The following is a 107,959-nucleotide window of genomic DNA, read 5'->3' as shown; positions in this document are numbered from 1 at the left end:
TGATGTCAAATCAATTGTTGTCTCAGGCTGAATAATATCCGAAGTTATCACATCAGTAGTTGTACCACGTTGCAAGATATTATCTGAAATTGGTGCAGGACTGTCAGTGTCCGACTCAGATGAAGAAGAAAAATGGGTACAGTATTTCAAGTGGTCTCTCAATTCAAGAGTCGGGAACTCCTCTTTACAACCATGACACATTTCCTTGAGATTTGAAGTTGGTACATCATGGATAGGCTTCGTACTCAAGTTTTTCTGAATTGGTCGCAAATACATTTTTGATTGTGAGCCCATATGTGCCTTCAACTCTTGCATAGACCAAGCACAATTTACGACAGTTAAATTTCGACAGTTTCCCAGACACTGAAGTATTTCAAAACCACCGCAAGTTTTTAGCTGCGGGAAACCAGATTCATCGGTTAACTTTTCTACTACTTGTGATTCGTTGTCATCCAAACAAAATTTCATTTTTTTCAATCCTAGTCCCGCTTTGTGCAATATCTGCCTTGTCACGGTGTTTGGAACCTTTTCCTCGGAGCGATCAGCAAGGCAGAAGCAAGCCACGGTAGTATAGCGAGGTTTCTCACTGGCATTGCCCACCGACTGCGTATGCGAACGTTTACGAGGCCGAGACCTGTGAGCACCTCGCCCGCGGTTGGAACGGAACATAGCATTTCTTTCTTCCCTTATACTGACAGCAGTACGGTTAGAAGTATATCCTCCGCTAAACCCGGAATTGCTTGCTGTTTCTAATTCTGTACCTGAATTATCGTGATGTTGTTGACACAAGGCTCGGAGACGTGCACGCTTACCAATTGTTGAGACACCTAAGCGTATAAGTTCACCATCTCGTAGCGTGTGTACAATGGCTGGCTCGATATTCTCCTTTCTGAAGTTGTCGGCTAGACTTCCCAAAGACATCTGTGATAAGATGTCATCCATGATATTGATCGATTGTCCGACACAATCTCTCACAGTTTTAGTTGAATTCCCGGGTCGAGTCAAGATGTCTGCTAAGTCCCGCGAAATAAATTGCGCATGTGCAAAAGGCGCGTTGGTTTCTGGGAAATGACTACATCACAATTTGATGAATGGACATCATGAAATGGTGAATGGCCATCGCAATATAGTAAATGGCCATCACAATTATTACATGGTCATCGCAATATAATAAATGAACATATTAAACATATTAAACACATCATGTGTTTAATATGCCTCAGGATAAGGTACAATTAATGGTGAATGGGCATCATAATATAGTGAATGGACACCATAATACGATGAATGGGCATCATAATATAGTGAATGGGCATCGTAATATGGTGAATGGGCATCGTAATATGGTGAATGGGCATCATAATATAATGAATGGGCATCATAATATAGTGAATGGGCATCATAATATGGTGAATGGGCATCATAATATAGTGAATGGTCATCGTAAATATAGTGAATGGGCATCGTAATATGGTGAATGGGCATCATAACATAGTTAATGGGCATCACAATATAGTGAATGGGCATCATAATATGGTGAATGGGCATCATAATATAGTGAATGGGCATCGTAATATGGTAAATGGGCATCATAACATAGTTAATGGGCATCATAATATAGTGAATGGGCATCGTAATATGGTGAATGGGCATCATAATATGGTGAATGGGCATCATAATATGGTGAATGGGCATCGTAATGTAGTTAATGGGCATCATAATATGGTGAATGGGCATCATAATATAGTGAATGGGCATCATAATATGGTGAATGGGCATCATAATATAGTGAATGAGCATCATAATATGGTGAATGGGCATCATAATATAGTGAATGGGCATCGTAATATGGTAAATGGGCATCATAACATAGTTAATGGGCATCATAATATAGTGAATGGGCATCGTAATATGGTGAATGGGCATCATAATATGGTGAATGGGCATCATAATATGGGGAATGGGCATCGTAATGTAGTTAATGGGCATCATAATATAGTGAATGGGCATCGTAATATGGTGAATGTGCATCATAATATAGTGAATGGGCATCGTAATATGGTGAATGAACATCACAATATAGTGAATGGGCATCATAATGTGGTAAATGGACATAATATAGTGAATGGGCATAATAATATGGTAAATGAACATCACAATATAGTGAATGGGCATCATAATATAGTGAATGGGCATCACAATATAGTGAATGGGCATAATAATATGGTATATGAACATCATAATATAGTGAATGGACATCATAATATGGTAAATAGACATCATAATATGATGAATGTACATCATGTTATATTTAATGGACATCATAACATGCCAATGAGCATCACGATAATATAGTTTGCTACTTAAGACAGTCATGGCTTTCCATACAATTGCCTAATTTGCATGAGTAACCAAATAACAGGACCTTTGATTGACAACATGCAAATCGAGCTTGTACGGGTCATAGTTCATTCAATTCACGCGCATGTGCAATTATTCTCAATTCAGTTATCGCTCGCTAGCAAACCAAACATTATATTTCCTCGGCGTTTTTTCCTAATTTTTATCATTACATTATGCGTGGTGTGAAAGGAAAGAGACGTAGAAAGAAGATTCAGATGATTTCTATGTCGGAAGAGGCAAAAGCTACACTGAAGGCATCAGCCCACCGAACGAAAAACAAAATCGATGTGAACGTCCAAACGTGACTTTCCCTGAAGGCGTGAATCCGAGTTTCTGATTGACTGAGAGATTTTATTTTTAAATAATTGTTCTCAAAAAATAAACTGAGCATGTGAAGAATAATTTAACATTGTTTACGGTGATAACAGCTCATTGTCGAAACGAAGCTTACCCATTCACGCTAGTCACAACAAACTTAGACTCTATTTTAGGCATCAGGAATGATTGAAATGTCCGAAAATGACGCCAAAATACACCTTAAAAGTCCCATTTTATTTTTTTCTAAATTCCATCCCGAATTTACGGTAGAATCTGGTCCCTCAAATAAGGGACATGTGAGCTTTGATTCTAACCGGATATATTGCACTGGGTCGGGGAGATACAAACTTTTGTGTATCTTTTGTCCAATGGATACCTGTACTTCGATCATTCGCAAGTTTTGCTCGGTGGTGCGAGACAGCTTTGTTTGCAACCAGACGAACTCCGTTTAATTCAATGAAGCAAACAACTGACAAAGCTAAAATAAATTGCAGAGGTACGCTTAAATAAATTGAAAACAAGCAAATAATATTAATGAAAAATAAATCACAGAGAGAGGTAACTTGATACATTAACAACTCTTGACGCGCTGACCGCTTCTCCGCGTCTGATGTTTTGTTTTCCTTGTCATAATACTTACTGATTGATGATTTTGTTTTGATTTTTGAGTTTTTTAGCCTGCAACTCGGCCACGACCTTTGCTTTTTCCGTGAAAAATGGGGGAAGTTTACGTCAATTTGACGGACATTCCATTTTTTTAAACTAACGAAGCACACTGTTTAGCACTCCTATTTTTTTCATTTGCCGATTTCTATTCAAAAAAATTCGACCGCTCGAAAATGCACCTTAATTTAGCACTCTTAAAACATGTCAGATTTCCAACACAAATTATTTAAAACCGGTCGAAATTTTCGAACTTTTACGTTAGGAGCTGGAGCTCTCTTCTTGCAGGCGACCGTCGCCGGTAGTACAACAGCATGTTTTGTACTAGCCCTGCGTACAGTGCTGTGTGTACGGGGACGCGTTCGGTTGATAGATGTCCCCACCACAGCCCTGCGTACCTCCATAGACAAAGTCCGGGAGGGAGCGCACCGTAATTGGTGCGCAAGTTAAAAATAGTAGTTTCCCAGCCGAAATCGGTTGAAATGACGATAGTTATCCGTAACAACCATTACAAAGTTATCTGAAACTGAAATGTCTTGAAAATGCGACTAGTAAAGACGGACAAAATGTAAACGCGTAGGTACCAGAGAAATTATCCACCAAGCGCCGCCATTTTTTAATTTCATTCACGCAAGAGAATGTGTTTGTTTTTAGGGCAAAGTAGCCGATTCCATCCACAATTGGACTCCGAACTGGGAGTTCTGGATATATCTGGTGATCGATCATCATTTTTGGTACCTGGGCATGTTATTTCATTAAAAAAATTATATTTTTCAAAGTCCCGTACTTTCTCTATGGAGGTACGCAGGGCTGTGGTGGGAACATCTATCAACGCGTCCCCGTACACACAGCACTGTACGCAGGGCTAGTTTTGTACGTACATCCGTGCGCTTATTGTCTGCGACTGTCTTAGAAAATCCCTGAATAAGGCGTTACAAAACACGGAAAAAATAAAAAAAATTGCCTCCTTAAAAAACGAACAGAATTCAAATATTTCTTTTAACAAATATGTTGCAGTGGGAAAAATGGGATTGGAGACGATAAACAAAACTTCTGTGCCTCGCGTTTCGATTCTAGGATTACGCGATTATTCATTATTGTGCGTTCGCTTCCTGGAGTTGGTTCTCAATACTACATAAAAGTCATCGAGGATAAATAATTTAATATCCCACTTTGTACTCTTCACGGTAAACCATAGGCTCTGAAATACTCGTAGAATTTTTATTGAAAATACAGCGAAGAGAAACCATGATGTTTTGATCGTGATAAAAGGTCATCTTCCTAGGACCGCCCCGTCATATTTACTGGGCATTGCCACGTGTTTTTACCGACCCCATCAAAACACTGGTATGAATGACGTGTTTCTGATTTATATATTCAAGAGCAGTTGTTCTGGTCCAACGATTTTACATAAAATGTCTATGTCTATACGTTAACTTTCAATTTCAATAGTCTAGAAAGTATGACAAAGTATGACAAAGCAGTAATTCCCGGTTTAACGCGCAAATATGCAAATTAGCCTTTTTCTCGTCTTCTATTTTTGGTGAATTCTTGGGGTTTAAATTAAAATAGCTGATAGACGCTTTGGCCATTTGCCTCGAAATTTTCACACATTATTGACAAGGTGTTCCCCCTTCAAAATGCGTCCGGATAGTTTATTACGGCGAATGAAACAAAAATAACAAGTCCGCAATTAACATGGATATATAAATTATGCAAAAATAGAAAAGAGTGAACTTTGAGGTCATGCTGTGCGACTTTGAAAGCCGTTAGAGAGATGAGTGGACGCATTTGAATTAGAAGTATACTAAGGTATCCAGTGATGTAATTTTACCCACAAACGGACTTGAAGTTTTTGAGCTAATTTTTTTAAACCACTTTTGTCCAAAAAAGCATATTTTTGACCCAAAATCAAAAACGCATTCTGGATATTTAAAATAAAGACCAGTTTTACAAAGTTTGTATAATAAGCTTTCAGAAAATATATAACATGTTGGATATATAATACCATCTTCATTGTCTAATTACTCAATTAAAAAGCAAGCCAAATAAACTGCATCTCTACCTTAATTATGCACAGATTGACACCAACAACTAGTTAGATCTTATATAAGTGCCTTAAATTATCTGTGATTTCATGCCTTAAATTATCTGTGATTTCATTTTTCAGTGTTCTGGGTTGAATGTGACAATTTTGTTTTGAGATATTAGCACCAGAAGAATTCATTATAATGCAAATTTTCCTGATTAAATATTCAGAGATTTGTAAAAAACCCTTTCGTTTGTCCCATACTATCCGATTGCCGAGTTTTGTCTGAATATGATCACTGGTTCTAGATTTATATTTATTTATTTCACCAGTATACAAACAAAATATTTACATGTTCATGTACGGGACAAAATTGTATAATACTGGTGGGGACCAAGGAAATAGTCCATTTGGACTAGTCTAGTCAATGGCCCTTAATATTAAATAAAAAATTAAGTTGTCATAAAAGTCACAGTAAACAAACAAAAGTAATGAATTAAATAAATGAGATCAACCAGTAAATAGTATAATCAATCATCACAATGAATGAATGATATTAAAATTATTTAATAAGAGTATTCAAATTTGCATACTTTTAAAATGAATATGCTCTATGTACATAGATAAATATCACTCACTGAGAAGCATTTTCTTCAGCTCTTGTTTGAAAATGCTTCTACTGCCCATGCTTTTTATGGTTGGGGGGCAGAGTTCAGATGTTTAATAGTGGCGTATTGAAAATTATGCTGTGTAATGGTTAAACACATGTAAGGGACAGTGAAGTTACCAGTAGCACCAGATGTGGTTGGATAGGGATGATGAATGTGCTGGGGGAAATAATCGCTGACACCATGGACAAATCGATTTGTTTTGAGGTCAAAATTTGTAATTGTAATTTGTAATTTATTCATTTAAAACAGTACATCCATAAATGGTTTTTCATGCACAGCATATAGATATAAAATTTAACATAAAATTGAACAATCCACTGCAAAAATGACGAGAACACAATAAAGAAATGCACAAATAGGGTATAAAATAAAATGACTACGAAATAATATGATAACATTACAATTAAAAACAAGTCATTGAAAATTACACAGTCCCAGTTAAATTTGTCAAAGTTCTCTTTGTGCTCGTCATATTAAAGCAGAGGGGTTGTCGCGAGCGTGTCCTTGAAACTTGAGTTCCAAGTGGCGTATACAACAGATTGTTTATTTACATCAAAACACGTGTTCCGTGTAGTAGTAATATGGCCAAAAATAAAAACAGCCGTTATTCGGCCATCTTTGATCTGATTATGAAACACACTTGATATGTATGATGTATGTGCCAAATACGAATGAAAATTCGTCCGAACGGGGACTAAAAACATAGCAGTCCAAAAAAAACGATAAAACGCATAAATAGGGGTAAAATATGAATTTACAACAAAGTGGTAAGATAAAATTATACAATATTGTTAGCAGCTGTAGTAATACATTTGTAAGTGAGAAAACTAAACCCCTTTTCAGATAGAAGTGTTTAACAAGCAGCCTCTCGGTTGAGATAGCTCCGCTGTTAGCAATGCACTTTTCAATTAAAAAACAGAAGATATCATTAGAAAATGAACAATATGCATAGTATCAATGCAATGGGACTTGTTTTCAACAAGAATTCAAAAATATAATTTTTCACCATGTATGATTGTGGTTTTTAACAAGAAGTCGAAAATATCACTTTTACTAAAAATGATAAAAATATTCATCAAAATTAGAGAATTGAAGTGTCGTCATGAAATGAACAAATTTGAGAGTGGTCCACATGTAGTACCTATAAATATAATATCAAAGCAATTGAACTTGTGGGTTTTAACAAGAAGTCGAAAATATCACTTTTTACCAAAAATGGCAAAAATATTCACCAAAATTAGAAAATTGAAGATATCAATACAAAATGAACAAATCTGAGAGAGATCTATCCAAGGTACATATACACCAAGTATAAAAGCATTCAGGCTTGTAGTTTTCAAGAAGAAGTCGAAAAAGTAAAACATTGACAAGGACGACGGACGGACGAAGACGGACAATCACTCATATGATAAGCTCCGCTCGACAAAGTCGACAGCGATGCTAAAAATCATCCCCCCTTTTCATACAGACTGCTCAAAATTTAAATCCCTTCTGACCGCACATGTATGTGTTGCATCCGGTTAGTTATACATGTATAGTTTCCAAATAGATAAAATGCTATTTACAGGTAATGGTGATTTTGTGTGTTAAGTTCAATAAATCACTTTGTTCAAATGTCTTAATATGTAAATAAAACAAGAAAACCATCAGAGATGGTTGATTCCCAAGCTGTTCATGGAAAATTGGAATCATTCACTAGCAGTTACAGCTTTGGGTACCTTGCACTGCTATTACAGTGACTATAAGGCAGTGTATGCTATTTTTAAAGTGCCTGTGCAATGCCCACCCTCACGTTTCCCATTTTAGATCTGTATCCCACTGAAATGGGCAGTTATTGATTTTTTTGCTGAAAATTGCTCGTATCCAAGTAAATTTGGGATATTTCTCGTGTTGTAGCCACGCCCACCTATCCTGAAATGGTCGACTGTTTCCGGATTTTCGACTCTCGCCGAAAGTGCGCCACCAAATGCAAACAAACAGGAAACTACACAGCCCGTACACACTGCTAATTGTTTTCATTTTCGAAGGCTAAAAGTTTCTGAATAGTTTGGTGGTTTGTGTTGAATGTCGAATTCACACCTCTGTTCTTTTTTTACCTCCATGCTTGCAGCTTGATCTGCATAAAAAATTCTGAAATAAGAATCCGGGCTTGGTCAATGTGTTTCCACCAAATAAAGTTTTAATATGATGTTATAATTATGACAATCACGCCATGGATCACGCTAACTCGAATCCACTCTGAATTTATCTGTATGTGTGTCGATCTCGATTATTTTTGTTATCCAATTAAACACCGCTTTTAACGCACTTGCCCTCGTCGTGACCCGACGCGTTCACCTATTTCAACAAAATTTCAATTTATTTCCACGCGGCTGTCATTTATTTAGTAACTGTGTATTGTCGTTATTTTAAATTATTTTATAGTGATCACTATGGCCTAATGTTTAGAATGTCAAAATATGTTCTCTTTTATTTTAATTTTGAAAGTTTTACTCAGACGATCGATGAAATAAAACAGTGTAGTGACGTGCCTAGTAACATGCTAAATAACGAGATAATTCCGGGGTCAAATTCTATTTTGTCCAGCGACAGTGTACAAACGTGCGCCGCTGACGATCACGGTGATCAGCTACACCAGAACGAACATATTTCGCATCTAACTCAACCCCATGCAACAAAAATTGATACTATGTGTTCATTATGGTCCATTCCTCTTCGACGAACAAGTACATAAGTGAAAATTTAGTCAAAGACGAGAAAACTGCAGAAGAAATTTGCCTTATTTACACGTATCGGCAATGCAAGCTGCCATGCGACTTCCCCTTCTGACGTCACAAGGGAATTTCTGTATGCAAATAAGAAGCTAATGAGGAGCCTCGTTTTAAAATACACAAAAATAAAGTTGCCGTAGATTGAGTTTAAAACACATTTTTCCACTTAAAAAAATAATTCATGCTTAGAAACATAACAAAATAATAACATTTATGTATCAATGGATAATTTTAGGCATGAAAATAGCAGCCATTTCACAGGCACTTTAAATCTGGTTGATTACACTGAACAAATCTGTATGTAGTTGCTAGAAATTTTTGAACTCTTTGTTCTTGCAATTAAAGTTAAACACTTAAAAGCTTTAGTGTGAATGGAGAGAATTTGTAAATTGAGAGTTTAAACAGTTTTAAAAATAAGCGTGACAGTCAATACAGTTTGGAAAAAGTCAGCATAGAAATGCCAGACACAATTTGGTCTATAAGCATTAATATATGCAAACGTATGCAAATTAGCACACACACAATATGTAATTGTTGTCAGAACCGGAACCATAAGTACACTAACCATACCAAGTTTGGAGAAGATCAACATAGAAACACCAGATACGACTTTGTCCACAAACATTAATATATGCAAATAATATTCAGATATGCAAATTAGCACACACACTATACATTGTCACCACCGGATCAATAATTACATTAATCATGCTAAGTTTGAAGAATATCAGCCATGCCAGAGATATGACTTCACCCATAAGCATTACAATTTACAAATATGCAAATTAGCACACACACTATATGTTGTCAGCACCGGACCCATAAGTACACTAATCATACCCAGTTTGGAGAAGATTGGCATAGAAATGGCAGAGATATGACTGTTCGTACACTTGTAACCACTATGCTGAACCAAACATTGTGAAAAGGGATTGTCAATGGAGTTCCAACCAATCATGCAGATAAATCAGTAACGGAAACACAGACGTGCAGATTTGCCGGTTATAACCTTCGATAAAAGCGGTCAGGTCGATCATGAAATGTACATGATTGTTTAGACAAAACTCAATCAGATCAAAGGCCGCGCCTTTGGAGTTTAGATACATGTTTCGCGGGCAGTTGGGAGATACCACTTTTATGACAGGCATGGAGATGCGCAACATGTGAGAATTGTTTAACTTAAATACAACATTTTCTGTTCTGTATACTATGCTGTTGTAAATATGTGTTACATAATAGTGTACAGTAGTGTACGCCTGTGTTTCCTTTGCTGTATTGTTTCTAAATTTCTCTAAAAAATGTTTTTTAAGTTCACTCAAAAACACTACTTCAAAATAGTATAAATTATAAAAATATGATCATACAAAATCTTGGATAAAAGAATAAAGTGTGTACAGTTTGTGTTTTTTCTTAAATTAAATTTATCATAAAATTTACAAACAGGTTCTCATTCTTTTTAAAACAGAATAAAATAATTCATAGTAAACATATTTTGTCTTTAGATCTTGACCAAATGCAGACAGAACATGTGACATCAACAACACAATACATATGGCAATGTTCAGTATATACTTTTATGGGGTAAAAAATAAATAATTTTGAATAAGGTCACAGTGACCTTTAAATTATGATAAGACTTGTTTGTAACTCAAAGTTTGTAACTCAAACATACTTGCCCTCCTTTGGGTAGGGGTATTTCAGTGTATCAATTTATCTCCACAAGTTAATAATGCGTATCATTGTACATTCGATCAATTGGAGGCACACATGGAATGACTTGATGGGGCTTGCGTTGCCAGTCTGCTTCTAATTTTCGTGTTCGGAGCTGTACGACGCACAGGCATATTTAAAAAAATCAGATTTCTCAAAACACATTACCAAAATTACAAAAACACTGGAGACAGCACCATGCAGATTGTCTATGAGGACACAGATGTTTTTTACCTCCATGATCAGGATAAGTGGCGACCGACTAAACTGCGACGAGCTGTTTGTCGGCCTGAGTCACTCACTTCACTGAACGTGCCCAATATTTTCGAATAGTACGGGCATATTTTAGAAGCAACATGAACAATGTATATGCTAGCTATGATTGCTGATTACATTGTATCTCCCAATTCATGGCACCCGGACTGCAGCTCACACCATCACATCACTGCACTTGTAAATGAGCACTCTGTCTCTGGCACTGAAACCAGCGTCAGCGACAACTGTCCACGAAGCGATTACAATCATGAGACACCCACCTCCCATTATTTAGTATTTGTACATGTTTGTTAACAAATTGAATGCAATAACTACCCACTTTTTAGTCGCAGTGATGTAAAATAACAATCTATGTGGAAGATTCGCGGGACGGTTCAACAGCAACAGAACGGCCATTGATTTCCAGTAGACAAATTTAAAGTTTTCCCATGATGCCATTTTCATACTCCTCAGGCTAGTAGTCAATTATCGACGGGTTTTTTCGCACGTTTGAAGAAGTAGAACGGGATTTCCGACGAAAAAGAGTTATTAATAATAAATAGTCTCGCTAAAATTAGGAAACGCCAACAGTGTCTGTTGATAATATAAAGTTAAACAACTTGCTGCTAAAATATGAATGTAAGAGTCTTAAATTAGTGAGTAATTAAGATATAAAAAATATACAGGGGAGACTTTTGAACGTAAGGGTCCTTTGAACTCCTAACATACGAGTGCGTTCGAGAATGTCTGTTACCTCCATGGTTCAAGAATCTTCAGGTTATCGTTTGTCAATAAACTACTAGAGACACGCATCTTCCGGGCATAATCCCCAATTCTCACCTACAGCAATAGGCGTTGCTTGTACATCTATAAATGGAAGATACTCCGTTAGGGTTGGACCATTTGATTTTTGAGGGGGCGAGGTCAGAAACGAAAAAATAATTGCAAAGTGAAGGGTTCTTCAAAAAAAAAAATTGCTGCTTCACCAGTGTAAAAAAAAAATATTTGTCACTATATGACTTAGGGAAAAACATGGCAATTCTTCCTGCCAAGGTAAGGGGACACAGAGTACAAGAAGAAACTAGGTCATATATAAATGGATGTCAATAATTCTGGTTTGTGGATTAATTAATAGCAGAGGGAAAATTAATATCTCATTTCAATATTAATTTCAAAAACAATTTCACTCTAGTTGCATTTAGATTGTATACCATATATGCTCTATTAGAGAGCATCTCCAATAGAAGCATATGTACGGCAACAATTGCATTGATTGTATACTGATTTATTAAAATATGATGTATTTTGACCATAGAAACACCTCTGTTATTTACATAAGAGCATGCGCTACTAATAGAGCAAATATGGTATTGCATGCAATATCTCTAACAATTTAGCTGTTTTAATTTAAATACATTTCCAGATTAAAACAGAAACATTGTTAGAAAAATTGCTTGCAATATTGCTGACCACTGTAAAATACTTTATTTTCTCTGGAATTTATTTTCGCTGAAAACAGCTTTCTGGCATTGTGTGGATCTAATTTTCACTATGTTGTATTAAGACTCAATGCAACGTATAGAGAAAGCTGCATTTTCACTGGAATTTATTTTGCAGAAAATTGACTACAGGTAAAATAGGGAAAATAAAATGCCAGTGCAAATAAAGCATTCCACGGTATGTTATGTGACCACAATAATAGACAAGATACATTCATGATTGTATGGAACCATGTCTTATTAAACAAGTAAAAAATAAAATAAATATCAAAGGAAGCTTAGAAAGAACTCTTGAGTGTTGAGAGTATTGGAGACACATTAAAATTAATCAAAATTTAAGATTTGCTTTTCAAACAAGAAGCTTGGCAACTAATTTTTGTCTATTTGAGATGCACAACATGAAAAAATGTGATTCACATTATCACAATTTATAATACATACAGAAAATACATTTTGATTTTTCATCCATGTTTTTTATTCTAATTAGTTCCAGAACACCTCTGCGATGAATTCAATTTAAATCTGATTTTTGTTTAATATCAGAAATGGGCTAATCATAGATAATCAATATGCATTAAACTAATCATGTCTGTGGATTACCTCAATGAACCAAATGAATTATTATACAAATTGAAAAATTATTATGTATAGATTTAAGTCTGTATATTGTTCCAGGGTGCACATGTACAAAGTTTCATTATAATGTGATGATTAATCATAACTAAATTAGTTGAAAGCTGAAAAGTAAATTATATAGATTTATAATATTATAGATATTATATAATTATTATAGATGTATATAAACCTAAAACTAACTTGATCATCACATTGTGTTAGAGTATATATGTACCAAGATTCATTAAATTAAGATAAGTACTGTCACAGATCATCTATGTACAAAGTTTCATTGAAATGTGATTATAACCAAAAATTATGATTTATTATGCAAATTAAGTAATTAATATTATCTGATTTTAACCCAAAACTAATCAGGTCTATGTATTGTCCTAGAACATCTATGTACCAAGATTCATTGAAAAGTAATGAAGTAATAGTACTTGAAATATCAAAAGCTAAAAAATGATTAATTAAGCAAATTAGGTAATTAATATTTCTCATATTTGTCTGTGCATCGTCCTATCTATGCAAGTTTCATTGAAATGTGATGATTAGTACCTGAGATATCAGTGGAAAAGCCGAAAATTGACTAATCAAAACCAAATCAAATCTGCGTATTAGCCCAGAGCACCTATTCACCAAGGGTCATTAAAAACCAACATACGGTTCTTGAGATATCAGATCACACATACAGACAGGGTAACTGCAAAGACTCCCATTGTGTGCTTTGCACACGGGAGTCAAAAATAAATAAAATGTAATAAAATAAATATTAAAATAAATGAGAATTTTTTTTTGTCAGCAAATGTTTTACATCACACTCTTACAGAGCAATCTCGTTCTGACCTACAATCCGACTCTCACCACCCACCTCACTTTCACCACCCATCTCACTCACACCTTCTATCTCATTCTCACCACCCAACCCACATTCACCAACCATTCCACTCTCACCACCCACCTCACTTTCACCAACCATTCCACAATCACCACTCACCTCACTCACACCTACCATCTCATTATCACCACCCACCTTACTTTCACCAACCATTCCACTATCACCACCCACCTCTCTCATACCTACCATCTTATTCTCACCACCCACCTCACTCACATCTACCATCTCATTCTCTCCACCCAACCCACATTCACCAACCACTCCACTCTCACCACCCACCCCACTTGTACCAACCATTCCACTGTCATCAGCCACTTTAGTACATGTAGCAGTCACCTGCCTTTTAACCCTTTTTGTTACAATGTCAGTGATATTTTGTTGCTTTGTAACAGGATGTGGGGACGATGCACACTTTTTCTTCTTTTTTTTTCTTTTTGTTTTCGGACTGCCGACGAACCTTTTTAGTCCCAGTTCGGACGAAGTCCGAAAACAGGGATTATTAATTTGGGTTCTGTCCGTCCTTCTGGATCTATTTATTGGACAACCTTTGACCGATCTCGTTCAAACTTGGCATACAGACAATCTATGATGACCTACATATGCCAATTTTTGTTACGATTCAATTATATATGGCTGACTGACAGTCATTTTGTCCCTCAAATTTGCTAAATTCTGATATTTAAACGTGAACACGGCGATTTCAATCAGACTTTGTATGGTGATCATGTATATTGGGTTACACGTGCACGTCATATTTTTTTTTCAAAATTTGGACCAAAATGGCCGACTGTTTTGTCTTGAGATTTGATCAAATTTGTCGAAATGGAGGCCACTTTGTCAAAAAACGTAAAATAGTAGTAAAATATCAAGTCTTTTCTACCTCCGTTGAAGATAATGAAAAAAAAATGTTGGATATGATGAACTCCTAAAAAAAAATTTGCAAGCAAACCTACTGATAAAAAAAAAATTCCAAACACATAAAAAAAAAAAAAAAAAAAAAATTGCTTTTCACTGAGCTGACCTCCCCCCCTCAAAAATTAAATGGTCCAACCCTAAGTACCTTCCAATTGTCTATAGTAGTCTGAGGTGCTTAATACCGTATTGCGTTCACCGTTTTTGCAGAACGGCCACATTAATGAAATGAGAACGACACAATTAACATAGACACTATAATCCATGTATATGGAAACATTTTATTAATTTACATTTACAAAAATTGCCAAATGATATGAATGTACATCAATATCAACAAACATTCCCTTATTCGACATACTGTAAATCCACCAAGGAAACAATGAGTTTTATTGTTAATTTACATGTTCATGTATATTTAATTTAGCAGATTTTAATTTTCAGCCAAAATTAAAATAAAAACCCAGTGAATTATTAATGTAATTACAGTATACAAGAATACTCAACTATTATAAATAGCGCCCCTTACGCTCACATGTAGCATTTCCTGTGACACTTGGTGTGAACCGGATACGACTACTCACAAAGAAATACATTGTGTAAATGAATGAGAAAATATACTGTACGTAGGTTTAAAATTCAGTGAAAAAATCCGCCAAAAATTACTAAAAGGCATGTCCGAATATTCCACAGCGGACGAGTTGTTTTGGCAACAGGCTTTGCACAACACAGGAATACAAGTTTAAAATATTTTTTTCCATAAAAATTACATAACACAATGTACATGTATAGATGTAGTACAATTACAGTGGTAGTAGCTCAAAACTGTGATTAGGGCACTGAACAAAAGTTCTTAGATCAATGCTCCCCATTTACACAATAAACTTAAGCTCAGAGTCTACTGAGCCCAATTTTGGCTCATTTTCACATAGCAACATCCACTTCAAAATCTCACTTTGTCCACAATTGATTGTCATGATTGTGTAAGAATTAGTTTGAACAAGAGTTCTTCATTTTGTTTGGTGTGGGGTGAGGAGGGGGGTTCATGTGCGTTGATAACAAAAATATAAGCATGACGAAGCATGACGGTAACAAAGCGATGGCAAATTGCGAAACTATGGATGATCCAGTACGAACTGAACCTTGTAAATGAAATGGGACATTGATTTATGATTTTTGACTTTTAATTAGCTTAATATATTTACATTTCGAATTATTTTATTAGTGAAACTTCCGATCTAGCAGAATAGCAAATTTATGAGAATTGGGCAATTTTTGACAGGTTTCACAAAGATATATTAAAATTGAAAAACACATCGTTAATAAATGATTATAGTTACCATAAATGTCATGTTTTGCTTGTATGACTTTATTAATGAGAACTCTATTAAGATACACGCATACAACACAGATTTCTGCAGCAACCCAGGGGGAACATACCCTGGGCGATTTGTGATTAATAATAATGACAACAAATTATAAAAATGAATAATAAATTCCCTCTGTGTACACTAATGGAAAACACCACTCGCCAGTGATGGATTATGCACAGAAATAATGTCAGGATAGTATCTTCTCCCGCACATGGGAAATAGTGACGTAATCGTTCTGTAATAGAATTGTAATTACTTAAGTGGTGCGTCCATTTCATGACGAACAGTTAAGCCGTTTAGAAAGTTGTAATTTTCCAGTATTTTCACCATCTATTCTAATTAAGGTGGAACTGGCGTATAAGCGAAAATTGATTGTAAGTCAGGGCAAGTTGGGAAATACACGATGAAATATGATTAGATAAGTTGGAGTAACGAGACATTTAAAAAAAAGTTATACAATTTTAATGATTCTGGGTTTTATCTTATGCTGACAGTAATAGTCTGTGGCTATTGTGTCCGTTTACATAGACTTTTTCAGAAATACCATCATTTTTTTTGTATTCACATTTTGCTTATTAACATTGTTTACTGTGCACTGGCAAACATTTTTATTGTGATGGTGTATTTTAAAGTTTGCATCAAAAAAAAAATAATTTTGCACATAAAGCTGTCAGGGAAATAAGTACACTATATAATGTTACGATGAATGGTATACTTGGTGTTTAAAGTGAGACAATAAAGGGCTATCAGCTCTTTCTAAAAGTTACTCATATATCAATAAAATTACAATCTTTCGTAAGGGCGCCATATTGAAAAACAAGATTTCCCATCTCCATGGTAACCAAATACCCTATACATACGACTTATGTATCCAACGTCCTACTATGTATCGATTTTGTGATAGTATGACAACTTACACTAGCGTAATGGGACCTCAAGTTTTGAGTTACTGAATAACAAACAATCGACACATTTTGCACTGGGTTGGAAAAAAACGTATAAGGCCATATTTTATCATCATAGGAAAATATTTGCATCGGTGATTTAATACTCATTTTAGTATTCGACAACCATTAACGTGTGAATTTAAAAATAAGCCTGAACCGTAGTTCAACTGAATATAGACGTTTTTAATGAAAACTGACACGCCATCTACGGCAAGAGACGAGGTGACGAATCCGAATACTAACGAACAGTGATGGATTTCAAACAAAATATCCAATCTTTACATTCAGATTCCCAGGCTAAGGTAAGTTATCACACAAATAGAATTATATTCGACAGAATACAAATAAATATACACCTCAATAGAAAACCTCTTATTCTTGATTATGTTCGGTTGAGTATGTACATCAAATTCATACCACAGCGTGTATCACGTTAATACATATACTGTAGACGGTTGCTAGTTATTATGACAGAAAGTCGATCATAAAAAAAAACACATGTAGGATAATAAAACATACAGTCCCTCAAATATAGTCACGAGAGTAAGGACTTGTCATGTGACTGACAAGGTAGAATAAATTCGAAATTTCGCGGCCAAATTTATTATTATTATTATTATTATTAAAAAAATTGTGTTTTTAAACGACGCACAATCATTTCGCTGAAACAAAATACAAAGTTAATTCACATTCGATACGGACAATAACTATAACATACGTAGTGATGTCATCTTGATGGTTATGGAGCTTCCATCATGATGGACTAGAATTCAGTACATTAAATATAATTCGTCCTTCATCTCGGATCGTATTTGAGAATTACTCCAACGACAATGTTTAAACGTAGTTTCCTGTAAATTCTCCATACGCCAAGGCTTATCATAAAATAACCAAATAAAATGTTCACTTTAGCAATACAAACATGTAACAATCGAATATTAATATCTAAAAAATATAGGTAGCGATTTTCCGATGTATCACTACGTGAAACCGTAACAAAACAGTTGAAATCGTGAATTCGAATTAATACTGAGGCTGTCAAAATGTGATCACATCGATACCTAAACGTACTAATAATCTTTTGTAATAGTAAAAGTAACTCTGCGTTTTGAACTATGGTCTGATGTTATCTGGGATTCTCGGCTCTGCAGGTCACGCTATATAAGTAGTAAGTAATAACCAATTTCAACTACAAGTGACCCTGCTGACCACCAGAACGAGTCTTGTTGGAACACCAATCTCACAACACCACTGTTGGAAATCTTATATCTCTTTTATAAATACTAATATTTCCTCAAAATATCAATATTAGAAATATCTAGTAAGGACGCAGATTATATTATGTTTATACAATAAACAGTTGAACGCGTAGTGGTCGTAATATGTAGTCAACCGGATACTAAACATGAATTTTATAGACAGGAATATCAAGTGGTACAAATATACATATTATATTACATATGTATTAATATATCATACCATATGATTATCATATATATCATATCAAATCAAGTTTTAAGATATATAAAAAATAACGGTACGGACATTATTAATATTGATTATAAATAAATAAATAAATAAATAAACAAACAAATAAATAAATAAATAAATAAATAAATAAAAATAAATATTATAATTAAATATAAATAATCATTATACTAAATAAATATTATTTATCTTTAAAATTAATTAATCTTAATAAATTGAAGATATCGCGATTCATCACTATACTAAATAAATAGAATAAATTTGCCATGAAAGTTTGTTTTCCAGTTTTTAAATTCTAATTTCCACTTGTATTACACATATATATCATATATAATTTATATATATATATATATATTTATCAGTTCTATAACAAATGTCTTCTTGTCTATATGGGCGTAAGAATATTCATGTACTGTATATTCCCCATAATAGCTACAAATCTAGCGCCACCTACGTCAGAATGAAACCACAGTACTGTTCGCTACCATTACGTCATAACCAATTATTTTCATTGCGTCATCGCCGGTTATTTTCTTTAATTAATGTAAATGACTCATTCCTGTTTCTCACAGAGAAATATAGCTACAACTTTTTCTACGTTTAAAAAAAAATGTTGAATATTTCAGTTATGTCAACGAATGCCAGTGTGTTACTTGTTCTTTCTGGGCCGACAGCATATCGTTCCAATGTTCAAGTTCTTTTCCACGGGCGTACATAAATGGACCAACAACTACACGTCCAATCTGCTTGTCGCCTGTTACAACAAAGAAAGGGGAATACAATAGGATTTTCTATATGACAATTTATTGTATTGTAGACCCTACAAATTCTCAATTCTAAAAATGACCCCGCTTTTCTGTCAAATTGCTAGTTAAAGCGGGGAGTCGTCACCTACGCATGCGTCAGGTGACCATAACGTGTCATTGTTTACACCCATGAACCTTTGCGTTCTTAGGGTGTGTTGCTATCATCGATAGGGAATCAATTCCCGCGCCTGCGCAGGTGACGACCCTTCCGCTTCACATTTACATACGCTTTGCATAATAACGTTCCGTGAACTCCGAGATATGATCGAATTATAACACTGTAGGTGAAACGGTTACGCAAACAGACGTTATAGCTACAGTCTTCTATCCCTATATCGTAAGGTCTACGAATGAATTGAGTTGAATTGTATTCTTTTTTTTTGAAACTGACCTTTGACACCAGGTGCATGTTTCATCACGGCAATGCTTAGACTAGTAGTGTCCATTTGCTCCGATGATACTTTGAGTATAAAAGACTCGTTGAAGGCAGGGTCACACGATCGCTTTATTATTGACGTCTTCTTTGTTTTAATTACTTTGCTCACATGTAATAGACAAATCTTGACATAAGAATCTGAAAGAAAAACATATGTGTACATTTATTTTCATCATCCAAAATCGTAAACATAACTAGGTTTTTTTGCAAAATTATTGGCCCATTTTATACGATAAAATATATAAGTACAAATCCAGCTTTCCAAATATTTGTTGATCATTTCAGGCGGCATTTGTCCAATGTGAACAAAACATTTCGTACAATTAGCAGACAAATCAACTCGAGATAGTGCTATTCCAGACGATATCGAGACAGAATGTCCCTAAAGAATAAGAGTAATAAGTTTTAATAGGTAATTGCTGAATCAAGTCACATAGACAAACGCAAAGCGAAATTTGCATTTTGACGCAATTTTTAATTTCAAAAACAACGTTTTATTATCAGCCGCAGAGAAATATGTTATTGTCAGATACACTGGGAATTGTTCACGTCTATAAGACACTACACCGTCCTAGCGGTGAAGAGAAAACACACAAAGAAGACAAGAACACTTAAAATCTCAGAACTCACCTACAAATGGATTGTTGTCAAGCTTTGGGAGTCCCTTAGCATTAATTATTGTTACTGTAAGTCGATCCAAATCCTCGTTGTAGCTTAGAGAAAATTGGATGTCGCCTTTCTCCGATACTGTCTAGAATGAAAAACAAGTGTCACATAGATGACGTCACATTATCGTATTGATCGTGTTGAGTTAAAGGCCGATAGTCGTCACAAGGCGCTCGTCACATTTCGTCCTAATCAATGTATTTTACACTGGATATGCGGATGGTGAAACCTATATCGACACATTGCGTCGCAACGACCACCGGTCTTTATCATAGGTGAGACATTCAGCTACCTGGGTAGCATTAGAACAAGATTTGCTCACAATAATTTGAAAGAAAGCTTGGAAAGAACTATTTGTCCTGAGAGTATTGGATACATATTAAAAAATAATTAGCCTTCCAAGATGCAACAGCATGATTATCAAGAAGCTTGGCAACTAATATTTGTATGAAAACAATGTGACTCACATTATTGAAGTTTATAATACTTACAGAAAATACATGATTTTACATCAGTGGTTTTCAGTCTAGTTTATTCCACCTCTACCACAAGTTCAATTTAAATCTGATCTTTTGAGATACCAGAAATTGGGTAATAACCAATTAGATAATCAATATGCATGTTTTAGTTATTAAACCAATCACGTCTGCGGATTACCTCAGAGCATATATGAACCAAATTCGGCAATTAATATGCTCGAATTTCAACCCAAAACTAATGCATCGTTCCCAGGCTTCTATACTTATCTTATTGAAATGCAACAATTGTTTAGCTGAACAAATGGGTAATTGGTATGCAAATTAGGAAATTATAATGCATATATTTCAGTCTGTGTATTGTTGTGGGCACATATGTACCAAATTTCATCGTAATGTGATGAAAGCCGAAAAGTAAATTATTATGCAAATTAGGTAATTATTGTGCACAGATTTAACCCAAAACTAAACAGGCCTGTGTATTATCCTAGAGCATCCATATACCAAGTTGCATTGATATGTGGTGATTAGCACTTGAGATATCAGTGGAAAAGCACAAAAATACTAATAATTATGCAAATTAAGTGATGAATATGCACAGATTTTTACCCAAAACTAATTAGGTATGCGTATAGTCCTAGAGCATCTATGTTTCAGTTGTTACTGATATGTAATAATTACTATTTGAATCAGGTAATTAATATGCATGGATATTGATCAAAAACATTGTCCTATGACATCTATGTACCAAATTTCATTGTAAGGTGATGATTAGTACTTGAGATATCAGTGAAAAGGCCCAAAAGTGACCATTCATTATACAAATTAGATGATTAATATGTATGAATTCTTAACCGAAATTAGGTAATCAACATGCAAATTAGGTAATTAATATGCCTGTGTTAAAACTAAAATTTAATCAAATCTGCGCATTAGCCTTCGATGCTAAAAGTTTCATAAAAAAATAACATGATTCTTGAGATATCAGTGGAACAGACGGACACACACATACATATATACACACCCACTGACTGCAAAGACTCCCATTGTGTGTTTCGCACACTGGAGTCAATAACAACTTCGGTGTATACATATCTTCCACGAATTGTAATATACAACTGGTTCACAAAAGGAACTCTCGTTGAACAACGTTGTCTCATGAGATATTCAAATCATAAGTTGCTACGCATATCTGTAAATGCAATGTATAAGCATCCCCGTGGCGACTAACCAACATTCCCCTCCGTAAACTCATGGTTATTAACCAAGTAATCGAATCTTCCAGACACCCGATGATTTAAAATAGTCGACCCCTTTAATACCTGGTCGCTGATATGCGTCATCTTGTCCCAGTGGCGGGCGGGGGGCAGAGGGAGGGGGTGTCGCTTTTTCGAAAAAAAATGTTGGGGGCGTAGCTGGTGATAACTTTACTTTTATAAAATGGCGAATATTGTTTTCAGTAAAACAATCGCCATATTCGAAACTAAGGTCTTCTTTCCTTGTTTGGGATTTGCGTTTCCTAATTTACTAGTATATTGCAAATTAGAAATTCAGAGAATAAAGAACGACGCAGTGGCCGTTATTGCGTGAAAACAAGACAGAGAGGTGCACAAACATAGGCGAGACGTAGCCGAACGTATTATTTTAAGCGAATATCCCCGTCCGAGCCCTGTTATTTAAATAATAATGAATCCCACACAGCGCCGCAATGAATAAGGTGAAGATAAGATATGCCGGGCACATTATCGCGTCTATACCCTTCCACGAATCCAATATGACGTTGTAGGGGATTTATTATTACCACCAGGATTAAACAAATCTAATTAAATTTGGGGGATTTTTGTCCAATTGATTTTTACTCACGTGTATGGTTTACATTATCGTGTTACAATGTGAAGCTATGATCATGTCATAAAAAACCTCTAATAATTGTGATTTATAATACACAATAATGGGCAGTGCGGAGTCTTTCATTTCAATTATAATACCACGGATATCTACGTGCAGTGGTAGCCCGGGAAGAGAGAAATACACAGTTTAATTAGGGAGTCGTGGTCGCCTGTATTTCAGTCATACGCATTTGAAAAAAGTTCACAGACAAACGACATTCTAGCATACTTGCTACATTATCAGATGAAAATAACAATGGTTTCTTAACTTCAATAATAATAGTGTAATAGTAATAGTGTGTGTGTTTGTTTTTTAAACGATTCATACAAATGTGGGGAAACATAAAATTGTAATGAGTCACACACACAACTTCGATGACAGAGCTATACCGATCGGCCAATGAGAATTCAGTGTATTGACAGTTGTATAATAATAATATATATATATATATATATAAGGTAATTTAACCTACCTCTGTGACGTCCTTCTCAAGATCTCGCCACATGATCACCTTCTCATTGTTGTCAAAATCGACGTCTCTCAGTGGGAGTAAAACATGTCCGAGCACCCTGTGTCTCTTCGATCTATCCACGTCACAAAGAGTGAGCCGGAGTGTCCTCTGAAGCAAGGCTTTATACGTCACCTAAAATAACATTCACGTAATTAATATATTTTTTTTAATTTATTATTATTTTAGTTTTATTATATTAAAAAATTATTATTATTTTTAATTTATTTCAATATAAAAAGGAAACACAATCAATATTTTAAAGGCTAAATTTTCCGGGAAGCCAGCTACAAAACATATGACGCACGTCCCAATGTATTTTATCGGGAACGTTTTTTAAGTGGAAATAAAACCAAAATTTATTCAGTAGAATACGAATTCCGAAATTTTTACTGCAATATACACAACTTAACGCATGTAAAAAAGGAGCTCGTAATTCTTTTTTTAACTGGCCGAATTTTTAAGATTCCATAAACATTTTACTTTTTTTGCTGTAAGGTTACGACTGGTATTTTGTCCATTTATCACTGTAACCCTCGTACATTTCACAGTTGAGTGCTTGTATCTTTCTCTTTATTGTAACCGAGTCCGCCAATGGCGCCCAAAAGTGAAAGAGAGGCTGGGGTTGGGTAAATAATGGAAAGTGCCACCCACGCATTAAAGGGCTTCCGTATGCACAACAAATTATTTATGTCACGTCTGCGCTGTGTTGTTTCACGCGTGACTTGTGCTTCATCCAAGTCTACGGACAGGACAAGATTTATAATCACAATAACCATAAAATATAATCTCACTATACGTCTTTATGCTTACTGCCGAAAGGGGTAACGAACAAATAGATTGAAGCCCACAAAAACTTGACGAGCGTTTCGATCACGTACGCGTCCATGCTGACAACGAATTAATTAAAACCAAACACATTAGCAAAACTTGCCTGAAATACAAAACTCTCATCGAACTTTGGGTTTGTGGTCTTCCTTCTTAACTTCGACTGTAGGTGGCGTCTCTCGTCCGGCAGTAGGAATATCTTCACTAAAGGATCGCACTGATTGACACTCCCGAGTACCCTGCTCGGTAGATTCCGAGCTTTAACGAGTGTAACAACAAGTCTTTCGGATTCATGCTCATATTCGACGGCAAACCAAATTCTTCCCATGTGATCCTCTGGGTAGTATGTATCCACATCATCATCGTCGTCATGAATTTTGTACAAATCTGGGTTAATTTCACCCAGAACATAGGCACCTGTGATTAACACAGTTAGAGTATTATTATGACACTGCTATGTTATATTACTTTATAACCCTCAATAAGGATTAACCATTTAAAATCATGGGAGAGGGGATGACTGGAGTGTGACCAGTGCAATTTTGTTTGCAAGGAATAGCGACGGACGTAATTATAACCGTTGTAGTGTTGAGATATTCATGGAGCAAACTTCGCTTGACTCACCGAGCAATTAATTAGAAAGTCGCAAAAACGTACAGTTGGGGTTGAACTGAAGATCGAATTCGACTGCGTTTTGTTCATGTCCTTAATGTTGTTTGTGGAGGTATGTGCAGCATGGTTCGATTCGAGTCGTCATTCGTCAGACTGTGACACGACAACCCGATGGGGATGGGGGTCACTAGTAAAACTCACCAACAGTGTGTGCGAAGTATTCAAAGGGTATATCAATTATGTTTTTAAAAATGCGCAACTGGTACTTTTTCCAATGGTTAATGACCTTTTATTGACATTTTGGGAAGTTAAAAGGGTCTTATTTTTTTTGCTGTATTGATAGGTTTTGTGATGTGTTCCAATAATAGAACCATTCACTGTAGTCCATTTTTCACGACCATGATCTTGGACTTGTAACAGGTGGTGGGTTTCTTTTAAATTTGTTTATAGTGGTGGGGTTTTGAGGAATTTGATCGGACCGTGATTTTCACTGAAATTTGGTGCCTCGCATATCTGTATATATAATACAAATGATCCTCAAGGGCATGATATATCCTTTAAAAAGACTGGTGTCCTATTTGATCACGTGCACGAATATTTACATACTACAACCAACTAGAGAAAAACTAAAATGCCGGTGTGGATATTTACCCACAGGCTTTAACATAACAAACATGACAAAAACAGGTGCACAACCTTAATTTGTATATACTACAAAGGGTTTATAAGATTATGGTTACTCGTGGTGTCGCGTCGTTTCGGGACCGGACAAGCCGAAGCCCAACTCCGCGGTGTACATTTAACGACACCAGTCCGTAAAAAGTGGTCAGAAAACAAAATAAATACTCTGATTTCCGCCAAACATACCATCTTCACTCGGACTTGTTATGTTTTCGTTTTTTAATATATATTTTGAGCCGTTACTGATAACAAAAATATTTGCTGCCGGCACGACAGGTCCTGGGAAAAATTCGAAATGGCTGACATGTCGGCATCGCTATATTTTGTGTTTTGTCCAAAATCTATTGAAAGTTATCCCTATCTTCTAAATCCTTGATAGTACCCAGCATACGTATAACAACACAAGCACATGGTTTGATTATTTTATTTTATTTTATGTTGTTAGCTATTTAGATATTTATGTTTGAATCTGTAAACGACATTTTGTATTTTATAATAACTGAATTGAAACACCCCGAATTAGCGTCAGGTTACACTAAATTATCTGTACACATGCAAACAAACCAACACTCCGAAACCTGTATGGATACCAAGACTTAATGACATGATCAGGAAATCAGACGCAATCACTGCAAAACACGTCAAAGGGTACGTTTTCTACCAAGATTGTTGGCGCCAGTCTCTGACAGAGATAAGAAGGAAATTCTGGTTGGTGATTACCAAATGATTGATGCCTCCTCTTTAAGAGACTAATAAGCCGTGGATTTATGAAGGGGCGACGAGAAATCAAGTCAATGTCCTAGAATGCAGTGATGACTACCCAGCATGCTCCACGTAAGTCATCAGATAATAAGAAATATTCCAAGAGATGCCGAGAAATTAGAGGAATCGCGAGAGAGATCGGAAATAAACAGCGCCAGGAGTCAGCTAACTTCGCAGTGAAATGTATTGTTCATACCGATCGCATGTCATGTGTGTTTTATTTACTAGGCGAGTGAAACATAATGAGAGAGCGTGATGATATATCACCTGACAGCATGTGTGAAGTTCATTACAGTGTTTTGTCTATGCCGTGTTTTAGAAAGGATCATGAGTGAGTCAGCTACGAGTTGCCGGGGAAGTTCAACATTAATACACCAGGGTAAACCATTAAATGACAAGAGAATTAATTGTGATTTATGTACCAATATAATTGCATAAATAAATAGTGACAATAAATGTCAACTAACAAAACCAGATGGTAGTAATGGCAGTTGTCATGTTTTCAAACTCTCTCGTGGTACTGTACGAGCACTACTGACAAAACATCCTTTTCACACAACCTTTTCATTAGGTGAGTTCAATATTTATCGTTCTGACGTACACCGAAAAACCAAAAACGATGATTTAACAGCGCATAAACATATCACTCGTTCGATGAAAAGGGTGTACAGTTTGAATAATTGGTACGTACTATTAATTCAGTGCGCATGCGGTTTGAATTAATCGAGCTGTTAAGTCAGTGCTCACGCAGTTTGAATAATTGGTACGTTTTTAAAATTATTGGTACGTATTATTAAATCAATGCGCATGCGCTTTGAAATACTTTTTACGTACTGGTAATTTAATGCGCATGTGGTTCGAATAACTGGTATGTACGGTATATACTTAACAGTTGGCACGATGTCGGGAAGAATGAAACAATAATATGACGAGCAAAAACACGTCGAGAAGCGCTCCATGTATCCACCAACGATATCTCGGCGGCCATTTGCTTCTGACGTTTATTGCTACTTCCGCTCACCTGGAATTTCTGTTACGGAAGACCGTCGTGATGGGGTTGCTACGGGAGAGTTTGACTCGGAGTCACTGGCTACTATACTGCCATTCAGGTTACTGGTGATCGGAGCTGACCCAAGGCTGTCGCGTCTTTCCTGATTTGATAACGTCGACATGCGGAAATCCTCCCGGGTGGGAGTAGACTGAGGTACTGCAAATGGTACAGACTTAAGACTGTGAAGATACAAACCAACATCGTATTAGTTGTTTATGACCGAGCGTAATCAATCAGAGTTTACGACGGCCATAAGCTAAGGGAAATGAGTTGAAGAAAAACGTGCTTAAATGATGACGTGATGAGTTCAACGTCACTATAAATGTGTGCCTATATAAAACCGTATATAATATGAACAGTTTTTATTTGCCTTTGATTCATACACATTTACAATGACGCGTGTAACTGATGACTGCTGACGTTGGGTTATTGACATCCCCGTAATCAAATTTTGCTGGTCAAAACATTCTTTCATTTGATTGATTTGAACAAAAATGCCCTCAGGGTATTGGGTAGTTCGTTAGTGCTATCAAATATTAAAATGCCCTTTAGTCCCGAGGACAAATACCATTTTTTTGATGAATTACCCTTTCTTGATCTCGGAACCAAATCAAATGCCCGTTTTAAAACCAGGAACCGAATGAAATGTCCTTTCTTTAACTCGATACCAAATCGAAACCCCCATTTTAACCCGAAACCAAACCAAACGATCGCGACTTTCTTGTACACACAACCCAACCAAGTAGTGCCCTTTCTTTTATTCGAAACCAAACCAAACGCCCGTTCCTATACCCCTTCTTGAACAAAGAACCAAATTAAATACCGTTTCTCGAACTCGGAGTCAAATCAAGTGCCCTTTCTTGAACCAACTTAAATGCCTCGGGCACTAATCAAATGCTTTTCAAATGTGTTTTTGTAAACATTTCATTCAGATTAAACATTTGATTACGGCGGTGTTCTTTGTTTTGGGGATTGAATCTCGTATCATGATGAAAGAAACACAAATTTAGTTATTCCCTTAAATGGAATGAAGTTGTAATTTAGTACTTATGTTGACGTTGATATTGCTTCTATAACTCAAGCACCCTAGTCAGGCAAACACATAGTATTTTGATAATCAAGTCACTGTGTCTCTTGATACATGCTCCTTGTGTTTTGTGTTATAGGACCATGAGTGTAGGGATACATTTGAAGCGTGTTAACACTTGTGGTAAAAGTACTACTCTCGATACTACAAAATCCTTGATGCGAGAATTGAACTCGATGGGCTTTACATGCACTCAGTTATCTTTGTAGAGTGCACTTGAGTCTACTGACAACAAGTATCACTGTATTTGACCAGGCTTTGTAATTTAACTCAGTTTTGGAGTTTCATAAGTACATACACCAACCTCGACTTTTGTGGTACTTATTCATCACGATACTGTTGATGTATTAACAAACTTAATACTGAATCTCTGCTTTTTGTTATTTGCAAATTGTTCGACGGACAGACATTATTGGATATAACCAAATTTTGTCGACGAATTGATAATAATAATAAATGACTAATTGACTAATAATCATAAATGCTCTGTCGTTCCTAAAGCAACATTAATTTTGTAATATTATTTACATATTCAAACTGACATTAACATTTCTGTTAACAAAGATACTATAGTTACAATACTTACTCAAGTTTTGGCTGGATAGGTCCCTTTCCTTCTATTTTCAACATAGGTGTTGGTAGCTTGGAGTCTTTGCCAATTCTTTCATATTTCGACTGACTGCTACATTTTCTACGATAAACTTTGTAAAGTAGAAATGCCACAGCCAACAATAGGAACAGTCCAAATACAACGGCGGCAGCTATACCAGCCGCTGGAACTGAAAATCAAAGAAGAAAAACAGTTCCTAAATTAATTAAATAACTAATATCCTAACGATAAATAATTATACGTAAAATAAGCGTGAGTTTTACTGTTAAATTTTGACAATGTTTGAATGATTGTTCATGGAAAGTTGATATATTTTTATATAGAATTCAGTAGTATATTTGCTTGTTTGTGAGTTCGTTACTCAAAACCACTATGTCCTAATCTCGAACAGAATGTGATGTTATAGAGGAGGTTATCAAATTAACCGACAATACCTAAATTTAGGCACGATCCCATAATATTCTGTTTCTGAATGTCGAAGGCAGAAGTATATATTAAATAATATTAAATAACGCTTATCATAGATGCGCACAGGTGCCCTCGTACTCACGTATGTGGCGCCATTTACAAGTGTTCTAGAATACAACTGCATACTCTTAAATATCACAGTTCATAGATACGTAAACATCACCAAACAGAATCACTTATTGCCATGGCAACACTTCACAATTCACGGCAGCCGGATTGAAATAGCTTGCGTGTCGCGGGCGACATAGTGAATTCGCATTAAGAAAACGTAAAGATCGGTATCTCCGACATTTCCATTAATGTCAGGTCATATTGCTGTGCTACTCTTGAAACATGCACAGAATAACTAAATAATTCTCTACAACGAGTTTGTTCATACAAAATCAGAAACGTTGAAGTGACACATGCTCCGTTTTCTCCGAGTACTGGCCTGTACGTACACAGACTGGGGGTATTTTAGGCTAATCACGAAATCATTGCCAAGGAAACGGTTCGTGCATGTTATAGTTAAATAAGCAATGAATATATGCTTTATCATATAATCTGCAAACATGTAGTTGAATCGAAGCATATATACAAAGCAGTTTTAATACGTTGAAAAAAAACATGTCGACAAACACGCTGCTATCTGATTTCTTTTACTGTTAGATGTTACGATTGGATAACCGATCTCTTGCAAGAAACTTTCTCTAAATATGCACATAGCGTAGAATATCTCTGGTTGAAACATTGATGTGTATCCAACGGCTAACTATAAAATGTCTGTTTTCCAACTAGGAGTTGATACACATGATTATAATGGTACAATTAATTACGCAGATGAAGTACGGGAAGTAAAGGAATAGTTTCATTAACAATACTGGCTGACGAATGTGTTCATTAAACAGCATCTAATCGCAGTAAATGACTTTTCATGTACATGTGGGCAAATATACGTTTGAGTGTTTTGCCTCATTTCAGAATTAACCGATTTTCAATAACCATGGTTACCGCGGAGTGGATACAAGTGTTGGTTGCTATGCATATTGTGATGGTTCACTAGGTCGAATCTGTTTTAGTGAACTAACACCATAGTTCTGTATAATATTGTAATATCGCTTAGAGAGATAACCCGTACGTGACCCTGGGGAAGGTATACAACATTTAATGTGTTCTTTCGAGGCATATACACTTGTTTGAACATTTATGCCAAGTACGATGGCGTCTCATTATTGGGTTACACTTAACAGCGTGTTAAGGGAGTATATGGTGTGATTGGAAGGATATTGCTTTGCTATATATAAAACGTTAATGGTTTATATCGCTGCTTGCTCCACACCCCTTAAGACCGTTATTCATTTCTTGGTAATTACTGACACAGTGAATCAGTGATTCACACGTCAAAGTTCGACTCAGTGCGGTGAATGTACTTTCCACGCCTCAATCCAATATTACGTAACGTTAACAGACTTGTTATATCGATCGATAAGACTATTGGTTTAAATAGAAGAATGTTTTACTGGGAAATGTATTTTTAGTTGTTCGGATAGAGTTGAATGTAATCGCGTGTATAGTTGAGAGACAGTTGTCAAGTCAATTTAAAGACAACTTCACCAGCTGCAACTGACGCAATGACCCTAGTAGGTAAACCTACCATAAGCCGAGCAGTTGATGGCCTTCGGATTATTGGTAGTAATTTAACTTTTACAAAGAAGTCAATATGTATACTTTAATATATTGCGACCGCGAAAAGTATGGTGCTTAGGATGCTACGCAGTAACGTATAGAAGCCACACACGTGAATTCACAGATACATATCACGACTAATCTTCAGAACACTATTTAATATTCCCTCTTTAATATTCTTTGAAATGTAAGTAATATAATTTTAATTGATTATCATAATAAATGTGAAATAATATAATGTCAGTATAGCAAAGCGATTACATGAGAATTTTACAAATGGCACATTATACGACAATAATCAAAGCGTTTCTTAATGTCATTTCTGCAATTAAAAACTTTTCATTGATCTTCGCCAGTATTGTATTCTAGATATTATTTGAAAAGTGTAGTTATTAAATGTGCATGTCTGTTTAAAAAAAGTATTTAGATTTAATCAATCTATCATGTAATATATAGTACCAATAAGTATACGATGTCGCTGCATTCACTCAAGGTAGAACATTCACGCATTAGTCAATACTATTCTTGGCAGATATATTTTAGTTGCACTGCTGTGTTTTTATATGCAACATAATACGTAGAATTCAATTACTGGGTGATACTTGTTTCTCTGTAATGTAGTGATTTTTCTGATATTTTCTTGATATATGTTTTACCAAATGGATATCAGTTCCGTAGAGAAATATAGAAGATAACATTACCTTTTTTTTCCACACAGCAAGAGGTCATGTTTTATTTTTTTAGCATGACGTGTCAACACGGTGGTCATTTGCGAAAAATATGGTTACTACTTTTGATTATTGGAGATGATGTAATTCAACGTCAAGGTTAGTTACCCTTAATTCTTTTGTGAAGCATGCTTTAATTATATTGTTGCCAAGAACACACATTAAAGTACAGTCTGTCATGTATGTATACTATACATTTACACCACCCCTTCTTAAACTATTCCAGAAAACAAGAAATACAAAAAAATATCTCCTAGGCTCTCAGATGCCTACCATGGCTATTAAATATTACGGTATATGTGGTGATATATATATATACCCTTTGGGGCGTGTGCCATTAACAACATATTGACATTTGATGCTTCTCGTTATTGGCCGTTTTAGTAGATATGTATCGACGTGGTGCCTTTGACGAGTCACACACAGTAATCCGCAGAATTTTAGAGACGGCTGTTGCATCATCATTATATCACACTCACAATATCAACTCTAATATGTAGTTTACCAACAATATATGAATGCAATCGATTTTCTACTTCAGTACGCGTACTTCTTTTTTTTAAGAGAGCACTTTATTGCACATGGCTGCTTGGATTTGTAACATTATTAATGGAAACATTTTCAGATCTGTAGATGAGCCAACTATAAAAAGCAGTGACAACTGTTTTTGGGTCACTGTGTTTGTTATCAATTATTTTAAACAACCAATGCACTATTTCGTGTTCGTCATAGTGTTCGTCATGTAGAAGGTCACAAGACCTGACCGGACAATGACTTATACATGCAAGAATAATATTAAAGTAACATGTATTAATCAGATTAAGGAAAGTAAACTCTTTGTAACCTTGTCACAAAAAAATGTTGGTCATTTTATGTGATTTTTTTATCAAGACCTGCAGGCAAAGGAAAAATATGTTAATTTGGTCTAAAATTAACGATTATTGAAAAATACATGGATTGAAAATATGAAAAACGCAGCACTAAAATTATGGCGGGAAAATGACATATGTTCGAACGTTAACAATTTATTGTTATTGTGACCTTATACACTGTAACCTCGTTATAGTGAAGACCTGCATTGTATGTCACTCAAATTGTTCATGAGTTAAGAAAATGAAACGCGATTTGTTTGAGAAAACTTATTTTTGTTATTTGCACATTCCACATTGTTGTGACTACTGCTACTGAAGTAAAAACAAATAATATCGCAGACTTGGGGGGGGGGAGGGGGGTAAAAGTATGGCCGCGATGCGTCACGGGTGCTCATATAACAAAGCCGCAAATAGCTGCCAAAATCTCGTTGATCTAGCGAGAAAAAACTCGCGAGATTTGTGTTTCTCCACCATGTCCACTATTCCAAACACTTTCGTTACATAGATAAGTGGAGCAGTAGATGCAATAACGGAATGTAACACTGCTTGAGGGTAAAAACAAGCTTTGTACGTTTCATTTAGTCTATGGTCTATTTCCAAGATTGTTAGTGGTGAACAGATAGCAATTTCTCAACTCATCGTCTTGATTTATTTCCACTCCATTCCATTATTTTATTATACATTCTACAATGGATTTTTTATATTCGAGTTTTATTGCAGCTTATCATATAAATATGTACTAGGTAAAACAAGGTTTTATTTCCGGGTTGTTGTACGTGGCAGTTTTCCTCTCTACATGATAAAGATCTGTGTCTTTTACATCTCAACATCTTAAAATGGGCGTTTGACATCAGCGAACTAGACTCGCAATGATTCAGACTGTTTCTGTTAATACTTGTATTTCAATCACGTACATGTGTCATTCATAAAGAGATTGCTATTCATTTAAAAACTCGTCAATACAAATAATCCAGTTAAAAATCAGTGTCCACTGATGAAATATATAACGTCAAATTCATTCTCAATAACTCATTCTCATTCTCAATAGTGTATGGATGATACCTTACCATATCTGCAAAAATTTCCGTTAACATCAACAGTTGTAATATTCAGGGGTTTGAATACAAGAAGAGGTTATTTTTGAATGAGAAACGCGGAAGAGGCACATCGTCCTTAATAGCATATGGTGAATAAATCAGTGGAAACCCTATTAGTAGTAGTGCAGTTAGGTGATAAATGACCTATGTACGGATAATGGGAAATATACAACAATGATTACTGTGCCGATAAGTAATGAATTTCAATGAAAAAAATCATTGTTTTGCTATTAAATTTATTAAAAATGAAATAAATAAAATACTTTAGCTATAAAGCTATATAGTTGAAATTCAAATACTACACTTTTGGAGCTTATGACATCACGCGTGATGACGTCAGCAGCGTGCATGCTCCTAATATTGTTCACGATTGTGACGCCATTGACTCGGTTCGCCCAAAGTGAATTCCAATTTCCATGTTTCAACAGTATATGAACTATAACTTTACTTTAACCACTAGTTTCAATAAAACAAACGGATATCAGGAGTATTTATTTCAGTAGCTCGCTGCGAACAAGGATAAGCAATATGGCTGATGTGATGACGTACTCTGTACTGATGTGTTTACACTGATGGTTTCATAACATCGCAAGCTTCGGTAAGCAAACGCAAATCAGATAACTAATAATTACACAAACAGCCCACGCAATGCAATGAACTATCTACATCTTCCACAATCAGTGTTACCAACCGTTACACGAATACTAACAATACCACGATTTTCGCCTCATAAAGAAAAGATAAAATCGATGCTGCCACCTGTGACATGATAATTACTATTTAGATTATATTTCAATGGTATGATAAATTAATATATATAATATATACAGTTAATTCAATATTATATGCACGATAATACTAAATTTGGATTGTCTAAATATTATTCGCATATACATTAAAAGGTAAATTCCGACTGGTGTATCGATTGTGAAATGTAATCATCCAATACTAATCACACACCGTTTGAGTTATTATTAAAAAAAAACAATCTCTCAAACATTATGCTTAACAAATTTTGCAGATTCGTTATTTATGTTCACAAGAAAAAATCGACAATATTTTGTTGATCAGTGAAGGATTCGGTAAAGTAAGGGAGAACAGGAAAGATGTAAGAATTACATGCATGAAACAAACATCTAGATTTCTCATCTAAATGCAGGTGTGTAAATGAAATCATGCGGCTCGGTAAACACTGAGATGGGGGTAACAAATGAGCACTTGAAAACAGTGACGTCAATATTACGTCACTGATCGAATCATTTTAAATTGACGACAAACAAGATTCGATGTGTCATGCGTTTATTTTGTGATAGTTAACGCAAATGCCAGCAGTGAAATTATCGGTAGAGCTCGTAGACAATCGTAAAAAATGAAATATCCATCATTCAACTATTAAGCGAAATTGGACGTGACACCATGTATCAAACATACGCAAAGTACATCACAGTCTAAGTGACTTTGTAGAAGCCGGTTCGTATGATGTATAACGATGTGATTTGAGAAGAGTCTAAAGAATAACACTCCAGCAAAACGCCAAACTACGTGTAATTATAATATTCTGGATAACAACACTAAACGATGTTACACACCATCTATGTGACGTTGTGAATATGTATTATTCAATTGGTATTAATAGTATTAACTCAAAATTCGACCACACACATGATTTAATGTAATGATCCAATTGCTTTTGATATGTATTACATTCGAATATATCTAATCTCAAGTTACTAGTATATTAAACTGCACTGTAATCGACGCTCTTCTCCGCATGTAGTTCTGGATAAGGCCTGACTATAAATCTCACTTGCCTTGAAAAGGGTAAATTTGCTCTGTGATTTCTGTTAAAACAAGACATGTTTTATTTAACTTACCTGACATGTGATCTTTATGTTTGGGCGATGTAAGAAAATCCATAAGTGTAGTATTTTGAGCCACTATAGTAGTGTTGTTCTACTCAGATAGTTGAATGTCCTGACCGTACCTGGTAAATCAGCGTTGTGAATCTTTTCAAATCCAGCTGAAGCTAGACACAATGCTTGAAGTTTTGCCACGAGGCTGAGGGGTCGACTGTTCTTGACGTGAAAACAGCGTAATATATGTCTTGGACTGCCGCATTGTTTGAATACCCCGTGGCCTTCTGGTTCATGCCATCGGTGGTAATGAATTGGGAAGTTGATGTGTGTGTTATTTCACATGATGAATCAGGCTACATATGCTAGCTACTTGACTCCCGACTCGTAGTTTATTGTAAGGATTACATAAGATTGTATTGTAAATGACCTGGAGACTTTTGGATTATCACATGAATATATTTATCATCCCGAGAGCGTGTTATGAAGATTGACAGTTGAGTTCCTCACGGCTGGATTATATTTCTTATTCTAAAATGTTATTGGGTTGGGATTTAGCATAGACGGCATTGCACAGCTCTATAATGCCTTCAGCAATGTTACCACTTTCGATATAGGGGTAATTATGTATGCTAATATTCCTGTGACGCAAAATATTCTACTGTGCAGTCTGCAGATGTTATGACACGTACTATTTATATTACTTGTACATGCAACGATCTTGTAAAAATGAATGTCGACGAACGAGTGACTATTATTACTATTACTAGGGAAACATATACTTATCGGACGAGGCATATGTAATGAAGGGCACATGTAATGCTTTGAAAGAGCCGATCAAAGCATTGAACTGAACGTAATACCCATATATGTCACACGGGATACTGATGAGTGTCACATAGAATTATTAAATCTAATTTTATGGATGGAAACATTCATAATTTCTTTTATTTCTGAGCTGCCTAATATTAATGAATGGTAAATGAAAGAAAAAAAAAACGTTACTTGATTCTGTATCCCTTTTAAAATAGATAAATCTGATATATATGCAAAATAATAAGACGTTCACATTTATGTATCTCATATACTGTACCTCAGATTCATCGCTGTGGGTGATTCAATTGCGAGAATGAATGTCATTGTTACGCTTAAGTAAACACAGTAATACGACGTATAATTGATATGACGTATAATTGCTATGACGACTCTTAATATACTGCCTACGCAATATGCAGCCCTTACTATATTACCGATATCCCATATAACAAAAAGACGCATACTTCTGTTTTTATGAGTTCTGTTTTATTATAATATTATCCTTATGCCAAATGTTGCTTAGCTTGTTTTCTACATTTGAATAGTTTTGCATCAAGCACTTCATTTTTGCCATAGTCACCGGAATTACTAAGAGCTTATACAAAACTTGTTGGTAAAGCTGATAAAGTCACATTTTGTCTGCTATCTTTAAATTGAAATAAATTATGTGCATATATAATTCCTCAAGTCCTTATTCTGTATCATATATAATGAACAGCCTTATCAAGTTGACACTCCCGGCACTAAACAAATGTTTATGCATTGTTGGTGTTTACACTATTATAATTTCCAAGCTCTACGACAAATGAATTGGCGATAAAAGCTCAAATTATCATAATTTGTAGGATGTACAATATACTAATGAAACATAAATAACATTTTACAAAACATTAATCAGTGTGTTTATCTGTAACATCCGGGTGAAAGATTATGCAAATTATGATTATGTGAGGTTCAAGCCTTAATAGTTCATATTGCAATGTTTCTTGTGAAACATTCACAATATGGCGGTGCATTGTTTACAAACAATCGCGAGCGATGATAGTTGTTGATAATTTGTTTTGTTATATTTGTTTCAAAGTGTAAAACATAACGTAATAGCCATGTGATAGCAATGCTATTAACAACACATAGGTTGGAATTTTCAAATCCAATGACCACAAACTCTTGGAGCGATATACGTTTCAAATTTCCACACCAAATGATAAACTGAAACAGATATAACGCCCATTTTAAAAGACAAAAAATCTGTATATGAGTTTCGTTGTTTTTGATGTTTTGTGTAAAACTTCTGTATGCTCTGTTAATATAAAACAAAGAAATTAAAGGTGCCCGAGTTCCCACAAGCCACCATCGATGCATTAGTTATGCACATAGAAACAAGGGTCATAGTTTTAATTTAAGTTGATTTCGTATTGGTATTTTCATAAATGGGATGACCTGCTGTATCTCTAATTCTCTGTAAACAGTAAGTAGCCTCTACACAGTAGTAATTGGTAATTCATTGTACCGTATTCAGTGTTTAATGTAGGTAGCTACGATTAAAACAGGACATCCAATTTCCTTGACTTTTACAATGCAGTTTTATTTTATCTTTTGTTCACACAAACCACATACGCATGGTAATTGAACCCCCGTTAACAGGGCAAACATCAAAGATTTTAGAGTCACTTACCACTGAATGGTTAAATAATATATCCAAGGTCTAAATGTAATGTAACTTTTTCTTAAAGTAGATGACAAAAAATGAGGTAACATGTTAGCCTTTATTTAGATAACTGTCGGGGTTGACTGCCTGTGAACGATCGTATTCGACCCCGCTCCACTACGACTGTCGGCTTATGTACGAATATGAATAGCAGTTCGTCTGTTGTCTCTAGGGACCTGCCTTCACATTCACCTTGACATCAATATTCCACTTTCTCATGACGACACGTGACATATTGAAACTCATTCTATCATTTGTTATTTATACTAGAAATATGATACCAGAAGGCCTCAATGTCAGGTGACTTAACTACTGTAAAACATGTTGCAAAAAGCGACATGCAATTTTAGCGAATTATGGTAAAATGAAGTAATAGCGAAATGTTGATTTAGCGAATCTCTCTTGTCATTTTATTTCCTGTTTTCACAATACTTCTCTGTCGCGTGCCAAAACAAATCCGCAGTTATCACCTCCATAAAAACAAAGAAAAACTGTCAAGTGTAATTAGGAAGCGCCTCAGAGTTTTATGTTCCGTATTACTGTATACAAATCCCCAAGCCTTGGCCATTTTGAATTTATAATAAACTCATTAGCGACATCTTGAATTAGCGAATCAGTTCTCTCGCTAAATTAACTAAAAAGACATGTTTTACAGTATTTAATTATGTGGGTGCCGCGCGTGGACCAGCAGTGAGGTCCGCATAACTTCGTTTGATTTCCCTACTCTAATATGTCATTTGTTTGATGACTGTTATCGGACTTGAAATTTAATTCACGAATTATAAAAATTGTAAATTGATTGGATATGGTGATATTCCTATGTTTTTGAATATGTATTACCATTATCAAATGTAGTTGGTTAGCCATGAAGGTAAAAGACAGTCTTTTACCTCCAAGGCTCATCACACGTTTACTAATCAGTATTTAATTACTGCCAAACATAATCAAGACCATTCACGCCCACCAGAATATGTTTTACTGCTACACTTCAAACATAAGCCGACAAATTACACCGACAAGACCTGTATTTGAAAATTATGGTCTAAATATGAATGTGTAAAAATGACAAATCATGTCCTAGCACGAGGGCACGAATCATCAGTAGATTGATTGAGCCCTATATCCTGATGGAATGGAAGCATGCTGATTGGTGTATTTTCATGCTACTCAATACCACAGTATTTCCAACGACTTTCTTGTGGTAACTGCCAAGTGCCGCAAAAAGATTGGGGTTTTACAATGAAGATCACGATATGTGCTGCGGTCGAAGTTAATTGGGGCATGGTCTTGAAAGCCAGACATTGCTGCCTGCAGCTCTACTTTCTATTTATAATTGCCCACTATTTGAATAAACTGAGTGTTAACGGAATATTTACAGTTTACGGAATGGTATGAGCACTGAAATGCTGTCACGTTTTCGAATCCAATAACATATTATAATCTTCTGTGGATACGACATTACAGCACTCAGACAATTTACATGACATGCTCAAGAAATTTGCATTTTTATTGTCGCCGGGAAACGAGTCTTTTGAGAACATAATCACTGCGCATAACACACACCCATGTACAATTCATTTCCGGAAACGTAACACGTGACTGCTTCACAAATCGCCTACTGTATCTAGATTGTAACAAGAGCACACTTTTAGATGTATGAAAGTCAGGTTCATTATTTTGTTCAATGAAGATGACGTCATTATTAATGTGTTTTCGACTCTTATTTTTATGAAATTCAAAAGTGATAATAAAATAATATCCTGTTTTTTACTTGAAATGCGCATTTTCCAACTAAATACTTAAACTAAACAATACTTGATACTTCTTGTTTAATCATATAAAAGATCGATTTATCTGTTTATCGATATCATTAAACGGATAGTTTACAACCAGGCCCATACAACATGTATCATTTTAATTAGCAGTCAGTTAACGATTGAGCATTTCAACGATGTTGATTACTATAAGGTGACGGATCAGATCGTGTCAATTTCTATCGTCTAAGCAAGACAAAGCACGAACGACCAAAAATCCCATGGCGCGTGGATACTTTTAAAATGTACCGCGTTTAAAAGTCAGATCTACACAACAATATTAAAATCGAATTCTTCTCATATGGGTACTTTAACACTTTCATTTCCCAACCGTCTTTCATCACAGTATTATGATGGCATATTAACGAGAGTTTGACTGATTATGCCCGCGTCAAGAAATAAGCCCAATTATAGGCAAATTGAACACTAGTAGGGTTGCTCTCCCGGGAACTATCGTAGAGGAAATAGAAACTTTGGATATGCTATGTATTATCCATTATGCGTAGGTTATCACCGGGTAGAGATGTGCTTAACGGTTTGATTTGTGTTTTGTACAACGCAATAATGACATCCAACTCTCTTAGTTTTAGTTGTTGATGACTAGCAAAACTGAATATCAATATATCACGTTTTCCCATGCACCTGCCCAATGTCTATTTGAAACCGTGTCGGTGCTTATATCATTTGTTAAAATATTCTTTAGAGATAGACATGCGTTTTCTTATTTATACTATAATTTATTTGTAACGATGATCTGACTAAATCGTCTTGCTAGCTGTCCTACAGAAGCTTGCACATGTTCTTAACAGCGATGCTTTACGTGTGCTGGGAGATGCCTGCCAGAACTAAAATTATCTGACTGTAACAATACAAATGGCTAGGCTATATATGGATATCGGATCTCTACTTGTCTGTACCTCTACTTAAAACAGCACGTTGATATTCTAGGCATTGTAAACATCGTGTGGCGATCGCGCATCTTCTCATTCCTCTTGACATTTCCGTAAAAATCGACTATTTCTGTAATAATTGGGCTGTACATAAAGAGAACATGCCAGGTCGGAATTCTAGCAAGAACTCCTGTAAGACGCTCGATCATGAAAGCCGAATTATCGAACGCTTTCACTAGTATTACCTGTATAAAGACACAGAATAAATAACTGGAGATGACCGATGATACAAACTTATTATAGATGCACCTATAACGAGGAGGAAATATATCAAATTACATATTTGATTTGTAAGCTGCATTTTATATCTATTAAATATTACTTATATTGATTCAAATCTGCACAAAATAGAACCGCCATATGAATATTTAGAGCTATACCGAGAATTGACACTTTTATGCATATGCCACTATGAAATTCGTTAAACACTAAATTTCTCGGTGGATACGTACAACATATATCCATATTTATATGAAAACGTTTGTTTGAAATCCGAAAGGGAAACATAATTTATTATGACGTTGATACATCGCATCAATCATCCATACGGGTCCCGCATATAATTGATTTTGGTGAAATTATTTTTATAATCGTTTTACAATCGGAAATGTAAAGCACCAATATACTAACTAGTAATTACTAACATTAATAACTAATTTATGATATCGACATTTAGTAGGTATGATTGTTGTTTGTTTTTAAGGGAATATAAATATTCTGCGTGATAAGATTTGTAGTTGCAGGTATAGATAACAGAATATTTTAACAGAAAACGCCTCTGTGACGATCGTGTGAATCATCGAGACTGTACTCGATGCGATATACTATGCTTATAAATGTAAATGACGTAATGAGGCAACGTTTGCCACGCCAATCAACATACGGTACACATCAACTGAAGTAAACGCTTATAAATTATCATATTTGGATCAACATTTTATATTTAACTGTGACCGTGTATTATTCACACCATGTGTCAAACTAACGAGGATAGTTTTCATCAAACCACACTAACCAATTTTAATCACATTTAAATTGAGTTCATATCAGGATAAACTTCCAATTATACTTTGATCTCAGTGGATTATTCGATTTTATCTGTTACACAAATTGTTGGAACATAGATACATACAAAAAATTACCTTGATATAAAGTAACGCTTTAGTAAATAACGATGACACGGTGGTCGATTGACAGGTGATCATGACCCATATTTTAGTGTGCGCCATTAAATTTACAGTTTTACAGTAAAAGACATTATTAATCATCCAAAAGCAAAGACAAAGTGAGTTTTCATCATGTAAAAAAATATTCATTGAGTTGTATCTTAATTGTATCAACTCTAAGTCTATATTGCCAATAGTATACCAAATAAGTACATCCCCATATCATACCGCATCGACGGTCAGTGACTTTTCTCTTCATCGCGATCTAATCTTGACAGCATTACTGAACCATAATGAAGTAATTTGCAGATTTCTAGCGCCTACGGATATAACGTTTACTCATTAACTACACCCTATCCGTTGAGACTTCTATGTGAACACTCGGGACAGCATCAAGCCAATTCAGCTTCGCAATTTTGTCGTTTTGTATGCTTAGTATTTCCGTTCCGGTGACAAATAGTAATAGGTTTGACTCAGGTGAATAATGCGACTCATCGTCTTGCCACGCGGGGATCGTGACAATTTATTTACTCCAGTAAAGTAGTCGAAGCAGTAATGAATTTGCCAAGATATTGTCTCCCAATTGATGTTAGCGTTGATGAGTTATAATGAACGTGCACACAAAACATAAATAAAAAGAGCTACATAATATTTGTGAATGTATATATCTATATATATATACAACGAACAATTCTGGTTATAATTATCATACGCACGCACACTCGAGTATTCTCAACGTTGTTTAATCTCTAAGGTTGCCCCATCCACCGCGTTACATGATATTAAAAAATGTTATATTCACTGAGAATTTCTCATAAACAAAGATATTGCTATTGTACGAACAGAAATTAAGTATGAGAATATGATACATATGCCAATTTATGCTAATAACGTTTTTTTACGATTTTGAAAATGAAATTTCAGTCGGTATTATTATTTGTTAGTGTCAGTCCACCACACGATTTGTTGCTGTTGTTCAATCTGACATTATCATATAACTGTGATAGTTACTACATCCGATGACGTGAATATTCGTGACGTTTAATAACTAGTGATATTTCAATCTAAACACCACAAACTGTGAGTGTATCCACCATAGCAACACACCACATATAAGCTGGTACATATGTATCTCCGAGCCGTCCATAATTTTGTGATTAAAGTATACATATCATGGAAAAACATTTAAATTAAATAATTTGAGTAATTTACTTCGTTCGATACAAATGAAAGTATGCAAGCTCGATAAATTTTTGATTATACTGTCTCAAATCAGAGTTATAATTAAATAATATATACCTAACTTGATTATTTTATGCAAACTTTAGGTATTCTTGTCAAAACTGCCGAATGTTACACAATTTGTAAAAGCTATGTTTTCCTTCATTGAATTACGTGTTTTTTTCTCAGACTATCAATGTTTAACATTTCAAACCACGGGTTGTATATATGTATAGACAATTGTGATAAAATAACCAATATCCGTTGGCGCAAATAAACGCCAAGATTTCGTTGGAAGTGAGAGAGACGCGGTGCTTTTCATTGTCCTTCACGTAAAGGTTATATTTGCCTATTTATTCTATTAACCCATCTACCGTTCCGTGTCTCATATAACCATCATATTTAGAACGGCAGACGTGATGACTTGAGAGAATGCCACATTATCTGAGGGGCAAATCAAATCTCGCGGTTTTCTCGCTTTCAATGTTATCTGGGCGGCCATATGCGTGTAATGCATTCTTGTCGTCTCAATTGGACAGCAGATCAAAGCCAATACAGCCCACCCACGTGTAATCACGTGGCGCAATGTATAATATTACAGTATTTAATCATTTTCTTTAGGATTGACACTGACGAGCTTGACAAGACTACTGCATGCCTTCGGGATGCAGCGTACGTCTGACTCATTTCTACGAAAACCCCATTCAACCGTAAACGTGACGACACGTTTTTGAACATTTATGCAAATCAGTTAAATGAACCACCCCGACATTCACAGCCATTGGCGCATAATTTAAGGATAACGGGTTTTTCAACTTTTTGGAGAAGCATATTGTACGCGTTGTTTCGCCCTGGTGCCATTTTGGCAATCTTTGCGAGAAGCAAACTGGAGTGCCTTCCAATATCATCAATTTGAAGCAGAAATATACATATAGCCGTAAGGTCTATTTAAACTATTCGATTGATCACCAACACGTAACCACGTACATATGCCGCCTACAGTTTTAGTTAAGATTTAAAGCGAGACAACGATGATCACAGATTCACGATAGTCATTTAGAGTAGAACCCCCCTGGGCTGGAAGCAGCCTGGAATAGCCAATGCCTTAAAACAAACCCAAGGAAGCAAGTAGTTTCACGGTAAAATGATTGTAAACAAGAAAGACAAAAGTGCGATTATATCAATTTGCCAGAAATACTCCATTTCGCAAGGATCGATCACCACATATCCCGTCCAGTAAAATAAATGTTGGCGCTGTCGACATGGTTTAGTCTGGTGTAAATCCGGCCAAGGGAAGGCGGGTCATTCTTTGTAAAGGATTTATCTGTCGTCTTTCAACATTTCCTTATTCAAGTTTGCTGAATTACGTACATACTGATACATGTTTGGCTTTATTTTGTCTATATTTATAACTTTTTAATTTGATGAACGGTTGGCTTATATTTTTGTTAAACCGTTAATTATTTACAACCTTCACACTCAGATGGAACTACACACAAAATTATATAATTCTTATTTGCACTATTTTTGTTGATATTTTCGTTTCTAGTATCTTACTAGTATATTTATGTATACCACGTTAGCAAGATTAAAACTGACGACCTTGACAAATTTCAAAAGTAACTTTACAATATTTTAACTGAAAACATGTGTTTGAAGCACGGTGGTCGTCTCGCTGCGCATGTGCGACATTTGTGTTGATAAACAATGATTTTCCCACAATCCAATTCGCTCTTCAAGTGGAAATAACAAGCATGAGGTTTGACCTGGGCGTGACTTGCAATGATTACCGCCGGTGATTCCTTCGATACCTTCCAATCACGTAAAAAATGCCCAATTAAAGCTTGGAAACGTCTCAGTTTGTACTCGTTGATCTTTGTTTATATGAGACCCATATATCTCGCGCATGCGTGTAGCGACGACTACCACCCATTAAATATCATCGAATGTACATAGCTTCAAAAACACTTGTCGTGGGAGTTTACCGTAGATCGACATCAACTGAAATGCCCTGAATAAAAAATACGACTGGTTGACGTTGGTTAAAGAAGATAAGAAATGTAACGTAGAACAAAATGTTATCGAAGCCAACCATTTGGAAAGAACATGAAATAAACAATGTAGACGGACTTCAAGGATTTATACATCCATATGTGAGTGAAATATAAAAAAAAATTACTCAGACCGATGTGGATTATTATAGTGGGAATAGAGAGCACATCATTTGTATGCATACGGCATCGCCATCAATGGTATTACGAATCGGGGACTATTAGTCATTAATAACAATCTGTGTAGGGATTTTCGATTAACAGTATATCAAATATCCAGCCAATAGAATTGAGTTCACAACCCCGAGATACAATATCTACCTTGCCAGAGACTGGGATTCCGTGTATTGACGCCAGCTTGTGTGTCAGTCATTATACCGATGAAAGGCGCCGTCTAACAAATTCCCTTTTTTAAAAAAAAACTTAAAGTCAAATCAAAGGTTAAATTTATTTTTATTACATTTCCACGTGAGCGTCTTTAAGCTCACGCGAGCTTATCTCGCTTTTCCGTGAATGTATATTTAAAGAAATTCTAACGTGGTTTGTTATCTGTTTTGCAGCCAAAAATGTGTTAAAAAGGGGCTTTCTCATAAGCCATCCGATTTCTACCATACGTAAAGGGGGGTAACAGCGTGGTGACTTTCGACTTTCATCTTTTCCGACCTGCAGTTATGCCTTTGTGATTTTATTACATCGCATTTAACTGTACATGAAAACGTTTATAAACACCAGTTCAGTATTGGGGTCAATAGGGACTGGTTGACTGACAGCGATATGAATAGAGATGTAACGTGTATCCATTGTAGCGCATACGGCAGTAGCTTTCCTACTAAGATGATTACTTACGGCTCAAAAGGTGACAATGAGGAGTTGTGATGGCAATAATGTCATTTGGTCAGTTATTTCATGTATTTTCAATCAAATTATTGTTACAGCTGAAAGAAGTTTAACCACTGCTATAGATTGGGAGATTGTGTCCTGAGCACGTTATTGTCACATGGTAGAATCGAATTTGCCCCACTGCTTGTTAAACCAAAATAATGTATGTAATAAAATAATAATGTACATACACTACATACCGGGTGTTATATGTATTTTACCGTGCTTACTAATTAATTCCTTACAACATAGGTTTCTTGTTCTTTATAACATTTCACAAATCAGTCTTGCCAGTCATTGTATTATTTTTGATATTTACATGCTCAGACAAATTTATTTATTACAAGCTTGAATTTCTGTGAGTAAACGTCGTCTATAACCAATCAGTGTTAGTTTTTGAATGAAGGTACAGATCGTCTATATATTCTGTACCAAGAAATCCTTCCGCCATATTGTAAACGATGACTTTTATCTTCAAGATACAACAATCTGTCTGACTGGTTCCCTCAAAACATATTGGCGGTGCGCTTATCGGTGACTGTTTTTTTTTTGCTGTCAACAGTTTCGGAAAAATGCATTGGTTTAAAGTGTCACCAACATGAGGAATCTTTCCAGAGCACAGAAAATGCGTTTTTTGGCGCTGTCCACGAATTGGATATACATACTTATGCGTTATTAATCAAGATGAACATGACCGTCACAGCGTTACAAATTGACATTAGAATTATAGAATCGACCCTTTAGGAATTTTATATTTGTTTTTTTATTTAAATTGTCAGGACAAACCAACCAATCTGTACTACTAAAAAGAGTCTGAGTTATATAATCACGCTACCCATCCACACTACCGTTCAAATGTGTACTTAGTCGACGTCCGTAAGCTCGTTGAATGCTTTGCAAAGTCATCATCGCAGCTGTAGGGGTAAATATTCAAAGTGACAGAAGCCGTAGAATCACGTGATCCTACTGTCTATTTCCTGTATGAGTCGTTCTCGTTAGTGGGAAAAATAAATTACAATGACAGTGTACAATCTTTAATACTATCCTAGTACACTGCACAGTTTTCATCCACACATAGTTTGTTGATTCGGCCGTAAAAGTCGTGACGTACACATATGCAGACATAAACACTCACAACATATTTTTACGGCTGGCAATGCATATTAAATTCCAAATTCCATTTAATTATAAATACTGATGACACGGGTAAGAGTGGGACACACAATTTTACAGGGGAAAATTGATTTTTAATTTAGCCACTGATGCGATATGTACACAGTGACAGTATAACTTAAAAACGGCCACGGAGGTTCATACTGATAGACAGGCAAGAACAAGCACACACAGGAAACCGTGCAAGAGGACGATGAGAATAATGAACAGTTGAACAGAAAGAAGACGGATGGGTGGATGGATACAGACAGAAAAAAAGACAGGTGGATGGATTACTGCAGACAGAAAGAATACAGATGGATGGATGCATTGGCAAACAAATAATATTGTAAGCGAAATAAATAAATAAATGAGCGGCTAAGGTGAGTATTACACCAAATATTACACAATCGCTTTATTGAAGATCATATACAAAAAACTCGTTGAAATTGACTGAGATTGAATTTTAAGAACATTGATATCGCATCATCAACAGGAATCTCACATGCAATGCCGGCGGCAAAACCTTTGTAATGCTATATTGATTGGATACTGGCCTTGGGCTGCTATTAGATTGCTAGGAGATAACAGTTGTTGTCTTACAACGTTCTGCATTTTCATTGTAGTTGCATGTTCCGCTTCTATTATTTGCAATTTCGAAAGCGTTCAAGTGTGACTAACTTCAAATGCACCTGACACTGCACAGACATATAGCTCAATGCACAAACTCAATCAAAAATTCAATCTTTCTGTAGCTACGTATACAATGAGCAAGATTACCGTACGCAGTACAAAATAGCCCGAGAACATGTGTAATGCAACATCATATAACATCATCTCTCTTAAGACCAGACCGTTATATAGTATTGTTATTTGTCGTCACCAGAGTTCCATTTTGATCAATCGAGTGGGCAATTTAGTTTATTCTCAATATTTATCAAATGTAAAACGATATTTTCAAACGATGGTTCGACGTATTCAAACCGAGGCGTAGGCGAACATTTGTTCCCCAATTGCAATAACCACAAGTATTTGCCAGAGCAAATTGTTGATATAGCAGCGAATGTTTGGTCTGCCATACTACTACCTGTTATTTGCATTTGGGGGGGGGATTACGATACATTAAACACAAACACCCAGCGTTGCGTTGCGTCGAGTTGTTGCGCAGAACATTTTAAATTCTCAGCAACAATTTGAAACAATTGATGACACTGCGCGTATTTACCTGTAAACGCAAAGAACACCCACATAAAAAACAATGGCCTATGCACGTGATAATGCTTTGCAGGATTAACATTTGAAATTCAAATCACCCCAATCAACAAAGAACATGGCATGATGTTGTTTCTTTCAAAATAGAAAAACATATTATATGAGTTCTAAATGTATAATTTTAACTAAGATTACTCTTATGTCACATAAATGCAATTAACATATGCAAATTTATGCATCGTCAAAGTTGCATCCGTTGAATCGTCGAACGGAGCCGCATACTCTCTTTAATCTGATGAGTCTAGGTGAAGATATTGTGCTACTATCCAACCGTCATTAACGTAATGTGTTAAGTGCTTTTATTTTACAGTGTCAGATCCGCCAAATGAGTATAAATGTTAGCATTTGAACTTCACTTAGCTGTTTATAGTATAATGAATGCATCAATCGGAAAAGTCAAATGGTTAACATTGCGCCGCTAATCATATTATTTTATTCTGTCATAATAATTAATTCGGACACAGACACGTCGATAATCATATTGTTTTATCCCTGTCATTATAATTAATTCGGACACAGACACGTCGATAATCATATTATTTTATCTCTGTCATCCGAAACACAGACAAGTCGCTAAGCATTGGGGATACTCACGACAGTATTTAAGAACGGAACAGGATTCATTTAAGGTGTGATGCTTCCCAATTTTAGGATAGTACTATTTAGATAACGATATTCAGTGATATACAATTCACAAGAAAAATAATACATGCGTAGTAGAACATGGCGAATAGTGGTGTGATATTCGGTTTCTATGACGATGTGAATAATTACCCTCTGTTTTCAAAGGAACTTTATATTTTTCTAATTTTCAAAATTCAGACGAGCAAATTAATATAAAATAGCGTTATAACACTTCACTTAAAACATTGTGCTAATGGCAGGCGGGTCACGTAACACAGGTTGGATGATGAGCACCTGGGATAAAAAAGCGATTCTGATTACCAGCGTACAACGCAGTCCAAAAAAAGCTATAAGTGGTTTGTTCATTACCCGGGAAATAATTGGAAGGAAGAATATGACATAAAAATATACTAATATTCCAGCGTTCCTTCTGTTTTTACAATATTTAAAAAAAGATTTAATAATTATATATTGTGCCAGCATAACGTCCGTAATTAAGGTTTATCTTTTTGTATATACAGGTGAGCCGTACGAGTCTATATCCACTAAATTTAAGTGACCATATCTGGGAATTTTTTGAAGCAAAACTAAAATCGCGTCATGTAATGTTAGTATTAGAAATCAGAATAACGCCCTACCTCGTGCAGACATTATTCCCAGTACAGCAGACTCATAGGAAGAAGATCATTTTTCTTCTTGAATCATCATTAACCACAGGGATCGGCTAACCCACAGGTCACGTTGTACATTTAACAAATCACTATTTACTCCCATGCAAGCGTTTTGTTGACAGAGGCTCCTATGTGCAGCTGCTAAAGTCACTACGCCGCGATGATCGATACTGCCAGTTATCAGAGTGAACAATTTTAATGCATGTTTTATAGTATTCTGGGGATCATTACGCCTGCGCCGATAAACGCAGATGAAAGTGCAGAATAAATCAATACGTCAATGGATCTATATTTTTGTTCCGAAGATCATGCGAATTTTTCTTTTTGAATATCCTGTGTTGTATGGCCACCTCGGGAAACAGTAATAATTCATAACAACTGCATTACTGATGGGAAATCTGCCAAGCATTCTCCACGGGTCGGGAGAGTATTCTCATTTTTATGTGTCGAGATACGTTATGTTTCTAGATATCAAACCTGCCCTACACAACGTCATTTTCCACGAATCACATTTCTGGCTGCCACTTGAAACGTACGACATATGTCAGCACGCCACAGAAATAGTGGAGTTTATCTCAATAAATGACATGTGTGGTACCAATTTGTAAGCAATCATGCAATTGCAACAATATCATTTCTTTATTTCCCACTCGTTATCCGGACAACATCTTTTAAATATCTACCTAGTGCATCTCTTCATATCAGAATAATCCGTTGCAGGCATTTTATACACTAAATGTTCCATTTAAAAGTCTGACTCAGATTCTTCAAGTCAAATCAAGTTTTCATAAATTGTTCTAGCTCTTTAATAGACAACTCGAAGCGTACACACGGAGCGATGTGATAGACAAATTGACCATCGACCTACCCGGAACTAGCTGTTAGCCATTGAAATTTGGGCTACATGTTGGTTCGAGCTTGTATTAGGTGTTCAGTTTATCATTATGCAACTCTATGCAACATCCACCAAGATTTGAGTAAGTAAATTGTATGAGTACGACGAATGCAAATTCCAGAAGGACAACGCCCACGGAAACATTCACGCATAGCATAATGAATGTTTTAGAACTGTATCATATTAATTTTCAAAATAGGGACATGATATGATTTCCCAGCACGTTAACCTTTCCCAGAAGCTGTTATCTATAGTGGCGGTAAATTATAAATAAAATTGAATTGTTCTAGAACAATGAAACTCGAAACATTATACCAGAACCCTTCCAGATATAAAGTCCTTCCTACCGATAAAATGACTCGGCCTACGGCTTTGATATTAAGCATCTCATTCTAGAGCAGCCCTCATACTTAGGTTTTATCCTATACAAATCGATGACGTCTAATCGTGTCGTGATTCTCGTTGTTAATCAAATTCCCACCAGGAAACCACATTATTTACTAGTCATACTGACAACGCATGATACGAAAACACATACATAACGTGTAGCTACCTACTTTTAATATGGTGATTAGATAATTTGAATGGCAACATAGATGAGCATAGTACCATACCCAACCATAGACTATTAAACAATCAACCCAAATTGAAAATATATTATAAGACATGATCAGCAAAAGTGATACATGGACCGCGAGGTTTACAACCAAAAGGAGTTGTCAGACGTTTCACCCGCTAACCGTCAACTGTACTGTTGAGTATAATATCCGAATGTTTTTTGATTTGCCTTTATGAATTTAAAAGAAATTTATTATACACATTATTAAAATGTTTCAACAGCAACCGTGTCTTGAAACCATTATGTACACTATGTATTTCAAACAATATTAGATATACATACACTCGCACTTGAAATATTGAAATATTCATAACATTATGCAACAGTAAATTAAATTAATTGATATATAACAGCGCATGGTTACGAGAAACAATATAACTCATAGTCTGTAGACATGTCTCTACGTCAACTCGTCAACCACTAATTAGTCTCAAAGCTCCATGTACAATTAAATTACCAGGAGAATAGAATAATTACAGAATCGAGCACGAGTTAGTATTCCCAGTATATGAAACATAATAACAGTATACGTAACATATGAATTCCGCTTAAAAATATAGTGAATAGAAAAATACTTCAAAATTAGTAAGTCTCCAGCTACTTCTTTTAGCAATTGCTTCTACTCTCATAACTAAGTTTATCGTTGTCGTCATAGTTTCAATTATTTATGTATAAAGTGTACATTATTTGAACGGAAGACTGGCAAATAAATAACGGTTTGTGTAACAGATTCAATAAGAATATATGTCCAAGTTTCCCATTAAGAATTGCGAAATGACATTTGGATATGAAGGATCCATCCCACAAAACGTCGCACATAATAAGGCGGACGGTATTTCATCCTGGTAAAAAAAAGCATTATGAACGCTTGCATTTATGCAAATATACAAGATGGCGATTATACTAATTGCTTGAAATGAAATGTACAAGAAGATGTTGGCACATTTGGTTATTGCAAATGTTGTATACGCATATTATCCATCTACACCAATTACACCTTGCAAGTGTTTTCCTTCAATATTCAGTGTATAAATATCACTTTAAATGTTGAATATGGAAATGCAGTCCCGAATTTCGCACACAGATTGGAAGTTTCAGGACTGTTATACATTGAACCAAATGTAGTGTACTTGAATGCAATGACCATTACTGAACTAACACATTTGGTAATGCCATACATACATATAATTGTACCAAGAGCAATACATAGTTTACAATCGCGTTATGTAGATTCACGTTGTAAATCAAATGCATTAAAAGTTTGTAGATAAAGAAGATATGAGTACTGATTTCAGTCACATTTTCATAAATTTTGACTTTTGACCAAATTGTTCCCGCGTTAGGCGATTATGTAAGAGACACTCACACCCACTCAATTTCATTGTTTTCATTGTACATGTGTGTATTTGCATTCTGAATCTATTGCACGTAAGAACTACATAATGCTCAACTTATGAATATTCATGATTCAAACATGTTATAGCTCAAATATGTTTTAGATAACTCAATGAATAACGGGTCTGTCAAATTACACATTGGGAGATCTTTGAGACCCAAGCATTATAGTGTTTCATTTTGATATCACGTGGTACATATAAAAGTCATAGGACAATTTATAGTAAAAAGCGTATATAAGTCCTAGAACTGATGAGAATAAATATTAGACTCGAGAAAACATGTTCTGCAATGGAGCATTCTGATTGGCCGAGAAACACTAGGTGGGCTTTAATGTTAATATATACAGCAGTCTATAAATCCTTATAACAATATTATATAAACATTATACGCATACAAGTATACACCCAAATACCAATACATACACACAATATTTACAAACGAATATTGATACACAAGAATATACACCCGAACACTATTACACACATATATACCTCCAAATACTGACAAACATATATACCCCCAAACACTGATACATACACCTATATATACACCCAAATACTGACACACATATATACACCCAAATACTGACACACATATATACACCCAAATACTGATACACACATGTATACACCCAAACATTGATACACACATATATATATACCCAAATACTTACACACATATATACACCCAAACACTGATACACACACCTATATATATACACCCAAATACTGACACACATATATACACCCAAATACTGACACACACATATATACACCCAAATACTGACACACACATATATACACCCAAATACTGACACACATATATACACCCAAATATATATATTAGATATACCATAACACGTATATATCCTTATAACAGTATTATATAATCATTATACGCATACAAATATACAGCCAAATATCAATACAAACACACAATATTTACAATCGAATATTGATACACAAGAATATACACCCAAGCACTATTACACACATATATACACCCAAACACTATTACACACATATATACACCCAAACACTATTACACACATATATACACCCAAACACTATTACACACATACATACACCCAAACACTATTACACACATATATACACCCAAACACTGACACCTATATATACACCCAAACACTGACACCTATATATACACCCAAATACTGACACCTATATATACACCCAAATACTGACACCTATATATACACCCAAATACTGACACCTATGTATACACCCAAATACTGACACCTATATATATACACCCAAATACTGACACACATATATACACCCAAATACTGACACACATATATACACCCAAATACTGACACACATATATACACCAAAATACTGACACACATATATACACCCAAATACTGACACACATATATACACCCAAATACTGACACACATATATACACCCCAATACTGACACACATATATACACCCAAATACTGACACACATATATACACCCAAACACTATTACACACATATATACACCCAAACACTATTACACACATATATACACCCAAACACTGACACCTATATATACACCCAAACACTGACACCTATATATACACCCAAACACTGACACCTATATATACATCCAAACACTGACACACATATATACACCCAAATACTGACACACATATATACACCCAAATACTGACACACATATATACACCCAAACACTATTACACACATATATACAACCAAACACTATTACACACATATATACACCCAAACACTGACACCTATATACACCCAAACACTGACACCTATATATACACCCAAATACTGACACCTATATATACACCCAAATACTGACACCTATATATACACCCAAATACTGACACCTATATATACACCCAAATACTGACATCTATATATACACCCAAATACTGACACCTATATATACACCCAAATACCGACACCTATATATACACTCAAATACTGACACCTATATATGCACCCAAATACTGACACCTATATATACACCCAAATACTGACACACATATATACACCCAAATACTGACACACATATATACACCCAAATACTGACACACATATATACACCCAAATACTGACACACATATATACACCCAAATACTGACACACATATATACACCCACATACTGACACACATGTATACACCCAAATACTGACACACATATATACACCCAAATACTGACACACATATATACACCCAAACACCAATACACACAAGGAAACAATCGTCTCAATGGATATCCAAATTCGTAAAAAAAAACATAAATCAAATAAGCGAGCGACATAGAATATTATTAGGACCTAAACAAGTCAGATTAACATGACTCCTAATCGAACAATTTCCCTTAGAAACATGTGATCCACATTGTCCAATTGCTATTGATAACGTGCAATGTAGTTGCATTAGTAATATAATTAACACCGTAACTAATTATGCGCTAACATAATCCTATATTGATGATCTTTCAATTAAACTTGTGATTTCGTTCGCTGAACCAAATAAATTTCAATAATTCAAATATGCATTAAGAATATTAATGCTTTAGTGTGATCAGTCAAAAAATTCTTCTCAGGTACACTGGCAGTAAAACTGAGAAATCAGGCGCATACAGATGTCCAGTTCAAAATTGGGGTCAGTAGAAAGTTAGCCCTTGAGGGTTGTGTCATGAATTTGTTTACGCGTATCTGTTGACCGACTTAATTAGCTGATTATTAGCGAATTGCTGTGTTATGTCTGTCATCGTTTAGGCCTATTTGAAGTTTTGGACGGAACTTGGCTCAGTGGTTTGGAACTAATTACGAGATAACCGTCGCTATTCTGACTACGATTTCTGACAGTTGGTATCCGTAGTTATTAATGTAGTGAACGATTAATCAAAAGATATGACGTATTCAGTATTGGCTTTATGATTGAAGGTTACGCCCTAGAGTCTTTTTACTGTTTTGTAATTGGTTAGAGTTTTGAAAATGAATAAAGAGAGTTTGAGTTGGTCTTGGGGAGTACAGCACGATAGACGCAGTCGAGTCCAGTCCTGGAGAGCCTTGGAGCGAGTGTTGACGCAGTCTAAGAGAGTCTTGTGTCAGCCTTGCGATAGTCTTGGGGAGTTTTTCCCCAGGGCGCTGTGTCTTATAGAGTACTCGACTGATCGACTAAGACGAGAGTTGAAACGTATTTCGTTGTGTGTGTCTTGTTTGACTGTAGAGCTTAAGTGACTTTCCCGATCCCATACCTCAAGGGGACGAGATATAGAGACGAGACGAGATTCCCCCCTGACAAGGGTGGAGAACCCCGAGGAGAGAAGAATTTACCCCTGATAGTTGAAAAAGTGAATACGTTATAGCACAATTTTGTGCTATAGTTGATTGGGGTCATCAATCGCACCGCCAATTGTCAGCCACAGAATAAATGGTGTTGAGTTTGAAAATAGTTTTATCAGACCGTAACACAGGACAAAATAGGTGTGGCCTTTCTGTGATCTGTTGTGAATCACAAAGACGTCCATTGTCCTACCGTAGTCATTGCGAACTCATGATACAACAATGTCGCTATTCATTGTGTTTGTCCAAACAGAACGGCGTAATACGTAATAATCACATGACATAATGCTGATTGGAATCATGTGAAACAAACGCAATAGTGCAAGAAAGAACATCGAAATGGGTAATGTATATGTAAGATTACGATTTAATCTACAAGACTTCCTGCCCAGACACCTTTTGCCATAAGCACGTAGTGACACTAAGGAGAGGATCATTAATTACGTGATAGTTTATACTACTCAGGTAATTTAAAATAACACGAAAGATGCAGATACCACATACTTTATTCTATATTGTGATGAAAGATTTATAAAATGTAAAACCGGGTCTCTAAGAATAATCCTCATTGTTTCTATGGTTACACGCAATACCAAATAAAAACAGTAGGACGCTGAATAAGTAATCCTCTTTTACACTGATCAATATCCCAGCAATACCGAAATTAGTTTACCAAAGTAGAAACAAAAACATACTCATAATCATCAATGATATGGTATAGTACAAAGAAAAAAGTAAAAAATATGATTAAAATAAGAATATGAAATCTCATAATAGTGGACTATGTCTTGATAAAACAACGACTACAACGATTTAGACTTTTACATTTTTTCACAGATTAATATGCAACAAAACTAAATAAAACAGAAAGAATATAGCTGGTACATTCGTACATACAACTAGAATATCATTTGAATTGGATAGCAATATTGTCAATGAAATTATGAAACCACCGTGTCATGGCTTTTCAGGAAGTTTAAAGCATACCCAATTAAAACACTTTGGATCACACGTTGGCAAACACTGTAAACTTAAATAAAAGTATCGTTCTGAAAAACACTATAGCAAGGACTATCCTGATAATGGGAAAACATTGCGTGTAATGCATGTGTAATTAATTATAACACTTAAACAGGGATGGCAAAGACCCGTTACGTCATCCATGCTATACTTATATTTGTGGGCTCTAAAGTTGTTCTAATAAACGTCACATTAAAGTTTACATTTTTTTTGAACGACAATCTGGCATTCCACCCTTAAATAAAGATTGTTTCTCATTGCTGATAACTCATTCAGAAATCATCAGCTTCTGACAGAACAAATTAAGAGTAAACCTTAACCTTGCGCTTGTCAATGTCAAATCGTACCACTGTTATTGAGATCTGAAATGATAGACAGCGGTCATAGCAGTTTCGGATGCTATTAAGATCGTCATCAATTTAACTCGATTTAATGCACTGCCATCAGGGTAGTGACTCGTTTCTACGGAGCGGACATGTTAATTAGGTCAACTAATCAGGCCAAAACGTGTCTCGGCGGCATGATTTACATCCTGCGTTGAAGCACGTCCATACATGTCTATTGTTTATTAAATGTATTATTCTGAAAATGTACACAACTCATCTAGAGTTCTAAGAAACTGACCTTAGACCTAAATGGCTTCCGAGATCTCGTTAGAAACGAGATAGTCAATTCTATCCTCACATGTCATCGCGCTCACTGTTTCCACCAGCGACTAGCGTTATGTGGCATTGAATTAGGCCCAAGTAAGCACCTTACCCCGAAAATCAACGGGAATAAGCTCCATTATACTATCAATATAAAGAGAAACGACGAATCCTGCTTTAACTACCTCAAATCATAATCATCTGGAACAACGTACCTAAAATATACTGTACAAGGAATTAAAACTTGTAACTTGAAAACTGTCACAAAATACCATTTGCTAAATTTATAAAAACAAACAAACAGGGCAGATACATTGCTGAACGTATCGTTACAATTTCACACACTATCTCTAATTGTTCAGATAGAAGTATATTGTCAGACAAGTTAATTACTACTGAATAAACTTACAAGATCAATAACATTCATCAATGTCATTTAATATATAGACAAAGAAAGATGGCATCTATGTTCAAAAAGTGTATTTGTTACAAATATTGTGTTTTCGCGCGAGCTATTTTAACATACAATATTAATGTGAATATATTAATAAACGTAATTCCATTATGTATTCAATATGACCGTGTTTATACAACAAACAGTGTACTTACAAAGTATACAGACATACACGATGGGTTATAGTATAAAATACACATATATACAGTAACACAACATTATTATTGTAAAACAAATTATTCGTCATATTTTGTTCAAAACGCTATATCTAGATGATTTCTCACATCACCAACGCAAATTGGTGGTTGCCCATTGCAGATGCCTAAACTACAATATTCCTTATATGAAGACAAATTTAAACGTACCTCAGAATGAGACTCTAGGTTGTTTATCGATTCATGAGGTCACTTGGCATTTGAATCTGATAACTTTGGTGCCGCTGTGCCAAACTGATCGCCATTCACAGTGGCAATCTCAAAACATAAAATACGATGTGAGAGTTTTGACAACATCATGCGAGAATTGTTGATTGCCAGCGATAAGAAATGATTAATTGTGTTTAAATGTGTTACTTTCTGTACAAATTGTAAAAGTTTAAAGTGTGAAAGTTTAATTACATAAGAAGTTTTCACGGAATGAAACGAGGTCCAAAAGGTCGCAACCGGGGCCAATCATGTCAGATTGTAAGCAGGGTGTGATAAATTAAAAGAGATAAATTAAACCAAATTCGATTTAATTTTACTATAGCGGTTTTCTATCGCGTGATAAAAAGTAGTTCAGGATATTTTGGTTCTAAGACAGGGTTTCTTCGTTACCAAAATTCCTTGCTTCACCACGAATTACCTATCATATTGTTACTTGACAGGACGTGCTATGTGTGTCTATGGTGTCATAGTATAATTGTTTAGTATTTATAAAGCAGTACATCAGGTTTTTGTGTACACAAATGGGCACACTAAATCAGTAACAGGGACATGCTCAGTTGATATTTATTATATGGCGCCATCATACCTGAGTAGGGATGTCTACTCACAGGTGTTCAAAATTTCCACCACAATATTTAAAGCGTAAACTGAATAATATTTTTGATTTAATAAAACTATTTTTTGATACAATGGGCCAAATGTTATGCGTAAATGATTGAATACATATTTAAACAAAAACGAAATAAAAACAAATATTAAGCCAGTGCATAGTCTGTTCACCAATGTCTAGCGCCCACAACGTCAGGATAAAAGGCAATATCATAAGACCAATTATAAAGATCTTCTAAATTTTACAAAATGGCTACCGCCATCTTAGTACAGCCGTGCTGAAATATTTCTATTACGTCTTGCACAGACAAAAAAATTAACAGAGATTTGGCGACCGGCGCCATTTTGAAAACACTACATAGAAACAGACGTAGTGCATAGCAGCGGCCTTTAAAGCTTCACTGGGACGCCACATTCCCCTTATTTTTCGATTCAAAAACATTTGGTGTGCACTGAAAATAATTTAATCCAGCCGTGCATCTGCATACTTTTGTAAAACTTGGAATAACGCGGTAAAATTCCTGTCGCCAGGAGAAAATCAATGTTGCCGGAAGATAACGATCTCTATTATCATCGGTTTTCAGGAAAAAAAATCACACACTATTGATTATTCCTTTCAAACAGGCGTTATTTTCCTGACAAACAAGAATTACTGAGATTTATCGATAACACGGAAACCCTGTTAGCCTGTAAGTCAAGTTTTGAGTCGCACGGCTGAATACACTATATCTCTTCGATATGGCAGTAGTATAAGTGTCGTCGACAGCCTTGCCAATAATATCACAGAAACGAGATATTAATATAGGCATGCGCCATCATGACTACAGCGTTACGTTATCATATTCGCCCTGAGTCACATACACATGAACAAATTGGTTGCTATGGGCAATTAAGATTGTACATTCAAACGAAGTATATTTTATATTTTAAGTATAATGCATGTACCAATCAATACATTGTGGGTGTGGTAATAATAATACCTAAAGAGAGTTGCAACATGTTACAACATGTCTCTAGAGAACTACCGTGTTTATATCAGAACGTAGACCCTAATACGCCTCTAACTAAAGCACGTGATATTCTGAAATAATGTGCGGTCTACTGATAATCATTGGCTTTGTTATGAGTGCTATAAACTAAAGCTAGACATTATTGGATTTCACAAGATGTGTCATAAATTAACATACAAATGCGTGTATGTTGCTTTAAGAATATTCCAATTGTACTCGCAGTATATGTTGAAAGTGGCAGATGTATTTGAACGTGTTTTCGTGCTTTCCCTGGACATCAGGGGCTATATTGTTGGATAAATAATCAATACAGCACAATAACATCCCATAATCCACATTATCGCACGACCACTAGTGTATTTTGCTCAGCTGCAATTGAAAATAAACCGACACGGTCTTCATTGGAAGGATTGATTTAATATATACGTCGCCATGCCTTTGTTTCAGAACGAGGACACGGATGGTCTACGTTCTCATCGTAAAAAAGCGCTGAAGTTAACACATGCCAGCTTTCACAAAAGCTTTTTCCAGATTGTTTCAAACATTTTTGACCCAGATCAGTAAACAATCCCTGGAAAATCAATTTTGCACAAAATTCACAAAGTAAAAATAGAAACGTGACGCGGGCGACGAGGGCACTTTTTTTCTACACAGCTTTTGCTGTGGTAACAACCATTGTGGACGTAAGATTTAAAAATATAACAATGATAACCTATCAATAATATATTATTTAAGAGTAGTAGAGTAATCCAGTGATGAGAGTGAGCACAGGTGCAATTTCCAGAATTTGATGCCTTCAGAAAACTATTGCAAATTCACGAACATTATGTTTTTATCAGGGGGTGTATCATTGGAATAAAAGCTATTTCATAAGTTGATCAATCGAAAACACAAAGAGAACTATGACAGATTTTTGACACATTGAAGTAAAATTCGATTTGAAAATGCATCATGATAATAGGATACGAAATTAAATTTCAATCGGAGTGTCAGATCATCAAAAATTACCTGTCACCAAATAGAAACTGCTGAAATGATGCTTTCTGTATTCTCATCGCTTGATCTATAGACACATTACCACACTTACGATATGATGGATTTACGGGAGTGCAAATGTTATTATACGAATAATGCCTACGTTTTGCAGTGGTACACTATACCCAGAAATATTTATACGATTACAACTTTAGAATCAAATAAGGCAAACAAGATCAATTGTTGATTAGGTTGAATTTGAACCAATAATGGGAAGTCTTGAAATAATTCCTGAAAAAACAACAACAACATATTTGCTCCAAAACGTTTCATTTGACATTTGTGACATAAGAAAACAGTTTAAATAATGATGAAAAACACTGATTTAAAAATTGAATGAAAACTCTAATTGTGCATTCATTTATTTTAAATAATCGCCATGTTTCTATGGTGTACATGCAAGCACATAAGAGATGAGATGAGTAGATAATCTAGCCCGAATTTAATAAATTCAAAATCAATTAAAAAGTACATGCTATGTGAATGCTATGTTAACTATATATATGATCCTATCATATTCCTCGCTATCATAATTTATTGATATCAGTACTCAATTCTTAACTAGCACACCTCATAGCCACCATGGATCTAAACACTTCTACATGATTTCATTTTGTTTTGTTCAATTGATTTAAAACTGATACGATATTCTTCTCCTATGAGAGTAAACACAATTATACTCTACCTTCAACCATAATCCCCACGTAATTACACCTTCGGCAGAATTACCACCCAACTACACATATAAATACGCTTCGAATACCAAGTTGTGGTCATTCAAGCAAACATTTAGTGTTTCCTATTTTGGGGAATCAAAATGTCAGGGAAAAAATAGTACGAGTCGAAGTAAACACATTACTCTTACAATCTAGTACAACGTAGATAATTAATTTCAGCAGCGCCTCGAGAATTAATAGTACCATCTAATTAACCTTAAAATCAGCGCCTTTAACCAATAGTAATGGAAGTAATTTGCTTGATGATGCAATAATGTAGTTTTGCATAATAACGTGACGCCATATTTGAATATTGATTCGGTGAAATGTCTTGAGGCTGTAATAAAGATATTTACTAAGACTAGACTGTCGATAAATGATGGTGGGAATGTTTGTGGACGACTAAAAGAACAAGTCATCATGCTTTCTGAATCTTATGACGTAACTACCTTTACTTCATGAACATATTTATTTAATTTATTAGCCTTAATGTGAACTCGAAATACGTACATGTTATTGTCAACCATCGCAGATGAATTAAATTTGCTATGCTTTATGTCGAACAATACGTCTTTTTCAGATGACAAAGGTCGTACTAATTCTTGCTACTATATGGTACCCCAGTTTTGATCAGTCTTGTCACGTGACTGTCATCTTTATGCTATCTGCCACACAACTTTGTAGTGTTAAATCAATGTTCAGAATCGAAAATTAACTCCCAAAATTAGCGTCTGCCACAATTTGATCATACCAACAGTGAAATGATTTATTAAAATGCGTTTTGAGCATAATTGAATAATTGGACTAGCAACAAATTTGTTGTACCCCATGCCGAGTCTTAGATTATTGAGTTGTGATTGAGATTCTGAACCTTACAAAGCGGACATTTATAATAGATTGATAGGGAATTAAGATTATGACGTATATTACATGAAAGTATTATTTAAACATGGGACATTCGAACAGATAGATACACATTCTGAATTCATAAATAGATTTTCTCGAAAATGTTATTGAAATAAGGAGCACGGGCATTTTTACGTCTGATTGGATAATAAGTACTGCGAGTTAAAACGTCTCCTCACTAAGACGTGTCATCGGTGCATAAGTTTATGGCCCTCATGGTGATACAACACTCAGTCGAAATTGGCTAACGTGTTGTTCTGCTTGAGTTAGTATTGATTACGGTTAATACATCAAAGCCGGCATCAACATGGATATCCGGCATCGTGTGTTCATTTCACCCTGATTACGTAATCAAATTTTATATTGACAAAGATAAAAAAATGTTCACATAAATTAAATAGATTTGATAACTCACATCAGATACAGAAAAACACACGGTGAAACTAAAAAACAAATTCACATTTTGTAATTAATTAAATAAATACATAAATACCATCATTATCGCCAAGCACAAATTTTAGGTGATTACATTAGGAAGATATTACAATAAAATATCATGAGGGCGTTGTTTTAACCCGGGTAATAACTAGTTCACACTTATCTCATCTCAAGGTTACACAAGTTATATCTGAACTATACTAGGTCGTATATGGTGCGGTTGATATAGTAAAGTTGTTATTCTCACCAACGCTCATCAAAGTAGACTAACTGCTGCAAAAACACATTGTCATATTAAAACTGATCTTCATGTATCTTCAGATATCGTACACGAACTATAATTAATGTAAATATTTTTTTTACATTACACAAATATAATGTTACCATGTTTAGATGGTGAGAAGGCTCAACATTGTTTGTGAAATTGCGAATGTCATAATTACTTTAACTGCGCAACTGCTCCACCCTGTCCCATATGAATATCATGTTGTCAACAGTGCATCATTCTATAGTATTGCGAGAGTGTATTGGGGGGGGGGGGGTTCACATAGTTCTAACCCTTTGAGGTCAACTCTTGTCATCATCCATAAAATAAAGAAGCATTTCCATATTTCATTTCTCAGAAATCATGTCCAATACTTTGGACATTATGTCCATTTAGCGCCAAACAATGAAAGATTAGAAAAACGCATAACAATTTCCCGGGAAATTACAGGGGTTGTGTTATCTATATAAACATGTTAGCTCTAGTTGTATTAGTTTTCACATTTGTTATGAGTGTTTCTATCCAATCCTTTCAATGATAGGATTACAAAGATGTGCTCAGTACGTTGCTTTCCATGACATGGCAACCAGTAGACCATCTTTGGTACGATGAAAACACGAATATTGTCGAATCATGTCCGAGAATTTATGTGCGCGCGCATGCACCTACTGGCGATGTGTTTTTTCGGAGGATGTACGATGAACATCAATTCAATTCACTTACGTCTTGCGCAAATACGAAGTGATGTCCATGTTTCAATACCTATAAGATATATTTCAATTATATCTTACGTATATTGATATTTGCCAGGAAACACAAGAAAGTGAATCACTCAAATCTTGTCGCCCTGACAATGCCATTCTAAGGACAATATTTATATAATGCGTATATGTTGTTAGCTTATTAATACCACACTTTAACAAACAGCAGTAAACTATAGCGCAATATACAGAACACAAACACAGATCAAGACATATGACACAAACGTGACTAGAACAGAAAGACTTAAGCTGACCTGCAGGGTAAAGACCAGGGTGATTGACGGCGTAGGACTAAGAAACACGACGTTAAGCTGTAAAGACAGGTGATACTGATACTGATAATCCAACGAAATCTTGATGTCACCAATGACAGTGCATGAACCGGCCTTGAAATGGGCAGTCGAAATGCAACAGAGACAAGAGCCATGATCATCGGCGATAAGACGGAGATGACTTCATGATTTTATGTCTGACAACGCTTCACTGTAACATATTATAAACTACATAGTCTCTGTGCATAGCATGAACAATCTTTGATTCGAGAGAGGAGAATGGGTATATGTAAATAAATTTAGGCAAACCGTTTTACAGAATTTGCTCACATTGTTCTATTCATATTAGTTCCAAGTCGTAGTAATAAAATGTCATCTAAGCCAATTATAATTAATAAAATAAATATATTATACCAATGTATAAACTGTAGTAAATTTGTCTATAAGTTAACACTAAGCTACATCACATCAACTATTGTTTATTCTCCTTCCTCACGTGGAGACACTGCAATAATTCGTTTCCAACATGGACACGTCCCACCTTTGACATACATACTAATTTGCACAATTGGCGCTTCTTGTAACAGGAGATGGATTATTTACTCAATCACGGCCCATTGGATTCAAAGTAGAGTGGTGCTTGACACTGAATACTGTAACGAGTAATAATGAACGACAATTCAATACTGCATATAGGAAAGGAAGAAAATAAAACGCTCCACACAAAGGAATAGGACAGAATTCGTATTGACAACGTGCTTTCGAATTTCTTGTATAGAATCAATGTTTTTACACGGGTTGTACACATCGCATGGGCGTTGCGACAATCATAACGTTTCAATAGCTTCAGCAATACATGTTATCATATGTAGCTATAAGGAGAGGGGTTGTCTTCATTTTTGCTAACATAAATGAGCTCTAAAATGACTGTTCACATTGTAGTACGTATGAATATTGTCGCCGACTCAGTTGATTTCATTTTTTGCATTATTTAAATTAGTTTAGTCTAACGAATAATAGCTTCAATGAAATGAACGTGTGAACAGATTCGCAAATGCCAGAAATATAATTATTTTAATTCAATTCACTAATTTATTCCTGGTAACCATGACAACGAAACAGTAATCGATTAATTCTTTGTTCATTGACACATAAGTTGTGATATTATAAAAACAAATTCAAGTCTAGTTTATATAATTAAATGTCCGCCATTATCTAGTATTGATTATGATATCCATAATTTTTGTTTGTGGTACTTTTTTACTTTTTTACCGAGTTGTTAATTGAATATGCTCTTACAAATGAAGGTAGTTGATACTAAAGTAATTCGAATCTTGTTCTACTTGTTGTATTATAAGATATGTTGAAAAGTACATAATCAAAATCGCAAATGCGTTCAGAAAGCCAGCAAATTATTCCGGCTGCGGAACATGCGGAAATTGGGTAGATCGTCAGTGACGGTAATGGATTTGTCAACACACGTGTGTAGAATTCGGCGACAGGTCTGAATTTGTCATCGTGAGTGGCCTGAATACAAATTGATTAGAAAATCACATAATCGCTGCCTTAAGGGAAATGAAAATTCACAAGTGGGTACTATTAGCGAGTAAAATGCGCTCAATTTGGTGTATTGGTGAGTGCATGATGATGGTATCGACTCTGTCACATTTGTAATATCCAATAAGGCCGCTTCCAGACTGTGAACAACAAATCAATACTGCTCTTAACGCGAAGTACACCGCACGAATGCTCAATGATATTGTGAAAGCATCGGAATAGTCGAGACAGTCATTGGTAGTTTACACACTCGCTATTACTTTGTACCACTGTACATGTCAATGTTTTGAATAAGACATTTTCCACCAGTTATGATAATGACATGCATGAAACATGGTTGAAAATACTATGTAATAGTACCAAAGTTGATTGAAAGCTTGTCTAAACCGAACAAACGAAATTAAAAACGAAACATCGTGACATTAATACAATTTCGTGTAATAGGTGACGGGAGGTCACTATTTAGAATAACTCAAATGACGCCACTTAATTGAGTTCCAGGAATCAACTGCCGTCTGCACCTCACCTGGGCGACCGCCGAGATCGGCAATAGTTTCACCGGCTGCCATTTTTTCATATTGCCGCCAGTCGTTACACGGTGGTGTCATGGCCATAATTTGGAATATTTGAAATATGAGAACTTACATACCGTTATTCAATATACTAAGTTAACTGGGATCACCCCATCACGTTCACGTCACGTTGATAGTGTTTTTATTGGATTGTTTACTCGAACACCTGTAGTGTTTTAAGAAAAAACAACTTGAACGTGAACGGAACCAGAATATACTCCAGCATTTATCATTCAGCATTCACACCTTGTTTATGAATCTCCAATGATGACAACTATTTTAAAACAGATATAATGAATATTTTAAAACCAAACCTAAGTTTGTTTTATTACATTTATAAACATCTATTTCATTTGCGAGTATCAAAAGTGTAAGTGAATATAAAAAAAGAAAAACAAATGAACCATATATTTGTTATTTCTAGTGGCCACACATATGCTTTACTATGTAATACTGTGATTGTGATTACATAACTTTTAACTATTCCATTTGTTTTCATATATATATAGGATTTTTGACTTAAATTCCCATTAAATGTAGAATTATAAATAAAATAAAACAGTTGTTTGTGTTAGATGACGAAAGCGCGTGACGTAGTATATCCCTTAAGTATGTAAAGAAAATAATACAAATAACATAATTCGACTGTAGGAGATGATGATATTTTCTTAAATGAGAAACTAAACTCAATTACACGTGTACCAGCTTGTATTAAATAGAGGTAACAGTCGGCTTTATCATCTACAGTTTACAAGCTCAGAATCATGTATTAGCGGTGCACTACCGCTCCGAGACTTAATCATTTGATTTTACAGATAAACATGATATTATCTCAACAAATTGTCTCAAACATTCCTTCTTGATTTTACTGGACGGTTTGGTCGCAAGTCTTACTTTTAATGATTCACAGACTGTATCAACGTGTATAAACCATACACGAACCGCACATTACTAGTGACGAAATTGTGCTGTGGATACACTCACTACGTATATGCCATTAATATTTTAACAAATGAGTTTCTAGAAACTGCTGGTTCAAACTATGGATGCCTTATCGATTCTGAGCGATGTTGGTTCTTAATAACTTTAATGATAGAAGTTCGTTTTATCGGACCGAGCTGTCAAAAACGATTGACATTCAAATCATTATCTCTAAGCGGTTGTTCTTTCATGTCTCCGTTTTAAGTCCATGGACAGATTATAACTTGCCTCGAAGAGATACTGCGTTAAGATAGGTGGTGCCACTCTTATCTATAAATCTAAGACACGATAGTTTTACCGACGCTAACACGTGCACACTGGTACCTTAGTAATATATCTGGACGAAGTACCGACACTATGCAAGCGCATTAAGATCAACCGTGTCTGGTGCACGTGTCACTCGATTACGCTAGCGAATTTGGTTCACGGCGCGTGTGCGGTCACCAGATTTTTATTTTTCTTTATTTGAACCACGTGTCTACGAATTTTTTAACACTTCACGGTACTTGAAATCGAACATTTATCATCCCAGTCTCAGTCATTTTGTCTGTTTGTTATTGGCCTGGTCTTCATACGCAATAGTGACGGTAGAGAATGGATAAACATTATTTGTGGCTCACTTAGCGAGATCCCGGTGGTATATTATGTCTGAAAAAAGTGGGTTAGACTACGTACTCGGGCGTCCGAATTGAGCAGGATTCATGAACCCACCAAGAAACAACGTCAGATGTGCTTACATCACCATGAGACAGATTCCATTTTTACCCAGAGTCACGCGTAGTGTAGCATTTGTGCACCAGACGCGCTCGCCTCCGACTCACCAATTGGAACAATAGATAAAAAAGTGGGCGTTCTTTGTAGTTTTCTCATAATAATTCATCGCGCGCTTTTAACAGCAGACGACATTATTGACCTGAACGAACTCAAATACACGTCTTCTACCTCATTGAAACGTAAATGAGCGGATGAATTTGAAATCATATACTTTGTGGTAACATCAGGAAAGTGCGCCGGGAAACTAAAGGAATTTTTTAAAATTACCAAATTCATCGAAATTTGCGACCGTGTGAAGAAAATCGACAATTTGGAGTTATGAAAGTGAATACTATGTCGTGTACATTTCCGAAAGGAACATGATACTGATATAGTTACGCTACATCACGCGTGACTGTGGCTTTACCTGTAAAACTAACCTGAGTTAAAAAAGTCAATGATAATTAATACAATAATAATGACAAAGAAAGGTTAAATGGACACGTTATTTGCATGGCCAGACTCTTCGGTATATGAAAATGTATTTTGATGAATTATACACGGTGCATTAAGGATGGAAGATCAAGAAAGTATTTGATCTCCCACCTTTACAATTAAACCTCTACACAAAAGAAAAAAAGAAGACGACTCGTATAACCCGAATACAAATGAAAAGTATTGTAATAGCACGTCTCATTCTGCAACTTTACCTGTACTATTTTATCTTTTGTTGCAACCATTATTTCGACAGATGTATGCACAATGCAATTAAAAATCAACTTTATATTTTTAAGAACACCTCACTGATACAATTGTATTACGTGCCTTGTGTTGATCACCATTATGACGAGGCCCTTAGTGTTAGAAATCATTTTCCGTGGATGTTAAATGTTGAAGAGTTGTGACATTTAATTATGCTAATTTCTTCCGGTCAATTTGTAATAATAATTTCTTCACTGAGGTGATTTCTTATATAGCGAAATTAAATAATCATTCATTTCTTGCATTTAAACTGTCAAACTCCAAGGCAAAACTAAATTAAAATACACAGGCGGCACCTGGATACAGGGATGACAAAACAGATTATAGTCAAATATTATGCTCAATAGATTGTATTATATATGCTTATTACTCACTATCTTTAGTTTTACTGCCTACGTTACTTTGTTGAGCCGGATTGTTGACTTGGAACTTTGAAAAACAAACTACTGTGAACAACTGTTAATGCTATTTAGTGCTCGTCAGTTATATTCCGAAAACAGGGACTTATGTTTTGAGTTCCGTGTGTCAAAACACCTTCAAATCTATATTTGAACATGTCATCTACCGTTCAAACTTGTGTTGAAATTACACATAATGTTACTGTTGAACGTAACTTTGTTTCGCGATTGATTCAAAATGGTCGACTTGTAGTCATTTTGATTTTATACAAGTGTTAAATTTGGTAAAAAGACAACAGATAATGGGTTGAATTTTTGTGAACAAAAACAAAAATCACAATACATGTTTCTCAGGTATGCCCTGACCTTTTTTTATATCAAATATCACACATGATACCTATACTTGTAAGTTTGTTTTGTGAGTTGACTAGAAATGACCGACTGATGGCCATATTGGTTTTTATTTTCATGTGCCTATTTCTTGAAAGTAGGCAATAGAAAAGACACAATGGTGTACATATGCATGTTGATTGTTTTTCATGTTGATCTTTTCATGTCAATCTTTGGTCTACCGGCGTCAATTTTTCCCTTCCCAAAGAATTCCAGAATGTTATGACGTCATCAATTATATGTCACAAATCCCGGGCTGATCTCGTTCAAACGTGGGATTGAATTTATTTATGCTCTGTTAGTGATGCTACCTATTTCTCAAATACATTTCTCAGATACACTTTCGTAGATTGTGTTTACATTTGACACAAAGACAAGACATATTGGCATGCGTGTTCTCAACAGTTGTTTTGGGCTTTTGTTGAAATTTAACTTTGTGGTGGCTATTTTTATAAAAAAAATCACAAAGTATTACTAATACCGTAATATTACTAAGGCTGATTGTTTTCAATTATTCCATAAACATGAAACAAGTTTCTACAATTTATTGGTGCACATTAATACGATTTTCAAAATATCGTGTTGTTTTTTCCATATGTTGTTAATTTTTTCTCGGAATACCATGGAAAATTCAGATTAAAGCAAGCTCAAAGACAAGATATATTATTATACATACACACAAGTTTTTTTTTATTTATCCTTCATTTTAGTCCTCATAATAACTTTTCACCATGTCATGAACTGTTTCTCGGGTGTGCCTGTTACGGTTTCACCGAATAGGTTAGATTATTTACGTCACGATTTAATGGCGATCTGGTGGCCATAGTATGAAATAATTACCGTAAACATCTACACTGTTTACCTCGCCAACGTTGATTTATACATTTCAGGTCGTTGCTTTTATCTGCATTGTATGAAATACTTTTCTTTCACGTGTGATCCATCCTTTTCATTGTCTCAAACATTGTACGGTGTTTAACTCATAAAAGATCACTTTAAAAACTACCACTGGAGATTGTGCCATTTTCAATGCCTTGTACAGTTCATTATTGTACAACGGAAAATCGTATGTTATAAAATGTCTGCCTAATTACTATTTTATGTGACTGTCGAGTAAACCACACAACTAGTATAAATGCCGTTTTGGAAACAAATAACGCCTAATGACATGTTAATAATGCAAACCATTGCTTGGCAATATCCACGTAGGCGTAGTATATGTTCATGTCAGATCCATTACCACAGGCTCTGCTGAGAGCCTTGGCGTAATTAATCGCAAGATACACAGTCACATTTAGTAATTGGAGACCCAGCATAGAACTATTGATCAGTGCAGCGAACATAGATTGAAACTGGGACATTGAAATAAACTAGGCAATATTCGTATAATACACAAGTAATCGCAACATTTGCATTCATAGTTTGTTCATAGGCAAAAAATAAAAATCATTGTACTCATTATTTTGCTATTACGATTACACGTTGACCTTGAATCTGTTCTACTATAGGTTATAACTAACATGAACTAACATTAATATTGTATAAACCTTTGAACTCAATTTTCCATTTTTAACATTTTCGATAAATACAAGTCCGAGGTCTCTACTACTGGGAATTCAGTGGTGGAATACACGTGAAACAATAAAAAACGACGTGTCGGACTAGTGATATACTTAAACAATGATACTCGGATGGCATAACAAGTATTTCCATATGAATCAGAACGAATAAAAGACAATAATTCCGCATTTTGAACGAAGCATTAAAAGGAAAATGATATTTGACTACAAAAGAATGAATTATACCCGTTTTATTGTGTCAGTACATCGGATGCTCTTATTAATGTAATGATTGATATGCTATATGGTAACTCATTAGTTTAGTTCTGTTATTACTTGCGACTACTGTCATGTCATTCTTGATGTCAGATTCTATGAAATGGCGTGACGACTTTTGTGTCTAAATGTTGAATTAAATGACATTATATGATACAATACAAATATGCGTTGAACAGTAAATGACAGTGTGTTTAATATATGTTGCTATAATTTTTTGAACGAATATCATACAGTGACAAGAACTTTCAACACCACCTCCAGATATGTGGACAATGTAAATATATTCCAAAATATGTCAAACCGAACTGGCGATTATGAAAACTGAAGAAGCAACGTTTTTTGCCGAGTCAATTACCTTAAATTGGACTCAAATTAACGGCGTTCTGACATATTATATTAGAGATTATTAATTTTTGCACGTTACCAACCACATTATGAATTCCAAACAAAGACTACTTCCAGACTATTAATTAACATTAACATACACATATCCCTATTTGCTAATAAAGACTACTCCCTAATTAACAAAGACTAATTCTCAAGTATGAATTAATTATGGCTCATATTGAATATAAAGGCAGCCAGGATGAGATTGCTTTAAACAGCTGAAAGCCTTTAGCGGATATAGAGCGACATATAACCTTTGACATCGCCAGTGCAACTCCAAGGTTACAATAACACCTTCCAGCGCAACTGTGCCGATTGTTCAACTATAGAGTGACGTTGTGTCGTCGTCGTCTTCAAAAACGATTAAACTAAATCAATGATTGAGTTCTTTTGAATGTGTTTCCTATTACTTGTATTTTATAAAACAAACGGTATTACACACTGAAGCCAACATTTGCTAAACGTAGGCATATTACATGTACTGGATATATCAAACAGGGCATTACACTTTCTGTACACGTTTTCCCTTTATGCTGAAATCTACGATCATTGAAAGAGTCAAACTTGTAAAAAGGCTTGCTGACGAGTATATGTGTTTGCATATCCTATGTTGTCATGACGACATGTTCTTATCGCTGCGTGAGTGTTCACTCAGGTGGCATGCTCCTAATCGCGTTCATAAAATTAACAGATACATCTTACAAGCTGTATTGACTTAAATATATTTTCATTACTGACGATTAATCTGCCACGGATTTTCACAAATATGAGATACGCCCTGATAAAGTATGTCTAGACCACCTGTCAACAAACTCCAAATAAAAAAAAATGTTCTATATTCCACATGACAGAATAAAGTACGATGAATGTAGTCACACAAAATGGACGTGGACGAATGAACCATATGGCCCCATACGATTTGGTTGATGTAAAGTAACACTCATTACTTGTATTTTATGTCCCTCTTTAGATGACGACTCAATTTGTTAAATCTGCCGCGAATATGTGCTTCCTATCGCTAATAAGCCTCACAGACAGAACTGTTAATTACTGAAAGGGGTATCTTGACATAGTTACGCTCAACATCCGTTCCACAGATTTCCCCGGTTTTAAACACTAGTGGATTGCACTCGTTAAACCATACAGATCGTAAACGTGTTACAAGAACGCGGGGAATACAAACGAAGTAAACTGGCCATTTCAAGCAACTCGTCGTTTGGTTTTAGAGCCGTTCAATTATTCAGTAGCTACGAGTGAGTAACTAAACATCGATATAGGAGCTTTCGACGATAATTGAAGGTTATAAGGAAGTGCCCAATGCGCATGTCAATCATCGTATTAATGATATTTGCAAAAGTAATAATCACGTGATGTACAGTACAATTTAGGCGTTGTTAATTGTCGTGGTCGCAGAAGAGCCTTTTTAGGGAGAATGAAAATAACAATACATGCAATCACACTGTGCACATAATTTAATCTGACAACAAACCGAGTAAATTTTGAAGCCACAATCAACTCACATGTATATCTTCGCCAGGTACACCATCTCATGACTAGTGGTTGCACTTAAACGACAAGATCATAAACTACATGTATAATAAAAAATAATCGACAAATATTTTTATTTTTGAAAAAATGTTAAAAAAATTTACTATTTTTCGTGATTCAGTATGTTACCACGCTGATGCATTACGACTTATATTACATTTAATTGTTTTCAACAACCTAAAAAAATTTCACCTTCGAATTCATGTATAGAAACTAAAAGGTCGATGTCATATTTTGAACTATTTCAAAATATTCACAGTTTTAAATACAAAACGTTGTTGATAAAAGACAAAACATATTCTAGAGCACGCCTTTATCATACAAACGTTTGAGTTCACCTCAGCGAAAGTAACGTTAGATGTGTGGGCGTAAATATGTTTTGAACGCTGTGGTCAGGCTATTCTCCTCGAAATGAGATCTTTAATTTCAATTGATACTTCAAAATTATGTCCAAGACGTCAATGATAGTAGGTTCAATACGATTATTTCACTTCGTTTATCTTATTGCCGTACAACATCCGTGTTGACGAATGAAATGAGACTTTCTAATGAATCTTGTGAAAATGGTCGCAGTAAATATAACTCATGATTTTGGTCGACTGCGCAGGTTATTTACTTCTATATATTATGAAATGATCTTATAACAATGTTGGTATTATAAATATAAATATGACAACTGGTAAGCGCAAACTGTGTTGGAACATTTATTAATGGCAACTCACGACGACAGAATGTTATTTATCTTATTTAAATATCTTTAAATTTCGTCATTTATTTTCATCGGCCAATAGTACAGAATAAAATCGACCGGGAGCTAGATGTTTATTGCTGAATCGCCGTATGGGTTGCGTGCTAGGCGTAAAATGTAATTCAGTAGACAAATCTTGCATCTTGAAATTAAAGGACTTTTCCCGACGGATTCACCCGCACCACGTGAAACATTAACGCGACTGCAATTTATGAATAATGCATCGACAAAGCCATGCATCAAGCTGATACATAGATGGGTGATGGCTTGCTACACCATTTTAGATAACATTACAGTCAAAGCGGGTCTATATTAACACGACGAATTACGATCAGTGTGTTTTTGTATCTCCTGTATTTTCAAATTCTCTGCTGTATATACATTTGTTGTTACCGAGTCTAATGAAACATGCACCAACAAACGTGTATTCCTTTCTTCTAGCTCTTGATGTTTATCGTTGTGGAAAATTCACCGCAAATTGAAATGGACTGATTTTGAATTCCATACGTACATACCCATGCAACCAACATTGACTTGTGTATTCTGCCTGAATTTTTGCTCACTATTTTCTTCCTGTCCAAAACAGATGTTGCATTTAAACTAACAGTTTCATCTGATGGTTTATATTTTCATCTAAGCTTCTGAGACCGTGATAATTGTTGCTAATGCCGCTGTTTGCACGATATACTCAACTGTCTTTGCCTCGTGGACACAGTAAAAACCCTGCGTCAGGCAGTTGGAACATCTGTATTTGACGGCATAGTTCCCAGAATGCAGCGCGTCGCCCCGAAAAACTTCTAGTGATTTATTGTATTCCCATTTAAAACTTGCATATCTTCACAAACAACAACAACAACTGAAGACGCGCATCCATTGCGAATCATTCAGAGGGATGTTTATGAATACGTATTAAATATGCATAATGATGAAGTATTATAAATATACACATCTGAAATGGAAACGTCAATTTAAAAAACGGGGAGAAAAATTATAATTCTATAAATCAATCATTTTTACAGTTTTCTTTTTGATGCAAAACATCAGATACATATACATGAACAATACACATCGGATTGCAAAATAAATTACTTGACTATACTATTATAATGCAGGATTTGTCTCGTGATATCAATAATAAATGGGAATCTAGGTTTCTTCATACATCCAAATCCAATATTAACTATACCAATAGATTTGTTAGGACGCCATTTGTGTGGTTATTCCCTACTATATTTTCATGGCATGTTTTCGACCTTTTAAAAACGAAATGAAATTGATATTAATTTTAAATAATGCAAGTTGACCATACTTGTGTAATATTTAAGCCACCGACGAGAATCAGTGTGACTGAGTGCTTTTTAAAATACGAATCAAATAAAGTTGTTAAATCCGTCGGTTTCTGTTTCTGGAAAGGTAATGAATACGTATATTCTCCAGATAAATGTGAGTGTTGTATACTTTACCATTCGCCATACTGGAAGAACAATCTGTGCCCAAGTAGTCTACTCAATAGTTTTCTCAGTACATGAGCTTAGCAATGATCATCGTGGAGAGGACGTGTCGGACGAGGACCGCAACGGGTGGCTCAAATGTCGGGTGATTGAACGTCGACCCTGCTGGGACTCTTTTGAAGTCGAGGATATTATTGTGCAGGTTAGCTTGCTACATCAGGTTACGATTACGATTACGGAATCATTCTGGAAGTGTGCCACTCGAAATGACCGAACACCGTGGAAGGCACAGCCTTCACAAAGCACGCCGCGCAACAAGCAGTGATGGGCAATTCCATTTGATTAAGGGGTAAGTGCCTGGAGGGGAAACAGGAAGTCAGTAAGAAATTTTACTGCACTGAGCAGGTACTTGTAGTCCTTGAGTACTTTCGACTGCTTATTACTAAGAATAATACGCTGCTTTTCAGCTAGTTGTTGATTTGCCCCACAGTTAACGTAGTTTTCTCTAATGGGCCTGTTCAGGTGGTTCATGATCGGTCAACTTTCAACATTGTAACAATGCAAATTTGAAATACTAAACAAATCCATAATAAAATGTATAAATAATGTGATTTAGGTCACGTGATGAATACAATAGTCACATTAACATCAATCACAAAAACAAACAAACAAACAAAACAAGAATTTGTTTCAAAAATGACGGAAGGTATGGTAATGTCAATTGCAAACTAAGATTTGTTTTTTTACAATTTCAGCACTTAAAAAATACTGGAAAAGGGTTTGCGCAGAGTTACGGTAAATATATTGCGTCTTCGAGAACTTATCTGGACACTGGTAAACGGAACAAAGAATATTATATCTGTCCACAGGGCAGATACTTATTGGTATTCTTAGCCTCGTCTTGTAACATGGAAGGTAAGAATCCATGTAGGAATAGAGGACTGCAATTTAAAAAAATAAAATTAGTAGACTAATTATTTTTTGTCGTAAATACAACAGATTTTTGTAGTGATTGCATCGTCGCTAACACAGGTATTTTAAGATACTTGTAGTCATATGGTTTAAACGGTTAAACGAACGCACGCTCACACTTGAATCGACATCAACATCAACCAGCATATATAAGAAAACGGATAGTTGTGATTGATGTAAATGAAAAGATCTGCTCATAAGCGCCACTCTCCCCATCAACATCATACACTCCACCCAGCCTACCTTAGTTATCTATTTTAACCCCGCTGTTCACACATCGGCTTTGAGCGAAAGTAATTTTCCCCAAGTGGGAGGAGATACAACAGCAATCTATCGAAATATCTTTCAAGTCGTGTTACACTTGCCGAGCGCTGTTCAACCTTTCATTTGCTCCCCTTTAATATTACATGTACCCTCACGCAGGCATTTGTTATTATTTGAATATTTATTGCAGAATTACGTGTGCAGAAAATATCAAACAATTTGTATGAATATTGCATACACAATGTGCAAGAATAGTCGCCATGAGACGATTCTATTCGAATATCAGTATGGTGCTTGTCGCATTCGCTTCAGTGATTACATATGATTTGCAATGTTTAATTTATGACTTAAATGGTACACGGATCCGATCCACGCTACTAAGAGGGTACTTTAAATACGACACAGCGTAGTTAACTGAAGTTCAATCGTCGTGGTCGTCTGTGTACACCAAAGCTTATTATTTTGTTTGCGTGACGTCATCATATCTTAACTCCGTATTATAATAGGTGATATTTTGAAGTTTTGAAGTTTTATAAAATTATGAATATTGGGACCGGTGTGTGATTAGACGCTTTTTCGTCCAAATGCGCGTTCTATGTGTCATGTTAAACTGGGCCACACCTGTATTAACACTACAATGTGGCGTACTCCCCACTTATTAGTATTTATACTGGATTCACGAGACATTAAAACTGTCAGTACAATTCGTTATGGGAACGTTATATTTGAATATCAAGAGTCACCTCGAAGGAACACTAAAAATACACCCTTATTAATGTATAAGCATAAATATGTCACAGTAGACACAGGAAGATGTATTTGATAGGTTTCATTTGGAAATCGTAAAACACGTACATTAATATTATCCGTCGACCACATGCCATGTCCGGACCACCAGTAAAACACATAGAGAGTTCGACGATCTTAGTTTGAAATATGTATATGAACTGATATTATTTATATTAAACTTGCTCAAAAAATGACCACATGTTTATATGTTTATATAAGGCAAATAAGAAAGGAGGATGAATATGCGTGAGCAGATATACCTATTTTTCCCCATACACGGCGCTTTATTTGACAGCGTATAAATACAGAACTGGAGTAATTAACCCTCCAATTGAAATTACTGTAATTTGGCGTCTTTGATATAATTGAGAGAGCAGGGTCAGAGGCTAAAGGTTATCTAACAAGAAGCTGTCTGTTCTATCTCGTCAAAGCCATTTAAGCATTCCTACAGGGAGTCACGTTTATGCTAATTTATACAGGCTAGTGTCGATGACGTAAAACGGTTAAAATTACTTAACAGTCAAACCATAACTAGTTATGCTCGCAAGATGCGTTTGTTTTTACTCTGATTGTAATCTTACATTTTTTTAAATAATTCCGCTTAATAATGTATATTGATTGTAACCGTGTATCGACGTCATCGATCAGGTACGGTAGCTTGAGTGATGTGAAATGGCTGAATTTAGTACTCTCTCCACCAAGCATATACGACGGTTAATAATAAGCACATTAAATATAACTGTAGCGTGCGAGGATTGGATTAGCATCAGTGCGTTAGAAGAAGTACTCTCCATCAGAAAACTGGGAAGCATTAGCTGTTATAAAAAAAGAAGGAACTTGCTTCGAGAGTACGCCAGCGTCTAGAGCGAAAGTTGAAACAAAGATACTACTTTTTTAGGCGAAGTATAAACTTGAGTTGCCCACTAACATATTTATCATTCAGATACATTGCATTTGTTCCCGAAAAAAAACACGTTTGTAATAATTCCAAAATTTACTTTAAATATGTTAGCACGTATCTAGTTTACTGTCATAGGTATTTTAATTTTATTGAATCGCACTACCAGTCAAAGGTGCCGAAACGTTGAACAATCGCGCGAGTATCTTATTTATAATAATAATTAACGATTATTGTAAGAGTTTGTGAATGTTAGAGACTTGTGCCCGCCAGGTGATTTCAAATTGCCGGCCATTTCAACGCAAGTTATGAATCAAAAGATTACTGCAATAGTCTTCTCTCTTAGCAATAGTCAATCGCTGCTCGCTTGAGATATTTAAGAGGAATTCACTCCCGGTCAGGTTGTAAGGTTTTAATGTATGCATATTTCATAAATAAACACATAAGTTACGACAATCAAGTCCACATATTCTTCTGAGCACAGTTACGTTGAACAAAGCGACGAATAATTAACATATACCCATACCGTGCAAAATTTACATTACAAGTAAAATGAACAAAAAACGATAATCAAATCGTGCCTATCCCGACACCGAAACAACAACAAAGAGACATGACGTCGATTCCACTGAAGAGCAGGAAAATATAAATAAATAGTTTTCGTCATTTTCTCCAAGAACACGCCTGCCATTAATTAGATGAAAACACGTATCTACATGATATGAGTCAATATTTTATTGGCCGTTGAACCTAGCATACGAAGTAGGCGATACCTGATTTGCTAGAAGATTGGTTGGTTTGTGCGTGTGGCCAATTAGAAGACGGCCCTAAAGCCTGTACTCATTTGGACAGACACCGCAGGCTCGTCTTCAGTAGTAATTAGAAAACAATCTATCGATGCGCACGACTCTATCAGATATCCATGACATGCCGTGTATTGGTACTAGTAAGATTACTACGGAACTAGTTTCCTTGTTTTCGCACAAATAATGTCTAACACATTTGATGTGCTCCGAATGAATAAATATTTACACGTTCAAATGAGCTTGAGTAGCGAGAGCAAAGCCATGTTATCAGCCGTCACCTCCGGGTATGATGAGGTCACGTAACACGGTGCTACCGGATACTGTATGTGCACGGAATATACACCATATCACATTATTGAATGAATTGCACGCTGATGGCGCTATTGACGCATTGAGTTAAATTGCGTTGGGCGTCGAAAAATGAAGATCTTGTACTGTGTGGACATTACGAGCGAAAACTGGAATAGGCACAACAAAAATGCAGTTGGCACAATGGTAAACACTTAAGTATGGCACGCGCACCATCATGTCTCCGTGCATACAACGTTCGCAGTTCGACTTATATGAATATGTACCTGTCACAGTATTCATCTCAGCCACATTCCCCATGGACCCACATATAATAGAGGAGATGGCGGCTAACAAGGTATATATTGTATTTACCATGTTGCTTTATAAGATAATCAAATTAAATTATAATGGAACAAGTATGTGCAATCCAGTGTAATTAATTTACCTGTCTAGGTTAGTATATGCGGTATTATTGGTACGTATTCAGTTCTTGTTTTGTAAAGAATCTATGCAAGGACGGAGACGATGAATGAATGGCGACAGTGATCTATTCAACCCAACTCTGTTTATAAAATCCTGTATAAAAATGTTCTGTGCGTTATTATTGTTTGTTGGGAGCTTTTGTATAATTCATTTCTCTGATAGTTGTCAGTAAAAATGGGGTCAAAAAGTCTAGTGATATGAGGCAATAAACATATCACGCCATATAACGTTGAATTAAATGAAACGTGACACATCTTCCAAGCTCTACGCGACCACGTGACATGTCGCGCCTAATAACATAATATTGCGTAATGAATAGTCCAATGGCGTTATCGCCAAATTTCACCAGTCAGACTGCCTATTTTAAATTGCTTCTATCTTTTTTTATCCTACTACTGGCGACAATATTACTTATTTTGTGTTATTTCTATAGTTCAAGTTCACATTGAAGACCACACAAGTATTAGTAACGTTATTCTATTGTCAAATATGTTGACCTGTAAGTAATAAATGGGCAACATAATGAATAAGACCCTCTCTTACCCTGTTTAGATGATCTTACCAGCGAGAATACCATTTGTCCTAAACGTAATTAATAGTTTTTTGAGTATTACTGATTTCCAGATAACATCGTGACATTTGACCTTTGACGTAGATCTTAAACTCCCCAGGGATAGCACTGATAGAATAATGTTGAAATGCGTCTTGAATACTCTGATGCCACTTAACAATAAATGAATAATATACGTCTCGAGTTCGCATGTAGGTCAGCGTTGCATCTGAGTTGTTGAGGGCGGATGAACGATTGTATACACATCAATTGCCACAGACAGGCAACCAAATGAACAGGCGGACTGACAAACAGATATTTTAATAATTAAATGTTCCTGCATTGCTTTGATTACCACATTGAGTGACAGGAATTACTGAATGTTGTAATTTGGAAAGATCGCAATACACAATCATAGGAAGAAATTAATGTTTAGAATAAAGCCATATAATGTCACAGCAGAGTCGTCACACGTCAGTAATACAATAAGAAAAAAAAGCATACTCATGTTTTTCATTGTTTTACCATGATCCACAGGAAATGATTCCCATTTTCTCCGAAATTAACAAAGACATTATAAAAAAGATCGCAAACAGGTGCAACATTTTTCAAAACATTAATAGAAAAAAGTCTAGGATGTAAAGTCAGTCAAATAAGCAAATTAGTCGTGTTTTGGCACTAATTAATTAATAAAACAAATTAATCTAATTGACTACTTGTGAATATTTCATGGTTTAAAGTATAATTTTGTCACCTCCTAGTTGAACGCGTTCATCGAACTTGAACTATGCAGCACGAGTGGTTCGATTCCACCTATCACCATGCAACCAGTCATGCTTAGGTTGCAGTGCTTTTAAAAAAACTTAACTTTATTTACTGAGTTTAAAAGGTATGTAAAGTTCATCCCTTTCAGAAGCTGCAAGACCTTTTAAAAAAACGTGACATGACTTCCAAACCGGATTTTATAACACCACTGAATACATACTGCGGAATCGAGATAGTGTTCGTTTCTGTCTATAAACCAAATCCCACAAACAAACGAATAATTAATGTTAATAACAAAGCATACAATTATTCATCAAGTCAGAAAAAACGAGTTTCAACTGACTGAAGTAGAATACTACATACGATACGACGTCGGGCTTCCGCAGCGTATGGTTTCTCGCTAGTGACAGCCCATGGTCCAGAATGTTCTCTAACACAATGCTGATGCAAATACACAGAAACGCAAATAAAACGAAAATGACATATATCCATAGTCATAGTAAAATAATCAATTGTATTTACAATCTATATTTGTATTTTGATTTGCTTCAACCTGTGCGACTGCACGGTAATAATTGATAACCAATTATATGTTAAAATTGGCGTATTACTTTATAATTGTTATAATTAGCATATAGTGAAACCCAATTAATCCAAATCTAAACTTACAGTACGCACTAAGTGCATGTTATTCCTTAAATGATACGATTTCTTAGAAGTCCACACGCTGCTGACACACGTAATTGCACTCATGAAGTAAGATTAATAAATACAGTAAACGACGTGGCATCGTTGTGTTGAGGTGAGTATAGCATGAATTATATGCCATTGACCAGCTCATTGCGTAGTGACTGTCGTACTTAAAGGGCCGTGGTCGTCGCACAGCGCGTCTCCGAATTTCATGTAAACAAACAATCTATTTTACACTTGTTGTGTGCGTCGCTATTAGTCCCATATCGAACATGACGGCGCGACGACCACCGCCCTTCAAATTCAACAATGTCAACACCATGTTAGTAAAAACTGCCCTGCAGTTCAGGAAGCAATTGACACTGGAGGAAAGATGTCATTTGGATTACCGCGAAAATCAGTGCAGTTCGACAATTTGATAGATACACCTGCTTGTATTTCCAATTAAATGAGCCAATCTAAAATATTGTCTAGACATTACACACACTGATTCAAGTCAGAGATAATATATGGCTGTCGATTATTGATGTTCAGAATTCAAGAATTCACTCTAGTCGTCTCCCGGTGTTGATAAACACACGTCATATGTTTGATGACAAATCGTATTATACAGATGCAATATTTTACCGGCTGTACCTTTGATAAGCTCCCAATAGGTGATTTTCCGTACAATTGCGAGATCTCGCGAGATGCATGAAAGACGCGCGTCGAACGTCTGCCGCAAATATCGAACGATTTGATTTTGAACTAGAATTTCTTTATTTCGTAGCTTACATTGACCGGCCGATCTTCGACAGAGGAATATTGCTTCCGAATACCCTTACTTAATCGAAATTGCCTATCATCAAATGTGGACAGCACATTATTAAGCATGGAAATGTCCCCGAAATACTTTCGCGTTTGTCGAATCCCACGCGATGTTTGACGCGACTACGACGCTATGACCTTTGTTTGTCCTGTTTTTACGTTCGATTTCACGCATAACGCGTGATTCTCGCAGTGAACGGAAATTTGCTCTCAATTATTGGTGCAGTAAATCACCAATTAAACAAAAATGTTTCACTCTGCCCATGTTGAATTGTCGAAGTGAATGATGTCTGCTGTACGTCACTAAATTCAGATTAGGTCTTGCCGCAATAGCCGCTAGGTGGCGCTGTGTGATTAAAAATCCTACAGCCGCCGCATTATGTCATATAATGCATTCAGTAGAATACGAAGTCAACATATGCTCGACACAGCAAACTAATTGTAACCCTTAGTGCCACAACATTCGAATTACAAATTACGGCGAAATCAAGAGCCTTTGTAAGGGACCTACGCGTTGAAGCATGTCTACGTGGCTTGGCATAGTCTAGACTAGATCTCAATATTAGTACAAGCACTATACATTGCCATCTGATGCATACATGTAATTACTGGGAACAGTAAATAACACTTGGCAAAATTGACTCGCCGTATTCTACTATATATTACGTAATAGCGATATAGTTATGTCGGTTTCCACGTCAACTATACGATACTGCCCTCATTATTTTTTTTTTACAAATTCATGGACAGGATACGATGCGCGTTATTGTGTTCTTGAAAGAAGCTTTATTAATTCATCTACAAGTAACCAAAGTCATCACAATGCCATTTGTGTGGGCTTTTTCATAGGATGAAGAAAAAAAAAAAAAAACACCCAAGAGACAAATGCATGCATCATTCATGATCCTTTGAAGCGTTGCTATGTCAACGGCAATGCAGTGTAAATAATGCTTATTTTATTTATTTCTAGTTTGATTACTTTTGCACCAAAGAACAGTTTTCAGCTATGAAGTATAGTGAATTAGAAATAAACTACCAATTAAAGAGAGTTTGTCCCAGCACGACGTTCGACTAAGAGGTTTGTTTATGTATAAGTCTGTACGTGATATCGCACATGCCTGAAACAGGACAGAGTCTGAACATCTTTTAAAAATGCAATGGCAATGACACGAGTCATATGTGCTATTCCTCTTTTCATATTGGTCTGTTTTACCCGAACAACTTTAACATAATTAGGAAGATAGATTTGAATCTGCGTTTAAGTAAAACTTTGTTTTAAATAAATGTATATAGCGTATATATTTGTTTGAAGATTACAGTGTTAATGTATAGAAAGCTGTATGATGTAATTTATAATCTGATGATTCAGCGACAAACTCTTTGGCAAAACTGCCACAACATTTTTGACAAGTACGTTTTTTCTTCATCCTCGCCTTCATCCACCACCGTCGATCATCAGTTGGTCAGTGTTTCATCATGGCCTTTATTTTCACTTATTGTATTGAATCTGACACGCATGTTGTTAATTTATTGTCCCTGCTCATATACCTTTGTTTCTACAGCCGTTTCACATTGAAGGTCGTACTAATAATAACCGATGTTTACGATTGTTCTGACATATCAAAACCAAATATCAAAAAACCATGTACGAATTGCGTGAAAAACATTGACTACAATCACTATATATGACTAAACATTGATGTAGTGTATCAAACATGTCATCGATGATCATTATCGTATCAAACAATCATCGACATTAGATAGGGAAAGGGTTTGAACCATTGTTGACTGATATGGTGTTTTAATAGAATTTTACTTGTTAGCCAGTAAATATATATATATAGTGTACTTCGCAATATATTATTTGATAAAAGTCGAGCTATCTCAATACACTGCAAATTTATGGACGACCCCGTTTGACCATATGTGGAAAAACATGTTCCGTTTTTGGTTTAAGCTAGCGCTTCCGAAATAGTTTCTATTAGTTACGAATCGTAGCGAATATTTATTAATTTTTTTCGGAACTTTATATTGGCGACATGTTTTGAGATTTGAATACACTTGAATAATCTCCCGTCACATGAAAATGCGTGGAAAACTGTCTGGTGACTCGGTCTATTGGCGAAACAAAACCCACCTAGTAACTGTTAACGAACGTCTGATATGTGCGATGTGTCAGTATTAAAATATCAATCCACAGTGCAAGCGAGTTCAGAACAACGGCAGAAATGTGAACATCTACTGAAATATAACTGTAGCTCTGTATACTAGTATGCTAGAGTGAAACTTTTGTAAACCGGATATTTATTTGCTGCTTTTGGCCATACGTTTAGCACACTTTCACAAGTCCGTACACATCCGCTGTAAACTTGTTGGTCGCAGACAGATTAGTACACGTGAAAAATATGTCAGTTCAAATATCAGATGTCTGACTTAGGCTGCATGTAATTAGATACCACTGTTGCATTATGTTTTGCATATTTAATGTGGCTTGATAACACGATATCTGTTCACCATGGTTACATTTTCCGATGTAACAGACCTATCTATGCCTTGAAGATTGCCAGTCCATGCATTCATTGGGTGTGATTCATTTCGCCATTTTTTCGATACACGTCTAGTTTTTCTTTTAAACATTTGAAGTCATGACCCATGATTTTATCCATAAATTGTTATCAAACAATGTGGTGGTGTTATTCCAAGAAAATCTCAGGAATAAACGTTTTTTTTTCAATGAATAGCAATTGAGGTTGATCTAAACAGTTCCAGATTTTTGTGCAATTATTTGGTTTAATAAGACATGGTCTACATTTCCTTAGGCTTTTTGAACTATTATTTTATTTGATTCTGTATTTTGTTCTTTGCTCGAATATTTTCAGGCATGTATAATTAATCACTCTTAAAAACTAGTTACAATTGATGAGGGACAACATCTATTTCTTCGTGTGAAGAAATTGGAAACGTGATGAAAGTGAAAGTGCAAGCTAATATTAATATTAATAAGACATAACTTTAAAAAAATAATTGTTTAGAACGGACACAGTAAAGTGTAAAGTGCACATGTACAGCTATATAACTGCATTAAATATGCATAAACTTGATAGAATCAATTGTCTAACTAACTAACTGACAGACAAAGTAACAAAACCATCTTTCACTTGAACTAATTTATTATGCTTTAACGCAATTCAAAGATATTAGATTAAAAAATAAATTTAATGCGCCAATTGATGTAAAAACAAGCAGGGGTGTGATTTTTTTTTAAATTATGGATTATACAAATGACAAAAACTGTATTTGACACAGGACTTTTCACATAGGCGTAGTATTGACGATTGATTCAAGACGTGTCACATGACCTTATCAAATATGCATACATTGAATATAATGAATAAAATGCGAATCATACTTGAAAGTGATCTCATTATTAAAATCTAAAAAAAAATGTCACTTAATTTTATCATCATTCTGGAACGTAGACACAGTTTCAGATATTGTTTTTAATTTTTGACCAAAAGTTTGTCATTTCATATGGGGAGCAGCAAATTGTGCAAAATTATTTTGTAGATTGACAATGGCTGTCAAAGGGTAAGGAGTGTTTCACATATGCCGAATATTGTTTGTCAACATATGTCAATTTGTTAATACTTCTAATACTAATACTTATATAACAGTTGAGATACTGCCATAGTCAACAATGGTGATGTGCAATTAGACCAAAAATATTGGTTGTTTTTAATGGTTTTTCAGTACCAATCCAATAACACCAAATGGCGCATATGTAATAATAGACAAAATAACATATTGACGTCCGTACCTTAAGGTGTAGATAAATATTTCAGAGGTATTCATTTTTGGGGGGATTTAGTAGTAAATTAATGTGATTAAATTGTTAAAAGTGTGATTAAATTGTTTCAGAAAATGGCCAACCTACTTGATTTACAGGATGATAACAACTTCATGTTGTAACCCTGAAAATGACATGATATATCCAATAACCAGCTTCTTTAAAAACCTCTTCGACATCACCGTGAGTAATAAGTATGGGACTACAATCCAGTTATTTAATGATTAGCAGATACGTTTAAATTACATCTGAGTCATGTATTAATCATGCTATTTATCCTTAACTTAGTTAAGTAAGAATGTGTGTTGTATCAATAAATAGTCATTTATTTTTAACACCGTGATAGTATAACAAATAATCCAGTGTGCATCTACGGAAGGCTAATTCCCTAAGACTATTATGCAAGGGAAGCCATGTTTTCATTTCAGAACACATCTCGGAACATGTTACCGCGTACTTAAAGTAGCACGTACTTTTAACTCATTGATAAAGCCATCAGTTGGGAAAACGCTTATATACCCGCCTTACAAGTTGTGTCCACTCTACATATGTCTTCCGTAATCATTGGAATTTAAAGATGAATTTCTACATTAAATATTGTGAGAAAATTACAGAGGTCTTCTATTTTATATGCATATCAAACAACATATTATATCGCTTCTGACAATTAAACACCTAATAGCCAGACTTCCTTAGAAGTTTACTAATGATACTCAATATTTGAATGACGATACTCAAATATAGAATTACTGAAAATGTGCTGCATAAAGGTGGTAACGTGAATTTGAACATTATTAGGTATACATATACTATTAACCTAGCCATTCGAATCCGCGCTCGTGACTAGTCTACTCTCATGCGAATGGGTCGTGATCAATGAAGCAGTCCCATAAATTCCGACTAATCCTGGTTCGTCGCAATTGCCCCCGTTGATGACGCGTATACATGATCGATTGCGACGCTTTCTAAGTTAACAAAAATGCATTTAGTAATCGACATTTGCATGTGAGTGGCATACCAATTATTTATAGTACATTTTGCTAGCGTTTGTCTGCTTGTTTTTTTACGCTGCATACGAATTACATGCGAAATGGCCAGTTGCTGAAATATGGATTGTATCGATTTAGAGACTATATTACTTGTTTCTTGTTCAATGCTATTTGACCTAGAAAATAAATATACTTAATATGTATTACGGTCAGCCTTTTAAAGTCATATAATGCGGTTAAGCTGGGAAAGCGATGCATTATTGGTAATCGCTAGTTTCGCTAGCCTGCAGTACTGACAAATACTAATATGTGCTTTATAGGCACGAACAATGAAGAGGTATGGCATGGTGTAACAATTGATATTGAACACATATTTATGCTATGTGTGCTCACGACAATTGGTCAAACATTCATGTAGTACAATTTAGTTAATTCAGGGTTACTTGATGATTATGGCACATAAACTAATCACGCTCATGTGCCCTGTATCGTAACCATGTAACTATGATTTAACTTAATATACGTAATTTACATCTTTGGAAAGTGTCAACAAGTAATGAACACATATAGTCTTGCGCTGAACGCCTTGCGAGGTATCCCGGCTGCACAGTACGCGAGTGGGAACACACACGCAGAAACGCCAATCGGACGCGATTCTGATCGAGAATCTGTTTGAAATTGAAAGCACGCCACTCGGCCACGAGACGCCTCCCTGACAAAGATACCTATCACAGTACAGTTAAGTCGTAAAACAGGGACGTAACAAGATTAAACAATTCTATCTTAGCGAAGACGTATCTGATCCTCACGTAATGGTTTCAGTCCATACGGCAACCCAAGGGAGTTGTAATCTGCCTAACCAGCATGTAGATTTCATCGTCATGAACGTCATAGTAGATCACTGGCTTGTAATCCATTTCACTATTCGCATACCTTAGTATTGTGTGTACAATCATAATAAAAGTCTCAAGTATCAGGAGAGTAACTGATGAACAAACAATAATTAGTAATATGACACGGAGACAGATAATATTCGCCTGCTGGGATAATACATATTAACCACAACTATTAATCAACGAACAATGTATAGGGATAACCAACTCTATAGCAAAATAACCTCACAAGAATTATGATACATGCACTCGCACGTCTGCATTTGCATTACGTATTATATCGCCCGTATTTTTGGTAAATTGACCGTCTCTTTTTTGGAGATTTCCCGTTACAATGCATGACCTAACACATATCATTTATACGACAAAGTTGACGGCAATAATGGTGCTCACTCCAGCGAACAGTGTGAATTATTTTAACTGCAGTTTAAATCTGAAATGAATGGCGTGACTAATATTAGTTATAGCATTAACATATGTTACACGTTTTTTACATACGTGAACTTTCACCCCAATGCAATGCATGATTAACAATGAAATCATTCAGGGTATTGTGTGCTCCACTGAGGTGTGCAGTGAGCGCTTCCACTTGTACGGAGCGTTGTTTGGCAAAGAACGGTTGGACATTGGCGATTATACCTTAGCCTACTCGAATTCTAAGCGTTTTAAAGGGCGGTAGTCGTCACGCCGCACATGTGCAACATTTGCATTGATAAACATTGTTTGTTTTTTCACAATCCAATGCGCTTTCTAATGAAATCTTGAGTACGTGTTTTGCTCTGGACGCCACTTGCGCTAATTACCGCCGGCGACTCCTTCGATACCTTCCATACCTAATTAAAGCTTGGTAACCCCTAAGTTTGTATTGGTTGATGTGCGCTACACAGTTACTAGAAGACTTCTTTATATATATGAGAACCATATCTCGCGCATGCGCGGCGCGACGACTACTGCCCTTTAATTTATCATTCACCGCGTGGGTGTTAATACACAACGATACATAACATGTAAAAGTATTTTCAGTTTTTGCAGCAGTATTGATTCGCATAACGATGCCTTAAACCTTATTCCTAGTACGCACGTTAATTAGAAATGAACTTTTAAAACTATTATGAAAAAACTTCAACAAATCAAAGATATTTTAAATGCTAATTCGTAATGAAAGTTCCACGATTTGGAAGCAAACATGTTGTTTCATTTTTTGAGTGAAAAATATAATGTTTTTTGAATATATATAACATGACACGTCATAAATACTCTTCTGGTTACCATCGTATTGAAAGTGGGATTTAAGAGATGCATCTCACCTTTAAATTATACTATAAAATATTATATTTTCTCTATTTATTTACAGGAGACAATCACATATTTTAAAAGAATGATTTTCTAGAATATTCATCCCAGACCTAAATCTAGTTAAAAGTTACTCAAAGCTGTGATAGTGGACCGACGGCATAATGTCACTCGCTTCACCCATATAAAACATGACCATATGTTTTCATTGCCTGAACGCACTTGATCAGTCACTTTCTGTTTCGGCAGTACGCCGTTTCGGTTTTCAAGAACAATTTGCTACGTAATAAATAAATAAAAAAACACATCACCGCTCGAATCTCGGACCAAAACCCCTGCAGACATTTCCGACATCATACGAAATGAGATGATTTGTTGTGTGTAGATTACCGGTGCCTTCAGTGAAAAGGTCATAGCGCTCCTATTGCATTCTGGGATGTGTTATTCGTAATCAGTATATATCCCGAGGGCCCTAACAGCAATTTTTCGGATGTGCGTCACATTCACAGAATTCCACTTCCAGACATACTGCCAATGGTTCACGCTAATGCACTAAAATCGACTAAATGGAATAACTCGGCAAGCGAAATGATTGCATAGTCTCATTTCTCCCGATCCTCATTTATTTTTCATATTCACGAAACAAAAGAATAAATGCCTTTCAGACTTTTGGGAGTTAATGGCAATATATAACGCGTAGTGCAATAAATGTATGCTCTTAATATTTTAAACACACAGTGTAGTTATCGCTTACAACAAATACAACGTATGAACTGTATCTATCATTTGCATAATTTCATGGAGTGATATGCATGCATTCTGTCACGCTTATCACGAAGTGAACAACTCTTGATTGATTTCTCATTTAAGGAAAGCAATCAATGGAAGATGAAACAAAATCCCAGAAGGATGTATGCGATATTGAAACAAGGGCAGACAACCAACCTTATCACGCTGCACGTCAATGTTTATAGGACATCGGGGAAAACTCTTCTGGTGAATATGGAGATAGCGAAAACCCCCGAGTGACTCGCATATGCCGGTGTTCCTTTTGTGTCTCCGGAATAATTCACTGACAAATGGATTTATACATCTCATACTTCGATACTAGACATTGCTCTCGATTAATAATTGAGTTCGCCACGAGGAAGATAAATATTTTTCATTTTTTGAAAACGAAACATTGTACGAGTATGAATAATTTAAGAATACATCTTGTACACTGCAAGTAGGGACGTTTAGAGTGTTTTATTATTGCTTATATGGAAATAACCAATGCACTCCTCATATCATGTATGTCGAACTACGAAGTTCACGACTAAAAGAACAAACAACATTTTTCGAAATTATTGTTGACTGGCTTATGCTACTTATGCTATACTTAGGTGATAATACTTCGACAATAGCTGCTCGCTTCTCAAATGAAATGATGAAACAAATACACTAATTTATTCAAAACGTCACGGTCGTCGCGCTGCGTTGTGTTCAATGCGAGTCGCACGCGACGTTAACAACTCCTTATATTCCATTATTTGAACGCGCTCAGTACTATGATCACCACGTTTAACTATTGAATACTTTCAGGTATCATACAATGAGGTTCCCATGAGAACAGCTCAATTGTATCTCCTCGACTAGCCGAAGATCTGCATAAATATGGTTACATCATTATATTGCATTCTGAATATATTTCCCACTTAATATGCGAACTGCCAGGTTTTATGTTTGATTACTTAGGGTGGGTCGAGCGAGATAAGCAGGGAATAAGTTACGCTTGTTAGGACCACAAAGCCGTCGATTCAGTAATAAGCAAAGTAAAAAAAAAATTAGAAAAGCTTTACAGTAAAAACATTTTCGACTGGTAGGGCATATACTATCGTTAACCCCACGACCTGACACAACAGTCTCAAAGAACCCTGGTTTAACGCGCTTTTCATACACCGAAGAATGTGTCTATTTATGGAAACTATAACACTCACATCATCGCAGTGATGACATATACACTCGTCATGTTGAAGTCGCGAATATTAGTTCATCTAGAGATGTGTCTCTGTTGAAAAAAATCTGATCTCGTTGAATATGTCGTCGTGGTATAATCAAGTCTGTGTTCGACTGTTTTCACTTTTCAAGTGTGGAAAAATGATTTACAGCTAACACTTCTGTGCCCACTTCTGTCGGCACAAACCGCAGAACTGATCAAACGACATCCACAATATATTAAACGAATAGAGATAAAAACAAAGCGTGGGAAGAATTTAAAAATGAGTCAATGAATAATTATCTGGTTGGTTGTGATGAAAATAACTTCAAATTGAGCGTGAAGCGATTAATCCTAATTAATATCCCTCTCACTAATAAATCTATGGCTGCAATAATACTGATTTCCAAAAAATATTATTTTACGTTCACTACGAGTTCCCGTGTTATACATGAAATCAAACATAAAAAAACACGGCAAAAGTAATATGAGGGTATTTTCACGCCTAATTATTTAGTATACACATTTTATGGCGGTCAGTTTTGGTGAAATAAAGGTGTATCAACGCCATATTAACTGAATCGGCATTAATCTGTAACAAAAATCATCTTCGAATTAAATCATTCAACTCGCAGTGAAACGAAACTCACCTATTTTAAAGTTCCACGTTTAAATAGATGCAGAGATGGCGAGTGCGATTCATACATACGGCTATCGCTTATTCAATGTGGTCTTTAAATATCACCAACCGAGCGTAGGAGGACGGCATATGTTGAAATCAGTGTTTAACCAGGTGCCAGATATAACTGCAATTATAGCTGCGATAGTTAAATGAATAGATCGGAAGATTATGCAAGTTATGTGCTATGCTATAGTTAAGCTGGCATTAAACTGTCAATGACTAAGATTTTTTCCAGATACTTCATACATAATACGGTGAAGCATTTTCCAGACTCGTTTTAAGAGCCCGACGTATATGCGCTACTCGTTATATCATTATCTTGTAAACTGTGGTATTCTTTTGATAATATTTGAAACCAGCATCCACGTAAAAACGGCACTTTGTGACTCGTCACATTCAATTTAAATTACAGAAATATAAACGAATTTTAATATATTCAGTCACTGTACCTGTTACTTCGGCAGCCATAAATGTTCAGGGGAAATACTCATTCTATATTGCCACTCATTAAATATGCAGACAAATTTACATAAATGAATTTCCATCGTATAATGTAGTCGTTCTTCTTTTTATAAGAGACTTAAAGACACTATTAATGGTATATATCATTTGATTACAGGGACGACATTATTATTACTATTACCTGAACAATTTACTAAAACAAGCTAAACAAGTGCATAAATCCAAATCGCAACACTTACACACACCAAGCTATAAACAAATATGCTGAACTGAAAGTCTGCACGATAATTTTTTGTTTTGTTTACCAATAAATGTAAATCAGTATACTATACTGCGAAGCATTGTGCCATTCAAAAATCAAATATAACGTGCTACTATTGAATAGTGTCATATTTGTTTATGCACAACGATTAATGTTGATATCCTCGATTGAATGACACGATACACATGTTGTGTTAAGAACTATTATACATATGAAATTTCTGAAAATAATTTATAGAAATTCGGTAATAAAATATAAACGCATAATGATTATAAACCATCCCTACATATATAACGCTATAATTTATGTTATGATTGTTATGGATACAGTGACATCATTGATTCTCCTGATTATTTTTCGTGCGTTTTATTTCAGTGATTATACAATTAAATGAATAAGCCACGAGAAATATGTTTTCAACACAGACTGTTTGCGATACTAATATTTATCCCGGCCGTTTCAGTTTAACAAGCAAATATTCAGAGAATAAAGGACGAAGCACCGCCCATTATTGCATGTTAAAAATGACACTTTCAGAATTTGAGATGTTATGACGTCATAGCTTTAAAAGTATCACATGATAATATAAACCTCTATCAGCAAGTAAATTTGTTTCAACAAAACGCCCTCAAATTTAACGTAATTTGTTTAAATCTCCACAGCGTCATATTGAATTTGGAGTAAGGTCTGGACGCGAAACCGATTCATTTCAGTTTCGCCGAGAACGTTCATGAACAAACGACATCCAAATTATGCTGATGTAGTGTAATACTTATATACGTAATATATAAAACGCAGACATAGCTTGCTGTATAACAAATCAAAAGATTTATATTCAAATTGATAAAATAGAATATATTTAATACACCTTATTTATAGAATAGTTTAAGTTTTGTCGAAGATCCTTTTTAACCCTCTTCATATTTAAAGAACAACGGATATGGCCTAACTCGTCTGCAAAAAAATTTCATATAATATAATTGCTGAATTAAAAACATTACAGATTATAAAAAAAATGAAACACGGGTAAGGGTGTAAGACAAATCACACCGAATACGATTTGACAAATGACATTATATATCTATGGTATGGGCGCTCTTTATATTCAACTATAATATATAACGCCGTTATTCAGTTAAGGAAAATATATCTGTTAACTTTGTATGTACAGTTTAAACTTAATAAATTAATAACCCAAAACGACGGTTTGTTTACAATGTGTTTTGCAATTGTTGTCGGCTATTGTCCATCCAGCAGCAATAATAAGAACAGTTAGTAATTCTATTGCAATCCACGACGTAACGTCTACTGCATGTCTGACCATCGAAGCGGAAACTATTACTAGCCTTAGCGGTGATGCGGAAAAGAAGCAACAAGTGACTACTTCTTTGGCTTTGGTTATGTTGCGAGGGAGATAATTATAATATTGAAACGACTTCCTTTCGATTCTGTACACTACCTACATCACATGAATAAAATGTGAATTTCTCACATTTTGGTAAACAAGAGAATTTCATTTTAATATGAGCTAACAATGTTTATCCCGATCAAACAAAACTGAGTATAGATCTGTTTGACATAAGATTTATGTAATTGAAAATGCTCATGGACTTTAGATTAATAATAAGTAATTAAGAACCCATACGCTACTGCGGCGTTAATTACTTTAAGCAGAAAAGTACTATGTTTTTTTAATGCAGTAACAATATTTTAGTTCATGATAAACTAGTCAAAATCCAGCATGGATACTAATACGAAATGCATGTTACGCCTGTGCACATAAGCAGCTTATTAGGGTTTCAGATCGATTTCACTTATATTTAACGCAAACATTTGACGGTTAACTTTGCATGACCCTGTCTTAAAAAATACATTCGTGTACTGACTTCATGCCTAATGAAGCATTCAGAAGAGGCAACCACTGCATTCGCAGATGATGATGTTGGTCCATTTTATTTATAAATGCAATTTCCACAACGACCTCTCAGGTAGTATATTGCGCTTAATGTATTTTATAAAAGTGATGAATTAGTAGTGAATGACACTCCGGTGTAGAGTGCATATTATGGGTGTTGCATAACACTTCGCCGCGGAGTGCTTAGACGTATAACAAGCAGAGCTGGCATCTGTGAATAATGATACACACGGGACACACTATCTTGTTCGTGGTGTAATCGCGATATAATCATGGTGTAAATACGTCTCGTAAGGTAATTCAAATCTCGAGCCGTCGCCAGATTCAATCTATCATATCATTTGAAATATTAGATTGAAAATATGATAAACCAAAGTATGTAATGCCTATTACTAATACCAGTCTGATCACCACAGTTCGTTTCCCTCTTATGTTTATGTAGATTTCTACATTCTACGTTAATTTGAGACAAAATGTACGTAATTTTCTACCACCTACATCTTTTGATCAACATTTTATTTTTAAAATGGGAAACATTATGTGGGTGTATATTTTGTAAAAGTTGACTTTGGTTAAGTAAACTTCAGAAGAATATAAAACCTAAATATTCACATATACTCGAAACCTGATAAATACACATACTGTGATTGGATTTATCGCATCAGTACACCACACACCACTTGTATTCTACATGCATCACTGACTGTAACACACTACGCGTATGAATATCAAGGTAACGACAATACGAACTTCCTTTAAACTTCCTAGATGGCTGGCTTAAAGTGAAATCACGACAATTTACCGGCAATAAGGAACTGTATAGCGTACAACAAACGCTGTGAAACTACAACTTTTCAGTTGATTTAGTCGCAAAATCGAAACATACGTCATCAAATTGAATAAAAAAACACCGTTTTCTATTTTAAATAAATAGAAATAGTAAATAGAAAAATAAATACACAGCTTAATTCCCCTGGTGGCGTACACATTTCCCATCTACCGTATCAGTTAAACCCATTCTATAATAATGCACTTTAGTTAGATGTTGCTAGCGTTGTTCACTCTTTGTGGATGACAAATAGACGGATGAATAATCTACATATTAGTATTAGTATTTCGATGTGCAAACATCTAGACGAAATATATCGGCGTGAACGATGATTTAGTATTGACGGTAAAGCTTTCATGTCTCACAAATGACCCAACATGGCCTCATAGTTTCAAATATTGAAGCCTTTATTGACCCCATCGATTGAAGTTGAGTACATCACGTTTGTTTTCCCCGCTTACTTAGGATCGTATTTCAAACAAATGCAAACAGAGATTAAACTAAAAACCTTGTGAATGATGAAAAAATGATGCAGTATTATGAGCGCTCGACATCGATCAGGTTACATACAGTCAGCTCATTTTTATTCATCAAACTTACAAACAGTATGTCATCCGAATGGCAGTGGCGACAGAAACGTGTAAGTAATATACTATCATATGTCTTTTTTACATGGAGGTTTTCATCCACGTAACAAAGACTAGAGGACAAGCCCGGTGCTCAAAGGAGTGATAATTTAACTTGCTTAACAATGCGCCACGCGTAATATTCTACATGCATTTTTAATTCGACACGTTGTCATAGCAACAGGATGTTGGCAAATAATTGATCACATGATCGGTAAGTTTCCTATATATATACTATATCAGGGCTGTATTTTGTGTATGTGTCATTGATTACATCAATTAAAACATAAAAGCCGTAGAAATATACCTGAATGATATTTTCGCTTCACCAATGTTCATGACATTGTATGTTTCTATTCATATCTACGTGCAAAGAATTATATTCATTTTGTTGTTCTGCAACATAGATTTTGATTTGACGGCGGAGGTAAAAGAAATTGTCCCGAGGACGTCCGTTAATCACGCACAGATGCGTATTTGGTGGTATGGGTTATAATGAACCTACGTTATTATAGTTTAATATAGTATTATTATACTGCAGTATGGACTGTCCCACTCAAAACACACAACCTTTTTGATTCGCTTACCGCTCTATTATGACAATTTCAATGCAGGGACGTACTGTAATCACAATTTATGTTGTCCCCATAGCACTACCACCACTCAATGTGGTTCGCTCAATATGAAATTGTCGGTTAATTAAAATAATATTCAACTTGCGCAACCGGAAAAGGTTTCTATTATTCAGAAAGGTTGCACGTTGATCGTCTTTTTATAGATTTATTTAAGTAGGCAATTTATTTTCAGTGATATTACTGATCTTAGAGATTACGTGTAAATTGTCAAAGATTGAGAGAGGAAGATAATCTTTCCCTTCTGGACAGCAGAGAAAGAACTATTATAGAAATGGCATGAGGCATTATGTCGACACGATTGAATCAAATATCGCATCAGATAACGACAAACTCACTAAATTAATTCAACCCGAATCACTGATCACTGAATACGAGATGTGATTATCCAGAAAGAAAATGACGCTTTGGTACATATTGTATAGAGATTATCAAGAGATGGTGCTATTGTTATTACGTTTTTTTTCAATCTACTGGCTTCAGCCCATTATTTGATAAATTATACCACACAGATCACCCCAGACGTATTGATAGTCATGCCTTTTATCGATTCTGTCATTAACAAAGAGGGACCATCATCGTTACTGCTACATCCTGTTATCAATTTCACGTCTAATGTGATTGTCCCCTGGATATGACGTAAGAAGAGATTGTTTGTAGAACTTATACGTATCACATCACTAGACTTTCACGTAAGAAGATTTAGGAACTGATTGTTTAATTTAAGCGACAATAATTTGATTCTGTTTTTTCTTAATTTAATTTACCTTTAAATGGCATTGTCACATTTTGTCGTTTATTTATTTTCCATTAAACACTGGGTTGTTTCTGTATAATAATTTAATAAAAATATTCTTGACATTTAAAGATTTTATTTGTAGCTCCAATAAATCATAAGAAAACACATTGAGAACATAATTATGCTTAAACACATGATTACGTGTGGTAACGTGGCATTATTTATAAAATTCCACATACTACTCTGGATGCAATACACTGCATCAGGTCCAATATTCTAAAATACCAATCGATACCAATCGATAAAACTGCTATTCGATGCAGATCGATAATTATTTTGACAGTACAACGGTACCAATAACTGTTTGCTGTGTTTAAGTAAGTTTTTATTGTCCTATGATTGCAAGGAAATAAAATAAAATATAGTGCATGTTTCGCTTAGATGTAGGAATACACTATTCGATTGACGAAGTACAGTGCACTGTAATATTGTTCATGACTGTAAAACTGCACGTTGAGCAGCGTAATTACAGTACATGTAATATAATACGATAACGTATCCCAGGGAGATATTTCCAAACTAATCTTTTTTCTGATCAAAGACGTATTTCATTCTGTATAAAACATGAAATCGGTTGTAGCAGTCTGTGTGAAAGTTTCCCAATTGGCAATTGCAGCCTGGTATATAAAATGTTCCTTATAATATTAGTGTCTGGCGCTATTCACACGGAATAACTGCGTAGCGATGGTGACGATTTGTAGGTACATTAACCAGAACTTTTATAAACATCACTTTTATCAAACGAGCAATTTTGCATTTGGTATCTACAGGTATGGAATGCTTTATTATTGCTATCCCAGTTGATACAATTTGACCGCCTCTTATTTGACATGCTGTTATATATTATCCTACGAGTAATAGAATATGATTCATTCGGCACCACCCCTTAATATAGCTAACGTCAGATTTTTAGAACACAGGTCGTACGTGACTTTAAAGCACGTATACAAACAAACTGATATAATATAATAAATTAAACAGCGGATATTTCATTTAATAGTATAAAAAATACTGGATGAATTAGTATTAATATTATCAAAAAAGAAGTAGAAAGAATCAAGTAACAGATGTATTATATATAAAAGGTTATTTAATATGCTTTCACGCCAACGGCCCAATAAGCTTGGGAATACATTGACATATGAGTTTCTTGATCAAACGGGAATACTGCTACAAACTATTGCTCACGAAGTCATGGTCCCATAAGAACAATACGTGACCGCTGTAAATGACATTTGATATTGAAATCGGACAAATATCAATAATAAACTTAATTTATCCCTCGATGTGGACTGTTTATTTTACAAAATTGAATATATGATTACTGAGAAATATGTATAGATTTGAAAATTACACTTTTTATAATGATCTGTACTGATTCAAACGTGACTAATTACCTGGCTAGTAAAGTAGATTCCTCACACTGATGCATTGATTGTGATTAGTAGGTGTTGTGTCGTTTATTCTGCACAGTAATCGGCGTATGTAATAATCCTACGCATTTACGGGCTTCGATGTACATTGTAACAAATACATCTCTCATAATTCGACTCATATACAGACCGTATTTTATATTGTCAGTTGTTAGTGAACATATTTTGAATATATAGCAAATTTTGAAATATCGAAACTATTAAAAAAACTAGTTGATCTGAAATAACTACACATATATCGATCGAGATGAAGAAAGTCATTGCTGTGCGTTGTGTTTGCACCTTGAATTAAATACAATACCCCATCCACACATTGAGTTCGCCATGTTACGTATAGTGTTCAACATGGGAAAAGGGTTAAACCACTGTTGCATGTGTTCATATTTAATATTCCCGCAAACACGCAAGGGGGTGAATGCTAATAACGCTTTTGATCACATAAACAAATCATATCTAACCTATGTACTGAACCAAGCCAGGGCAATTGGTGTCAAACTCTGGCACTCAAGCGCTGAAATAGACTTGTATGTCGAATGACACGCCGTCCACGTACGTAGATCGGAGGTAATCAGCAATGTATTATCACGAAATAAAATAAAAGCTGTCATGTTTGTTTTTTGTCTGTTCTTGAATTGTATTGAGTGTGGCGTTCGTGCAGCTTTCGCCTTTTCGTTCAGTGAGACGTGAACAGTGTGTAGCATATCTTATTAGCAACTCTCATTTTTGAAGATTACCTGAAATTCGAGCAATTATTGATGTGCACTGTGCCCTGTAGCTAGAAATATAATTGGAAATGTACCTGCTATGAAAATTAAACGTCAACTTTAATTTGCTTCACTGGATTATATTCGCAATATAATGACAAAGTCTAGGTATCGCTTAAGACGTAATTGAACAAACAAGTCATCTGTGTGAAAAAATACCCTCCGTCGTGTATATGTACTTTTGTACAGCCCGGTTAATTGGATTGAACGAAACGGATATGTTCAACGTAAGCATTAGTATACTAAAGTGCGACCATACTAAATTACGACCGCAAGTCTTGATAGTTCTTTTAGATACAGATAGAGCAGGGATATATCATACAATAAAATTGAATACTCACAGGTTTCCATCTCCGCCTCCTGTGGGGCGTCATTCAGTTTATCCTCTTCCGATGTCTTGTCAGTCACGGCCATGGGCACAGTGGGATGCAAATTGGGCGACATGTCAGCCGAGTTGGTTCGTGTACAGCCACTATCCGCAGAGTAAAAGATTAAACGTAAGACCAGCAAACGATGCAAGTAGGTAAGTTACGGTGCACAGCACTCAGGTAGCTTTCCACTGTTCTTCTGCTCTCCTCATGTGTATGTGTGTGTGTGTGTCTGTGAACGGACTGAAATCCTACTCGGAATTGATGGCGTGCTTTCTAATGACGTCGAAGCTGCATTGTATTGTAGCAAGCAAAATGGTGGATCAATTATCCGAATGTCCAATGGCAACCCCCATAAAGTCTCACAGCTATTCAATATAGGTGCATACACGTTACATAGTAAGCTGTGCATTCCACGTAATTGAGTTTCCCTCTGTGTTGTTATCTTCGGGCTATGGTTATTTGAATGTAATGAAAAAGTAATATATTTTCTTTTGCCAGTAAATCAGTCTTCATACATAGGGAGATTCATGGCTGACCCTGTAACAATTGCATTGTAGAATGTCAAACTCAGTTTACGTCGTACAATGATTTATTTTGCATGGTTAGTAATTACATAGCACCACACCAACGACATTTACACAAATAGTGGAACCTTTGTTATCCGAACAACAAATCAGATAACCAGTCACTATCCTTGGTGTTCGTCACCTTGAAAACAATTTTACTGCGAATTTGTTCACTGTTCAATCATCTAGATTGTGTTATAATAATTATAGAAACAAATGACTGTAAGTTCTACAGATTCAGAATGACAATTAAAATTAATTGCATAAACAAATGCACCGACATTGTTTCCCGCACTAAATAGAGTAAAACACATTCATGAAACTAAAATTCGATTTGGCTCAATCGCTCTGATATTCATTTTAGAAAGTTTTCCCTGGAAGCATAATTCAAACCTTAATTTGTTTATTAGATTAGATTTTATTCCAATACTTCCATCGCAAAAATGAGTTGTACATATTTGGTGGCATATTGATTTTTATCCAAATAGTGTACGTGCTCAGCTTAACCATTTCTCTGTGTAATCCCCTCCCGAAATGCATGGTTATATGAACTAACATGGATATATATAATTAACATATAATTATATATGTTTGAATCATCTGCATTATATGGCGTAGCGCAACAGAATAAGTGTGATGTCAGTAGAAATTAATAATTGAATAATTCGTTCAATGAAAGCAAACACATCTCCCATTTCAAGGTGGGAAATGCACTATATTTGACATTTAGTCGATATATGAAATTGAATCGACTATAAGTTAATATGATCTGTTCACTGTTATTGTAAATCTATCAGCGTGTCTCCACTAAATATTATGACGACAGTTAACGCATGCGAGAAATGAATAAAATAATGAGTAAACCTGGATGGACTGAATCTATATTCTTAATATCTAACTAGGAAGTCATATTAATGTATAATTTCTCAATATTTTCTCATACAGGTTGTATGATGAAATAAACTAGCGTATACAATTTTATAAATCCGAAATATCTGAGGATTGTCCCTCGTAATCAAAAAAGTAATTCCTCTGTTATTCATTCATTACAGTCAAATATTTAATCTATCATAAATGGTAAACAAAGAAATAAACACTCACGTGTTTATCGCTGCCTGGTGAATCGCATGCAAATTAAGTGTATGAATAATAGTTCATTGCAGCTGTAACATAGAGTAATGTAATGCAACGTAATGTCATAAAATGCATAGTCTCAGTAATACCCATTATAAAACTCCGGATTCAGTTTCTATGGCAACTGCAAGTCCATTCCATCAGCTGTCTAACACGCTGATAACAAGGGAATACTGGTCACCTTGACAAATGTATCCAATATCGCCAATCTAAGTGCATTCTACTATTTAGAGCTCAATAATTCACCATTACACTCACCGCTAGAATTGAAAATATAACAGATAAATCTCTTGTCATGACAAATGCCGATGATCATCAAAATATCACCGATGTCAAATAAATGTCGAACAACACCGATTTGGATTTGACGCTCCGAACGTGCCAAATTCTTTAACTTGGATACATCAATCCCTTAGTGTGCTGTGTTCAATTAATACTAATTAATTAGTTGGACACGATCGTTCCTGCGATGTACTACCGACCGCATTGCCAGTAATTTCAGTAATTGAGTCCACGGTTTCCATACTTCCACAATCAATATTGTTTTGCTTGCTGTGTACATCATTGTCTTGGCACAGTTCTATACCAGGCAGTTTTTTATATTATTCCCACGCGACACGTTTTTGCGATATTCGAGCATGCTGTTATCTGGACGCACTGTTTCAATTGTATCAGGTATTCAGGTATCAGGTATGTAAACCGAGTTATATGTGAGATAGGTCTGATTTCTGTTATTTGAGTTCTCTGTGAACAAGTCTGATTCATGTCTGATTGGTTTTAATAGAGTTATGTGAAACGAGTCTAAATAATGTTACCAATGTTCCCTGTTAAACATGTTTGATTTACGTTACGCGAGTTCTTTGTAAAACAAATCTGATTGATGTTACCCGAGTTCTCTGTGAAACAAGTCTTATCGATTTTACGATTTTTTTTATTAAAGAAGTTTGATTTACGTTACGTTGCCTGAGTTCTCTATTAGATAAATCTGATTGATGTCTGATTGATGTTACCCGGTCTCTCGTGAAACATTTCTAATTGATGTTACCCGTGTTGTTATGTGAAACAAGTGTAATTTATGTTACCCGAGTTTTCTGATAAACCAATATATCTGATTGATGTATGATTGATGTTACCCGGTCTCTCGTGGAACATTTCTAATTGATGTTACCCGAGTTGTTATGTGAATTAAGGTTACCGAAATTTTCTGTGAAACAATTATGATTTATGTTAAACGAGCTCGCACTTTAGCAAGTTTGATTTATGTTCCAAGAGTTCTCTGTGGAACAAATCTGTTTTTCGTTAAACAATTTTGATTTACGTTACGTTACCCGAGTTCCACCTGGAACAAGTTTATTTAATTTATGTTAATTAAGATATTTGTTAAATAAGTTTGATTTACGTAACGTAATTTATGTTATTTGAGTTCTCGATGAAACAAAAGAAGCGTACTAGTAATTTATGTTACGTAAGTTCTCTGTAAAACAAGTCTGAGTTACGTTACCCGAGTTCTCTGTAAAACAAATCCGATTTATGTTATACGAGTTCTTTGTGAAACAAGTGTAATTAGTGAATTCATGTTATTTGATTTCATTTCTCTGTTAAACAATCTGATTTATATTACGCATGCTTTCTGTGAAAGACGTCCAATTTAAAAGCCTTAAAAACATGTTTTGGTGATTTAGTTTTTTTTTTCATCGCAAGAGTATATATATATAAAGTATCAGTGGTTTAAAATCGGGAAAAACCCTGTTGCAAATCTTCCCATTTTAGTACTCAATGAAATAAAATTGTGTAAAGAGAAAAAAAAAGTACTCAATGATGCAGATGCCAGCTGACAGTGCTTGCGACCTACTGTTATTGTGATGGAAGGTCAAAGGTCGCGCGCTGCAATCATAACATAAAGTTTGCATCAATTAAGCATTGGAATTCACGAGAACCAGAACTACAAAATGCCAATATTAGTAGATATTTTTTTAAAATTGTCTGAAAGCTGAACTTATATTTGAATATTCAGATTAATTATACGACTATTGGCTGACAACTCACTACAACAGACTGACTGATTAACTGATTGACAAACTGACTAATTGACTGGTAGTATAAAATATATGTATATGATAAATTTATGATAATCCGCACGTCAGTACAATATTATTTCTTATTCCGGGTCTAGGACTCGACTAGCTCAAATGAGCTATTTCCATGACCCACACCAGAATCCTTTGCAGTGGTAAAAAGGAAAAATTAATTGTGTTATGTATATTTTCTTTTTCTGGTGTAAATAAATACATACAAATAAATACAATATATAATACAATACAAATATGTTCGATGCCAAAACAAACGCAAATTTGAGGCACCCACCCCATCACCACGCCTTCCGAGCATATGTTGAGGTTGGTTAGAGATGTAGGACAAGCCTGTCAGTTGCCATATCAAATTTAAATGGATCGAGTGCCATGTAAAACACTAAATTACATAGATGTTTTGTACTTTTAAATTGTAGGTGCGTTGACATATTTAAACATTGTTTTGGTCGTGTCTTAAAGTTCACATGTTGTGTGAAATGTAACTATAGCTGACAAGCTCCTATCAGTTTACCTAATGTATCAACAAACTATGAATGAATGGGAATCAAAGAAATTCTAGGAAAAGAAGTGAAGCTACGCGCCGAGTGCAAAATAAAAACTGATTGGCTGAACTATGTTAACCGAGGAAACTCCCTGTTTGACAAATGTCAAAGGTGACTGAAAACCGAAGGGCATGGTAGCTCAGTGCATTTACAAAAATAAATTGGACACTTCACACTACTTATACCTCGAGAGAAAGAGCTGTGAAGAGTAGTTGCAGTATCTCTCTTAAGTGATACAGGCACTATTTAAATAAAAACACATGTTTGTCGGGGCAATATCACGATTTGTTGCCTGCTCAAGACAGTTGCCATGACAACAACCATGGAAAAAACAACAAATCGTGTTATTGCTTAAATAAAAATATGTTATTTATTTTATCACGTCCACATTCACAGTGTATAGCTATATATAAAATGCATAATGACATCATTTATATATATAATTATGTAGTACGTATTTCCTTCATTTAATTAGTGTAACATTGATCAACAGCATTTTTACTCATATTGTTTGCTGAAAAAAATACTGCAAAATACATAGTAAATGTATCTTTCAGTAATGTGCAATATGAATAGGTATCGATTTATCAAATATAAAATTGTTTGAATGAATTAAAAAAAATAGCACTCGCAAGATAAAAATGTCAACACGCCATTGAATGGACTGTAATGATTTTCCCACCAACGTAGTATAACACCTGTCATCTGTATTTGCAAGCCAGTCAGCTTAATGACAATCTCGCATTCTCACAGAGGCTCAGAAAACCTATTGTATCCTGCATACTCGTTCATAAACAAAATTGTATTAGGTTAAGTGTGAAATATCCAGCAGCTCCTACGATATGTTTGATGTTAAAACGATTTTGGGCGTGTACGTACTCCCAGTCGTATGTTGTGAAGTGTATTTGACATGCGTCCTGGCATCGTTTTCTTCATTGCCGATATAAATAACGTATATTTCTTTGATAATCCTGCGTGCGTATTTTATAATATCGACAAGTGCGAAATTGAAGTTTAGCAAATGAAATAAAACAACTACCCGAAGACATCTATTTACTGAGATTTAACGAACGTGGTTTCAGTGGCCACCTCGTCGTACATTGTTTGCTTCGTACAAAGAGCATCAAAACGACGTATCCGTGAATTTATTATCTTATATCTATAGTATCAGCGGGAAATCGATAGTGAAATTGACATATGATCAACAAAACGTCATTCTGGAATACACGCGACTGTGTTCTTACTTAATAGCCATTCTGGTAACATCGCTGTGTAGCTCGGATGGGAAAGCGCCATTGCAGTGAACAACACTTTTATAAGCGCAGTATTGTTGCTCAGTAGTTTTGATGACGTCATCCATACAATGTACGTGTTGACTACTTGGCGGGCAATATACTAAGTAATATATATTTTGTATTCAATGTCATGTGGCCGATTTTAGCCAATCACGGCATGCGTAATAACAGTTAGATGGGATAAATCCAAATGTTTCGTTCTCAAAATGAATCAGTTCAACTGTAAATATTGCCATCTTGTTCTTTAAACAAGAATAAAACTATTTTTAAATTTCCAGAACTTCGTTCATTTTTTGTAATTAAGTAGAGGAATGACGGGACTGTAAGAATACACTTATTCATTTTTTTAGTTGTTATTTTTAAAAACATAAATCAGATTACTGTTGACTCGATGATTCCTGCAATTTTGTTTGCAATTGTATACATAATGTTTTATATTTGGCAAAGTATAAATACAAGATACTTGGTAGGTAAGACTGTTGTACGGATCAATGACCATGCTGTATCTATTAATCAGAATGTGAACTGTGTATTGTCTACGATAACACATAGAGTGTGCAAGATTCAGAAATGATATAATTACCTATAAATATTAAAACTCTCTTGAGTATTTTAAAGGTTAAATCACTAGAAAACGGTAATTTGATTGTAAATGCAACGTTAGTCAAGTTCAAGCTTGAATGCACGTAAGCTGGGTGGAATTAGAGCCCTCTAGAACGGGTAATAATATTCCAAACATCACATGAATCGACTTGCATATATTTCTAAGTCACAAATGTTCACTGTGTATGCAAATGAGTGTGTGGTATAAAGAATAAAGTAGTGAGTGTAGCGCGCGCAAATTAATATGGTGATGTGCTATATGACATGATGTATGCATTAATTTACTGAATGCACAAAATAATATAATGAATGCAACACATAAGAAGAGTGCACCACAATCCATGATGAATGAACCACATAATATAACGACAGCAGCACATAGGATGGTGAATGCAATACATAACATAAGAAATGCACCACATAATATGATGAATGCACCACGTAACACAATGCTGCGTGGCTTATGATGTTGT

The 107,959-nt window shown here is 35.3% G+C and overlaps 1 protein-coding gene across 1 annotated transcript; it reads right to left on the bottom strand.

The window, feature by feature from the left end:
• Positions 1-19,077: 19,077 nt before the first annotated feature.
• On the bottom strand, positions 19,078-101,516 carry LOC100377666 (synaptotagmin-15-like). The gene is made up of 8 exons (XM_006813986.3): positions 101,227-101,516; positions 28,945-29,137; positions 27,242-27,450; positions 24,272-24,582; positions 23,302-23,472; positions 20,428-20,548; positions 19,753-19,935; positions 19,078-19,309 (listed from the first exon to the last, which is right to left on the bottom strand). The coding sequence occupies exons 1-8, from the start codon at positions 101,327-101,329 to the stop codon at positions 19,182-19,184; spliced, it is 1,419 nt and encodes a 472-aa protein (XP_006814049.1). The 5' UTR covers positions 101,330-101,516; the 3' UTR covers positions 19,078-19,181.
• Between the last annotated feature and the right edge of the window lie 6,443 nt (positions 101,517-107,959).

Source organism: Saccoglossus kowalevskii, chromosome 19, assembly GCF_978046115.1.
Source record: "Saccoglossus kowalevskii chromosome 19, keSacKowa6.1, whole genome shotgun sequence".
Taxonomy (NCBI): Eukaryota; Metazoa; Hemichordata; class Enteropneusta; family Harrimaniidae; genus Saccoglossus; species Saccoglossus kowalevskii.
The sequence above is the reverse complement of the archived record's forward strand: the minus strand, read 5'-3'. Positions and strand labels throughout refer to the sequence as shown.

What these genes read in the sequence shown, in the direction of transcription:
- LOC100377666 (XM_006813986.3), bottom strand. Translation starts at nt 101,329, where the DNA reads ATGTCGCCCAATTTGCATCCCACTGTGCCCATGGCCGTGACTGACAAG. An exon ending in ATGAGAGTTTTGTATTTCAG is followed by an intron (nt 23,473 to 24,271) that starts GCAAGTTTTGCT and finishes ATGTTATTTTAG; the next exon opens with GTGACGTATAAAGCCTTGCT. An exon ending in TGACAACAATCCATTTGTAG is followed by an intron (nt 19,936 to 20,427) that starts GTGAGTTCTGAG and finishes TTTTTCTTTCAG; the next exon opens with ATTCTTATGTCAAGATTTGT.